Source organism: Lacerta agilis, chromosome 12, assembly GCF_009819535.1.
Source record: "Lacerta agilis isolate rLacAgi1 chromosome 12, rLacAgi1.pri, whole genome shotgun sequence".
NCBI classification, from domain to species: Eukaryota; Metazoa; Chordata; class Lepidosauria; order Squamata; family Lacertidae; genus Lacerta; species Lacerta agilis.
In genome coordinates this window covers 35635990-35780168 of record NC_046323.1, presented here as the reverse complement: position 1 = coordinate 35780168, position 144179 = coordinate 35635990, and the positions used below count along the sequence as shown (strand labels likewise).

The window sequence follows — 144179 nt, the reverse complement described above, 5'->3', positions numbered from 1 at the left end:
TGGCAGAAGTCTTAACATAGGAAATATACAGATGGAAATCTCAGTTGTCCATGTGCTCTGCTATTTACATTCTTGCTGTTAAGCACCAACCTCTACATGTTTTCTCTGAATTAAGCCATAGAAAGTGTTTAGTACTACAGACTTACAGGGAAGGCCTGGTAATTTTTAGTCAGAGGTAAGGATCACTGAGCACAATGGATTGGAGCCATAGGGCACAATTATATACTAAGCTTAAAGGAGCAATCCTATACTTCCTGGGTGGGTGGCTGAGGCACCACAGGATGTTTCACTCTCCGTGGGTGAAGAGGGGAGGTTCACAGGCAGAGACCTCTGTAGTGCAACAGCTGTTACTCTATTGGCTGGTGGTGCTTCAAAGGCAGTACGGCCATAAACACGGCATTCTGGGGATGGATATGGGCAAGACTGAATTCTACTGAATTCAAAGCCTCCTTGTTCCTTTGACATGGCCCTGAAAGGGGCAAAAAGCAACCAGCTCTGAATCTTATTTTCTCAATTGGGGGGGGGGGGGGAGGTATTAGAAGACCCAGTTGGTGTGTGTGGAAATTCCACCCTACAACTTCTGCCCCGGCCATTGTGAACCATCAGAGCTTAGGAAGTAGCAGTTTCTCCATTTTAGGATTGCTCTGTTAATGAAATTTTAATCTTCATCCATCAAAGGAAAAAACAGTCACTGGTCCAAGGTAGCTATTAATATTCCCCCATTTGAAATCTAGTAAATTTGCTAAATTTACTTATAACACTTTTATCTGACTCTAACTCAAAGGAGTTCAGAATTCAATTTCCAAGTTTAGAGAGTCAGGCCTGCTTAGCTTCAACAGCTAAATTACCCCACGTGTCCTTCATTCAGACCAGTCCCTGAGAAACATGGTTCCAGCTAAAGAATCTCAAGCAGAAGAATGCACTGTGCACACAATATGGTATGTGAGAATCTCTCCCTTCTGTCAACAGAAATGCCTCAATTATGAACAATTTAATATCTGTGCTTACTTTCATAAATGCTTTTGATGGCATGTAATAGTAATAGTAACAACCACAACATCCACAACTTTATTATTTGTACCCTGCCCATTGGACTGGGTCGCCCCAGCCACTCTGAAACATAATAAAACATCAAAAATAAAAAACTTCCCTATGCAGGCCTGCTTTCAGATGTCTTCTAAAGGTTGTATAATTACTTATCTCCTTGTAAACATTTAGAAAATTATTTCCCTTTCATATTAAGCTCAGTGATTAAGTTTTGATAGCTAGCATTTTTATTCTACTATATGATCATTTTATTGTAAGTTCATTATTAAATGCTTCATTTTACACTCTACAATAATTTATTTCCTGAATCACCGCCTACAGAATCCAAATGAATCTTGGGGGCAAGGATAAATTTAACATGCTGCCACCATAATAGTATGAATCACTAAATACTAATATTTTATTCAGGGTATTCTGAAGGCCTAAGGCCAGGCTATAGGACAAAACATTTCCAGATTCTTGATCTGGTTAAAAGATCCTGTTGTTTCTTCTAAAAAGGTGCAACTGTATACCTTAACTAGGGAATAAGTCCCACTGAACACAGTGGGATTTACTGGCAAGTAAATGTGCATTGGGCTGCAAGGTTAAATATCAAGCCAAGTAATTAGGCAATCTATTGAAAGATGGATACAATCTGTTGGAAATTTCTAAAGGACCAACACAGGAAATAAATTAAATGGGATGTAGAAGCAAATACAGTATTTAGCATAAAAATAAAAGAAAGTGACAAAACAGTGGCTTTAACCTTGTTCTAGCTAGCACCACCCCCTTTCTGGATTGTAGGAAGAACAGGGATGAAAAATCTGTAGTCTAAGGTCCATTTCACAGTCAGTCTTAAGCTTTAGGCAAAATACCTGCCCTAGACTAAATTTCTTCAAGGGCATGGGAGTTTAAAAGAAGCAGAATATAATGAAAAGTCTTCACAGATTCACATTTAACCCAACCAATGACAACAAAGAAAAATTCCTTCCAGTAGCACCTTAGAGACCAACTAAGTTTGTTCTTGGTATGAGCTTTCGTGTGCATGCACACTTCTTCAGATATCTTCAGGTATCCTGAATGAAGGTGGGGAAGAATTCCCACTTACAATGTGAACTCATTACAAGTCTGTGAGTCATAGTGACTTTAGAAGGCATGATTTTGAAAAGAACCAGTAGTCTATCTCAGATGAATTTTGACTACACTGGCCAGCAGAGGCTTTCTAGGACAGGGATATTTTCCAGTTCTATGTGGAGATGGCAGGTGTTGAACCTAAGACCTTTTGCAAACAGAACATGTGCTCCGCCACTCAATTACATCCTCTATTTTTAGGATGCCCATACTCATGCTGATGCAATGAGGACTCGTATTTTAAAGATCCAAGTTCCTGATCCTGGATATTTGGAAATATGGATTAGGGTTAGGATATGACTGTTTCTTTTTCACAACTCTTTGGTAGTCCCACCTATAAGAATATGGTCCTCTGGGAACATGAGATGTAGTTGGGTCAGAATATTGGGATCTTCTAGAACAGCCTTTCTCAGCCTTGGGTCCCCAGATGTTTTTGGCCTACAACTCCCATCATCCCTGACCACTTGTCCTGCTACCAAGGGATGGGAGTTGTAGGCCAAAAACATCTGGGGACCCAAGGTTGAGAAAGGCTGTTCTAGAAGCTTGATGGGCCTTTTTCTTCTAGCTTTAATGAAAATGAAAATTTAGTCATTTTGAACCTCCCAATCTTCAGAGTCTTACAAAATTAAAGGAGGGATTCTGTGCCGTGTTTTCAGCCAAAAGTAGCCTAGAATTTGGCATTCTTTTGTACAAAGACAATAAGCAAATATGTCCCACAGCAGCTGGTATTTGGCTGCTGCTGCTGCTGCTGATGATGATGATGATTAATGCCTTATATCGCTTTTAAATGTGTTTGTGGGAGGGGTGGGGGTGTTATTGGTTTGTGGGTTTTTTGTTCTTGTTTTTATCATGTATTTTTTGTTTTTATATTTTTATGTTGTGCACTGCCCTGAGATCTACAGATGAAGGGTGGTATGCAAATTTTACTACTACTACTACTACTACTACTACTACTACTAATTCTTCCAACTATACTACTTTGCTCTAACCATAACAGATACCTACAACTCAGGATACCACGCCATGCATCTGATGAAATAAACTGTAATCCACAACAACTTATGCCGTAATAAATGTATTCGTCTTTAGGGTGCTATCACTTTCTTCTTTATTGTTGCTGTGAGAGACTAACATAGCTTATCCCTCTGGGATATTGGCATACGCTTTGTGTTAAGTTCTGCAGGCTGTCACTAGGGGTCAGTGTTAAGTCACACATTACTACAACAGAGACTAGCTAGACTAGCCAGACCTCAAGCACAGAAGTATCACTTAAGGACAGTAAGTTAATGGGGAAAACATAACATTATATAAAAAAATCTCAAATTATCTTTTAAAAACAAGGTTCAGTAGAATATTCACAATTTAGATATAAACTCAACAAGAATGTTGTCTGCAGTAGCATTATCTCTGTTTTATCTGATTCAACAAACCATTTGCCATTTGTAGTCCTACTTGTGGGGGAACAGTTTAATTTGCTGTTTGGTGGTTGCACTTGGCTGATGGTTCTCATAAAGCATTTCCTGAAATCTCCAATGATGTTTGCGGCATTTCTGATGAACGCACAGTTTATATTTGCATTTTGGTACAAGGGGACAGCTTTATGACTGTGTGCTCAATAAATGCTGAAGGTCTGAAATGAAATTGATAGCCTGTAGCTAAGGCTGAAGGAGAAGAGTTTGTATTACAGCATTGATACCATCCAGTCTAATGACTTGGTGATTCTTACACCAACAGGAATATCTTGTAAGAAATTATCATGAAAATTTCTTCTGGTATGTCTTTGTTCTTCTGATAAAGTGGCATTCCTGTAAGTCCTCTTCCATTCTGTTCTAGCTGTTGCATTCAAACAAAAGACAGTCCTCAGATCAATGGGACACCAAAAGATGATAGAATTTCATTTGTTTTGAAATAATTTCCGCTATATTCAATCTGTGATAAAGTGCTCATATAAACAGATATATCCAGAATTGTCTTTACTAAACACTTGGCAAATTAAAGTCAGCTTTCTGTGACTGTTCCAGTAATGATTTCTGAGATAAGGCACAGTTGCCATGCGTCCAAAATTTTCTGGACATAGCCGATATTCAGCCCTTGTAAACAGCATCCCGGCGGAAATTGCTGAAATGTCGGGTTTTTGCGATTTTGCCAAAAAAAGCTCAAAAACTTTTGTGTCTGGATTTTCACTTTTTGAAATATGGCAACCCTACACAGTGGGGATTTGGGTGTTTTTCTGGTATATGATTTATTTACACAAAAGTACAACTTGAGCCTACAATGGAGAGATTCACAACATTAACACCCCCAAAGCACCTTGTTTCTCCCATAGCTGCAGCCTTGGATCCAGACATTGCTCTTTGACTCTGCAGTTTGCTGCTTCTAGGTCACATCACTTCAAACTGTTAATACTAAACTCTAGCTTCATCCTTCTAACTAACCATGAGTCCAGACTCTAAAATTAATTAACTGTATAAACCACTCGTTCCTGTCCCTGTGTCAAAATTTAATATTATCATAGTAAGCAGGAAATTGACTTTTTGCTTATGAACCACAGTTAAGCTCCATATCTAAAACTGATACAAATAATACAACTTAAGAACTAATTCAGGTCAGTTCATCCTTAATACTTATGTGACAGTCAGTGTTTTCTCAAAATATTTCAGAGAATTAAAACAAAAACAAAACCCTGACACAACAAACTAATGAAACAAAGTCATTTATTCCAGTATCCTCTGTGTAGTGAAGAGTGAACAGTGGTAACTTGTTACCAAGAATAATTAATATTTATGGCGGTAATTTAAATCCAGTATAATATTAGCCTAATCTTTGTTTTACAGAAGCTGTTTATGTTGGCAGGTTTGGGGAGCTTGTTAAAATATAAATAGCACTTAGAAGGCAACTACTTGCCTCATTTTACATTTAACAACTTGTATAATACATATATTGTGTATTAATAAATAACTTAACACATGGTTCAACCTAAATAAAAGTGGTACCAGTAGAACAGAATGACCAATAGATGGCAGTGATACTGTAAATTAATGTCCAGGCTATTAAACCAGTGGTTTGTTTTAATAGTGAACTGCTGGTACCGTTTTGATTATTTTATAATTGGATTGATCAACCAGCACACACAAGTTTACTGAAGAGATGCTCATGGAGTTTGCAGCAGTAACATGAGTGCCTCCTTGGGGTCAGATTTTCAGTTAAGCTTTTATCTGAAACCAAGATGGAAAACATGAGCCTAGCTCATGTTTTCCTACAGCCTAGCTCACACTTACCATTTCCTTTCTTGGCTTTCTGAAAGTCTGCCCTTCATTTTGGAGGCTGAAATTTCTTTGAAAATGTGGCTCTGGACAGTCAGTCTTACATTTTCCTTTGCTTATGCTTGCTTTAGCTAATACATAGCAAGCCATGATATGTTGCCATAACCAAAGGAGCAACCTATGGTAGGCAAGTAGGACTGTACAAGTCCTTTGCATCCCTGTACCGAAAGCATTGTTCTAGACACAAATCTGTGATACTTTAAACATGCTTGAAACAACAAATTAGGCATCCTTTATTAAAAAAACCTGACACAGATTAGTCAGGAGAGAATATAATCTTAGGATGAAGTGACTTCTCTCCCAACAGACAAATGTTTAAACTTGAAAACATTTCACCATGATTAATACATGGTTGTTTCCCTCAGGACTAGGCAAAATCTAGTTAGAGAGAGATGTTGTTAGCACACATTGGCCTGGTTCACACGCAACATGTAAGTCAAGGTGTGTTTAGTTTAACCAACAAACCAAGATCTTAAGCCATTGTTTGTTGTTGGCTTATGAAACTTGGCTTCTTATAAGTATGGCTTTTTATTACAGGCAAACCCAGTATGGTTTGTTTGCTCACCCTGCGTCAGATGCCTGCCAAACAATGGCAAAAAGGTACAAAAAAGATCACTATCAAGGTGAAGCAGGTCTCTCTGCCACTTTGTCCAAAGAACCCACTCCTAACTCTGCCTGGCAACAGACTTCTTTCCCCATCCCACTTCCCCATTACAGCCCATTTTTTCACAGCTTTGTTTTGTAGCTGCTGTCCAATAGCAGAAAGTTTGAAATGACTACAACCCAGTACTCCCTACTATATCTAAAGTGAGATGTAAGCAGCAAACTAAAATGATCAGTACACAATGATACTCTAGTCTACCTTATTAACATGTAGCAACCTTTTCTGGCATAATGCACAACCTAAAGGATGGTTTGATCAACAACAAAGACCCTACAGTATGGGCTGCAAATAGTTTTTAACACAAACTGCCTTCCTGACTGAGGAGCAATCACAAGATACCTAATACATGTAGTTGTTTGACTTTGAACAGATGGCCTCCCAGAGATTAAAGACTTAATTCTAGTCAGATGAGGAGGTTGTGGTGTGCATATATCTGTGGCTCTCATCTCATATACTCTCACATGAGAGGCACTCTCATGCTGGTTTCAGAAAGATATTATTTTTAATTGGCTCTCTATGGAGATGCACCAGTGAAGCTACCACTATATTACCACCCAGTGCAACGAGAAAATTAATGCCTTCAAGAAGTTCAAAAATGTCACTACTCACCACCCAAGGTGATGCCTTTTTATGAAAAATTGGCAACCATCCTTTTCAATAGATAAGGTATGACTCCAGGCTACACTGTGAATAGTGGTATCAGTGATCCCAACCAGTATCAGCTGAATAGACCCAACCAACCAAAGAGGCTACATTTAAGCAAACCTCATCAGTCATGCTAGGAACACCTGGCCAGTAAAGGTGGATGCCTTCACCCTCTCCAGGAACAAGTGCCAGCTCTGCCAAGGCCAATACTTTCAAGCAACGCCCCCCCCACTTCCTTGGGATGCCACAATGTCTTCAGGAATAATCTGTGCTTGCTTAGACCAGGGGTAGTCCCTGCATCCTCACCTCATCCTCATTTATAACCTGTGCTGGCTGCTCTACAGCAGTGCTAAGTGGGCAGAAGCAGCTTGGAATGACCACCTGTAGGCATCAGGCAGCACAAGGTCATCCCAAAATCCTTCATCAACTCTGATGAGTCACTGATACCAATAACAGAGGTCCAGCCCTCATGACACCTCCACTCTCTCTGTGTACAAAGGCCACCAACACCCATCAAGGTAACAACAGTCTTCCAAAATTAAGGATTAACTGCTCCTCTCGTTTCCATCCAAGAGAAAGACGAGATTGAGGAGTGGTTACTGCAGTGGGTACAAATAACAGAGAGAAGATTTATGTTCATCGGGAATGTGCAGAGAGAAGACAGATTATAGTTCAGGCAGTTGTACGCTCCCTAAGAATAAGTGATTGTAGCTGCAGTGATGATGACCTGCATGGAGAGGACACAGAAATGGAGAATTTGTTGACAGCAAAGAAGTGCACTCTAGTGAAGGATAAAGAAGAAGCTACCTATGAGCTCCCTTCACCACCATTCATTTCTGTACTGCTATTACAGTGCTTTTTACACCTTTGGAAGTGCAGCAGTGTACTATTTACTCCAGTTAGTGAATTCACAACCAGATAGCATGGGAGAAAGGAGACAACATGGAGAAGACATTGCTTCTTCTTAAAAGCGGGCTGAAAGTATCATATCCTGCACATGACCAGAAAAACTGCCCCAGCTCCCATTCCTCACTGCCATAACCAAACTGTTACTACATTACTGCCCCTTTCTGGTTTCTGAGGCACACTGCACATGGGCCAGTAAATAAAAACTTCACACACATTTACAGCATGGCCACATACCACAATAAGAATGACTAGATGGGAAAAGGTGACATGCCCAGGACCTCAAGACTCTAGCAACTGGATATCATTGAAGCCCAGCATCAAATCCTTCATCTTCCCCAAAGGGGATTCTAGAGAGCATCTACATCAGCCCACCCTCTTGGGGGTTGGTTTTTACAGGACAGCATTGTACCAATCAACTTTACAATTGTTTTCCAACTTGAGAGCTGAGCAAAGCAATTCCAGCAGGCTTGGGCCCTAGAGGCCAATGCCTGGTTCTTTATATGTGAGCCTAGCTACAATTGACATTAACTGAAGAGCCACAAGAAAGGAGTATCAGAGTCAATATCTACTGCATTTTTTCAGAAAACAGAAAAGTGGGTTGAATAATGACTACACATGATGAATGATATTTCGTCTGATAATGTTAAATTAATGTCAGTGGCTATTAAAGCCGAGTGAATAATTTGTGACATGAAATGTATCCGATGAATTATGTCTCTTTCTCTTCATGGAATATCTATGAGCCAATCACTTTCTCCATTTCATTCATTATTTGAGATACTCCAAGAAACCTTTTACAAATTTCATGGCTTTAAGTCTTTTGACATTTGAACTACCTTGCTCATTTGTGATTGTTCATGTAAGGCACATATGGTTTTATTTCTGACTGAGTGAACACAGCCCTTATAATCTGGATACAGATGGAAATAAATGGAGGAGAAAAATGTATATGTATGCGCATATGTGAGTATGTATGCCTACAACTGTTTTTTATGAAATTTCATGCTTAACTCAAGATGAACACACCTGAAACAAGTTCAGTTCATAAATCCTGATGAACTGTTGACTGGCCAGTGCAATCATTGCTGTTAGTTTCTCATAAACGACCGTCCAAAATGCTGCTTTATAGGCACATTCAGTCAACCAAGGGAGCAATCCACAGCATTTGACTCTGTTTCCCCCTTCCTTTGTGGAATAGCTTGCAATGAGTGATGGAAGAAGAGAAATAGCTAGTTCTAAAAGGACTACCAAGTGGAAAGTTAGTATTGAATTGAACTTAATTCCCTAACTTTGTTATACACCAGGCATGTCCAACAGGAAGATCGTGATCTACCGGTAGATCACTGGACGTCTGTGGTAGATTACTGGTAGATCATTGGCTCCCCCCAAAGAAGCTGAACAACCGTGGCTCCCCTAAAAAAAGCTCAACATTTTACCTCCTCCCTGAAAAAACTCAACAACTTTGACCCGAACCCCCCCAAAATGGGCCTTCCTCCTTCCTAAGAAAAGCTCAACAACTTTGACCTGAACCCAAAAAAGGGGGTAGATCACTGCCAGTTTTTAACTCTGTGAGTAGATCGCAGTCTCTTGGGAGTTGGCCATCCCTGTTATACACGGTTATGTGTATATGCACCATATATTACACTGATCAACACCCTAGTATGAATCCAATAACTTCAACAGAAACAGTCTGCACTGTCAACAAGATTCCTTAACAACAGAAGATGAGCATCAATAGTATCTTCCCTCCTGCAGCAAAAAAACTATTTAAGATAAAGTTAACCCATGCCCATGGTCTTCACCCTGTTTGGAGATCCCTGTGGCTATTTTTTAAAAAGACATTCAAGTTCAATCACACATTTAATGCAACATAGCCCATTTTATTTTCTTATATTTATAGCCCACCTTCCTTCCATCATTGAATTCAAGGTGGCATACATGTGGTTCCCAGGCAGTCACCTATCCAGGCACTGACTAGATGTGTACCTGCTAAGCTTCAGCAAAGTGATACCTTAATATATATTCCAACCATATTGTGTAATTCCATGTAGAAATAAATGTTTAGATATGGGGTTTGATCAGAGGCATCTTAGCCATAGAGGCTAGTGGCACGGGGAACCACAGCGCCACGTTCTGGAGGGTGCCAGGCAGGGCCGTCTTAAGCGTATCAGGCGCCCTGGCGCGGCCAGCGAACTCACGCTCCCGTGCTCCGCCGGGCAGCCGGAGGGTGCGGTGCTGCCGGCCGGCTCGCGCTCCCGCGCTCCACCGGGCAGCTGGAGGGTACGGTGTGGCCGGCCGGCTCGCGCTCCCATGCTCTGCCGGACAGCCTGAGAGTGCGGTGCGGCCGGCCAGCTCCCGCTGCCGGTGCGCGCTGCCAGCGGGGCTGGAGCGTGGAGGCACCCTCCAGGCCATTGCGACCTGGAGGCTCAATGGTTAAGACGGCCCTGGTGCCAGGGAACAGGCGGAGGCTGGACAGCGCCTCCTGGCATCAGCTCGCCGCCCTCATCTGCCTCCGCCATGCCATTATGTGCCGGAGCTTCCTCCTGCGCCATCCTTGGCGAGGGAGCCGCTGCTCATCCCACCAAAGGGGGTGGGGGTAGGGGTGTGTGTGGGGTGTGTGTGTGCGTGCATGCTTGGCTCCGTGCTTCTCCCCGCTGAGCTGCGGTGGCAGCTCTGCCTCCGAGCGCCTTGAAGCATGCCGAGATCTTCCGGATTGGCACCGGGCCCTGCCACTCCAGCACACCACCCTTGCCTCACCTCCGCCAGGAGCTGGAGTGCGCCTGCGGCTGGGACTCAACAAGATGCTGAGAAAGAGGCGCTGCATCCGCCTAGACCTCTGTGCAGACCCAGCTGCTGACGACTAAGAAATGCAGCGACGCCCAGGGAACTGTGCGCTCCTCTGGTACCTCCTGCGGGCACCTGACTAAGTGGACTCCGCCAGAATAGGCTGCCGCGTGAGGTAGGCCTGGGACCAGATCCAGCTATGCTTTCCTTCTGCCCTGGTGAGGTTTTTGCGGAGGGATCGTTTCTGCACCACTCTCTCCCGCACGCCTGTCAACATGGAGGTTCTCTTGAGCTAGCAGAACTAAAACCCCAGACAGAGGCAGAGCTCTCCTCCCCTGCCCCCACAGACTTGCCACTTTTAAAGCCCCCTTCGCCCGATGGCAGTGAGCCAAACCCTGGACCACACGAAGCAGGTGCCTCCTTTGCCCCACCCTGAATCCGACTCCACTCCCTCCCAGTGGGAAGCCTGCAGGATCCTAGAATGGTAGAGTTGGAAGGGATCCTCAGGGATCATCTGGTCCAGCTCCTCTACAGTACAGGAACCACCGCAAAATCGCAGCCTGTGTGGTCTGGGGGCTCTAAGAAAGAGAGTGGGGGGGAAGCCCTCTCCACAACATCCCTGCTTCTTAATATATAAGCCTGCTCTTCAGGGGCGCCTTAGCCATAGAAGCTAGTGGCGCAGGGAACCACGGAGGAGCCGCCCTCCAGCTGCTGCCCGCCCGGAGGGAAAGGTGGGCATGGGGGGCGCTGGAGGGATCCTTGCACCAGGGCGCCAGATAGGCTTAAGACGGCCCTGGGTTTCATCCAGACCTCTGTATGTGTCATGCATGTGCACAGGGATTTCCCCTTATCCCTTGTCACATGTTCACAGCTGCATGTGCTACATACCACACTAGGTCATTTCAGGGAATGGGGACCTCCCAATCTAGCCCACCAACTTTATTCAGCCAAGAAATGCTTCAGTATTCTCAGAAAGAGGAAATTCCTAAAGCACTGATCTTTAGGAGAGCTATAAAATGTTTCATGAACTCCACCCCACACACAATGTATTATTATTTTTAGCCTCATTTTCTAAAAACTTCCCAGATGTGCAATGATGCACACCAGGAAACATACATATTAATTCCAGGTTTCTTACAAAAACACCTAGCTGGTTTCACACACTACCCTGGATTTGCATATAAATAGTCAAGAAAAATGATGGTAAAACTTTGACAATGGTCTATTCAGTGAATAGCACAGGAGCCAGGATGTAAAGCAAAATGGAGGTAACAGGACAATATGGTACCTAGAAATTTCACAGAGGTAAAATATATGTCCTGATAAATGTGTTCAACAATTCTTTATTCCTCTTGAGCTTACCTTGCATTGGCAGGGTGGGCTGTTGTCAGATTAACTAAAGCAGTAGCAGCAGCTTCCTTTACCTCTTCATTGTCGCTGCTTAGCAACTGAACTAGCTGGGGAATTCCTTTGGAAAAATAATAATAATTGTATGTATGCAGTCTCAAATTAGCCATGGCAAAACTGGAGAATGGTAAATATTTTCTTACGGATCATAAGTTCCACCTTCACTATAACTGATTTACCTAGAGTTCCAATGGTTTGTTTGCTAGCTAAATTCTCACACATAGCGGCGATTGCTTGAGAAGCAGCTATTTTAGTTCCATCGTTATCTGTTCCCAAAAGGGTGACTAGACATTTTTCAACTTCTTGTTCATTCAGGATTTTTCTGTTTTCAGCTGTGCATAAAGAAGAAGAAAAATAATAATCGGCAACATCAAATGTTAAATAGGAAGGGGAACAAAAGATCACATTTTCATGCAGATTATGGCGCTAGCAAACGTTTGTTTCCATTCAGCACAACATCAAAACACAGTGTATTAAAATGTACTGATAAAGTGTCATACCCTTAAGCTGCATACAGAACCTCACACTAACTTGGTTAAGTTTGCAGAAATATGGGAGTTTTTAAAGCAGGTCAAAAAGATGCATTCCACTTACCAGCAATAAGCATGTGAGCTAATAACCATCGATTATGTTCCCTTTAAAAACAACAACCCTGAATTTATGGAGAATCAGAACATGCATGCCCTGCTTTCCTGGCAATATATCCTCACTAAGGGGTGCTAATAGGAGCTATGTACATGAAAATTAAAGAAGTCAGTTTTCGAGTGGAGATGCTGTCTGACAGTTGCTGTATAAATCAAATCAGCGCATGGACTAGCTACCATAGGATGGTAGTTTTAAAAGTGCATTATGCCTTTTTCAGATTCATACACTTTTAATTCCTATCTAGACCAACAGGAAGAAGGCTGTGAATGCTCCCTGTTTCATCACTAGAGACAAAACACTGGGGTGAATGCATCATTGCAATTCACATGTGGGTGTCACAGTGAAGACAAGCCCACAGATTTCCCCATTCAGGGCCAGTTTGCAATTGAAGAAATGATTACACTCTGAATATTGCAGCATAACAGTTTGCCTTTCCAGTACAAAATTAAGGTTTTATTGAATGCTGCAGCTCTGCACAAGGCAAGGAGAAGCAAGATATGGAAGTTTCCCCCTTAAACACATAACATCATGCAGCTTATGAGAAATTATATAACCTAACTTATTCATATATGAGAAATATCCCCTGAATCCCAGGTGGTTTATCTCATAACCTTGTTTTAATGATTGTGTACTGACTGACGGTCGAATAAATTTTATTGATTGATAACCTCGTTTGGTTAGCTTTCAACAGCCATACAAAATAAGTGCACTAAAGGGACAGACAAATATACTCCAAAGAAATATTATACTATGTGCCTCATAAAGCTGCCCAAAGCAAGAAAGCCCTTGTTGGCAGAGTTTTGTATATCTGAACTGCTCCCTTTCATGTTTATTCAAAGGAATACTTAAGCACTTACATAACCTTAAGCAGACAGCCGATCTGCTAAGTCCTATTGACAAGTAGCTAAAAGGATCAAGGCTTAGATTTAATTTTATACTTGTTCTATTTTGGAAACGGAGAGTTTTTATACCAAAAAGAGTTTTTATACCAAAAAATGAACCTTTCCTTCAGCTTAAATATATTTACTTTATATAGTGTGCTTAATAATAAAAATTAAGGAAGTTCAACAAAATAATAAACAGTCTGGTTACTTTTTTAAAGTCCAAAATGTACATATTTATATTTGATTAACTGTTCAGAACATTCATAACAAAAGCTAGACTAGAAATAAAAGGCATTAGAAATCTAGCTGTTCCACTTTCTCAATTTTGCACCTTAAAAGGTGCGCCCTTTCATATGCAGTTTGGTGGAGGAAATGTTTTGTGTTTGTGTTTTTTTTTGCTTGTTTGCATTTGTTTTACAGGATTCAATAGGTTCTGGGAGAATTCTGAACAAAAGCAGACACAAGTTTTGCCACATCACTGACATGTAACTGCAAACACTCTAGAGATGGCATTAATTGGGATTACAAATTGGCTTGACACATAATGGACTTTGCCCCCAGCTTGATCCTTGCCAAACTTGTGTGTAATCCCTGGTAATGGTCTCTTGGGGGGGGGGGGGGTCGTCTCCATACTTAAGTCATTTTTTTTTGATAAAGCGAGTTCCATGTCCCTTAGTACCTGGAACAAAAGTGTTTATTATTCTGACTATTTCCTAAAAAGCAGGTACAATCTTATTTATAATAATAATAATAATAATAATAAACCACACATTAGATATAAAACATATTTACATTCTGCAGAAAGGGAAATAATGTTTGCCTTAATTGTTGAAAGAGAAAATGAAAATAATCAGAAAGACTAGACATGCATTTCATATCCTATTACACTGGCAATGCAGCATTGGTTCTACTGGTGTAGGTTGTTGTTCAGTCATTCAGTCGTGTCCGACTCTTCGTGACCCCATGGACCAGAGCACGCCTATCCTCCACTGACTCCCGCAGTTTGGCCAAACTCATGCCAGTCGCTTCAAGAAGACTGTCCAACCATCTCATCCTTTGTCGTCCCCTTCTCCTTGTGCCCTCCATCTTTCCCAACAGCAGGGTCTTTTCCAGGGAGTCTTCTCTTCTCATGAGGTGGCCAAAGTACTGGAGCCTCAACTTCAGGATCTGTCCTTCCAGTGAGCACTCAGGGCTGATTTCTTTAAGAATGGATAGGTTTGATCTTCTTGCAGTCCATGGGACTCTCAAGAGTCTCCTCCAGCACCATAATTCAAAAGCATCAATTCTTTGGCGATCAGCCTTCTTTATGGTCCAGCTCTCACTTCCATACATTACTACTGGGAAAACCATAGCTTTACTATATGGACCTTTGTCGGCAAGGTGATGTCTTTGCTTTTTAAGATGCTGTCTAGGTTTGTCATTGCTTTTCTCCCAAGAAGCAGGCGTCTTCTAATTTCGTGACTGCTGTCACCATCTGCAGTGATCATGGAACCCAAGAAAGTGAAATCTCTCACTGCCTCCATTTCTTCCCCTTCTATTTGCCAGGAGTTGATGGGACCAGTGGCCATGATCTTAAGTTTTTTTTTATGTTGAGCTTCAGACCATATTTTGCGCGCTCCTCTTTCACCCTCATTAAAAGGTTCTTATAAATAGAGTAAGTCCCACTGAACATGGTGGGACATACATCAACATCAGTAGGAATGGACTGTACACCTCTTAATAATGGAATCCTGTTGGAAGGACAAATTAATACCTTCCAACATTTCATAAATGAAAGTAGGCATCTTCTCTAACGCCCCAGTTTTCATACCAAAGACCAATGTCAGAGGGCTCCCACTGCCACCTTTACAAACTGCTGAAAGCTACACTTTATCTGTTGCTGTTCATTAACTGTGTAATAGCTTGTCCTCTGCTAGGGCTGTGGGAGAAATTTGATTCAGTTCACATCTAAAGGCGAACCAACCTACCGGTACTTTGCACTTTCCAAAACAATACAAAAACTTTAAACATACCAATCCTTCTGCAGTTGCACTTCTCTGAATTTTGTGATGCAGTTCTCCAGCCAATGAATATATTCAAAAATTCTATTGGTGTAATGTGTCATAAAAATGCTTTCACTGGTGAAAATAACCTTTAAAATGCTCTGTTTTAGGGGAACTATGTATATTTTATGTATATACATGTATATTAATACGTGTATAATGTATGTACCGTGTTTCTCCTAAAATAAGACACCGTCTTATATATATATTTTGCTCAAAAAAACACAGTATGGCTTATTTTCAGGGGATGTCTTATTTTAACCGTGTCGCATCGGTACGCTGCATAGCCACGCCTCCCCAGGCTGTTTTAATGGGAGGTACCACGTCACTATGGCTTATTTTCGGGGTATGGCTTATTTTTGGGGAATGGCTTATATTTCGCAAATGCATAGAAATCCTGCTATGGCTTATTTTATGGCTATGACTTATTTTAGGAGAAACAGGGTATATATAGATATGTATATTAACTCAGTGTATAGCAACTGTGAAAAGGGCAAATGTTATGCAAAGGATCAGGACAAAAGCTAACCAGAACAAAACTCCCAATATCGTAATTCTTTTATGCAAATCTACTGTGCAAAACATGTGACATACTGTGTACAGTTCTGGCTGCCACAACACAGTTGCACCCATGCTAGTTTGTTGCAGACCAGGCAAAACAAAAGTTTTATACTTAAGACTACATTTATTTCATTCATAAAGAAAGGTTGCAAGAAGGTACATGCAGTTATGTCTAGAGATACAGTGTAATAGGTAGTTGTTCTTGACAGAAATCTATTACAGCCTATTATGCAGCTCCTCTTATTTTTTAACAATGTCTGTGGAGTACAGCAAAGCAAAAGAAGGCCAAGAAAGAGAGGCAGGAAATACCGGTATATTTTCTTTTCCAAATGAATTTGAGAGCAGGGATAAAATTAGATATTGAAAGTAGAGTCTAATAAATGGGGGGGGGGGAGAACTTACTTACTTATTTATCTAATATCATATTATGTATTATTATAATTTGAATAATTATTATTCATGTTATTTATATCCTGATTTTCTACCAATCAGCTGTCAAGCAGCTGATATGATAAAGAACAAACAGGCTCCAACCTGTTTAAGAGCGAGTAAGCCCATTTTTACTTTGTGAGACATACAGTAAAATTCTAAGTGTGATTCCTCAGAAATACATCTCAGTTGAGTTTAGTGGTGCTCGATCCCAAGTAAGTGAATAAGGGATTGCAGCCTTACCTCCGAATAAACAAAACATGCTTAGGATTGGCCTAAATGTTTCAAAGGTAGCAAAGATAATGGCATCAGGTTTAAAACAATAAACCCAAGGAATTGTTCAAACCTCAAGAACAGGTAAAGAACACCACAGTATCTCAGCAACAACTAAGAAGCTGCTGGAATACAGTTCTTAATAAACATTCTCAATCAAGTTTCAAAAGGACAAAAGCGACTGGATCAGGCTGGCCTCCCTAGGAAGGTGCTACCTAAGAACAGCATGAGAAGTCTTGACCTTCCTTATGGATTTTAACCACTTAAATAATGGAAGTAGAACCTGGAGGCAAGATTTCAAATTCATTACAGTGGTACCTCTGGTTATGAACTTAATTCGTTCCGGAGGTCCGTTCTTAACCTGAAACTGTTCTTAACCTGAAGCACCACTTTAGCTAATGGGACCTCCCGCTGCCAATGCGCCGCCAGAGCACGATTTCTGTTCTTATCCTGAAGCAAAGGTCTTAACCTGAAACATTATTTCTGGGTTAGCGGAGTATGTAACCTGAAGCGTATGTAACTCGAGGTACCACTGTATATAGGAACTACCCTACTGATACTCTTTTTTAAAAATGTATTTTTACTGTCTTTATTTCTCCATTCACATGGTGAAAACAAGGAACTTTAAATCTATAACTGATTCAAGTTCCCCTCAGTAGAACTGGTCAGGGTTACATGGCTCTTACATGGACATTCTGTGTGATTAATCTTCATTGACATGTTATATATAATAAGGCCTGTTGGTATAATTTCTGTTTTTCATATGGTTTCATAAGTTCCTCTATATAACTCTAAAAAAATTATTACTGTTATTTTCATAAAATGTATATATATATCTTGATTATTAAAAAAAAACCTCAAAGTGGTTTACAAAAAGATAAAACAAGAAAAATCAAGAAAAATTTACAGCTATACTTTAAAACATCTGAAAGTTAAATTACTTCAACTTTCTAAGCATCTGAGTAGGCTTTAACCTTCCAAACTGGGAGACTATGGAAAAATACATAAGATATTAGAAAGCAATTATCTAGCAAGAAATAAGGCATTTTTCAGCATTAGAAAATGTGTGTGACAAACGTACATAAATTCAAGTAATATTGCCAGAAATTCTAGAAGTAACTAATCACCCAGATATGGTGTAAACAAGAAACATCTAAATCTGCCACAGCTTACGTCACCAGAACCCCTTGAGGGATCCAGAACAGTAAGAAGTATATTATTATTTATATTATTACATTTTGTCATATGGCACTGCTGCAGTCCTTCAATTTCAGCTTTGCAAATCACTATACAGATGCTACTCTGAGACATAAACAGCATTGTCATGCTGAGTGCAAACTATGAGCATTCAGCCTGCTTGCTTCAAAATCCCATAGTGAATTCAAAAGCAGCGAACTGTTTATATAAATAAATAATTACAGAATGAATAATTATAAAAAGTAAAATGAAGTGGCTAATCCACTAGGGACATTAATCTATATGTCATTTTGAAGGCTGCTATGCAAGAAAAATGTCTGCTCCCTAGCAGCCCAAGAGGGGAAATTCTAAGAATGTGAGATGGAATTAATTCTGGGAATGAAAAGTATTTGCCAAGTGGAGTGGAGAGGGGGGGAATCCTTGAGATTACAATTGTTTAATTAAATAAATAAAAACAGGACTGCAACAACAAATCTTTTGTGAGGTATTTTTCTTACACACATAACGCATTTGATAGTGAATGGAGGGTTAAATGTGACAGCAGTGCGGCATTTCATATTTCCATGAAATATGTAGGGAAAGAAGGGCTATGAAACAAGGCTCAAAGGCCTGGTCTTGGCTATATTCATGATGTGCAATGTAATTCTATCCAAGTCTACTCAAAAATACCGGTAATGTCCATTTGAGTATACAAGCAGAGCAGTTATACTATAACATGCAATCCTATTTACACTTTCCTAGGAGTTAGCCCCACTGGGACTTCCAAGCTAATTCCACAGGATGAGGCTGCATATTGCACACATACACAAAAGCGCATTTAGTTTATTATTATATACCTCATAATAAACAGAGATATAGTTGCTCCTAAGAAATAATCACAGTGGGTCAATAACACAAGGGAGATGGAATGTGCCCACCCACCAGTCCTTAATAAGACTTTATGCCAGTAGCTGAACTAATTGGCAATATCTGTGTCAAATTATAACAGAGTTAGTAAGAACTAGAAGGAATCTTTCTACAAGGCAGGACATCCCCCATCAACATGGTCCAATATTACCTTCAACCATAAAAATATATGCCACAAATATGCTCTAAGACTTTCCATAAGAAATATGTATTTTAGAAATGACATACGATCATAAGCTGCTTTAGCAATAGCCTTTGCCGCATTCTTCTGAAAGTCAGTGAGAGTGGAAACTTCAGTGAAGGCAAGTAGTTTTCTGAGGCCCCCTGTCTCCTGAATCAATTGCATAGTATCCACATCCTCAAGACAATTTGCCACCACTCCGAGAGCTTCTACATGTAAATCATTAAATTCCTAAAAGTTAAACAAATACAAACATTAAATGTAAACCACTTTGTCAGGTCTGCGTTAAGGTTGCTCACGAGTAATCAGGCATGAGTCTCAACTGTCTTTTAACAGTTTATTGGTGCAGACTATTTACAGTGCAGAGAACGTGAAAACATGACTGTCCTAATCGCTCGCAGAATCAGGGAGTGCCGGTTTCTGGCTGCGACCCCAACATAAGAATTTCGGCACCCCAAAGCGCCGCCTCCCCTGTCTCCTTTTGACCCCTCTGCACAACTGGGGCGACGGAAGTGGGGTGCTCCCCTCAGAGTGAAACTCATGAGGCGTGCTGGAGCTCTCAGCAGCATCTCCAAGCCCTTGCCTCGCCTGGCTGTTTCCAGCCTGCCCCTCCCCACTGGAGGAGGTGCCGCTCTTTCCGCTTGAGGAGGTCTCACTACTGAGGAGGCGTCTGGGCTCTCGGTACATCGACAAGACCTCCCGCCCTGCTGAGGGTGGTTCCCTGACACACTTTGAGGGTTTTTTGGGTGTGTGTTTTTTACAATCAAGTGGTATATAAATTTCATTAAATAAATAAATAAATAGTTTTACAAAATGCCATGTGTTTAATGTAATGCCTGATCACATTTATATTTTAGCACAAAATGTGTCAGCCGTTGGAATTTTCTTTAAAAATTTGTTCATAGTTTCCATAATGCTATATAAATACACTGCCCAACTGTACAAAATGCCTTGTTGCAATCTATTTAAAGTAAGCCCTAACACAAGCTTTTTGTCTGAGGCCTATTCATATGTGCCAAAGAATTTGCAGGAAAGGGGCCCCTCTGCACACAACATGAGTGGGTGTGGAGGCATTCCTTGTGCAATGGGCATGCAGCACATGGTGGAAAGGGATTGAAAAAGTTGCTATCAGCCTCTTTAGGACAATTAAAAATACAAGCAAAATTATTCAGTTGACACCAATAGAATCTGAATTCTTCTCTGCAGAAATACTGACATTTTAAAATTTCCAATTGATATACAGCTAATTAAGCCTTGTGATTTCTCATTGAGACAAATAAATGATGTATATCTTATCACAGAAATGGAAGGTTCTTACAAACCCAATCCCTGGTTAGCATTGGTATACTTTGAAACTAAACATTATTCTATACACCAAATCTTTAGTAACATCAAATAAAATACTAGTGCAATAAATATTCAACACATGTAAGTCATTTGTCCTGATCCCTGCCCCAGGGGGATGCATCTGCCACTTCGGATTGCATACACTGTGCTGAATAGTTTGTGGTTTTGGCTATATATTCAGCCAAATAAATGATTAACTCTGCCTTTGATGACAATGCCCAAAGCTAGTCATCTGTTTTGGACTGTTCACAACCACACATTCACTAGTAACCAGCACTGTCCACCCGATCAGTGGGGCTATCCTCTCCTTGGACTGAGGCCATTAAAAAAAAGTTTACAGTACTGTACCATGCAATTATTAAGAATGAATTAAGGATTTTCAGTACATGTTTTGCATGAAAGAAGTTGCATTTTATTTACAGTACAGATTGTTAAAGTTTAGTTTAGAGTTGACCATATGTTTCTAGTAACGTTTAATAACTTAATTGAATAATCAGTTAGATCCATCAATTAAAAACAATTTGTTCTACTAAAAGTTTAACTAGTAAAATATTTAAATTAATAATTTTATAAGATGATATGTACACTGGCACATTATGCATTATCTTAAGCAAATGATTTTTTCCCCTCTAATACAACTGTGAGTTTATTCAGATTGAGTAACAATTAATGGCCTACAATTAATATGACTAACTGATTGAGATTTCTTCAAGCAAATGACAGCTCTATATTTAAGTAAAAGGTACCTTAGTTTCAAGTATCTTGAAAAGATGGTCTAGTCCTTGATGTTCTCTTAGCATAACTCTGGTTTCTCTATCAATGGTAATAGTACCTAAAGTTTTGAGAGCTAACAACTGAATAATTGGATAGTCAGATTTCAAAAGATCCAACAAAGGAGGAATAACATTTAGTTCACGAACTGCAGCACGACTCTGAAAATCCTGTAGTTAAGTACCAAACAGAAATGGTTAGATGGAAAAACAAAATAATGTATAATGTGGTTTTGCAAGACGATTATCACAAATGCAATTAAATTATTTGTTATTTTGAAGCTGACAATTGTTAGCCTCCGAATATCACAAAATACACATTACACAGAACAATACTCAGCAATACTAGTTTGCAGGGCTTCTTTTCAGCCGGAACTCAGTTCCAAAACCTCTCATGCAGGTTCTGGCAGCTCTCAGGTAGGTGCCATTGCCATTCTAAGAGAATGAGAATGGAGAGTTCTGGCACCTCTTTTTCTTGAAAAATAGCACTAGTTTGTATATAATTCAATGCATATTGCTTTCATGCCACATTTTAAAGTACTTTTCAAGAAGAAACTGACCTTAAAAATTTCTAGTGCATATGACTTTTACAAAAAGGATCACTCAAATTCAGTTTGATAATTTTATCTGAGTGTGAAGGTCTCTGCACATTCACAGCTATTTATTTACTTCTTAAATAACTGAATATTGAAAACTTTCTTGCAAAATATTCCAACCTTTTCTAGTAATAAAACCTTCCAAAAGAACTACTGTGTCCTAGGCAGTGTGAAAATGGTATTTAAAAAAGAGTTTTAAGTTTTTTTAAAATAGCAGCTTATGCATGTTTCTGTGCAATTTCTATTATCAATCTAAGCAAGCACCAGGTGCAGTTGTCCAGATATATCTTACTACAAAGACAGCTAGATAGCAAAAAAAGGGAAACAGCAAAATGTGATTCAGAATAAAGACATGCTCTGATGCCCTAGAAAAGATTGAGCTGTGAATTGAATTCATTACCGAGTTGATTCACTTATAGCCCGATCCACAACACAGTTAAATTTGAGTGCTTGAACTTAAGCCAATTTGGTACCACTGAAGTCAATGGAACTAAATCCGCTTAAATCCTCGTGTTTCAGCTTCACTGAATTGTGGATCAAGCAATTAGACTCTGAAAAGAACTCCCATACACAAATGCACCATTCTTTTGCTAACCAGCATATGGTGACATTAACACTTGATTGTGAAAGTAACCAATTACAATAACCTTCCTTTCCTTATGAAAAGAAACTGTCAAAAGCATTTACCAAGAGTTAAGAAGATGTGCAAAATCATGGTGTGTTATGCAAGAATAAGCCAGAACCCATTTCTGAATCCCTCCCCCTCCCCCAAAGACAGACATTTTCATAACCCTCTCTGGAAGGGTCAAACCATTTTTTCCACACAATGAAGAGACAATGGATTTTATGCATTCTAGTCTTAAAAAATGATTTCCTTTTCATGCATGCAAATGCAGTTTGTTCCAGTTCATCCTAAACACATTTAATTGGAAGCACATTCCACTGAAATCAATAGGACTTGCCAGCAAGTAAATCAACCCAGAGCAAGAGAGATCCACAGAGTATTGTTCATGGTTCTCATCTCCTACCCCTCCTCACCCCCATGTCAATTACAAAAGGGTATTTAGGAGTGTAAAACTCCTGCAAACAGAACCTGGATCTCCATTAATAGTGACAGTATTAATCATCCCTTAGGCAGGGCTGGAGAAGTGGATGTCAGACTCCTTTATAACTCTTCTGCCTAACATGTGATCAGCATTGATAGAGATGACAGTGTTGACCATCTAATAGGGGCACTTAAGAGGGGAGTTCCCCAAGTTCAACAGTAGGTATACAGCGGCTTCCTAGTTTATGGGATATGAGGAAGATGTAGTGGATGGGCTATTGGGAAAAACTGGTGTAAATTTAAAGATAACCATACACCAACCAGTAATTAACTTTGAAGTACAAACTGAAGATGAACATTACTTTATAATTAAACAATATATTCCTTTATACTTAAAACAGTGAAAAATAATCACCTGTACCATGTTATAGATGCATTCAACACAATTCTTCTTAACATCAGGATCAGGACTTCCTAGCAGGCTGATAAGCGGCTCTAGTCCACCTTGCTCAAATATTTGCACTTTACTGTTGTATTCTGCTGCCATGTGTACCAGACAAAGGCTGGCAAACTCATGGGTGACTACATCTTCTATGGCACAAAAATTAAATAGTGCAATTAGCCATTAACTAGCACAGTAAATAATCTCATTTGTTGATGGTTAGCAAAATGTCATTAGAAAACAGTGGCTCTTAATCCAGTCTCATCTCATTTTGCTATACGCAAGCAGTAAGTTAAAACAAGCACACATTTAAAATAAATATCCAAACCACAGTCCTTCAAAAAAATATTAAGTGACAGAAGCAAACCAAAAATTGCACAAAGGAGCACTACAAATTACCTTCTGGTGCCAGGCGAGCTATAAATGCACTTGTAACATCTAGCTGTCTTAATGATTTTTTCACATCATCTACAATGAAGCAAATGTAGATATGAAGCAATATATTTAGTCAATATATTGAAGGAATACAGTGTGAAATCAGAACTGGTGATGTAATCATAATATTACAGTTGTATTAAGTTCTACTAGGTAGTAGAAATTATATGGCTGCTCTATGAGTAACATCAAAGGTGGAGTGTACTTTGCTGGGAGTTGACGGAAAATATATTAGGGGAAATTAGAAAACTAAAAAGCAAGCCACTTCCAAAAGAGATATTTATATCCTTTTGTGCCAAACAACATTAGATACACAATAACAGTCAATTAAAGAATGAAGGAAAATGACAAACACTCCCACTCACTACTTTTGACAACAATTTTGCAAAAGCTTTCATTCTAAACCTCTATAAAACAGTTTTTGAATGTGCTGATCAATTTATTTTCATATTTAAGAACAGTCATAGTCCTCCATCCTCCCCCCGTAGATTTGGGTACATTTATCAAAGTTATATTGAAATGCAATATTCTAGATCGGTGATGCTTTCAAAATGTTTGAAAGACACAAGCAGACTTTTGAAACCAGCAGCCTCATACCCAGTGTTGTTCAGGAATTCTAAGAAACCAAGACATGCGAGCAGACCATTTGAATGGCAATGCCCATCAACTGTAGGGGGCCAGACCCCCCCAAGCATTTAAGGGGGGGGCAAAGGGACCACGGCCCTTAGCAGTTGGCTCCCATGGTGCCACCTGACTTCCTAAGCCAGAATAATTATGAGTTGTTGTGGATATGCTGTAGATGAAATGGCTTGTAGTACACTCCCCTCATCAGAACCCCTGGTCTGTAGGGTTTTTATTTCAAGCCCCAGTGTCTGATGCAGGATTACAAAAGCTTTGTAGCTCACCTCTTTTGATAAAACAATGTGTGTCATTATTTGAGGTCAGGTCTGCACAACTGGTGATAGGTCAAGTTGAATACAGAAGTCAAACATAGCCCATAATTTGCATATTGCAGCCTACCAGGTGCTTGCCAACCACGCCTGCATTTGCAGTCTCAGGCAGGAAACAAAAAAAAATTATTGAGCCCCTGGTGGGCTGCCATATTTGGCAGTGGTTGCAGTTGGATGGCTGAGTAACAAGCTGTTCAGGCCTCATCTATGCTGAATCTCCACCCTCAAGTACTAGATTATTGTTCTCTGTATAGGCCCTTCTTCCTTGCATAGAGACTTGGTGGATAGTGATTGTGCCTCCACTTTAGTTGTTGGGATTACTCCATTAGTGTGATGATATAGGAGCCCCAAGATTTCAGATGAATTATTCTACTGTCATTCTACTGGAGTATTATGAATTCATCAGTTGCACTTATTTAATATTGCTAGCAAATATATTTGTGCATGATTGTAAAGAGAATGCTCTTACTGTGAGAAGACATCACCCCAACTACCATGGTGGCATTTCTGCGGACAATAGGGTCTTCATGTGTAACTAATTTAAATAAAGGTTCCAAGGCTCCAAGGTCAAGAAGAGTCAGCTTATTTTCTTCACCTAAAAAGCAAATAAGAGCATAAGAAGAGCCTGCTGGGTCTGGCCACTGACCCACCTAGTTCCGCATCCTGTTCTCACAGTAGCCAACCAGATGCCTATGGAAAGCCCATAAGCAGGACTTGAGCACACGAGCACTCTCTCCTGCTGTGGTTTCCAGCAAATGGTACTCAGGTGCATTCTGCCTCCAGTTGTGGAGGCAGAGCATAGCTATTATGACTAGTAGCCTCTGATAGTTTATACGCATGAAATGGTCCCTATTGTCAGTGGACTTTACTGTCAACACAAGATGAATAATAATATTAACAAGTGGGACCTGCAGCAATAATGTTGCAACACAGAGTGCTGCTGATCACAATTCCAGCCACTCTGTTCTATTCCCCCTCCCTCCCAGTTTTCACCACCACGAGCCCCACCCAATCCATCTGAATAGTCAGCAGCATTCTGTGGCCAATCAGAATCCACAGTCCTGATGTGGCTGTTTTGGGATCTCCCTTCCACAGGGTTTTTCTTTAAAATGTATTCATACATAGCAAATTTGGGATCCCCATAAGTCTTCTGATACCTCCCCCGTCCCCCTTTTGTGAGTGAATGGTGTCATTTTGGTTACATAAACAATGGCATCCACAGTCTGAACACCAGAAATTAAAGGAATAGCATACTATTCCATTAACAGGGATAGATGAATCAATCTATTTCCAGTCCATGCACTTTTTGCATGTGCTTACTCATAAATCTGCTCTATCTGGAGTAGCGTGGGTTACAAGTGCCCAGGGCAGGAAAAGTATTGCGCCCCTTAAGGCAAGTGTTGTGCCTCCATGTGGTGGTGCTGCTGCTGCTGCCAGACTGAACTGTGGAGCCTCAGCGGGACAATCGTGTGTGTCTCTTTGGGCTCAGGCACCGCTGCCACCATGACACAAGTTTTGCCGCCCGCCTTCCCCACCAGCAAGGGACACTGTGCAGCCGAGATCTGCAAGAGTCTGTCCTGTCCCAGCTCCTGCTCGGTGTGCTGCTCAGGTGAGGCGGGTGGGAGGGATGGGGAGTGCTTCTGGTCAGGGTGGCAGCTGCAGAGGCGTGCCCATAATTTTTTTTGCACCAGGGCAATTGCCCAGCAGCCCCCCATGCTCCGCCTCTGATCCAGTTTCCTCATTAATCTATGAATTCTCTTTTTTTAATCCTCACAAATTTGTATTTCAGTACTACTATATTTTTCTCTTAGAATGCATATTTCAAGATTCATTTTGATACATTTTTGAGCCAAGTACTGTGTTGGAACATTTAGGAAGTCCAAAAGCAGGCAGATAACCAAGTGGTGACTCTCTCGTTAGCATGGGAGGTACAGATAAGTCAGTTCACGTTAACGTCAGAATTCACAAAGAATTCACAAAGATCAAAATATTCAAATGCTTCTAATAATAGTACAGTACTGGAGTCCTAGAGCACAAGATCTTCACTATATCATTATAAAGCTTTATCCTCCCACTTCAGCTTTCTATCTTTAATCAAAGGGACATGGGCAGATTCTTACACACCCATGTACATGTGTGATTCAACAACAACAAAAGGTAAATATATGTTGTCTAGTGCTGATTTTGCTTATGGCTGCTTTTGAAAGTGAAGTAGCTTTCTTTACCCCACACAGAAACTAATGGGAAGATATTCTAGCACCTCAAAAACCGGAACAGTGCCTTTGATGTTACAGCTGATTCAAACAGGCTTCTACTGTTCTCTCTTGAGACTAAAACAACTCAGAATATATGTGGTGAATAACAAGAGAAAGTGTTGTGTTAAAAATCTTGCTGCAGCTGAAGAGCTGACACAGGAGGTAGAAAGCATCTCACTTGCAAGGTTTTGTCTCAGCCAATTTTAAAGAAATGATCCCTCACATCCCTTCTACAGTGGTGCAGTCCCATAAAACATGTGTCAGAAGCAGCTGTAAGTCTGACCTGGCTAAGAAATTTCCTTGTCTTCATCCTGCAGAGGCTGCTCATGAGTCATGACTAGAGATGGACAAAATCTCTCAGTTTTGTTTCACTCAGTTTCTTGTTTTTCCAATCATAATTTCAGTTCTCCACATTTCTATATCAGTTTGCAATTAAAAAAAAGGTGTTCATGAAAATTCACCTGGTTTTTTTAGTGCAAATTTATTCTAACACATACATTTTGTATGCATTTTATATATAAATTTTGCAACCAATTTCCCCTCATGTTTTCACTTAAATATGCATTTTCATCCACACTTTCTCCTAATATACACATTTTTGTACACATGTGGGTGAAGAACTGCATTTCAAAATGTAGTGTGAATTTTAAAGGGTAGCTCTACTTTGGTTCACATATTGGTTTTGCAATCCAAACTAAGCAAATTTCTATCTCATTCCTAGCCATGGCCCAGCTAATCAACAGAGGAACCATATAACTACACTCTGGATAGTATCCTGCATATACTTGTGACTTAAGAAATATTATGTAGCAGCAGCAATAATTATTAATGGAAAAAATTGTACTAAGCAGATTTATTAATGAGAAGAGAGACAAGACATGTAGTAAGATTTGATAACTGAAACATTAACCTTTTGTTGCAAATTTATAGATAGCTTCACATGCTTTAGACAAAACTTCCTCTTCAGGAGAACTGAGCATCAGCACCACAGTTGCAGCTTTCTTGCTTTCAATTGATAAAGGATCAAACTAGAAAGCAACATAATAAGATTGTCAACTAATGTGAAACATACAGATCTCTAATGTCCATTCTGGAAATTTATCATGGATGATACAGACACTGGATATAATCTGATATTTCAAATTAGAATAGAAAGTCAGGATAGGGTTACTAACTCAAACGCTTCTTTCAGTGGCTTGTTTCTTAGTTGCTTGGTTAGCAAGTCAGCAATTTAGAAAAGAGCCAAAATCACAATGGGGTTTGCCTGCAAATATTTTGAGCAGAAACATGTTGTTTTCAAATGAACGAGAAACTTCATTGGTCCAATTCACATGTAACTGTAAACCGTAAACCATGGCTTACAGTGAACAATGCTCATTTGGTCCCGTCCCTCTTCTCCCTGTGCTATGAGGGAATAAACCAGAGCACTGACTTAGCATTATGCACAAATCAGCATTCATGGTTTGCTTCTCTCCAAGCAAATCAAAAGTGGAAGCCAAGGTTTTGGCTTACCACTTGTGTTTTGTTTGAAGGATTCAAACCATCAAAGGAGCAGGTATGTGTGTGTTTTTTTTTTTTTAAGGCTTTCCCTGGAAAAGAAAGTGACATGTCAACAAATACATCAGAAACATACAAAATGAGTCAAAATTGTTTCCTCATCACTAATACAAGTTTCCTCTATGATAAAAATACTTCCCATTGTAATTTATACATAGTTCACCATTAGCAATACCCCCAAAAATGTTCATAAGCATCAAAATCCTTTAGGCTTTTTGTTGCTACTGAAAAGCAAAAAGTTGGATTCTTCTCAATCCTGGGAGTCCCAAGTCTTCAATTTGCCAAGTCTCTAAAGTTTTCGTGATTTTCTTGTTTTATTTTTTGTAGACCACTTTGAGGGTTTTTTCTTCGTTTTGCAATCAAGCAATGTATAAATTTTATGAAATGAATGAATGAATGAATGGCTGCTAAGACAAGGTTATGAAAATTCCATTTTGTGACACTAAGCTGCATCATAGAAAGAGATATTTGAGGCATTCTTTCTGTTTCTTTAATTATCTGTAGCCGTTCAGAACGGCCAGTAATAAAACATTTTCCTTTGTCATCAGAAAGCACATAACAAATTCTGTTTTGTAACATCACATTCCTAAAGATCCCAAACCACCTACTATAGAGAAGTTATATAAACAATTTCTCAAATCAATAAAACAATTTCAAAAGCACTAACAAGCATCAACCTCAGGCAGCAAAGCATGCATTTTCACTGATAGCTTTTGGTTCTCTTTGTCATAAAGGTAAAGGTAAAGGTAAAGGGTCGTTTCAGACTCTGGGGTTGCAGTCCTCATCTCGCGTTACTGGCCAAGGGAGCTGGCGTACAGCTTCCGGGTCATGTGGACAGCATGACAAAGCTGCTTCTGGTGAACCACAGCAGCGCATGGAAATGCCGTTTACCTTCCCGCCAGAGCGGTACCTATTTATCTACTTGCACTTAGATGTGCTTTCGAACTGCTAGGTTGGCAGGACCTGGGACTGAGCAACGGGAGCTCACCCCATCACGGGGATTCGAACCGCCGACCTTCTGATCAGCAAGCCCTAGGCTCTGTGGTTTAACCCACAGCGCCACCCGCGTCCATCTCTTTGTCTTAGGGTTGAATAAAGTTCCATATTGATAGCAATTAACTGTTGTGAGCTGATAAACCTCAAGTCACATTTCCATTAAGAACAAACAAAGTGTCCAGCCATATTGCCTCTTAACAGGAAGTTGCAGAAGTTCCTCTTGCTGCTCTGCATCTGGTTTCCAGGCTAGGACAGTCTCCAGAGTCCAGACCAACCACAAGTCACAAACAAAGAACAAACCTGGGTTGGGGCTTGTGGCTAGTATGGAGAGCTCTGAATCGGACGTCATGCTAAACCAAACCATCCCCTTATTTCAATGTGTTGCAGCAGCAAATAACTGGCAAGGAGCAAAGTGGCCAAGATCTCCCTGAGAGCTGGCACACTCATGCTTAGCTATGCTTTCCACCTCCCCAAAATCAGTTCCCCCAGCTTCCAATTTTTTATCATGCTCTAGCCCTGGAGTGAGGAACCTTTTGCAGCCCAAAGACTACATTCCCTTCCAAGGACTGCATACCAGCAGTGGGCATGACTAGAGATAAAAATGGGCAGGACAACGGATGGAACTCTTACCCTTGTACAATAGTCTACATTCTAGCCATACAAACCATAGACTCTTCTACACACTCATACACATCACTCTGTCCTCCATACAGGCAAACAAAAGACAATCTAGCAGTTCCAATGACACATTTCAGCCTGGAAAAAGGATTCAAGGAAGAGTGCAGAGGAGAGCTGGCGAGGTATGTGACCTGTGAAGGTGGTGTGGTCTCAGAAGAGTCCCGAGGACTAGACAGAAAGGCCTGGTGGGTGTCATGTTTCCTAGTGAGTGACAAGGACAGAATGTTGGAAACTGGCTACATTACATATAAAATTTAGTGATCTTGAAAAGGAAAAAGCTGACAATGTGGTGCCGAATGGGATACTGTGGGCTCTGGACAGACTTAATGAGTTCTTAGGTGAGATAACATTTATTGTTGATAGGCTATAATCACACATAAACAGGGTGTTGAAGTACCTACAGATATGACCAAACACTGTGAACTCAAGGTAGCATCCACAGATAATTTTCAACATGAATTACACTTTTGTCACTCCTGTGTTCTTGCTCAACCAGCTCTCAAGGTCCTGCACAAAAGGGTTTGGAAAAGTATGACTGGAGATAATTGTAAACTGCTTAATGAAGAACTCTGTTCAGTGTGCAGGTGCAGTCGAAAAGCAAACAGGTTACTAGGGATACAAAAGGGGCAAAAAAGAAAGGGAATATACAGATAAAACCATACAATTCAAATGCATCTGGAATTTGTAAACAATGCTGGTTATGTCAACTCAGAAATAATATTGTTAAATGGAAGTAAGGATATCAAGAGTGACAGCTTAGATTATTGAAACAGTCTTCTGAAGAAGTGCTATCTGGATAAGTAACATTAGTTTCAACACCAGTATACAAAATAATGTAATGACACCAATATATATGCAGGACAGAATCTATTATTTTTCCTTTTTATGATACAAACAAACAAACAAACAAACGGAAATAAGCTGTAAGTGGGGAAAGTTGCTAATTCATTTCCCTCACAGAATGCAATTGAACAGTTGCAGAATCTTTTGCATCAGGATGCGTCAATGCCATGGAGACTCTTCGTCTCGGGGTGATGGGTTCAAGCCCCACAATGGACAAAAGATCCCTGCATTGCAGGGGGTTGGACTAGATGATCCTCGTGGTCCCTTCCAGCTCTATAATTCTGTGAATGAAATGAGCTGAGTAAATTAAATTAAATCCACATTTGGATGGACTCTAGCAAGCACATTTTATCTTTAGTACATTTGTAGCTGCAACACTGGCACGTAAGGAAACATTGGCCAGGTTCACAGGTAACACTAAGCCAAACTATGGCTTGGTATGAACAAGCAAGCATGCTGGCACACAAAGCAAAAACCTCAGCTGATTTGCTCCTCCTCCAGTCCTGCGACTGCACTATCCACAGTTTAACATTATGTGAACCTGGACTCATCGTTGTCTTGCTCCAAACAAATCATGTTCTTGGCTTACCATTCACAGTTTGTCTGGAGTAAGACAAATCAGGTAACACTAAGCCAAACCATGCAGTGGTGGCAGCGGCAGAATTAGTGTAGGAGCAAAGGGCATGCAAGGCATCAGCACACTTCTTCATTCACTCTTAGCCTTGTTTTGGCTTAATGTTATGTGGGAATGAGGCCATAGAATCAGTATTAAAATTTTAGAGGATCCCACATGTGAGCTACTCCGCTCTTTTTTGTTGCTATGCGAAAAGGTGAAGAACATCACAGAAAATATAATTCAAAGACTTCATGTATTGATATGGATGGGCCCTCAGTGCATAGAGCAGGGGTCACCAACCTAAGGCCCATGGGCCAGAAGCAGCCCGCGGAGGTCACTTGACCTGCCCATGAGCTGCCCCCGAACTGAGTTGCCCACTCGCACACTGCGATAAACCAGCACAGCACAGCGCAGGGACTCACTTCCACAGCGTCAGAAATCATGTCTGTGCAGACGCTGATAATTGTGGGCGCTCATGCACGCACGCAATCCAGCCCATGGAGGGATCTCCGCGGGACCGATCCAGCCCAGGCAAGATAAACCTTGCTGACCCCTGGCATAGAGCATATGCTTTCAATGCAAACAGTGGCAAGTTCAATCCTTGGCACCTCCAGGCAGGACAGTGAAAGACTCCTGTCTGAAACACTGAAGAGCCACTGCCAGTCACTGCAGATGGTACTGACCAAGACCAATAGTCTGAATTGGGGTAAGGCAACTCCCAATGCCTTATAGAGGTTTATAGAAAGCAGCACAGAATAAAATAATATTACCAGGTAGCTTTCTGGATTCTTGATTCTTCTACAGTCCATGAGACTCTGATTTCCCTTGAATGGCTGTATAAATCTTAGGATTCAGACATCTTCCCTTTTCTTCCTATTAAACTTCCAGTGCCCTATGGCCAATGGCTAAACCAAAGTGGAGCCTGTTATGAATTTACTATATGCATTGGCAGATCCATACTGGCCCTCTAAGGTGGAGCTGGGTCCTGTGGTGGCGGCTGCTATTCACAAGCACCAATTCTGCAAAGTCCCTTCCTCTTTCACAGCATTCCACACACGGCCAGCTACACTAATTTCAACAGAAATTTTGCACATATTCCCACACATGCCCCTTTAAACTAATAGAAGTTTCGTACAGCGTAAGTGCTTGGTGGATTGCTCTCATAATGTCAAATGGAGATTTAAAATATTTCCCATACATTATGAATAAAGCTGGAGAAATGTTGCAGCTCCCTTGTGGATCCAAAGCATTTTTAGGCAACAGGAATGACTTAATTGTTTGATGCCAGGCAAGACTCCAAGAAGTTTTTGGCAACATCAGTTTGTTGTTCTGCTCACTGGAGAGCCAGCAAAGCACTCTCTCTAGAAAATAATCTGAGCAAAGCAATCTCTTTCCATACAGCTAAATGCATTCAAAGATAGTGACAGAATTTGGCCATTGATTGCATATTCTGCACTACTAACTATAGTGGATATTCTAGTCTATAGTGGATATTTTAAAATATATTTTAAAAATAGAATGGCCCTTCTTGTGCTGTCTTCACATAAGTTTGTATCTCAAAGGCCAGCTCTCCATGATGCCCAACCGGTCAAAGCACTGTCATGATTCAGCCATCTGGAAGCGATGCAAAATGTTCATTTCCATTTCTGACCTTTCTCAAACAGAGAGAGCTCTGCTATGAAATCCAGCTGTTCCGACCCTATTTAATAGATTGCTTGAAACCAACATAGTTTGAGAAAGGGCAAATCCTTCTAAAAGCCTTTCATTCTTCAGTTTAAATCAAACATTTTGGAATGCTTTACATTCAAACAAAATTAAGTGCTTTTATCATGCTCAATTAAAACAGTATCTTGGATCTGGACCAACTGTCTTTTGCCAAGCCTACACCATGTCGGGTCTCGTCTACATTGTGGGAAAAATTTTAAGAACATTAATATGGTTAGAAATGCCAGTCTTTCTAGTTCCTGGTTCAACAGTGCATCTAACAGACAGATACTATGCATGTTTGCTCAGCTGCAAAGGCCACTGCCCTCAATGGGACTCATTCTCAAGTAAGTACTGTATACAGAGGAGTGCATTCTAAGCCGCAATACGAACAAATTTTATTTCTTAATAATAACACGACAGCAATGAGCAAGACAGCAATTTTTTTTAAAACAAAATCATAGAAGCCTTGGGTAGATTTGTTTATACTGAAATAAGAACAAGGTAAAATCAGTTCAGTTATTGAGGTGTTATGGAAATTTCTGTAAATATATTTTCTTTTAAATCTCACAGAAGACAAAGATCTGGCTAAAACAAACAAAATGAGAGTATGAAAGTACAGTATAGTGTATAGTGTTGGAAACTAATGACTCAAAACTCAAGACCTTGGGGTCAAAGGTGAGAAGTCTTTTTCACAGTGCATCCTATTCATGTTTACTCAGAAATATGAGTAAACCATCCTGAGACCTCCGGGTATAGGGCGGTATATAAATTCAATAAATAATAATAAGTTCTACCGTGTTGAACAGAATTTGAGCAAGTGTGTAATGTAAACAGTTGAAGCCATCCTGGGAGATTTTGGAAGCAGTAGAATCTCCTTATCTATATCACTGTTCATTCTAGTACTTCTCAAGTTCTGATTAGTTCCAAGCCAGACTTCTGAATTGGCTGAGAACTTTATATAAACTTCATATGTCTGGGAAACAAACTCTGACTAGGATGCAATTTAGCTGGCAGCCTTCAGTTCATACAAAAGTGAGATACCAACTGTCATATAGGTTTTTCAGAGAGAGAGCAGGAAAGTCATCTCTTTGCAAAGTACAGATGCAAGAAAGCAAACTTTAGCTCCCTCACTCTCTATTCATGGATATTCCTGTTTTATTTTATTTATTTATTTGTTAAATTTCTATACCACCTTTCATCTGAGGATCACAGGGCGGTTTACAATATAAAAACACAAAAATACACAACATAGTAACAAATGTTTAAAAATGTTAGCGCCCCCCCCCCCCCCCGTTTAAAAGGTCATAGATGGTTTAATTGGCCAAAGGTATGGGAGAAGAAGAATGTTTTTGCCTGGCGCCTAAAGATATGTAACAAAAGCTCCATGCAGGCATCCCTGGGGGGAGCATCCCACAAGCAGAGAGCCACCACAGAAAAGGCCCATTCTTGCGTTGCTGCCTTTTGGACCTCTTGTGGAGGCAGCCTGTTAAAAAGTGTCTCAGGTGATGATTGAAGGGTCCATAGTGGTTCATATGGGGAGAGGTGGTCCTTGATGTACTGCAGTCCTGACGTGTTTATGGCTTTATAGGTCAAAACCAGCACTTTCAATTGGGCTGGGAAACTAATTGGTAGCCAGTGCAGCCGGGCCAGGATTGTCATTATATGCTCAAACCACCTTGTACTGATGAGCAACCTGGCCACTGAATTCTGCACCAGCTGAAGTTTCCATATACAGTGGTGCCCCGCTAGACGAATGCCTCGCTAGATGAAAAACTCGCTAGACGAATGCATTCGTCTAGCGGAAGGCTGCCCCGCAAGACGGAAAAGTCTATGGGGCTGCCTCGCAAGACGATTTTTTTTCGTCTTTTTTTTTTCATCTAGCGAAAACCGCGGTTTACATTGCCGCTTCGCTAGACGAAAAAAAACGCTAGACGGAAATATTCGCAGAACGAATTATTTTTGTCTAGCGGGGCACCACTGTAATGGGGTTGCCTATCCAGACCAAAACTTGTTGAGGTTTTTTTTGGCAAAGTTGTTGAGCTACCCTGTATTCTGGGTATAATGTGCTGCAGTTATTTAATGCAGCGGTTACCATAGATGGCAGAAGTTAGGCTGGCTGAAAGTGACAGATGACACTCCACTCCACCGAGTGCATATGTGCTTGTGGTTGTCAAGCTAATAGGAATAATGACAATTCATAAAGCAGACACACAAATATAGGACTACATGCAGATCACAACACTTATGGATAATCTCAGAAGTTTAGCAAGGATGTCTATACTAGACTCAGAGAAATACAAACTTTCACACTGGACAGTCAACACAGGTTTGTTGGAATATTTTACAGAACATACCACCAAGCCTGTAAGGACTAAACATTATTAGGCTACAAGAGTAGACTTTCACGGTTCAGCATGATATGACAGCAACAAAATAATTTATGCCCACTATTTCCAAGGAAGATCAAAAAGAGTAACTTTAAAAATACAAGATACTGATGACCACTCACATTATAAAGAGCTCATAACCCACCTACTCTCAGCAGCCAGAAGCATCATAGCCAGACACTGGAGAGACCTGTCAGGAGTAAACATGGGCCAATGGTATCAAAAAGTATGGGAAACAGCCTTACTAGAAAAACTAACCAATAAACTGAAACTGACATGGGTACAAATAGAAGACGGCTTCACCCTGATATGGTTCTCCTTTATTACATACATAGTCTGACAAGACAACAATAAGAATCCACCGACAGCATACGAATCCATCTGGCTAACCTGATCCAAAAATCCACCCCCCCACACATAAACAAATCTCAACCAAAGACAAGCAACCACACCCTAGGCCACCTCAACCTCTCTCGCCACCAAGGAAATACAACAAGCGAATAGTAAGAGAACCCATACAAGTGACACTGAACCCATACACAGAACACTGCCACAAAACCCTACACATACACTAAGTAGAAGAAGAGAAGAATTATCCCCCCACCCCACCCCACTCACCATCCCCCATCCCCCTCTTGCCCCTCTTTTCTTCCCAACCTAATACTGCATGCAATACTAATGTCTGACAACAAATGAAACTGATCTGTAGAAAACACAACTCGAAAAAAGAGACAATGCACGTATTTTTGTAAACTAAGATATCTTTAATAATAATATAAAAACATTCTTTGCTTCAACATTTTTTACTTTATGGGGGAAAGCAGAAATCCTCTTTATGAATGGTTTCATTGCAACAATTGCAACAGAGGTAAAATAATGTTGGGATAATTCTTCTAAAATATTCTTGAAAACCATCTTTTCAAACATCTTTTAATTTGCATAACAAGTTTAGAAATATAAACGGCAGTTTATAGTCCTTGTATTTTAACTACTCGTGAATTATTCTTCCAGTTTTATGAAACCTGAGAACAGTTCAATCACTTAAAAAAGAAACAGGATACCTGAACCTAGTTTCCACAAAAGGAAAAAGCCAGGTGTCCTTTGTAAGTGAATGTACTCCTCTCCTTGACAGGAAAGCAGCATACAGTAGTGGGAAACAGACTAGATCACCTAATACAGTATGCTTTTGATTTGGGTGGAAGTGAAATAATCTACTCCCATACCAGACCCCTTCCTTCTGCTGCTTCTACTGAGGTTAAAAATGGAGCAGAAAGATTTGCACAAGTTGTGAAGGAAACAGTCAGGTGGCAGAAAAGAGGTATATTGGGCTAAGCTAGCACCTCCAAATTTGTACAGCTTTCTGGAACAATTTTATACATGACATTCCATAGAGAAGAAGATGAATAATTTGTTCCCACCATATTTTAATGTTCTCAGTTTTGAGCACTGAAGACTATTCTAAAATTTCATGAGATGGTGGAAAGATGTGCTTCAGAACATTCAGGGAACAGATCAATTGCTGGAGTCATATGTTTGAAAACTGAAGCAACCATTTCAATTAAGATAGTGGGTTTTTACTTACATCTTGATCCTTAGCATAGCAGTAGATGTCAGTGGAACCTGTTTTTTCATGTAACGACATTGATTAGTTGAGCCCTTTTATACACATGTGACATCAGGCAAGTTGTAAATGTTTTATTTATTTAAATGTATATCCTAACCTTCACTATGTAGACTTAAGGTGGGCTACTTACAGCCTGAAACAACAAATAAGCCACATTGTGCACAACAACTCCAAGGCTCTAATCCTAACCCCACTTCCCCAGGAATAAGCCCCACTCAATTCTAAAGGATGAGCCTAGGGGTGCTATCTTTTAGGGGCTGAGCCCTTTTGCTCCCCCCACATTTTTTCGTAGGGGGACAGCTGCATACTGTTTTTTTCTAGACTGAGGACAAAACTCACATATAATCAGACTTGAGATCCACCTTTATTCCACAGATAGTGGTAACCCAATGTCCACAGTCAAAACCTTTCTTTCCCATTTTTCTTCTATTTCTTCCAAGAAGAAAAAGGCCTACTGTAAAATAATATTTTTTTCCAAAAATCAATGTGATTGGTCCCTCTGTTTACACACACAGTCCAACTGAAACAAAAATGTTATTATCTTTACAAGACATTTTTAGAGGCAGAAGGGGAAGTAAGTGGGAGTAAAGATTGAAGGAGGAGAGCAAACTTGAATGTTATAATTGTGAAACATTTTCATTTTTATAGTGAGGAGTGTTTTATAAACTTACCACATCCTTGGGAGGAGGCTCCACTTCCTTTTTTATTTTTTTACCCATTCTAAAAACAAACAAAAGAGCAGATGATGAACAGACAAGCAATGTTGAGTGGACACAGTTTACACAGGGTTTCAACCATAATTCAGTAGACTTCATGGAATGATTGTTACTGGAGTGAGGAATGATTCTTAGATTTACTTTATCTGCTGAATGCAAGCTGTTAGGAAAAGCCTTTTATCTCTTGGGCATCCCGATGTAATCCATGGCTCTAGCAGTTGCTAAAGCAGTAGCAGCTCAATTTCACTTGCTTCAAAAAGCTCTTATAATGCCACTCACTAGCTCTTAAGGATGCTTTCAAACTTCAGAAATAACCAGATTTTGGTTGTGATAAGTGAGACCATTTTCTGCACTTACTGGAGTTTAAAAAGTTTGGCTTTATTTTCAGAAGCGTTTTAAGGCAGGCACATGTACATTTACAGAAGTTTGCTGGCAATTTTTGCATTCACAGAACTGTATCGAAACAAAATAAAAAATAAAAAAATTCCTTCCAGTAGCACCTTAGAGACCAACTAAGTTTGTTCTTGGTATGAGCTTTCGTGTGCATGTACTGTATCTGAAGAAGTGTGCATGCACACGAAAGCTCATACCAAGAACAAACTTAGTTGGTCTCTAAGGTGCTACTGGAAGGAATTTTTTTTATTTTTTATTTTGTTTTGACTATGGCAGACCAACATGGCTACCTACCTGTAACTAGAACTGTATCATTTACACATACTAATGGTGCATTTGGCCAACACTAATCAAATCTGTTCATATGTGTTTAGTGGAAAAATAAAAAGGGGGTTGGTATTTATAGCATAGCCCAAAGCAGGTGAGGCCAGAATGCCAGCAATTATAATGTATATTTATATTAGATCTCAGCTAGAATATAAAGTACACAAAAATTCAATCAGAGGAAGAACCATGAACATGACATACAACTCTAGTTATAATTGGAATCTGTGGTTGCAATTTATGAGCTGACTTCACAATGTGTACTATTATGAAGTGTAACCACTAAAACTCAGCAGGAGGTCTGTCAATTCTCAGTACAATATACAAGTCAGCACAGCAATGGCATAAAGACAGATAGGAGCTTAGGAAACAGAGTGACTGCTATAAATAAGGCTTCAATTGAAATCATTGGTTCTGCATAGGAATAAACTTTCAGCTTTTCTCTACAACTAAGCTCAGCAGCGTGCCAAAAGTAGAAATGTATACAATGATAGCTTCCTGAAAAAAAGTTTAGATTGATAAATGTAATTGCGATTCACTTCTGCAATCTTTGTGCATGGAACATTTTACAAAGGATAGATGGGTTTCCCAACCATGTGTTACAAGGCTGTAGGAGTGTGTTTAATCTTCCTCTGTTAATTCTCCTCTATAAAAGCCATACATAAACACACACACGGTCATTTAAACACATACACACAGACTCCAAAACACAGAGCATGTATAAGGGCAGAGGAAACACTGGAAAGGAGGGCTTGTCAGTGGAACTTTGGCAGGAGAGCACAGGATGAGTTAAGACCATCCGTTTGCCAATTCTGCCTTGCAAGTGCCTTCTCCTTATCCCTACATTAATGTTAATATTTCTGTTTGAGCAGCATACGTTTGTCAGGATAGTACTGTATGTAGTTTTGCCCAAACCAACACAGCTAATCCATATATATGCCTACTATATATACAGTAGATACCGGTATATTAATTTAATACCTTCACTTTCTTTTCTCTGCAAATTAAAATATATAGGCTTCCCACAGAAAACTGATTACCATTTTTATTTGATTTTCTCTGTGATCCTATGCACTGGCTCAACCTGATAGCACCAACTTCGAGTTTGCAAACCCACTTAAATTTATCACATAAATGTAGCTGAAAAGCATAATTCTGCCTGTAAGGGGAGTGGGGCAGGGAGAGCTTTGAATAGCTTCAAGAGCAAGAAGTGTACAATTATATAAGAAGCACTTGTTTAAATGTGGAATTGATTCTATGGAGCTGTTGACCCTGTGCTCTCATTTACACCTGTGCTAATTGAAGATCTAACCTCATCATCTTGAACTTATGTGAGGTTTTGCTCTATACAAGGTGTAACTACACAAGCTCAGTGGTGGGGCTGAAGAATCAAATTTTCACCTTGGGATTTCATTTAGTGTGTTTTGAATTATATAATTTCCCTGCTTTGGTACATCTAAACTGCATTCCCCCCACCCCATCCGCACCCCCTCTCCCAGTTCAATAACAACATAAAAATGCACTAAGATTTGCAGGAAAAAATATTGCTATAAAGCAACTATTCGTTTTCAGGACTTAATTACCTTTTTTAACCCACTGCCTATAACCAGGATCCAAGTCAATTGTCTTCTTTTCCTTGCTAGTTCACTGGATTTGTTCTATCCTCTGAAACCTGAAGCAACACAGGACAAGAAATGCTTTCATTTATTGGCAACTAAAACATGGGCATGTTATAATTAAGTGGAATTATTTCTCTTAATCACACAAATGTACACAGATGTTGAAAAATTATAAACCAGGAGTACTTTCCCCCTCAGTTATGCAAATTCCCGGTTGATTAGCATCATGATTGTATTGCTGATTACTTAGTCATTGTGCAGGCTTCTGTCTTTAGCAGAAACTTCCTGCAACAAATTTGACTACTTCTTGGCCTCATCCTTTTCCCAGCTGTGTTTACATGACCAAGGCGAATCATATTTAATGTGCAGCAACAGAACCTATTCTAAACCTAAATTCTGTACTACACACATATATTCCTGACTGAATGAAGAGGAATAGGAGGATAACAGTATCCTCTTTGAGTGGTATATATAAATGGTAGTAAATGGCGTTTCTGTGTGCTCTGATTTCCATCATGGTGTTCCGTTGTACCAGAAGCAGTTTAGACATGCTGGCCATATGACCTGGAAAGCTGTCTGTGGACAACATAGGCTTTAACAATGCTTATGTCCAGCAGGGTAAATTCACATCAGAGAGTTGCAGGGCAGGAGAAGGAGACAAAACAATGCCACAGTCCATTCCTTAAACACGATTTAGGCAGGGGCAGAGGAAGGGGGTGCGACAGGGGCGGTCTGCCCCGGGTGTCACCACTGAGGGGGATGACAAAATGCCGGGCAGCACTCACTGCGGGGCGTGCAGCATGCTGGGAGTAACGTGGTGGCTTCGGCACGCACAGGCTCCGTGCTGCCCAAACGGTCTGCCCGCTGCCTCCCCCCCCCGCAGCTGTAGGGTGGCTGAGTGGGAGGAGACAGGCAGACACCCAAGGCCCCGCAGTACACCCCGCCCCTATGGGCGGTGCACCTCGCCTCTGGGCGCATCGCCCCAGGCATCTGAGCGGCTTCCTCCGCCGCTGGATTAAGGGAGTGAGAATATTTAGAATACATTGGTATGTAGTCTTATTTATTGTCTGGGTCTTCAGTTCATTAAAAGTAATCATGCATGACATGACATGAATGAGTAGCATATTAGTACAGATAATGCATTTGCTCCCACTTCGCTCCTCCCTCTGTACAACCAGGTAAGCAAACCAGAAATGAATATGACTGCGGAATCTAGGATTCTCATCAATTGTTCTTGATCAAGAAAAAATCATAAACCAATTTTAAACAGGGATTTGTTGTTGGTTTGCCAGTTCTGGTTTGTTTAAGAGTAATAAACCAGATTCCCGTGATAAAAAAACTATGCAAAACTTTCCACTTACATGTGCTCATGCAAAGGGAGGAACAAAGAGGGAGTGAAGGGGCTGCCTATACCAGCACAGTACTCATTTACATTGTGGATTATCAAGCCATAACTCAAGGAAACACACAGGGGCGTCGCAAGGGGGGGCGGGGGCGGGCCGCCCTTAGTTCCAGGGGAGGAGGGGTGACACTTTGGCCGGCCCCTCCCACCCTGCCCCGACGGGCGGACCCGAACGGGGGCATGTCGCCTTTTCCCCCTTCCAGTGGCTATTTTTCGGCGGGGGGGGGGCAGCGAGGAGGGGGTGTCACGCTGGCATGACACCCCCTCCCCGCTGGCCACCACCCCCCGCCGAAAAAAACCGCTGGGAGGGAGGGAAGGAAGCAGAGCAGGGCGCATTCAAGCCCTGCTCTGCTTCTTTTTCCCCTTTCCGCCGCTTTTTTCGGCGGGGGGGTCGGACCCGCGAGGGGGTGTGTCAAACTTGTCACCCCCCTCGCTGGTCACCACCCCCTGCCGAAAAAAACCGCTGGGAGGGGGGGAAAGGAAGCAGAACAGGGCGCATTCAAGCCCTGCTCTGCTTGTTTTTCCCCTTTCCGCCGCTTTTTTTCGGCAGGGGGGGTCGGACCTGCGAGGGGGGGTGTCAAACTTGTCACCCCCTCCCCGCTGGTCACCACTCCCCGCCAAAAAAAACCGCTGGGGGGGGGAAGGAAGCAGAACAGGGCGCATTCAAGCCCTGCTCTGCTTGTTTTCCCCCTTTCCGCCGCTTTTTTCGGCGGGGGGGGGTCGGATCCACGAGGGGGGTGTCAAACTTGTCACCCCCTCCCCGCTGGTCACCACCCCCCGCCAGAAAAAAGCCTTGGAAAGGGGGGAATCCCCCCTTTCTGCATCCACGTGCGTCGTGACGTCATGATGACGTCACGACGCACTCGTGCCCCTCCCCCAGGGGGGTGCCTCTGCGCTGCCGCTGCCCCCAGCAGCGCAGAGGCTAGCTACGCCACTGGAAACACACGAAGTCACTAGAAGATCCTGTCCCTAGCTGAAAACTCCAAAACCGAGCCTTGTAAAATATTTACAAAAGCACACATTTTCACTGTGTGATGCAGTACTAAATATAGTCGTACTCATTCATGAAATAAAATTAATGGAGACAGATGACAATGTTTGGCTCCATTAATTTAACTTTGTTTGGGATAAAATTTGTAAGGGTTTGTAAGGCAGAATCCAGATTTCTAGTGGATGTGACACTAGTAAACCACAGGGATAACACAAGCTGTGACAAACAATCTGAATGGAAAAATGATGTGTGAGATTTCCGATGTCTTGCTGAGAAGCACAGCAAAATCCTTCTTCCCGAGAGGGAAAGACTTTAAGAAAAAGCGCTTTAATATAAACCTAAAATAAATGGAACATGGCAGCTATTCAATTACTTGCTTTAAATTAACAGCAGGGCAATTTTATGAAAAAGATGAGGAGGGCTGTCTCAAAAGCAAATCATATTAAAGGGTCACATAAACTAAAGACCTTCTTAAAGAAGTGTCACTGTAATTATATTAAGCCCTGCTTTCCATCTCTAAACCCAAAAATATGTGGATGTTCCAGTTGTGTTATTTACGGTAATTCCTGTTTGCTGCAGAAACAAGCAGAATGATACCTATTTCAGGTCCCATTGAAAAGCAGGGTAATGCAACCACTCACATGTACCACTTAGTTGGTTTAAACTCTAATAGATATTTGCTTGATAAAAAAAAACCCTCACCCCCAGTGTTAGGAAACATTGAATTATATTTTGATGTTGTTAAATCAATAAATACATCCAACTAGGAAGTGGCTGTTTTCACTCCTACTCCTTTCATCAAAGTGCAAGTCCATTGCTTCAAATCTCTAACAAGCAAGCTTCCCTCCTGGTTGCTACATTTATCATCAGAACTCTTAAGACCCCTTCCTTAGCACCAGTTAAGTGTATCTCCTGAAGAGTTAAAGGGGTATCAAAGTTGTCCAAGACACAAGAGGAGTAAATTAATCAAAAGATATCAACCATGGAAGAATACTTGGACTTGTTATTAAGGCCCATCTAACTTCTGTCAGTAACATTAACAGGGACAGAACTCAGTCAGAGCATAGGGCAGCCACACCCCAGCTAAAATATTTTCTGTGATGGGAGTGCCTTGCAGATTACTATCAGAATGCCAGGGTGTATAAGGAACAATGAATGATAACTTTTCGGTCTGACTGGCAACTGCCTTGTCAATCCTAATTGATTAGGCATTAGCAACCACCTAATTAAGGGAGGGGGTGGCACTGTGGTCTAAACCACAGAGCCTAGGGCTTGCCGATCATGAAGGTCGGTGGTTCGAATCCCTGCGAGGGGGTAAGCTCCCGTTGTTCGGTCCCAGCTCCTGCCCACCTAGCATTTTGAAAGCACGTCAAGTGGAAATAGATAAATAGGTACTGCTGTGGAGGGAAGGTAAATGGCATTTCCATGCACTGTTCTGGTTCACCAGAAGTGGCTTAGTCATGCTGACCACATGACCCAGAAGCTGTCTGCGGACAAACGCCAGCTCCCTCGGCCTATAGAGCGAGGTGAGCGCGCAACCCCAGAGTTGTCCGCGACTGGACCTAACGGTCAGGGGTACCTTTACCTTTACCTTTAATTAAGATTATGAAAAGATTTCATCCCCTATTACAACTGCCCCTCCTTTTCCTTCCTCTGTTCATGTCCACTGTTGTATTTAGTTTTTAAGCTCTTTAGGACTGAGATCTGGCTTCTTGTTACAGAGCAAAACATCAATGACACAATACAAGTACACACATGTATATATTTGATACCATTTGGACAGATGCAAGGAAAAGGAAGTTCCTGCTAACCAGGAAGGTTCTGGTAACCAAAGCAGTGGTGATCTTTGTTTGCTCAGGCCTATGGCACAGCATATATTTTATATGTAAAAGATCCCATTTCAAGCCCTTCTTGTCTTGGGTTAAAATGATATCAGACTGCAGGATGGCAAAATACTTTTCTGTGCCTTGGAAATTCTCTACTAATCAGAGTAGGCAGTGTTGAGTTAGATGAAGCAATGGTCAATTTCAGCATAAAGCAGTTCTCATTGTTTAGTCTCTTCCTTCCTGCACCCCTTCAAGTTCAGTGCTTGACAACAGGTAGCTTAAAACAACTGTTCAAATAATTAATTAACATTCATGAATAAAATCTGAGCGCTACTCCAACAGATGTGGCATCCCTACCCAAGCAAGCAGTCAGTCACTCCTGTGTCAGTCCACATTACTAATGCCTGCACTGCATCACTCTTCAATAATTCTTTGTGGGAAGCCATGGCTGTTTAAAATGGTACCATAGTGCTTTAAATGTGTCCAAACTCCAAAAGGGGGGGGACCTCCCTGCTCATCTCTGTCCTGCCAGCACAAGCAGGGTTGCTGCTTCTATGTTCAGTTGCACTCATACTTCTGTGAAACCATGGCTGGGATTGGACTAAGCAGTTATTTGAAATATATTAAATAAAATCATAGAATTGTGGAGTTGGAATGGACCTCAATGGTCATCTAGTCCACCCCCCTGCAATGCAAGAATATGCAGGTGGCCTGTATGGGGATCGAACCTGCAACTTGTCATTAATAGCACCATGCTCTAACCAACTGAGCTAACTGAAAATTTGTTGTTGTTCAGTCGTTCAGTCATGTCCGACTCTTCATGACCCCATGGTCTAGAGCATGTCAGGCACGCCTGTCTTTCACCTGTCTTTCTTATTTTTTCTTGACTTCATGCTTTTAAATTGCCCTATGATTTGTATGGCTGTGTGTGTGTGTTCCGCTTGGGTATTATTTTCATGTGGAGCAGTATATAAATTCTGAAACAAACATAAAACATTTGAATACTTGCTAAATGGAATCCTTTCTTTAAAAAAGCAATTTCTTTCTTTCTTCCTCCCTCCCCCCTCCCCCTCCCCCTCGCTCACACGGGGGAAACGCCTTTTTTGGAAGCGATTGCACGTTGTTGTGACACGTGTGTGCGTGAATCTCCAAACGCAGTGAATACCCCCCCATCCCGTTTAAAATCAATTTGTCTTATTCATATGCCTTTTTTGTGCAAAATTAATAAAATAGTTGCCAGTAAAACCCAAATGATTCCAAAACTGTTACCCAGGAACAAACACGCGTCCTTTTCCTTGCCTTAGACGGTTTCCCAGCCCAGCCTTGGCCCGGAAAGCCTCACCAGTTCGGCGAGATCTGTACACTACTGTTTACACGGGTAGCTGCGTTCCCAAGAACTCACAACGCCTGTCACCTCGCTCTTTTCAATAACGTGTCCGGCTTCTCCCGTTGCTAGGTTACACCGCCAGGCGAGAGACTTCAGGGCGCATGCGTAACAGGAGCTTCCCGGGCCCGTAAAGCACAGAGTATAGGCGGGAGAAAAGCAGAGGCTGCAGTCGCTAGTCATAGACTTGCTCAATTGGCCTAGCACACCACTTACAGATTCCGGGTTCGCTTTGAACGCCATATTTAGCTCCGCAGGGGCGGAACTAAAAGCTTCTCATAGAAAGCAATGTGAGGGGCAGGAATTTAACGTACCTGTGATTGAGCAGTAGCGCCTTCCCTCCACCATCCCAACAAAACGTGGCAGCAATGACAGTTCTAGTACCCTTTCCAACTCGGGTCTTATGTATGGATTTTTTTTAACTTTAAAACATTTAAAAGCACAACCATCTGCATACAAATTTTCAGATTAAGATTGCTTTTACGTGCGTGAATGAATGTATATGCATGGCTTTTAATTGTTACCCGTTCTGGTATTGCTTTTTGCTTTTGTTTTCCACCGAAGAGCGAGATAGAAGTGTTTCAAATACGTAAACTGATCCCTGGATTTTCTGCTGGGACGTGTGACTTTAGTAGGCTGATCGTTTTTATTTATTTATACCCCTCCTTTTTCCCTGAGAGGGACTTATATTTACAGCAACCCGTAAATGTGTGTGTATGGGAGACTTTTGGTTGGAAATCTAAACCAATCTCATCCTCAGCCGTCTCAGAATAATTGAATCGTAATTTTAAGGACCTTATCTCTATGTAGTCACTGTGCTGCTGCTGATGACGACGACGACGACGACGACGCATGCTCAGTTACTAGCAGGAATCGGGAGTTTTCAAAGCTTCTCAGAAGGAGGAGCCTCTGCTCCCCCGTCCGCCTTATTTTCTTGGAAACCCTTTTCGTTATCTCTCGCCTACGCCGCTTTACAGAGGTGGTGTACAAGAGACATATGATCCAGTGTTAGTTCCTAAAACACCCACATCCCCTCTGTTACAAAATAACGCAGTTCCCATTCGGAAATACAGTAATTCACACACCAACACATTGCATTTTAATTTGTATATATGCGTGTGTGCATTTTAACCACACCTTCCATAATGTGCTCTCTCCTACACTTAGTCACACAGCTGTGAGCTCAAGATTAAACTGTCCAATTACAAATACCATCATGGACAGCAATAATGTGGATGCACTGAGGAATGTCACAGAACAAACTTGAGCAGAATAAATCCACCGCTAAAGCAGAATATACACCAAACCATAATCTTTATCCATATTCTATTTCCTCATATCTGGGATTAAAACATAAGGTTTCAAGGTCCAAAGGCAACACATAATCTTCCATACAGACATGGGACTCAGCATCTTTTGAGAATTTGACCACTGGGACTTCACTCCTTTTGCTACTCTTCAGGAACAGACTGGCTCACCTTTGAAAGTGGGAGTGAGAAGAACCACCATCATTCTCTGTAAAATAAAACCAGTGCATTTTTCTTTTTAAAAAAATGTTTAGGGATGCTCTCATTTTGACCCAAGAAAATCACCATTTTATAGTTCAAATTGGGGAAAATAAATACAGTAAATGGACAAAAGTACAAAGATTCAAAAAATGTTTAGGGGTATGCGTACCCCTGCATCCCCCCAGAAAAAAGCACTGAATAAAACCTTAATAATATTGTCCCCTGCCCTTTGTGGAGCTGATGAGAGTTTGCCTTCACCACTCCATAAACACAACAGAAAGGTCAGAACACGATTAAAAACATTTGTATTCTGCCCTTCCTCCAACTTGCTCAGACATTATATGTGGCAATTATCCCAATTTATTTATGACAATTTTGCAACATAAGAACATGCCATTGGTCCATCTAAAGGTTGAGAACCTGTGGCCCTGCGTACATTTGCTGAACTACAGTGCCCATCATCCCTAACCATTGGCCATATTGGCTGGGGCTGATGGAAGTTGGAGTCCAACAATACCTGGATAGCCATAGTTCCTCATCCCTTGTCTACAATGACTGGCAGCAGTTCTGCAGGATTTCAAATGGGACATTTCCAGTCCTACCTGGAGATGCCAGATTGAACCTGGGACAGTCTGCATGCAAAGCAGATAGCTATTACCAAGTGACAGCTGTTCTCCTCTTAGCTGTGGCCCTTCTCCTTGTTCAAGGTAGGTTAGGATGTGTGTGCTACTGGCCCAAGATCACCCAATAAGCCTCTTAGCCCAAAACCAGATCTCCTTTGTTCAAGTCCAACAGAGGCGGCTTTAGGGGAGCACAACTGATTCAGTTGCACTGGGTGCAGAGCCTCAGGGGTGCCACAAAGGGCATCTCAGCTGTGATGTAGACTGGAAGGTGATGGGGGTGGGGGCTAAATTTTGGCATCGCACAGGGTGCCGGTGAAATTTGGGACTCCAGGGTCCGCCACTGAATCCAACACCAGTGCCAACCATCAAACTGGGTGAAATTATCCCACAAGTTCACATGCTTATTGAGGCATTTTGTATAACTGAAGTGCAGGAGGGATCAATTCTACTGATCTGAAAGATGTGATTGCATCCAGGGTAATCATTTGTAGGAGCTAACTGGAAAACTGGAGTAATGTAGTCATAAGAATATGGTCTCAGGACATTGGAATATTGGTCTCTTTCTATTGGCAAGTGATATGCATACTATGCACTGGGGATATTTGCTTCCCTTCATGGTTTAATTGTGGACCTGTCACTCATCTCTGTTTGTTCATTGCTGCCAATATAAACATTATTCTCATGGGACTATTAGCAAATTGGTATTTGGAATGAACTTTTTAGCCTTCTTTTATGAGAGAGCTTTGCTGTTCAAATTCCTCCTGTGAGAATCTCTTTCTCCACCTTTCTTTCAAATAAGTAAAATAACACATACACACACATTGTTTTTATGAAATAGTCAGCCAACCCCCCTCCCACAAAGAATCTATTAGATTTGTGAAAGAAAACATCCTGGTCCTCATCTCATTCTGCACTGACTATTCAGAACTTGAGTTTCATCTACGGTAATGCTATGAACAAATTAATAGCATTTGGCGGTGTGTAATGTGGCAAAGGGATTTGTGGCATTTTTCTATTCAAATGTCATGGACAGGTTGGAGGCAGAGGAATGGTGGGCTCAGAGCCTGGGGAGTGGTGGTGGGACAACCATGAGGGGTCACAGGGAGAAAAGAGAGAAGACTGGGAAGAGGAGGTGTCAGAGGCTGAAGATGTAACAGGGCTTAGTGAGCTGGAAGAGTCTGTGGCAGAGAGCAGTCCAGAGGCAGAGGCAGAGGCTGAAGCAGGAGGGTGGGAGGAAAGAGGCAGAGATTAATGAGGCTGATGAAAGAGTCATGAGCGTCTCCTTCACCTGCTTCAACAAGCTCCCCTCAACCCTTTTCTCCCAGAACCAGAAGAGGCATGAAAAGGGCAGAGGAGAGATTAGAGATGTGCAAACACAGTCTCTGATTGCTTGGGAAGAAACCCTGGAGAGCAAGGGGCTTAGGCAGCTGCAGGGAGGGGGTACCTTCAGCCTCAACAACTGCTTCATGGAAGCTAGACCTACTGGAGATGAGTTGCTGGGCTCATTAGGTCTGACACTCCTGTGCAGAACGTGTTTTTGCTAATAATGAGTTAACTCCAACTTGCACAGTGTGATTTACTGCTGGCTAGCTGCTGACATCGGACAATATACAGTACTAGCTTTACCAACAAGATCACAACTATTTTTGTCACATATATTATGTGCATACAGCATTACCATCATGCCCCTGGTTGCAAATCCATTATTTATTTCCAATATACTCAGTTTTAATCATATACACCAGTGGTGGGAAATCTTTTTGAGACCAAGGGCCACATTGCCTTCTGGACAGACTTCTGGCAGCCAAATTCCAGCAGAGGGCAGAGCTAGAGAATAGGTGGGAAAACAATTGGAAAATCTACCTTTATACATTGGACTAGTTCCTACACAGACTCATACACACATCTCTATTCTTCAGGCAAGCAAGAGACATTATCAGATTTGGAGAACACATTCCAGGCAGGCAAAAAACACTCATGGAGGGTGCAAAGGTGAGCAAGAGGAGAGAAAGTGTGGCTGAAGAGCAGGGATGTCTTAGCCATTGAGGCTACTGGCGCAAGGCGCCACGGCACCACGGCCTCTTCTTGGGCTGCAGACACGGGGAGGCTGTCCGCGAGCCTCCCATCGGTGATGCAGCCAGGGCTCCCTGGATGGCACCGCTGCACCGCCGCTTCGGCTGAGCAGGTGGAGGTGGAGCACAGCTGGCAGCATCCCCACCCGCGCCCTCCGTCTGCATGCCACGCCTGTCCCTGCCCAGCAGAGCGCGAGGGGCGCTGGACGGATCTTCGCGCCAGGGCGCTGGATTTACTTAAGACGGCCCTGCTGAAGAGAAGGCGTAGCCTAAGGAGAGTCCTCAAGATCAGCCAGATAGGTCTGGACCTAGAGGGGCACTTTTGGCCTCCAATCCTGAGCTTCCTTTTCCTTGATTTATATCCTGCTCTTTCATCTAAACGATAATCAAAGCAACTGACAAAAACAATATAAGATTATAATATTAATAGAATGGAATAGAATAGAATAGAATATTAATAGAATGGAATGGAATATTTGGAACTCCCTGCCTGTTGAGATCAAACAGGCACAATCACTGTACTCTTTTTGGTGCCTGCTGAAAACATTCTTGTTTTGACAAGCCTAGCCAGATGCTGAGAAAGCTGAGGTAATTTGAATCTGTTTTAGTATTTTAACTTCTGTATGTTTTAAAGTATGGCTGTGATTTTTAAAATTGATTTTATTGTTTTATCTTTTTGTAAACTTCTTTGAGGTTCTTTACAATCAAGCAGTGCATAAATTTTATGAAATAAATCAATAAAATAAGGCAACAAGAAGAGATAAATCCTCAGCGTTAAATCCTAATGCTGGGAGAAGTACTGGCAGAGTTCACTTCTTCTCAGCTGCTTCCCACTTTGAACATGTCAAAAATCAAATTGCTACCCACCCAAGAGCATTAGGTGGGGTGATCACCAGATCAGTTTATAAAACTATGAGAGTGGCTTTCACTGGAAACATAGCAAAGGTTTTTCAGTTGAGATGAAATTGTTATGAAAATGTTTTCTGAAATATAATCATGTTTTTGTTTGGAGTATAAATAACTATATTTCATTTACTGTGCAGTCCATATTATAGGCAACAAATAAAGTAACACTATATCTTCTTGGGTGACATAAATGTTACCATTTTCAAAAAGGTTTTTAGCATTCTTATTGTGGTTTCTCCTTCAGTGATATTTAAAGCCAGTCTTTCTGTTTGTTTAAGCCTTTTGAAGTACAGTAATTTAATTTTGGAGTGTCTTCTTGGATCACCACTGTGTGCTGTTCAACGACACAGCAAACCAATATTTTAGCAGGAATTCCTGTTTTATGCAAGCATGGAATGTGACTAGAATGGTGACCCTACTAGAGCATATTTGATAGTGTGAGGTCTCTAAAATTATTCTTAGAATGCCACTCACTGATTACTCTATTTTTCCTGGGGACCCTCTGGCACTAAGGTGCCTAAGAACCAGTGGCCAGCTCCAGGGCTGCTTTTCCTTGCCCATTGAAGCACTTTTGCTCCTCTCCTTGGTTCCTTGAAGCTTTGCAATGACTAAATTTGGGGATGCAGCCATAATTTTGTTTTTCCAGTGTCCCTGAGGCTGCATTTCCACTGTTGGTTTTGTTGTAAGCACTTTTGGCTTTATACACCCCCCCAACTCTTCTTTCATTTTTCCACATCTCAGGATACATCCACCCCACCCCACCCCGCAATCCTCATAGTACAATGGTTTTTAGCTGATGTGCCGCAGTGCCCTACTGTGCCTTGAATGATGGTGAAGACAGCCAAGGACAGCACCAATCTCTGTACCTCCTTCTTTCCCTCCCATCTCTTAATACATACTGTAGATTAGATTGTGTAGATTAAAAGAAGTGGCCACGTGTGGTGAAGTGAGGGTTGTGTCATCTGCAATGCATGCCTGATGGGAAATGTAGTTGCCGAGTCCTGCCTCCACCTTGGAGGGGGCTGCACTGTCCGCAGACAGGCCAAAGGTGAGCCTCAGAAAGTGTTGGTCAAGGGAGCCATGGACTCAGAAAGGTTGTAAACCTATGGTTTAGGACAGGCTTCCTCAACCTCAGCCCTCCAGATGTTTTGAGACTACAATTCCCATCATCCCTGACCACTGGTCCTGCTAGCTAGGGATCATGGGAGTTGTAGGCCAAAACCATCTGGAGGGCCGAGGTTGAGGAAGCCTGGTTTAGAGTTGGTACTAGGTGCTGTAGGAAAAAGCAGCTATTGGTTACTATTGCTTTGACACACACCCCTCAAATGGATCAAAGCCTCTCCCCTGAACTGAAGGGACCTTTCCTGAAACAGAAGGATTCCTTCCACTTACAGAAGAGTTAACTCTGCACACAACCCAATGCGGAACTTTATTTTCTTGTTCTTTGTGCAAAACAAAGCATGTAATTTAAAGTTACATATAATTGGTTAGAAGAAGCATTACCATGACTGCCAAAAAGATTTATCAAGCCCACACTCATGTGAGACAAATCAAGTGTGAGTTTTCAGAAAGTTTGTAATCCATAATTATTTGGAACAGCATCTTTCATCTTCATCTTGCAAAGGCATTTAAAAGCAACATGGATTTGTTCATCAAAGCCCCACACATTTGAAAGATTTAAAGCTTCAGAAAAAATTGTGTACTTTCTGGTTCCTGAAATAATATTTCCAAATGCACAGAAAGCACCCTGCTGAAGAAGACATTTTTCATTTCCTGAATGATCAGTCCTGGCGTTATTATTTGCCAGATTGCATACTTGAAAGCAGACTTGCTCACATTACTTTTTCCAGAGGCATCAATCACTTTATGTTTATGATCAGCTATGAGTTATGAATATGATCTACTGGCATATTGTACAAAGATTTTCTCATTCACCTTGCTTGATATAATAACCCTGAAAGGATTGGTAATAAAGAACTTTTTTCCCTGTTGACTTGTGTAAGAACAAACGTACTACTTGTCATCCAGATTATTACTTCACTGAAACAACCAATATCATTTTTCTTCCCACAAAAAATCCAGTTTTAAATTTAACCCTTGTTTAGCCATTGTTTTAATTGTACCTTAAGTATAAGAGTCTCCAACACTAAGAATTATGTTGGGTTGTGATTCCATCGGAACCACTGAATGAGCTAGATTGCCTGACTCAGTATAAGGCAGCTTCCTATTTTCTTACTCAACAGGTGAAGCTTCAGTTAACAACACAAAAAAGCCTGCTGGATTAGGCCAATGGCTATCTAGTCTGGTATCCTGCTCTCGCTGTAGCCAACCAGATGCTCATAAGCCATTCCAAACAAGCTGATTTTTGGATGCTTTGGAGTCACATGGTAAAGTGTTTCTATGCAAGTGCACATTGTAACACACACACACACACACACACACACAATTGCTTCTGCAATATCATGTGACCATCTGCAAGGTGGATCCACTCTGTCCAAATCATAGGAAGCATATATGAGCCTTTGGAAGCAATAACAAAAAAGCAGAGCAGCAGAAAAAAAGTTATATGCATTCAAGCAAAAAGACACCAAATAGCATCTGGTCTAATGATAAAATTGTGCAGACTAATATGCTTTGTGGCTAACAAAAGAAGACTGCTAGCTTCCTGTTCCCCAGGAAGAGGAGGAACCCCATTTAGCTTTCTTCTTGCCAAGCAGCCAGGGGCCAGTGTCTCACAAATATGATAAAAACCATGCTTTACTGTACTAATGTATGTGTGATTTATGCTTCTTTTTGTAAGTGGAGCCCATTACAAGCAGCTGAAGTAAACAAAGTGCTCGGGTTGTGTGCTGTTACACCTTAATCTCCTTCTAAATTATATTGCTCATTTTTAAAATGTGCACTCATAAGCTCCAGAAAGTGTTGCTTATATGCATTTTTGCTGCTGATAATCAAGCTGATGTATGTGCTTAAGAAAGCCTTGGCTTAAGGCTCTATATAATTTGCTATTATTGGAAGCCAGTTGAGATGATTACTAGGGTTTGTGTTTTTTTCCATCTATATTGTGCCAGAATCCAAAAAACAGCAGGTAGTCATACACATTATGCTTTTCTTCTTCTGTTTTGTGTGTGTTGTTACAAAAGCCTAATTGGATCAAGTATGGGTCATGCGTTGGATCTTTTATGTCTAAATAGGTAAAATGACAACCCTCCTCATCTAAATGCCTGTCCTTGGTTTGTTGAGGCTATCTGTTCCATATTTCATAACTGGCTGGAATCACCTTTTTTGTAGAAGGAAAATAATTGGGCAGGGGAGAGGGATGAGTAAGTATTAGTGCAGGGATGGGGAACATGTGGCCCTACAGATGTTTTTGGACTCCCATCTCTAATTACCCCCACATAGCTTGGCCTATAGTCAGGGAGGATGGGTGCTATAATCCAGGTGTAGGGAACCTTTGGCTTTGGATGTTGCTGAACTACAACCTCCACCATCCCTGGCCATTGCCCATGCATGCAGGGGCTGGTGGGAGTTGTAGTTCAGCAACATCCAGAAAGCCAATAGTTCCCCCTACTGCTATATTCCATTGACATCTGGGGAAGGCCACAAGTTAGCAATCCCTGTCTTAAGGAAATAGAATATTTCAGAACATGACAGGTCTTTGAAAACATGTGTTCCTTCCTTCGGAATACCCCAGCTTTGTAGCTGAGCAGACCAGACAGTCCCTCCCCAGAGGGACCCTTATTTTTGTAATTGTGATCTGGCAATCTTACTGTGCTCATTACTCTGCTCCTTAGACCAAATCCTCTCTCAGTGTAAATTAGAACAGCTTTGATGAGAACTGCAGTTGTTTACATTGTCTAAGAAGATGGTCCTGTGAAACTGACACTGCTATTTTTTGGCAGCAGGAATTCAACTCAGCTCTTGTTCAATTTTCTGCTTCAAGATAATGGATAAAAATAGGTGGGGGGCGGGAGGAAACCATGTACACCACCTTGAGCTCATAGGAGTAGAGGTGAGATATAAATGTAACAAATAAATAAAAATGGAAAACAACAGGTTCTAGCAATAAATCCCATAAGGAACTCAGGGTGTTGTCATTTCTGCAAGAGTATCAATGTAGGTAAATACAATTCTTGTATTTTAAAAACAAAAACAAATAAGCCTCTCTCCAGCACACATATTTTGCTCACTTTTTTCTGTGTAATTTGCAGTGCGTACATCATAAGCAATATATTTCAGTGGCTTTGCATAGGTAACAATTATGGAAATGTGCTGATAAAATGCATCTTTTACAGCTGTAATTCTGTGTATTAGGAGCATTTAATGGAGGGGTAGAGGCAATGACCCAGTTCCTCAGCTTGCTTTCTGCTTCCAGTGGTGTGGTAGCCACATTTGTGTCATGTCACTTTGAGGTGCCTTGGTTCTTCCACCTCCTTCAGACCAGACAGTAAAAGGCCCCACACTACCCAGAGCTCCTCTGCCAGATGACAAAGTGTGGATGCAGTGGAAGCAACAAAGCTATCCTTCTTTGCTGCCTTCACTGCCACTGGGTAGGCTCAGTGTTCGATTGCACTCTACCAGAATTTTCCTCTGCTCACGTTTGAGCCACCCCCCAGCTTGTTTCCTCGCCCTAAGCTCTGGAGTATACCAAGAAGCCAAAGGGGTTCCACAAAGCAGGAGAACATGAGATATACATATCCAAACTCCTCCTCCTCCTCCTCCTCCTCCTCCTCCTCCTCCTCCTCCTCCTCTTCTTCTTCTTCTTCTCCATGCCATTCCCCTCCCATTGAGGTCAATAGAAGAGAAACTTCCTGTACCGCAATTCTGGAGCTGATGCACTTGTCCTGATTTGACTGGGATATCGCTGACAAAAGCTGCAAGCAGTGAAGTTGCCTGGTGGGGTAGCATGGTGGGTATGGGGGATGCCCTAGATTTAGGTTAGAAGAAGTTGGAGGGTATGCTGCTGTAAAGGTGTGCCATGGATGGGGGTATGGTTGTGGCTTGAAGGCATAAGTATGCTTCTCCTCTATGTTGCTGTGGCTGTCACCCATGTTGTCCTCCGCCCCCACTTTGCAATATGTGAACACTGTGTTTTGTCTCAGCTATATTAGTCTATCGCTGTTCCCGTCCCACGTCCATGGGGAGCAACGTCTTGCACACGTGCAGGAGAGGCACTCACCACCCCTACACGCAGTTAAGCTCCCTGTTGGCAAAGGCTACAACTCTGTCCCTTGAAGCCACCCTTTGCCTTTTGGCCCCTGTTGAGATTGGCGACAACAAAGAACCTTCTAGGTTTGTTGTTTGGGCTTTAAACACGTAATTAGAAGTGAATGTTCTTCTCTGTTTATCAATAATGCAGATTCAGCACAGCTCCTCTGCTGTTTGTGCAGCTATTATTATGCAGCACAATATGTTCACACTGACAACACAGCCCCGATTAATAATTTAGCGCTGATCTGGAGGAGTCTGTCACATTGAGCAACGGCTTTCGTCACCAAGTTTGTAGTTTGGCATTCGCAGACAGGGCCAGATCAAGGCCTGTGTTAAACGTGCCGTAGGCTACATGCCCTGTAATGTAACAATGGGAGAGAGATCCCATGTGAAGTGTGGACCTATGCCCCTCCTTGTGTTTGCTCAGTTCATTTAAAGCCAGCATGTAGCCATTCTTGGGACACAGTGGAGGTTGGTGGAACCTAGTGGGGCATCAAGGAGGTCCCATGGGGGCACCTAGGTTTCATCCTCCTCCCTTGTGAGGAGGATGTAATACTTAATCAACCACTCTGTGGCTTGCTTCCCTGTTCAATTAAGGGAGGAGCTTGATACAACATATTCTCATGTGAGTGGACTGAGGATTGCAGGTGGCACTCATCATCCCAGGTGACATATAGTGAGCTTCATTGCTGAGCGAGGTTTTGAACCCAGGTCTCCCATGCCCTAACTGAACAGTCTTACCACTGAACCTGTACACACGACAATCAAGTAGGGTTGCCAACTGACCAAAAGAATGGCCTAGCCTGCACTTGTGCAGCTTGATGCTCAGAAATCCACAGGTGTAAGCTGATTTATCCATGCAGATAAGCATCAGCAGAGAGCCATGTCAACCCCTGTTAAAAACACAAAAGCAGGCCGGCTAGTTTCTCCCAATATGTTGGATGTTTGAAGTAATTATGCTAGTGCTTATTTTGGGGCTTCCACCCACACACTCTTGCTCAAAAGTCTGCAAATAAGCTATATCCAGGCATGCTATTCCACTTACATCGAAGCACCCACAATATTGTTGGCCGACTACTTGAAAGCTCTAATCCACGTTCCATATTTGTTTACCTGCATCTTTCATTCTTTTGACTGCACCTTATCTTTAAGAGTACAAATTAAAGTGTAACACAGATGTTTCCAGAAAGGGAGCCCTGTTTATATTCCACAATCTGACAGTGTACAGTTTTGAATGGATAATAAAGCATTGAACATCCATCCAGAACTTCAAAGAATACAGACCAAGCATCCTAGCCAGAAATGTATTTCAGAGGCATAACTATGTTAGCTTATTGTGCCAATAAGAACAAAGAGTCCTCAGGCACCCCTGGCCAAGAAGGCACATGTCTGATAGTGAATTCTTTATTGACTTACAGCAATTCCAATGGTGCCCCAGATACACCCACACACTTGCTTCTGGCCTCTAGGCAGCTGTCCCCAGGGCTGTGCCCTGTGTGCGGATCAGTTGCAGCAACAGTGGGGACTACACACCCCAACCAACTTCTGTACCTTCACCTGACAGCGTGCATGCACACAACTCAAGGCTTTTCCTGCGTGGAAGGCATCGCTGCTCTTCTGTCTTCAAGCCCCTCCTGGTTCTAGGAGGCAGCAGGGTGGGGGATGATGGGGATTCGATTGGCCCATCCCTTGCCTGAACAGCCTCTTCCTCCAACATATCCTGCCTGCCCGTCTCTGTCTCTGACAGCTCTGAGCATTCCTCTTCCCCCTGCCCAGGCTCCTGCCTCACGGGGGGCACCAAACCCCATATAACGCTGGCCTGGACCAATGCCACACACGTGTCAGGCACTGGCAGCTTCATGGTGGCATATATCTGGTAGTGTTACCATCTTCAGCTAATTGTTTTGATATATTTTTTAGTGCTAACGTACAAACTTAACTGATACAAGTGTACCATGTTTGGGGAAGGGCTACAGCTCAGTGGTTAGAGCATCTGCTTAGCATGCAGAAGGTCCCAGGTTCAATCCTTGGCATCTCCAAGTTAGGCTGGGAGAGACTCTGACACCCTAACAAGTCCCTGCCAGTCAGTGTAGACTATACTGAACTTGATGGACTGATGGTCTGACTTGGTATAAGGCAGCTTCATTAGTACGATACAGAAAGTTTCTCCTGGTAGACACTGAATCAGTGTAGAGATTTTCTGTATATTTCCTTACATGAATGGTGGCACCACCCAGGCTTGGTGAGGGGAATTCGGAGAGATGAAATGGCAGAAAAGAAGTGAATTAACCACCACCATCTTGCATTTGTGTCTTGGGATGTGTACACACTGTATATTTAAAACCCCATTAATAACCCGTAGTCCCCAGAATTTTTTGGGGGGACTCATGTGCATTTAAAGTATGTCTTTAAGATTTATTTATTTAAAATATTATGTGTGCTCTTTGCAAACTTCAGCCTGGCAGGAACCAGCTCCAAATGATTGCATAGACTTTCTACTGAGGGGCAGTTTGCCCTCCCCTGCTCCCTTCTCCTGGGGAGGGCAGGGTATAAATAAATTTTATTATTATTATTCCCAGGGCTCAGTGGTGGGAGGTAGTACAGAGGAAGAATAACCAGGACCCTCTGCCATGACATCACCAGGGGCTGCCCTTAGGTCTCAGGTTTGGGTCCTGAAATCTCAGGATGCTTCTGACCTAGCAGACCTAACTCTTACAAGCTCTTTTTGCTGCCTGAGCCAAAGGACAAGATGCAACCTCTACTATGTGCAGAAGATGACCAGATGGGCCATGAAATCTTACTTCAAAAGTGGCAATGCAACAGCACTCCTCACCATGCCTCTTGGCACACGCAACTGACTCTCCTCACCTACCCACCCTTGGCATCTGCTTCCTGATATGGTCACATCACTTTACTTTACTTAATGATAGGGCCACCCCCAACCTCACTTCAGATACTTCAGAGTCTGGATTGAATGCCAGACCAAAAAGCATTTGCACTGGGTTGTGTAAAGTTCCCCTAGTGTTGTTATCTCAGAAGGACTATCATAGGACCAAAGGAAGCTGGAGTGGTGGCTTGTGCCCACCGGGAATAGTTGGGTAGAAAGGCAGAGAGATCAGCAGTAACTGGTGTCAAAGCCATTGACAGATAGAACCAGCCAATTCTAGTTTTGTCCCATGCTCCTCCCTGCTAAGTTCTACAAGGGCAGCACTGAGACTAAGGAGAAGGGGGAAGCTGACAGCCACTGTTGCCTTCTGTACTGGTTGTAAGGTGCAGACTGGTGGGGCAGTGACTTATTTGCCCTAATGAACCAACCGCCATTGAGAAGCTGCCCTGTGCCAGATCAGAGTATTTTGTCTATCTAGCTCAGTATTATCTACGTTGGATAGCAGTGGTTCTCCAGGGTCTCAGGTGGAGATTATCCACCTCAATGACTACCTGATCTTTTAAACTGGAGGTGCCAAGAGGGATTGCACCTGCGACCTTCTATACACCACTGAGCTCCAACCCTCCTGGACACCATGTCACAGGAAGGAGAAAGTTTCTAGAGACCTTGATTGCATAAACCAGCCCTTTGTGTGCATTTTGGCATGTAAACGAATAGCTGAGGTGTACAGCACAATTCGGTCACTTGGAATTGCTCAATATCAAATTAACTTCAGATGTGCTTGGATTTATCTGTTGCAGGAGGCAAATGCCAGGCCAAGTAGAAGATAAATTTGATATGCTTGCAATGCAAAGGCCATTTTGTGTGTAGAATTATAAATGTCTTTTTAGAGGTATTAACTTCCCCCGTGCTTACAAAAGGAAACCAAATATTTTTGCAGTTGGTCTGAGAAATGTTTGATCCAAAACTTATTTTTCACACTGGAATGTTTGAAGCATCCAACATATTTGGCCCATGATGAAAATGTCTGTCTCTGTTGCTCGGCTGCTGTTGTTTTTCTTCCTCTCTACATCATCTGCACTGTGCACAAACAAGCGAGAGCCATTCCATTCCACTCATTTTTCTTATGTTCTGTGCTGAGCAAAGGGAGAGTGTTTCCCTTTACATTCCCATTAGCTGCTGCAGCTAAAGACAATTAGAGGGAGCAAACGGAATAGATTAAGAGAAAATTAGCTTTGTTGCAGCACTGTTGGCATAAAAATATACATTGTGTTTGACAGTGGGGATGGTGATATTTTTATTGCGCTGACACTTTTTGGTCTAAGATGTCAAATTATAACATAAACAGCTTCTTTGGAAGAAATAATTATAGGTAGTTACTCGGCTGCAGGATTGCAGGAAGCAATGATCATACCTCTAAATCAGGCATAGGGAAACTCAGCCCTCCATATGTTTTGGGACTACAACTCCCATTATTCTAGTGGTGCTGTGGTCTAAACGACTGAGCATAGGGCTTGCCAATCAGAAGGTCGGCGGTTCAATTCCCCGCGACAGGGTGAGCTCCTGTTGCTCGGTCCTAGATCCTGCCAACCTAGCAGTTTGAAAGCATGTCAAAGTGCAAGTAGATAAATAAGTACCGCTCCGGCAGGAAGGTAAATGGTGTTTCCATGTGCTGCTCTGGTTTCGCCAGAAGCGGCTTAGTCATGCTAGCCACATGACCCAGAAAAACTGTCTGCGGACAAACGTTGGCTCCCTCAGCCAGTAAAGCGAGATGAGCGCCGCAACCCTAGAGTCGTTCGTGACTGGACTTAACTGTCAGGGGTCCTTTACCTTTACCTTTTAACAGGACCAGTGGTCAGGGGTGATGGGAGTTGTAGTCCCAAAACATCTGGATGGCCGAGTTTGCCTATGCCTGCTCTAAATCCATTATGCTACATGGCAGAGTTGGCTAACCTGTGCCCCCCCCCCAGATGCTGCTATATTACAACTCCAATCATTCCTGACTGTTGACCATGCTGGTTGGAGCTGATGGGATTTATAGTCCTACCACATCTGAAGGGACACTCCTACTCTTTTTGCAACTTATGGAATACAAAGAACCGTAAGGCCAGATTTCATCTAATCTTCCCCATCCCTAGAATCCCTTACTTCTAAGATTAATCCTCATCATAGCAAACATTGGAAACTTTCCTTACACCAGGTTAGACTATTTCCTCATCTAGCCCAGTAGTGTCAACTCCAACAGGCAGCAGTTATCTAGGGCCCATCTGCACTATGCATTTAAAGCAATGGTGTTCCGCTTTAAACAGTCATGGCTTTCCCCAAAGGATCCTGGGAACTGCAGTCTATTTAAGGTGCTGCGAGGAAACCCCTGCCCCCCTCACAGAACTATAATTCCCAGAGTTCTCTGGGAAGAGGCATTGATTGGTAAACCACTCTAGGAATTGTAGCTTTGGGAGTCGATAGACCTCTAAGGCAGACAGCACTACCTCTAAGTCAGAATCAGATTTCTGAAGACAGAAACTGCACCCTAAGCTTTTTCACCTCCTCCTCCTTTACTGGGGCCAATCACTCCAGATGCAGGCAGATCCATTCCAGTCTTTTTATTCTGCCTGCCCCCCTCTCTCTCCCCACCTCACTGGGTCCATGCTTTCTTTGAAATGTCAGAGTGAGTCAGGGCACACCCAGCACATACCCTACATGCATGTATGCTTGCTTTTAACATATAGTTGTCTCTTTGATATTTCCCCAGTCTTTGACAGATGGATCCCTGATGTCTCTGTGCAGCCCATTTGTTAAGTTCCTGATCAACTTTCAAGATAGTCAAAACCATTGTTAACAGGCTCATCCTGAACCATAGTTTTCAGCAGGTGGTGCCTCTTTCTGAACACACACATTGTATCTCTGTATTTATTTAAAGGTACATTCTTCCATCTTATCAAATGGCACTTTATCAGCTGTATTCCATGGAGGCAAATTTAAGACTGCTGTATGTACTGTATGTAAAATATTTGTATAGCCTTTCGCCTCTGTTGGCTCTGCAAAGATAATGCAGAATACTTCCTCCTTATACATGAGTAACGGAACTGTTTACACAGGCCAGGCCAGATATATGCAAAAGGAATGCAAAAGGTAAGTAGATAAATTAACTAGAGGGTTGCACAGATGCAATTTAAGCCTTTCTTGTCTTGCACCAATGCATATAATGAAATGAAAAGAGAATAAATAACCATATCTCCATTGCATAGATAGAAGGACAAATTTGCCTGAAGGGAGAAGAAGTAGTAAATGCAGAAGCCATTTTAATTAACAAAGGTGAAACATTTGTAATATGTGTTTTGGATTTATCTCAAAACAAGTATAGTTGTTTCTCAGTTTGCAAGAGGGTGTGAAACCAGCTGTTTCCTATGTGAGGCTTCCTCCAGTATAACCCATTCCTATGGAAGAGGGGGGGAAGGATTCTCAGTGCTTTATCTTTATTTTCCCCTAACAAGACAGATATTTGTTTAGGCTGTGCAGTAGGCACAGGCGTTGCAAGGGGGCAGGGGGCGGTCTGCCCTGGGTTCCAGGGGAGGGGGGGTGACACTTGGGCCAGCCCCGCCCTGCTGGCGGGCCCCAAGCAAGCCATGGAGCGAAGCCGCTCCACCCCGCGGCCCGTCCGGGGTCCACCCGCCGGCGCCGCTATGGGGCAGCCCCACGCAATTGGCAGCTCGTGGGGTTGCCCCGTCCGTGCTGCTTTAAAGCAGCATGGATGGGGAAGCCCCAGGAGCCGGCGCTCGCTCGGCTGTTCGCGAGCATACGTCAGGAAGCCCCGCCCCCACATGGCAACGCCGCCCCGGGCGCCCAAGAAGCTTCCTACGCCTCTGGCAGTAGGGGAACAGGGCCAGCCCTAGACCAAATGGCGCTGCAGGCAAGAAGGGGTGGCTTCAATCCACCTACTTTTCTTATAAGAAAATGTACTTGCACCCCATTTCATTATTTTGATGCACAGTTTGCATGCTTGATTTATCCCTGCCATATAAGATGATAAATTTGCATACCTGAATCTATAAATCTGTACTTATTCATGCTATACGAACTGTTTGTACCTGCTGGTTTCAGCTACTGAGTGGACAATTGAGGAGATGATCTGTAACAGATGCACCTACCTCCCTGGTCCAGAAGCCTCCAAGATTGCAGCCCCAGTGAGTCAAATGGCACTTTGCTTGATTGCAGTGAATGAAGTATGGGCAAACTATTAAGATGTAGCCTGGCTGATTGCAGTATTTTTAGGCTGCTTTGTAGTGTTGCCCCTCCCAAGGCAACACACTAGTTTGAAAATGGCACTGGTGACAGAAACCTGGGGGAGGGCTGTTGTTCCCTGGCACTTAGCTGTGTTGCTTCTGCCTAACCTTTAGCTGTGATACTTATTTTAATTTCTCTGTGCAGTTCGTGTATGTATTTTTGTATTTATTGGCTGCCCTAAAATAATTCTAGTCACAATTTAACTAGTCACAATTTAAAAATCCAATAAAATACAGCCTTTCTAATAACACTGCTGCAAGCTTTTAAGATGCAAGTTGTTATTCTGTTGGACTCTGTTTTGAACAACTGAAACGCTGCATTGATGCAAACGCAGAATGATCCATAGCAGTAGAGAGAATCCCAACATAATGAACTGAAATTTGTAAAATGCTTTGATATTGGCACTGCACGCATATTAAAAAGTTAAAATATATGTTATCGTTTACTTCCTCGGGTGCATTCTTAGAATGGCGTTATCAAATATCACACATCAGAATGGTTCTTTTAAAGTATTAAGTCTAACTTTCCTACTTGTGTCTGAACAGCTGAACCCAATGGAGGGTCATGTGCCATAGCTAAGTGGATCTGTTCAAATAATTTGTAATGGTTGCACAACAATAATTGGGCAACAAAGGATTTGTCTTTGTGGGTGTTTTTTTGTCCATCTAATTCTACTGAATAAAAAGCCCTCTCTAAAATGTAACGGAATAACAAATTGACAGGCTGGAGCAGAATATTACACCACCATCTGTTGTTGGCATTGAGATTGTGGTAAACATCTCAAGTGCAATTCATAGAGCTCAGCAACAACACACCTGGGATTAAAACTCAAGCTGTGTTTTCCGGCAGTTGGGTTTCATCCACCATCTATATATAGCTCACACTTTTCCTGCATCCTAACAAAACTTAGTTGTAGTTATCTGCTGGCCAAATTAATTGCCGAATGATCACAAGCACTCCATGACCACAGTTGGGTAATACATTCATTAAGACCAACTAAAAAAGTTATTTAAAAATGGCAAACTTTCAAGTGTTCCAGAACTCTGCCAGGCAATCCCTCCCAGGTGCTGAGATATCAAGTTACACGCTTTGGATTCTGGGATGAAGTTGCAACAGCTGCCACCATATTTTGGGGGGCTGGGGCTGGGGGTGAATGGTTGGCTTGCAACTCGATTCTGTCCTGTCCCATACCTGAAACAAAACACTTTTGTTTAATGTGTGTGGGACAGAGAACAGAAGTAAAACAAGACTCAGGACAGTCTCCTTTTTTGACAAAGCTAGGGGGTTAATATTGGAAGGTTTGCCAGGTAAGAGTCAATTTGGAAGTCCAATAGTGTAGCAGGAATGTTCCTCTTCATATCTCAGTACCTGGAAAGGAGTTAGCCTTCAACTTCTATCTTAAAACTCAATCTATAAACAAACCTTATGGCTGTAACATCTACCCTGCCATTTCCCACCCCACCCCCCTAGTTTTCTGCTTTTTAAAAGTTTTCATCCTCCAGCCACCACCCCTACCTTGTTATCATCTTGCCTGGCAAAGAATTTAAAACAAAACCAAACTCGAAAGCTTGCTACATTTATTTCTTTATTACTAGATTTCTATCCCAGCTTTCCTCCAAGGTGCTCAAGGTGACAAACATGGTTTTCCACACACACTATCCTACCCTCACAACAACCCTGTGAGGTAGGTTAGACTAAGAAATTGTGACCTGTCAGAGGTCACCACGTGAGCTTCCTAGCTGATGTGAGATTTGAACTCTGGTCTCTGGGGTCCGAGCCCAACGTTTTGACCACTATGCCACAATGGCACTTAATTTTAAATTGCTCAGCCGTAGACTTTGGAGGGCGGGAGGGGGGGTGTTATGGTGTGTTATATGAACTCCTATGGTTCTCTTGGTTGCAGTTATTGGCTTATCTAGGCTGTGCATAGACTCCTGTTTACTTTGCATCCTGTGTGCTCCCACTGCTGTTTTGGGTAGCAATATACACATAATATTAGCCACAATCCATATCTATACTGTATCTATCCTGTTCTTTCTTATAAAATACCTTCTTTGATGCATTTTCCCATAAACCAGCTTCACTTCAAATTGAGAAAAAAGGACAACTGAGCTGCATTTTTATGCTGGTAACAATGCAGGAGGCAGCAGTTATGAGTTACAAGTCTCTGTAGCCACAGCAGGCGCTATGATGCTCCAGAAGTTTGACTTCACTCCTGAAGGTGCACTCCATTCCCTCTCCAGACAGATTGATGTCAACAAATACATTCTATAGGAATAGTTCTTTAACGTCCTGGGAGCTCTTTAAAACATAGATGGGGAACCTGTGTCCCTCCAGGTGTTGTTGGCCTCTATAATTCCCATCAGCTCCAGCCAGCATAGCCAATGGTCAGAGATGATGCAAGTTGTAGTCCAACAACATGTGGGGTGGGGCTCACATTCCCCTTCTCAGATTTAAGAACTTGTAGGTAAGTGGATTTAGAATACAGTAGCTTGAACATTTTTTTAAATCTGACAATAAGTTATAAAGCTTAATGCTTGGCCATCTCTATTTTACATTATTCTTCAGAATACCCAGGGGAAGTCTGGGACAGGGGCAGAGCAAGGGGGTGCGTTGGGGGCGGTTCGCCCCTTGTGCCACCCTGGAGGGGGGTGACACTTGGCCCACCCCGCGACTCCCAAGCTGAGCCCCGCCGCCCAGTAAGAAGCCTGTCTTGGCAGCTCGTAAGGTTGCCACGCGTGACAGCAGCACGGACGGACTGCACATGTGTGGCATTCCATAGGGAGTACGCACATGTGGGATGCTACACATGCACATTCCGTATGGGGTGCCAAAAATTTTTTCGCACCGGTTACAGTCTGGGCTTGCTACGCCGCTCGTCTGGGAATCGCTTTTTGATTCCCAAAAGGTGGGAATCAGGTGTAGGCTTTTATTTTATTTTTTTAGATTACAAATGTGTTTCTTTTTTAACTAAACAGCTTGATCACACCTGTTTACTCCAAAGCAAGTCCCACAGAGTTCCAACTAACTCCCTAGCCAAACTAACCAACACACAACGGGTGTTATTTTCCTCATATGAGAATTAGTATTAAATTTTCCACATCCGAACAAACAGTGGTGATATTTTCACAGAAAATGGATTGTACACTGGAGACTACTGAGATCTTCCCAGTCTAATTAAGATATATTTGAAAATGAAAAGATAGGGCTTTTTGGACATAATTCTACAAACACTTACTCTTTAGTAAGTTTGTCCTTGGAAAATCTAACAGTCTTGAGACCAGGCTAAATAACAGTAAGCAAAGGGCAGGAATGATTCCAAGCTAATATGGACCATTCCTTAACTTATGCATTAACAAAAAGAAGCTAGCATTCAGCTTCCCATTCAGTTCTGGCACCTGAAGCTCATGTCTCTATGTCCATTGAGTGATATGGAACTGATACGCTGTAATGATTCTTTGGTTTGCAGTAACATTGCCTTTCTGTGAATCACCGGCAACACAGCAGTGACTCAGGCCCTGTGCTATTATTGTCAGATGCAGATTAATTAGCTGGAGAGGATCTGGGGTTGTCCCCAGTGCACAAGAAGGCTGGTGTGAAAATAGCAGCTATCATTTATTTGTGTGTGGAAAATCAAATGCCAATTCCCACATGAGGAGGGACATGAAGTATATCGGTGATAAAAATAAATCGAGTAGATGAATCTGACGGGGAGGTAGATTGGAAAGAATAGATTAAAGAAACCTATAAGGAGAAAAAGAAGAAAAGGCAGAATGGAAGATGAATCTTAAAAGAAAAAGATAAGATATAAAATGGTAGGTGGAGAGAGAAAATAGAACGGTGATGACAGTGAGCCTTAATGAGGAAAAATTCTCAATGCCAGTTCTTGACTTGGGATGAAAGGATTTTGTCAGTTTTGGCTCTCTCCGTTTCTCCTTTTTCCAGTTATAAATTCAGTTATCCATAGTTTGCAGCAATTTGCAATTGGAAAAAAACCCTCATAAATATCCATCATCATTTAGTGCATATTTCCCTAATAAATACATTTTCAAATGCAGTTTTGACAAATGTACACATTCATGTAAGCAATTTCCTTAATATACTGTAATGCATTTGCATATGCTATTTTAACCAATACATTCATTTTTATGCACACTTTCCCCTACCATACACATTTTTTAAACATGGGTTGGTTGGTGAACTGCATAGCAAATCTCAAATAAGTGCAAATTGCATGTTTGATTTGCATACTGTTTCAGAAAGTGCAGATGTGATAGATTTGGCTTCAAATTAGACCTGAATTGAATTTCTGTCCCATACCTAGTCTTGACCATAGTTCAAGGTTGGGTTGGGGAATGTTCTGTGGCCCTCCTGACGTCTTCGGACTCAGCCTCCATCAACCCCAAACAGTATGGCCAATGGTCGGGGGATGATGGGAGGACAACAAGTCCCCCGTCGCAGAAATGAATTGAGTAATAACAAAGAGAGAGTGTCTTTTGTGTCTTGTGGAGGAACTTCAAAACATTTCCCAAACTATCAGAGGCAGAAGGTCTTGGGCTGTATCAGGGCTTGCCTGGGAGCTAGCATGGGGGGGGGGGTGAGAGTGCTATGTATTGGAGTGGAGGGGGGACGACAATCTGGGTCCCCACCCCATCTGCATAGAGCCACAGACAGGCAGGGAGAATTGTGCTGACTGCAATGAATTTATTCTAGTCTTAAACTTGTTTTCAAGTAATATGTTTAGGATCAGGATGATAGATCCTAAGATGAGGTCAAGTGCACATGAGGCTTTGTGAAATTTCTCCCATAAGTCCCAAGCAGCACATTGTAAAAGGGAGAAGGATGGAAACATGGGTAGCCTTGTGACAAGAAGATAGCTATGAGTGTGTTCAAGACACACAAAAAATATGGGTTTTTTTTCAGTCAGATGTGTACATTACTGAATAAGCACACCACTTTCAAACTTTAAGTTTAGTTTAGTTTTTAAAATGAGAGATGTGCAAAAGAGGCCCATGTTGCGGTTTGCATTGTTTATTTTTGTTTGTTTTAAAATAGGGCATGGATGAGTGCTCTCATGCTGCGGTTGTACAGCAGAGGAGCACACAGTTCCTTAAAAATCCAAAACATGGAAATAATCTAAGATCTAGAAAATGGAGGGGGCACGGGTCCTAATTATATCACAAATCTGGTGCCTATGGTGATAAATTCCTTGATGCAGCAATTTTATTTGCTTGTTTAAACAATTTGTTTGCTACTTAGTTGCAAGTGTCTTTTAAGTGGTGCACAAGAAATAAAATACAGAAAAGATAACAATCCCATTAGAATTATAAAATAAGACTTCAGTTCAAATGCCTGCTGGAGCAATCAATCAATCAATCAATCAATCAAAAGCAATAAAAATAAGTAATCATGGGAATGAGCATAGGAACATTGCTCCCCCTTCTCAATAAATAAATAAATACACAATACCAGAAGCACAGTCTTGTAGTAAGAAATTTGTTGTTGTTCAGTCGTTCAGTCGTGTCCGACTCTTCGTGACCCCATGGACCAGAGCACGCCAGGCACGCCTATCCTTCACTGCCTCTCGCAGTTTGGCCAAACTCATGTTAGTAGCTTCAAGAACACTGTCCAACCATCTCATCCTCTGTCGTCCCCTTCTCCTTGTGCCCTCCATCTTTCCCAACATCAGGGTCTTTTCTAGGGAGTCTTCTCTTCTCATGAGGTGGCCAAAGTACTGGAGCCTCAACTTCAGGATCAGTAAGAAATTAGGATTATGCATAACAGTTAGTTACCCAAACTGTTACCTATTTTGGATTTTAAATTGATTCTATATACATAATTGTTGGCGGTTTTAAAATAGTTTTATATGTAGCTGACTTTTGTTTAAAAATTGGTTTTATATACGCAATTGTTTAACTATTTTTATAAGTGTTTTAATACAAGTTTTTATTGTACTTTAAATCACATTGAGATGCCTCAGAGGAAGTGATTAATAACAACAAAAAATTAGAAACAACATAGCCATTCATCACACACACACACACACAAACACGCATGCATGCCCCCCCCCCGTTTAACCACTCTTAACCAGATTAGCATTACAATGATGAAAACCAGCTACCCTAGTCTTTTAATTTTGAATAAGGAAAGGGGTCCTTACCAAATCCTGATTTTTCCATCTGCCAGGGTGAGTTACTTGGATGCAATAGTGTGGAGACACTTGACTATTTGATCAAGAGTTTGGGGATTGGCTTTATGAGATTATGCTAATGTGAGTATTTTTGTGAAGTGAGTCATTTGTTTTGGCTGATCCTTGCCTCTTTTGTGCTCACAGATTGTGTAACTCTGCATAGCAATTTCCTTGTCATACAGTAGGTGTGAAAGAAGGGAATGAAACACCCTCGGCCTTCCTCTTCTTATTATTATTTTCCATGCTGTGTATTCTGTCTCTCATTCCTTCCCATAGTTGCTGTGTCCTGTCAAGTCGTATCTTGGCCTTGTTCCTCCAAGACATCACCAGCACTAGCATTATAAATTAAGATTATTATGTTCTTAGAATTGTTACACTGCCTTTCATCTCAAAAAGAAATACCGAGCCGGTTCAGAAACAAATAAAAACCAACAGCAACATAGCAAGAAGAGAGAGCCAACTGTGCATGGGTCTGTTTCTTCCTTGTGTGTGTTTGTGTATTTCTGCAATGCAGGGGCGTGGGGGGGGGCGGTCCGCCCCAGGTCCCATAATGGAGGGGGTGACAAATTATCAAGGAACATTTTTTTTGGAATTTTTTTTAAATGTCTGCTCCGAAGGTCTTATCTTACTATACTAGGGATTATATAGCTATATATGAAATTTCATGCATATCGGTTAATATCTTGACCCTCCTCCACCAAAATAGCTGTTCACTTGGCTGTTTTCCTGTGTCATGAAGGCTGAAATTTCAGAGAATACTTACTGTTCCCAACCCTAACCCTGTGGAAAGCCATCTAATTAGACTTTAATTTGATTTTGAGATGTTTTTAGGAGGTAATTTAATTATTGATTTTATACCAATGTTATGTATCTGATGTTAGCCACCCTGAGCCCGACTTTGGCCCGGGAGGGTGGGATATACATAAAAGTTTATTATTAGTATTAGTATTATTATTAGTTATTATTCATTTGTAAGAAAATATGAAATAACGTAAAACCATTTTTGTGGGGGGGAATCAATGGGGGGGTTGACAATAAATTTTCCGCACCGGGTACCACCTGACCTTCCAATTTTTTTGCCCCCGGGTACCAATTTACCTTGCTACGCCCCTGCTGCAGTGTTATACTTTGCAGCTGCTAGGAGTGCATCATACGCCTCACGTAACTTCCAGCACTACAAATATGGCTTTCTGGCAATGGAGTAATGGAGGAGGAACACCATTTGAATGGCAGTGTCTATCAACTTCAGGGTCCTGGCCTCCTTAAAAAAAAATGGGGGGGGGGCAATGACCTTGGCACCTAGGAGTTGGCTACTATGACAGCCAGCATCTATCAGAAACAGGAAGAGTGTGATGCTTCCTGAGCTCAGTTCTCTGAGGCAGGTTGTATATCTTCAACAAAAAATGGTGATTGGGCTTATTATGCAAATACATACTTCTCTTTGCCACCATATAATTCACAAGCCTTTTTTTGCAAGCAATTTGCATGCTTTATTATCATGATATTACCTTCACAGGTATCTTCAGACACAGATATTATGATTCACCAGTGCGAATTCTCACCTTTATATTTAAAAAAGTATTGTGAGAAACAACACTTAACAAAGAGGAATGACTACTCCCGCAAAGTAGATAAATAAATATGCTTTATTCCTTTAAAAACAACAACTCCTTATTGTGGATCATTCACTACCAAAGGAAGGAGGGGACTGTCTAAATTACATGTGGAACAATCCTTCAAGAAAATTTCTACCTCTCATCCTCTTTTTTTTTTTTAAACTACTGGACAAAGAAGAAAAGCACCTGGAAAGAGTGTTCTAGGGAAGTAAGCACTGAGTGTGGGCATTCTTTATGCATGTGCTCCATTTGCACTTCAAAGCAGATCAGGGTAGAAGTGCCACCTTCACATCTAAGCCCCAAAGGCTGAATTCAGATACAACACTAAACTGTGGCTTAACCTTACAAGAACAAGCTTCAGTAGTCTTGAATGTGCATGTGTTCTCCAGCATGGCTGCAAGGAGGAGATTAGAACCTTCTACTTCTGTTTTAGATAAACCACAGTTTTGAATGTTACCCTAAACTTATACTGTGGTTACTCTTAACTATGTTTAGTGAAAACAAGCCAGATTCATTACTCATGTTTTTGAAGTTGGCTTGTTTGAGCTCACTATAATTAAGATTAGCCACAGTTTGGGGTTAGAACAACATGCTAATCTGTGGTTAATCTAAAACAGGAGTGGAAGCTTGCAATCTCCTTATTGCAGCCAAAATGGAGCTGCTAGTGGTGGAGGAGGTATGTGTGAGCCTGAGACTCACTGCAGCTTTTCCCCATAAAGATAAACTACAGCTCCCAGAGTTCACATGTGTAAATGTGCGCATAGATGGGGGAGTAAGTCCTTTTTAACTTAATGGGGCATTTTTTGGTATATACATATATAAGATAATGCCATCAGTGTCATTTTCTCAGTGTCGTAGGTAGTGTGCATCGCTGTAGGACAAAAGACATCACAGAACTGCCAGTTGCATTGACTCGGCAGTTTCTTCAGCAACAAAAATGTACTTCCTCTGCAGTTTGCAAACCCTGATAGCTGACCTATTACTAGCTTGCAGAGGAAGTGTTGGCAGCAACATCATCTGCAAATGTAGGAAGGCATAGGGTGGGGAAAACCACACAAGAAGTATGCACATGCAAAATAGCACCAGGGGTTTCCAACACTGTACTTTTACTTGCTGCAGATGCAAGATTTCAAAGAGAATTAGGCGCATACATATTATTCTGCTGAAGAATATTCTTAGACACTGACACATTCAATCCTATGCACACTGTATACATGATCAGGCCCAAATCTCCTGGTTAGCTCTAGTGCTCTAGTTTCCATTGACAGGAAAGCACACACATAGGGCTGTGCATGCATTACTGACTTTAAAATGCAGATAGGTCATTCTTTTTCTCAATTTGGAATGAAGTTGGTTGAAGACGAAAAATGCATAAAAATGCAGCATTTCATTAGAAACCGCAGGATAGACATGGATTGTGGCTAATGGAATGTGTACATCGCTTCCCAAACCGGTAGTGGGAATGCACTGGATGTAGCATAAACGGGAGTGTGTACACAGCCACACACCCGCATCCTAACCATGTTTACTTGAAAATATGTGCCACTGATTTCAATGGCATTTACTTCCTAGCAACATGTAGGATATGCAGCCATAGCAGATTTCTAAAAGAAGGGAATTTGTAACAAGAAACAATAGTAACTAAAAACAGGCATGGCCTGGAATGCATTAGGTGTGGGAAGAACATCTCTGATGAACAATATAAAGATTCCTCAAGATGAAAAATGCTTTTCTGGCATAAGCCCCAAACTGAGAAGCTGGCGCTGCATTCTCAAGACAAAGAGCAAGAAAACTAGCACCAGCATCAGAGGCCAAGCAAAATCTGAGGCTGGGATGTGGGAGCTCATTTTTAACAATGGAAAGTGCACTGACCTAGCCAAATAAGGAGTTCTTCAGGACAGAATGCAAAGGTGACGCAATGATGAAGACCTAGCAAGTGTTATTGGTTTCTTATGCTTTTATCCAGTGGGAAGAGCCAAGCAGCATGCAGTGATAACTGTGAACAACTCAGTTAAACAAAGGGCAGCCTTGTTTTGGGGAGCATTGAGTGCTCTTGTAGGTAGGCCTAACCAATGCACTGATTCAACCTGCTAGATGTTCACAGACCAAATTTAGTTACTCAGACCATCATGCTGATTGGTAGCTCTTCCCACAAGGATGTTGGCATTGCTAAAAGCCAACCACAGTTGCTCCAAACCTGGGATAAAGTTTCTTCTTCTATGAGCTGGTGCCTGTTTCAGTTCCTTATCTGGCACTACTGCTGCAGTGGGTGGAGTTTTCTCTTTGCACACTACTCCCCCCCCTTTTTTCTTCAAATCTTGATCTAATGTTTCTGTTTGCTTCCTTATATGCTCTTACATGTTCAGTAACCTTAACTGGTGCAAAATGATCTCCACAATGGTTGAGGGCAAGTTTGGTTACATTAAGTGCATTTACCTGCTGGTGTCATTGCTGAGCACTGGGGCCATCAGAGATGCAAGATACCCACACATTTCTCTCCATGCAAAGAAAAGTAGCTTGGGGCTGATCTCAGCAGTTCATCCTCCTTCTGCACCTCATTCCTTCTATCAAGGGTATGAGATTCTCCATTAACTCCAATGGGAGTGTCTTTACTTACACCACCGGTTTCACAGATGTAACAGATCACACCATCATCACAGGGCGAGGGCCAAACTAAATGTGATTTGCACATTTCTCTCCTTGCCAGTCACTAGAAAAATCTCCTTTCTGAAGCTGCTCTTTGCATTTCAAAGGAAGCTCCCACTGGCTTGAATAGAAGCTTCCCTTAAAGCAGGGATGGGGAACTTGTGGTCCTCCAGATGTTGTTGCACTCCAACTCCCATAAGTCCCAGCCAACATGTTTAGTAGTTAGGAATGGTGAGAGCTGTGGTTCCAACAACATCACAGGTTAGCCACCACTGCCCTAAAATGCAGCCAGGAGTTTCAGAAAGGTGAGATAAAGAGCTAATCTTCCTAGTGGTCTCTGGGCTCAAAAGACCTTTGTGTTAATTGCATCCACATAATTAACCTCAGAGAAAGATTGAGGGCACAAGGAGAAGGGGACGACAGAGGATGAGGAGGTTGGACAGTGTTCTTGAAGCTACCAACATGAGTTTGGCCAAACTGCGGGAGGCAGTGAAAGATAGGCGTGCCTGGCGTGCTCACGACTTAACGACTGAACAACAACAATTAACCTCAGAAGTAGTTTGGCCCTGACTCAAGCCAGCACGAGACTTGAACTAAATAAATGTGGCCCTTTCCCTACCACACCCACCTAGCAAAATTTCCCCCTTGCCTTGGCAGAATCCCACCAGTGTAGAGAGCATGCTAGCAGCACTTGTGTTGCAACTCTAATATAAATTCATTACAACAGTGTAGCATCTCATTCTGCTGGTGCAGTGAAATTTAGTATCAATGTTATCTTTGCTCTAGCCAACTCTTCTATTAGGCATAGCAGCTGCCTCAGGGAACTAACTGATTCTGAGTGTCAGGAGAGGGCAGTAAAGTGATAGTTATATAATTTATTATTATTGTATTTTTCTTGTCAAGTGTCTGTGAGATGTGTTGCATCAGATGCCAAAAAGAACTTGACTGGCCTTGAGTAAATGGGAGGCAGGAGGCACCAGTTGCTTCTCTGCCTCAGGCAGCAAAGCGTCAAGGTCCAACTTTGTTCAGAACAGGATAGGCTGTAATTTAAAAAGAAGACCCTCCATTTCCATGCAATAAAAATAACTTTTATTTGTTAAGGTTTCTCCAGGATAGGGCTGGATTGCAACTTAATATTTTTAAAGGCATTTTAATGAGATATGTTCATGTGCTCACTTACATGACTTACTTACCTATCCACCTGCCCTTCACCCTAAAGTCCCAGGACGGGTTGCATTATAACACAATATTGAAAACAGTTTTCAAACAACTTAAAATTACATTTGTCTAATCTACTTGATGTGATAATCGGGACTAGAAGCAGAATACCATTTATCCGATCATTTCCCCGCACCCAGACCTATCTCCCATTAAAACAAAATCTCGAAAGCAGTTTGCAACAGCAAAACGTGTCGTCAGAACAGTTTAAAAACCGGGAGAACCCACACCAACCAACACCGGTTTTCCATTGCTCGTCAGGAGAGACTTTAACCAGCCACTGTCCCGCCACCTACAATCCAACCAACTTGTCTCAAGTTAGCAGAAGAACGCTCGGAACGAAGCGTCGGGCAAAAGGGGGGAAAAGGAGTTGGTGAAAAAGGGGGGGAGGCGGCTTCACATTCGCCCGCCGCGCATGTCCACAACTGCCGCGCATGCTCCTTAGTAGGCAACAAGCCTTGGCTCGGCTGCCCCTCGCCTCGCAACTCCGCCGCTGGGAGCGCGATGCCTCTGTGGGCGGGGCCAATGGAGCGGGCTGGAGGCGGCGGCGGCGGCGGCCTCTCCCCTGTAGGAGGGTAGAGGGCGTGGCCTGAGGAGGCGGAGGCGGCGCGCGGGGCCATTTCAGCGAGCGGCGGCGGCGGCGGCGCAGGCGGCCCGGCCAGGATGCGCTTGGCAGCGTCTCGCGGCGGTAGCAGCAGCAGCTGCGGCACCAGCAGCAGTAGCGCCAGGGACGAGCCCTCCGCTTCCCTCCTGCCGCAACCGAACTAGCGCCCGCCGCGCAGCCAGCCACAGCCGCGCTCCGTCTCTCCTCCCGGTCCTGCCGGTCCCTGCTGCTCCTCCACCTCCTGTGCCGCCGGCGGGAGAGTCCCGGGTGCTGAGCACCACCGTCCCTTTTTTCTCTGCCCTGCTCCTCCCGCGTCTGCTTCCTCGGCGTCTCCCATGGCGGCCCCGGGCAACATCGTGTCCGTTATGGCGAGCAAGACCAAGACCAAGAAGAAGCATTTCGTGGCCCAGAAAGTCAAGCTCTTCCGGGCCAGCGACCCGCTGCTCAGCGTCCTCATGTGGGGGGTGAACCACTCGGTAAGAGCCAGCGCTTCCTGGGGCGGGGGGGGGGGGTGGTTGCTTTGCTGGCCCGGCGGAGGCCCCTTCGTCTCCGCCGCAACCTCCGCCTCCTCCCTCCACCCCTCTCCTCCTTCCTCCTCCTGTCAATGCGGGGCCTCTCTCTGTGCCCCCTCGCTTCCCATACCCCGGATCAGTACCTTCCCCATAGCTCTATCTCCTTCCCCCTTCAGCAGTTCTGAAAGGGAGTACATACTGGCAACCATTCCTCACACACACATATGCACACTTTCTCTTTTTAACCCACCCATCTCTTCCACCCTCTTTCTCTGTTTTATAGGGGGCTCCTGCCAGTAGCTCCTATTGAGGAAGGAGACTGACTGGTGTAGGAGAGGGAAAAGATGAAATGTCTTCACCTGTGGGGTAGGCGATGTGCTTCTCTGCCTGTGGGGTAGGAATGTGCCCTTGGGCACTCGAGTTCAGAGGCGTACTGCCCTTGGGGTGGCAAAAGCCATGGGTGTGGCGTACACCCTGCCTTATGTTCTTTTCCCTTTGTGCACCTTTCTCTGTCGCATGCACACACACAACCTTGTGTATAGGGCTACTTGGTAGCTGCTATCGCTATTTGCTGTGGCGACTAAATGGACCCCAAAGCAATACCGTTCTTATATTCACTGTGCTGATTGTACTTCTTGCACTGAAATGGGCTTGGGGGTGGGAATCTGCTCAACAAATGCTACTCTTATTTAAGTGCATCTTGGGGATGGTTGACAGTTGGGCAGCGTTAGATTAATGGTAGGAGTTGTGTGTGTTTTGCCACTGGGCTAATGGCTTTGCTGCTGTCCAGGTTGGATGCATTTTGCTGAGTAGTGGTAAAAATATATATATGTCAGGCTGCAGAAGTGCTGGGATCTGTTATACATACACAGCAAACCACCTCCCCCCAACCCCCCCCCCAACATAATCAGCATTGTGTAGCTGGGAGGCAGAACGATTAATGATGTCTGAGATAAAACACTGCTACAGTAGGGAAGCTAGAGGCATGCTGCTGCCTTGGAGTACTGCAGTGTTCTGCTTCTCTGTTGGTAGCAGCGCTTCTTCTACCTGTGCAGTGTTGATCAGATCAGATCAAGGAGAACAGAAATGTGAGAGTTTTTGGCAGAGTTGTAGCATATCAGCTTGAATATTGGCAATGGTAGGACCTTGTGACTTAAGCCAAATATTATTTATGAGCAAGCTTTGAAAATAACTATTTCTGATGGCTACGCATGTCTGGTTTCAATGTTGGCTGTTTTAAGATGTACTTTGTAGTAGGACTTAAGATGCTTGAAGCTTGGATTGCACTATGTATAAAAGGCTTTAAAGAGGGAAAGGGGTGTTGAGTTTTCAAGTAAAAAAACATGTGCAATGTCTTACCTTGTTAGGGTTGTGTTCACCTGGTTAAAGAAGTGATACTTCAGTTATGCAAGTGTGTTCATACCAGACCTGCAAGGTTTTCTGTTCAAGGTGCTGCTACAAACTGCCCTTGAGCTTGGGGAAGGGGTGGAGGAGCACAATCTGCACTACGTACAGAACGTCTGATATCTGCACTTTGCTGTCTGTCCCTACTTTGCTTGGACAGAAACCTTTGCTGTTACTTTCAGTTACTGCAGTTATTTAAAACAAACTGACCGTGAATTTCTCCCACTGAACTTGTGTGCCTGTATTGGCAGCTTTTGCCAGAAGCTAAATCAGGCTGCCTTTTGATCTTCAAACCTAGCTACTTCCAAATCCTCTCTGTTGCCTACACACTTCCCCTCTCTTTCTTGAAAAGTGCATTGTTTTGCAAATACATTTGTGTTGTTGAGAACTGTTTTGCAAATGCATTGTTGTACATATATGGGAAATATCCACCACCGCGCAGGCATTGCCCTTTGCACAAGTGCAGGTTTGTATGCAACTCTTAAGATGCTAATGGTAACTTTCATAGCTATTCACTCTGTTCTATTGCAGTGGTGCTATGCTGCATCTTGAGGTAATGTTTGTGGTTTGGTGACTAGTCATCCTCTTTATCCAGAAACAGCATAATACTATCTTTCTTGGGAAACCTATCAGTGTTAGGGGGAAGTTGGCTAACGAGTTTCCTGAAGCAGAGTTACTAGACTTCTCATTTCTCAGACTTATTCTTGGCATCTAGATACCGGTATGTTGGAAGTTGTGCTAAACTGTGTAATGGCTCTCTGTCTTCATATTTCCCCGAACAACAAGTGAAGATCATTTTAACTAGAGCTTTTCATCCAAGGAAGAGTGATTCTATGTGAAAACTTTGTCTTAAAATATGAAAACCAAGCACAGCATCTGAGCATTGCATGTGGGTATACCGGTATTTACACAAATGTGTCCATCTTCAGTCGCTGTCCTAGGACTCTTCACCAAAGAAGCTATTTTGTATACAAGAAATAATTTCACACTTCTGAGCCACAGACCCTTGGTAGCAATCTAGGCTTGGGCTTGTGGAACTATGAAAGTAATGCATCACCTGTGGCATCCACCTTATGATAAATGAGAGAGATGGGTTGTTGACTCTGATTTGTTTACATTTTCAAGAGATGAAGGCAAGTTCAGGGGTTATCTCAGAGTAATTGATAAACAGACTTGTTTTCTATTGATTGCGGTAGTAAATGCCATGAGTTGATGACTTTGCTAGTAGTTTTGACATTAATTTTGACATTAATTCTGACATTAAAATAATTGTAACAAATTTGTCTTGTAGGATGAGAAGCTGCAGGATATGTTGAACTGTAACTTTTAGTGCAGAGTTTTCACCATGTCTTTTAACTTCAAGTCTTGAAGTGGCGAAATAATTTTTCTAGATGCAGTACTTCTAAATATATAACTTAATAGACTACTTGGAACATGTAAAGTGTTAACTTAGAAGCAGCCTGATCTGGTAAGAATGGGGCCATAGGGCTTGACTTGTAAAAGATAAGGTAAGTTAATTTGAAAAGGGAATTTAAAAGTCTTTAATAAAGATTAGCAATGGTTTGGTTGTCTCCCTTATAGCTTTAACTTCTTTTTAAACTCTACCAGACTGAGCAGCTTTTGTAAGATACTAAAGTTGAAGTCATACTGAATACATTGAAACCACAAGTGTAGAATTAAAGTGTGAAAAGTGTAAAATCTGAAGAGAAACCAGAGTATGTGTAAAATTAAAGAAATTGCAGAAACATGCTCTTAACTAAACTTGTAGAAGAAAGAAGAATATGGTTTTAAGTACTCTTATTTTGTAAGTGCATGTCTTGGAATGACAGTTCTTTTAAATGACCAAAGTATTATAGGCAATGCTGGAAAAATATATTTCAAATTCCTAAGCCAGTTTGAGCTTTATATATTTTTAGATGACAGCCTTGGGCAAATATGTTATGGCTTGTCTCCCCATCCCGACAGATTCTATATCTTTTGTAGGTATTGTTGGATTCCTTCATCTTTGTCTAGTCCTGGGCATAAGGGAAAGTAAATACTAGGAGTGATAGGAATGCATTCGCCATCTGTGTGTGTAGGCATTGAATAGTACATAACTGTGTTCTGTGTTTGTCTACAGCTTCCTTGGAACCTGTGCAGAGTATCTTGGGTGGAGAGGGGTCCTCTCACTCATCCCATTAGGCACAGAAAATAGTTACAGTACTGTACTTGGAAAGTGGGTAGAGCAGAGTTTCTTCTGCCCTTGCTAAGAACTGATTGCAACATTTTTATAATCCCCACAATCCTGTTTCATATCATAGTGAACATCTGGGGAATTTCTTGTCTGGGAATGAAAAAGCTTTCTGTGAACAGTGTTTTAAACAAACAGCTTTCCCCATGAGTAAGGACCATATAACAGAAAACTCTTCTTTGCCTTCATTTTCAAAAAGAAAAACAAAAAACAGCAACTTCTTAAAAATAAATATAGTGTGCTATTGTTGCTAGTCAATGAGTTTTTGCCATATATATATATATATATATATATATATATATATATATATATATCTCTAGCACTGGTATAATCACATTTTCATGCTATATTCTCTTGGGGGTAGAGCTAACTTTTCTGCTTAGAAATGCTTGACCAAATGGCTTGGAGCAAAAGTAATTTGTAATTTACACACACACTCCAACTCTTGGGCAGTGAGTGCTTAAAATAAGCTTCTGAGCTTTCACCAGCAGCTACTACTAGCTCATGGAGCACCTAGCCTGATAGATATGCAGATCATGCAAGTGCAGATTGGCACAAGGCCAAAACAATATTGAATTTCAGGGTAAGGATGCTTTCCTCAGAATACAGCTGGGCATTACAAGATAGATAATCTTTTGTTCCAAGCCCATTAATTTCAGATGCTGACAGCATCACTAATAGACATTTATTTTTAGGAGACTATGAAAACAGCCTTGGCTTCAAATTTGAAGATAAGAACAAAATAGGTTAGAATTCATTTGTAACATAGTGTAGGTAGACCTAACTTTTAGGCTGGCTCTTTGCTTTGGTTTGAGGGTTTTATGTGGCCCCGGGTTTGTAATGCTGGAGATTGGACCAGATTCCTGTTCTACCTCTCCCAGTAATGCTATGTCTTAAGCCCTTTGTAAAGACGCGGGTGGCGCTGTGGTCTAAACCACAGAGCCTAGGGCTTCCTGATCAGAAGGTTGCCGGTTTGAATCCCTGCGACGGGGTGAGCTCCCGTTGTTCGGTCCCTGCTCCTGCAAACCTAACAGTTTGAAAGCACGTCAAAGTGCAAGTAGATAAATAGGTACTGCTCCGGTGGGAAGGTAAATGCCATTTCCATGCGCTGCTCTGGTTCACCAGAAGTGGCTTAGTCATTCTGGCCACATGACCCAGAAGCTGTCTGCGGACAAATGCAGGCTCCCTTGGCCAGTAAAGCGAGATGAGCGCTGCAACCCCAGAGTCGTCCGTGACTGGACTTTACCTTTTCCTTTAAGCCCTTTGTGGGCCTCACTCTTGCCAGCCCCACCTGGGGGTAGGATGGGAAATGGAGCCATCTATAAAGTGAAATATTATGTAACGCATAGACTATCCCTGCTATTTGAGACCAAGGCCTTAGAGTACTTAGTGCAGCTCTGGCACAATGTGACTTACCTGCTGCTCTCCCATAATACCCCAGTCAGCCTACCTGTTGACTAACTTTGGGTTTAGCCCTGAAAATGTGAGGACATGCAAGCATCCTACAAAGTGCTCTGACTTAACTGAGTGAGAGAACTGATCAAAGGGGTGGAACAGCTCCCCTGCGACGAGAGGTGGCAGCATTTGGGAATTTTAGTTTAGAGGAAAGGCAATTAAGAAGTGATATGATAGAGGTATATGAAATTATGCCTGGTGTGGAGAAAGTAGATAGGGGAAACTTTTACTCTCTCTCTCTTAACATTAGAATTCATGGACATCCAATGAAGCTGGACATTGGAGGATGCAGAACAGACAAAAAAATGCAGCACATAGTTAAACTTTGGAATTCGCTCCCACAGGAGGCAGTGATGGCAGCCAACTTGGATGGCTTTAAAAGAGGTTTAGACGAATTCATGAAGGATTAGGCTTTTGTTGGCTACTACCTGCCCATAATGGCTATGCTCTGCTTCCATGGTTGAAAGTTATAAGCTTCTGAACGCAGATTGCAGGAACCCACAGGAGGGGAGAATGCTCTTGCACTCCGAGCCTGCTTGCCAGCTTCCCATAGGCATCTGGTTGGCCACTGTGGCAACATGATGCAGCTGGGTGAGATGAGCCACTGGCCTGATCCAGAAGGCTCTTTTTACATTCTTAATGAAAAAAATATATATACATCTTTCAGGTCAAACTGTAGGAAGATCTTCTTTAATGCTGTGCCATGTTGGCTAGATTACGGGGCTATAGATCTGATTTGCATTCTTCTCAATGGAAATCCGATGTGTAGAACTCCAGGACTGGCTTGTTCTGAATTTCTAAAAGCTATTGCAGTGACTGCCAATATCATAAAAGCTGCGCCATCCAAAACAGGTTTGAAATCATTCGATGCATTACAGTGGTGCCCCGCTAGACGGATGCCTCGCTAGACGAAAAACTCGCTAGCCGAAGGCATTTGTCTAGCGGAAGGCTGCCCCGCTAGACAAACAAGTCTATGGGGCTGCCTCGCAAGACGAAAAATTTTCGTCTTTTTTTTTTTTCATTTTGCGGAGCGCGGCTGTCATTGCCGCTCCGCAAGACGAAAAACCCGCTAGACGAAAATTTTTGCAGAACGAATTATTTTCGTCTAGCGGGGCACCACTGTATGTGGATACATTTAGTAATGCTAACCGTCAGTCATAATAGAACACTGGACACACAGTTAAGATGTCAGGTAAGATAAAATAAGTCAATGCATTCTACAATACCTGCCAATTTATTGCCCAATTCACTCAGTTTGCCGAGAGCTCCAAAAGGAGCCTTTTCTGCTGCCACTCTGAATAATTTGGTGATGTTTGCAAACTTGGGTCACTTTGCTGCTCACCCTAACTTGAGATACGAGTTATCAATCCGTAGGAGGACGTGTTCTCTTATCCTTTGAATGCTAAGTTTATTCAGGAGCCGTTGAGAGCTTCTCTCAAAAGCTATTTGAACATTTAAGTATACGTTGTCCACTGGCTCACACCTGTCCATATGCTTGACACACTCCCCACAAATGCTAAAATGTTTGTAAGACAGGACTTGCCTTTGCAGAAGCTATGTTGATTCTTTTTTGTTTAGAGTAATTCTTGTGTAGGCTTGGCTATATCACAATTCATGTTATCTTTAACATAATCCCCAATCTACCCGAAACAGATATTAAGCAAATTGACCTGCACCTTCCTGGATTCTAGTCCCCTAATCTTTCAAAACTAGTGTTACATTTGCTGTTTTCCAGCCCTCTGGTACAAAGGCCAATCTCTGTTGAGTGGTAACCACCTGCTTGATTAAGATGGCTTGGCTCGGCATGACATAAATGGGCTTCATGTTTGAGGGAAAGCTACAGAACTAAAGGTTACGCATTTTATACTTAGAGTAGATAACACGATGGAAAAAGTTGAAAGACTGCACTTTAAACATTTAACGCAAACTATTCAAACCAGCAGTTGCTATAGTTACTGTGGTAGCATCTGCAAACCCATAGGACATCTTAAGTAGGCAGATCAGACCATCTCTCACTTTCTAAAATGTGACTCATTTACAAGAACCAGATCCACTCTTCTTACTAAGTAAAGGAACTTGCAATATGTGTGACCTTATAGGAGAATAACACAAATTCCTAAAATATTAATGCAGGGCAGCGATTCTTTAAATATAGAATGAGCCCATATGGATACAGGGCATCTTGGAGGGATGGTAGTGCAAAGATAAGATCATGAGCCCTGTGGTGCCTGCCTTCCTACGTTGTCCAACTCCCTGAAACATAAGAGAGGGTTGTCTATATTGGATCTCTGGGATAACTTTCTTTCTACATCTACCTTCCAACCTGATAAAGAGCTGTTTGTTCTCTTCTAATGATACTGCTCTGTATGGCCTTAGATAGTCTGATGCCTTGCTCTTCTTTTAGCGCAGGTGATAATGCCTCATGCCATATATACATGGCAGCTTTAGGATGTAGTTGCACCACTGTATTCAAGGTGTTCTGAACTTTCACCTGGAGAGCTGATGGTTAACTTGGCCCCCCTTCTATGTGTATCTTTACTTTTTGCCCTCCCCAACCCAGTCTTAGCAAACTGAAAAAACACTGAGCTGGTGTCTAGTAACCTTGTTACTGTTGGAAGATGTTTTGTGAGATTTTTCTTTGATTACTATATTTTTCCATGTATAAGACACCCCCATGTATAAGACGACCCCTATTTTTTTTAACCCAAAATTAATAAATTAAGTTGTTTAGTTTTTTTGGGGGGGTGGGGGAGGTCACTTCCGCCAATCGCTCACCCGCCTGCCCGCCACTGCCAATCGCTTGCCACAGCCACTGCCACTGCCAATCGCACACCTCGCAACAGCCGCCAATTGTCTGCCTGCTCGCCGCCACCAACATCCCACCCACCCACTTGCCACAGCCACCAATCACCTGCCCAATCGCTGCTGCCAATCTCCTGCTTGCTGCTGCCATTAATCGCACATTCCTCCTCTGCATTCACTATCCGTGTATGAGACAACACCCAAAGCATCGTCTTATACACAGAAAAATATGGTACATCTCTTGGGGAAGCCAGTGTGAGGAAGTGAAACACTGTATTAATTACACCAAAGCAGGCAGAGTTACTTAAGTTGCAAAACCCCAGCTGGGCATAGGGTTAGACAGTACAGTAAATCCTAACATAGTTGAAGGCATTGGCAAAAGGGAAGAAGAAGCTTGCTGGAGGCTTTTAGTTTGTAAAACTCTGAAATACTGGAAATCTACTATGTAACTTCCACTTCATTGTTCAGACTGTGAGTTCTAGTGCTTATGCAGCCAAAGTGGCACTGCCCAAGCAACAAGAGGGAGGTATTAGCAGTCTCGGGAACTTCAGAGTTTGCAGAAGTAAAATGCATCTTTAGAAAAGCCCTAAGGAGAATGTCCCCCTTCATGGATCACTGCCTTGTCGTGGCGAAGGGGCTTGAATTACTCAGGGAAGCTATGGACAGGTCAAGAAGGACAGGTCATAGTGGAGAGTTTGGACCAAACGTGATCCACCTGGAGAAGGAACTGGCAAGCCACTCCAGTATCCCTGCCAAGAAAACTCCATGGACAAAGACAACAGGCATATAAAAGATATGACGCTGGAAGATGAGCCCCTCAGGTCGGAAGGCGTCCAACATGCTACTGGGGAAGAGCGGAGGACAAGTACAAGTAGATCCAGAGCTGATGAAGCGGCTGGGCCAAAGCCGAAAGGACGTTCAGTTGCTGATATGCCTGGAAGTGAAAGGAAAGTCCAATGCTGTAAAGAAAAGTATTGCATAGGAACCTGGAATGTAAGAACCATGAACCTTGGTAAGCTGGATGTGGTCAAAAATGAGATGGCAAGAATAAACATTGACATCCTAGGCATCAGTGAACTAAAATGGACGGGAATGGGCGAATTCAGTTCAGATAACTATCATATCTACTACTGCGGGCAGGAATCCCGTAAAAGAAATGGAGTGGCCCTCATAGTCAACAAAAGAGTGGCGAAAGCTGTACTGGGATGCAATTTCAAAAATGATAGAATGATCTCGATACGAATCCAAGGCAGACCTTTTAACATCACAGTAATCCAAGTTTATGCACCAACTACCAGTGCTGAAGAAACTGAAATTGATCAGTTCTATGAAGACTTACAACACCTTATAGAAATGACACCAAAGAAGGATGTTCTTCTCATTATAGGGGATTGGAATGCTAAAGTAGGGAGTCAAGAGATAAAAGGAACAACTGGCAAGTTTGGCCTTGGAGTTCAAAATGAAGCAGGGCAAAGGCTAATAGAGTTCTGTCAAGAGAACAAGCTGGTCATCACAAACACTCTTTTCCAACAACACAAGAGACGACTCTACACATGGACATCACCAGATGGGCAACATCGAAATCAGATTGATTATATTCTCTGCAGCCAAAGATGGAGAAGCTCTATACACTCAGCAAAAACAAGACCTGGAGCTGACTGTGGCTCAGATCACCAGCTTCTTATAGCAAAATTCCAGCTTAAACTGAAGAAAGTAGGAAAAACCACTGGGCCAGTAAGACTCAATCTAAATCAAATCCCTTATGAATACACAGTTGAAGTGAAGAACAGGTTTAAGGATTTAGATTTGGTGGATAGAGTGCCTGAAGAACTGTGGATGGAGGCTCGTAACATTATACAGGAGACAGCAACGAAAACCATCCCAATGAAAAAGAAATGCAAGAAAGCAAAGTGGCTGTCCAATGAGGCCTTAAAAATAGCGGTGGAGAGAAGGCAAGCAAAATGCGAGGGAGATAGTGAAAGATACAGGAAATTGAATGCAGATTTCCAAAGAATAGCAAGGAGAGACAAGAGGGCCTTTCTAAACGAACAATGCAAAGAAATAGAGGAAAATAACAGAATGGGAAAAACCAGAGATCTGTTCAAGAAAATTGGAGATATGAAAGGAACATTTCGTACAAAGATTACCACAATTAAGGACAAAAGTGGAAAGGACCTAACAGAAGCAGAAGACATCAAGAAGAGGTGGCAAGAATACACAGAGGAATTATACCAGAAAGATATGGAGGTCTCATACACCCCAGGTAATGTGGTTGCTGACCTTGAGCCAGACATCCTGGAGAGTGAAGTCAAATGGGCCTTAGAAAGCCTGGCTAACAACAAGGCCAGTGGAAGTGATGATATTCCAGCTGAACTATTTAAAATTTTAAAAGATGATGCTGTTAAGGTGCTACACTCAATATGCCAGCAAGTTTGGAAAACTCAGCAGTGGCCAGAGGATTGGAGAAGATCAGTCTACATCCCAATCCCAAAGAAGGGCAGTGCCAAAGAATGCTCCAACTACCGCACAATTGCACTCATTTCACACGCTAGCAAGGTTATGCTTAAAATTCTACAAGGCAGGCTTAAGCAGTATGTGGACCGAGAACTCCCAGAAGTGCAAGCTGGATTTCGAAGGGGCAGAGGAACCAGAGACCAAATTGCAAACATGCGCTGGATTATGGAGAAAGCTAGAGAGTTCCAGAAAAACATCTACTTCTGCTTCATTGACTACACAAAAGCATTTGACTGTGTCGACCACAACAAACTATGGCAAGTTCTTAAAGAAATGGGAGTGCCGGATCACCTCATTTGTCTCCTGAGAAATCTCTATGTGGGACAAGAAGCTACAGTTAGAACTGGATATGGAACAACTGATTGGTTCAAAATTGGGAAAGGAGTACGACAAGGCTGTATATTGTCTCCCTGCTTATTTAACTTATATGCAGAATTCATCATGCGAAAGGCTGGACTGGATGAATCCCAAACCGGAATTAAGATTGCCGGAAAAAATATCAACAACCTCAGATATGCTGATGACACTACCTTGATGGCAGAAAGTGAGGAGGAATTAAAGAACCTTTTAATGAGGGTGAAAGAGGAGAGCGCAAAATATGGTCTGAAGCTCAACATCAAAAAAACTAAGATCATGGCCACTGGTCCCATCACCTCCTGGCAAATAGAAGGGGAAGAAATGGAGGCAGTGAGAGATTTCACTTTTTTGGGTTCCACGATCACTGCAGATGGTGACAGCAGTCACGAAATTAGAAGACGCCTGCTTCTTGGGAGAAAAGCAATGACAAACCTAGACAGCATCTTAAAAAGCAAAGACATCACCTTGCCGACAAAGGTCCGTATAGTTAAAGCTATGGTTTTCCCAGTAGTAATGTACGGAAGTGAGAGCTGGACCATAAAGAAGGCTGATCGCCGAAGAATTGATGCTTTTGAATTATGGTGCTGGAGGAGACTCTTGAGAGTCCCATGGACTGCAAGAAGATCAAACCTATCCATTCTCAAAGAAATCAGCCCTGAGTGCTCACTAGAAGGACAGATCCTGCAGTTGAGGCTCCAGTACTTTGGCCACCTCATGAGAAGAGAAGACTCCCTGGAAAAGACCCTGATGTTGGGAAAGATGGAGGGCACAAGGAGAAGGGGACGACAGAGGATGAGATGGTTGGACAGTGTTCTCGAAGCTACTAACATGAGTTTGGCCAAACTGCGAGAGGCAGTGAAGGATAGGCGTGCCTGGCGTGCTCTGGTCCATGGGGTCACGAAGAGTCGGACACGACTGAACGACTGAACAACAACAAAAGGAGAATGTCCAGAACAGCCCAGTGCAGACTGAGCGTGCTCAGTGAGCATAGAATGTTGACAAACTCCAGTGGGAGAGGGGGAGGATGGAATGCAGTGGTTGGAATTCTGAATGCCAGTGATGGACTGTGCAGAATTTGGTTGCAGATCTCACTTGTATCTGCTGAAATTCCATGGTCTAGAGATTGAATTGATGTATTATTTTCTATTAAGGTTAGAACACAATAGTGTGGACTACTGGAATTAAAAATCAATGGGCATATAAGTGTGTGCTAGTTCCTATAGCTTCAGTTGTAAATAGAAAGGTAATATTTTCCATATCACCAACATAGTACACTTGCTAGACAACTGCTACTTCATTAATAGTATCAAGATTCCCATCCCTTTTCGTGGGGTAAAACAGTATCCACATCTGCTTCCTTTGGGGCAACAACAGGTTCGGTTAATATGATTTTCTCTAGTAGGCAGTCATTTCACTTTTTGGAATTGCTGTATCTTCTCTGAACCTGTTCAGGGTTTTGTGGTGTTTTCTGGAACTGTAGGTACAGCCATCTCAGAAGTGGAGTCTGTATAATTAGCCTCAGGCTGGCTTGATCTGAGCATTCTCTTGGTGGCACTCTTGATACTGTATGGATACTCCTAAAATCTGTTGATTACAAGAAAAACTTGACACTTGGCTTGTATCCAGGTGTAAGCTTTAGATTTGCCAATATAACCATGTAATGCACCTTGTGATGGCCGAAGAAAATCCAAAGACCATCCCGTCACTGTCAGCGACAGTGGCCCCATTGACACACCACAGCAAACCTTTTGTTAGCTGTTTACTATGCATGTGCCTAAAAGGGCTCTTTTGCTCCTCCCCACTCACACTGGGAAGGAAATAAAGCATGATCCCTGGCTTAGCATTTCCACCCTAAATGAGGATTGGGGATTGTTTTGTACCCAACAAACCATGAACTCTAGCCAATGTTTGCTCATGGCTTACTGATCAGGGTTTGTTGGGTGCAAAACAATCCACTATCCCTGTTTTGGGTGTAAATGCTAAGTCCACGGATCATGTTTTGTTTCCTCCCAGCATAAGCTGAGAGGGGCAAAGATTTTGCTTATGCATTGTAAGACATTGGTTTTTGAGGTACCATGAAGTGCATATGCAACCATTAAATTGTGCATTTGTTATTGTTTAAGCTGAGCTGCAAGTTGTGTTTCTATGCTGATATTATTGTAAACCTTGTATCACCATTGTTGAGTGGTGATGTTGGAACTGGTGCCAAAGCACATATAAAAAGGTTGTCTTGTGTGTTGCCATAGAGCACATAACTCTGGAGTAAGTTAGCTTGGTATTAAAGCATATGGCAAGTCCCCCAACTTAATTCATTTCTTTACAGTCTCCCATTGCCCCCCCACCCCTATTCTATCACTGAATCATCTGCTTTTTCTTGGCAAACTTTCTCAAGACTGTTTGCAGTACCATCAGCAGCATAATTAGTAGGACCGATGGGCTTGCTAGATAATATTCAGTCACTTCCCCAAAATGCTTTTCAGTTGAGCAGATTGAATGCAGGCAAGATGAAAGTACTTGATATGCCTTTAACTTAATTGCACTCTTGGAGACTCAGGACCCTTTGTATATTGGTTTAGTGTTATAGCAATCAGCCCCCATAACTATGAGCTGATTCATATGTAAAGCTAAGCCAAACCATGGATTAGCATGAATGGGCAAGTTCCTGAGGAAACCCTAGTTTATTTCACTTCAGTGTAGCAATGGGAACACAGGAGGAACAAAGCAGCTACAATCTTCTCTTTGCCATAGTCTAGTTTAGCATTACAGGTGCCTTCTAGAAGATAATCTCTTCCCCCTAAGATAAGATGACATCACTTTGATTCCAAATCAGAATGGTCAAAATATGCAAAAACTGCTAAAAGCTACTATGCTCCAAAATTCCAAGGTTAGAGCCAGGATACAATTCAACAAAATAGGTTCTTAACTTCAAAACTATTAACGGAGATAGGATCTTACAGGTTGAAGAATCAAGCTTATTTTCCATCCCTTATATTCTACAACTTCGCATAAATTTATATTCCCAGAGTGGCTAAGTAGTAAGGCAGTAGGAATCTGAAATGAAAAATGGCTGTCATTATAGCTAATGCTGCTGATTTGTAGCACATGGTTGAAGTAGATGCATTAGTATGTAAAATGCCATATGTACACGTGCCTTAGCTATCATTAGCTATAGTTGGTGTATGCTGTTAGCCAGGAAATCTGTCTTTTGGCTGCATTCTCTAATGCGCTGTAGAATGTATTTTTTGGTAATACCTCCCATTAATATGAAAAGTATGAATCTGGTGGTAGTAGTTCTGCAAGAGGAAAAATGTAATACCAAGTTGTGAGAGCAGCCCAAGCAAGTCCCTTCACTTAACCATTGCTTCCTCTTATTATTGCTCTGTTTGTTCAGTGGTGAGTATTTTCACTTTTTAAATAGCACCTTCTCTCAGTTGCATGTGGCAGGTCTCTTTACATTTTGGCATAATGAAAGGAACTTAGGAGCTTCTAGATATTAGTCCACAGAGGCAAGTAATTTATCTTGAAGGAATTAAAAACCTGTGGCCTTCCAGGTGGTGTTGGACCCCAGCTCCACAGTCAGCCACAGCCAGGAAGGCCAATGGTCAGAGAGGGATAACAGAAGAGCTGCCGCCTGCTATAAGGTGCTGAGAAGCACTTGAAATGGATATATATAATGGAGAACTTGAGTGTTCCTTTTTCCTCAGGAAAAACAAATTCAGTAGCAAGCTCAAGTCTCTCATATGAGAAAGTCTCCATTTGCTGATTTGATATGAAAACACCCAGTACAGTGGTACCTCAGGTTACAGACTTCGCTAATCCAGAAATAGTACCTCGGGTTAAGAGTACAATTTTCCTAGAAAAAGAGGTGCTGGATCTCACCATGAATGCCTCCCTTGTTTTCTTATAATGTCAATGGCACCCACCCGAGAGGGACCGGAACTGAGTTCCAGTGAGTTCCAGCTGAAAGAAAGACCTGAAAATACCTATGTCAAAGTTGGTCCATTAAACATTTAATCTATGTTAAACAGATTCATGAATTTGGGTAGATGAATAGATGAACTGCTGCTCTTCGTGATTTTTTTTTTTATAATTTGGGATTAATTCCCAATTTGCATGCATGCTTTATCTTATGTGGAAGTGGTGGGTTGACAATCCAAAGGTCAGTGGTTCGAATCTGTGTGATGGGGTAAGCTCCTGTTGCTCTGTCTCAGCTTCTGCCAACCTAGAAGTTTGAAAGCATACCATTGTGAGTAGATAAATAGGTACCGCTGCGGCGGGAAGGTAAACAGTGTTTCCGTGCGCTCTGGTTTCTGTCACGGTGTTCCATTGCGCCAGAAGGGGTTTAGCCATGCTGGCCACATGACCCGGAAAAGCTGTCTGTGAATGAACGCTGGCTCCCTCAGCCTGAAAAGTAAGATGAGCGCCGTACCCCATAGTCGCCTTTCACTGGACTTCACTGTCCAGGGGTCCTTTACCTATGTGGAAGTGATAGAAAATGCATGATGGTTGAAGTTGTCTTTACTAGTGGTTAGAGCTGAAAAGCACTGAGAAACCTACTGAATATAAACTCACTCATTTTTATTTGGCAATGCTTTGTGCTGCAGTATACAGCAACAAGTTTAAGATCTGAAGCACTGAGTCATTTGATGAAAGCTACAGAGGAAAGCATACTGCTATTGGTGCTTTCATCTATTTTGTTGAGGGGAGCTCATATTTTTATTGATCCAAGTTTGTTATGATTTCTTTACTTATTCTGTGTGTTCTGTATATGTTTTCCTAAACACATGGATGTTTGTTGCAATTGTTGCTACAAATCCTAAGCATATGCAAAGCTTTGGTTTCAGTTCAAATTCCAGTATTAGTAATTGTTCTGCCTCCTAACCCATGTTTGAATCGGCCTCTCCAAGCAACATAATTGCCGGCAAACTACCTGTACTTGATTTATGCTTGTCTGATAACTCTATTATGCCATTCTATCTGTCTTGTTTTCTGAGGTGTAGGTTCTTGGGGAGGTTTGATCATGCTTGGCTCATTAGTTCACAGCTGTCAGCATTTGCTATTGCTAGCATTTAATTCAAGTGTGCTTCAGGGGTCAAGAATATATAAAGACTGTTGAGCCACTCCGCCACACTGAGTTTCTGAAATCATAGCTTTGAGAATCACCTTCACTTTTTCAATCTGAATGCTAAATTAGGTGATGTACTTAAATGTGGAGTTCTGCAAGTATCCGTTTGTATTTAAGTGGTCTAGAGATGGCAGGCTTTCCAATGCTTATCTTAAAGAGGAAGATAAAATTAAGCAGTTTCCTTTGTGCACTGTTACAAAGATGACAACATTCTCCTCGCTCAGTTGGATAGTACATGTTTCACTTTTGGTGTTCTTCTCGTTATTCTAGCTTGTGTTGGAGAATTTTATTTTTGTCTGTCTGGTTCTTGCCAAAAGGATGTGTATTGATTGCCATCCTTTTTATATAACCCTAAGAACTGCGAGTTGTATGTTCTGCTGATTGCGAAAAATTTGTCACCACAACAGACACAATGGAGTTGGCTTCTTCAAGGAGTTCTGCAGTGCTACAGCTACATGGATTATTAAAGCCTAGTTGCACACAACTACAAATTTGTTCTGTTGAGACTTTTATATGATAAACAAGTTCTATCAACTGGCCTCTACCAAGGCACTGCAAGCACAAATTGCTGTGTGGATTCTTCACTTCGAATCTCTTTAATGGAGGGTGTGTCATTGACAAAAAATGATGTTGTGTGTGCAGTTATTAACCAGCTGTCTTCAACAACTATGAGTGACTGGATGGCTGGAGTAATGTCCAAGTGCTAGCAAATGAAGCAGTGCACACACGGATGCCAATCCTGCTATATATAGGTCTTCCGGGATTGCTCTGTCTACCCACCATAAATCTTTCTGGACTGATCTGTGCTCACAACTGAGAAAGGGAGTAGTTGGCTTCATAGTCAGTAATGTTGTTTAATGTAAGGACATTATGAGCATGAAAACACTGTACTCTCTAAGATATATAATTTTTCTAAACTATTTTTTAATTTTCTATGGATGGCTAAAGTTGGTATAGTTGGCGTCATATGCTCAAAGTGTCTTGCCTTGGTGAACAACCTGGCTGCTGAATTATGCACCAGCTGAAGTTTCTGAACAGTCTTCAGGGGCAGCCTCACATATAACATGTTGCAGTTATCTAACCTAGAGGTTACCAGAACATAGGTGGCAGAAGTTAGGATATCCCTGTCCACTTGGGGTGCTGCTGGGGCACCAGCCGTAGCTGGTACAAGGCACTTCATGCCACTGAGGCCACCTTGAACCTTAAGTGACGTCAGTTGATTGAGAAGTATCCCCAAGCTGTATATCCACTCCTTCAGAGGGAGTGTAACCCCATCAAGAGCAGGCAACCTCCCATCCATCTGGTGTAGGGAATCACCCACTAACAGTGCCTCAGTCTTATCTGGATTGAGTTTCAGTTTATTGGCTCTTATCCAGTCAATTACCGCTGCAAGGCAACTCACTTTCCAGCACATCCCCTGCCACACCTGAGGGCCCTATCCTCAGGAAAGGCTGTGGGGGTTGGAGGCTTGTTTGGAAGAGAGTTGGAGCTGTTGACTCCAATCTTTGACCTGGCCAACTAAAAATTATAGACCTTTGTTAGCTGTTGTAAGGACTCTCAGTGGTTGCTCATGAGGAACCAGGCTGACTCCAAACTTCTACAAACTAAGTTCTTTATTGTGCAGATATTTACAGTGGAGTAACAGTAAAGACTTCCAGCTCATCCCTCCGCAGGGTCCGGGAATGTCTGTTTCCGGTTTTTAGTCCAACATAAGAGGCGCGGGATTCTGAACCCCCGCCTTCCCCTTCCACGTCCTTCCTCCCTACGAAAACGGGGCGCGGGAAAAGGCCCCTGTCCCCCACTTCCTGCTTGGTGCTGAGGCTCTCTGGTGTTGCCACAGCCCCTGCCCCGACTTCCTTTTTCACTATCCCCCCTCCCCACTGGAGGAACGGTCGCTTCCTCCACTCGAGGAAGACGACGAACTGCGCACTGGGGATGGTGGTTCCCTGTATGGCAAATGACCCAGGAATGCTACCTGCCTGGGCGAGGGGGGTTTCCTGACAGCTAGTATGAGCACTATAGGCAAGATCTAGTAAAAGTCTGGAAAGAATATATATATTAAGGCTGAACTTCTAGACACGTTTTTTGCTGGTTTAGTGGGATTTCCTGATTCCCTCCCCCCTTTGTGCCAAGACTGGCAACAGTGACTGTTTGTAATTAGAAAATTGTTGGGCCATTGATTACATAATACTATACTACATAAAAGTATGGTACTTGGAATGCATAGTTATTTCTTTGATCTGGAAGACCTGGATTCTTATCCCATGTCTACTGTGGACTTGGAGTGACCTTCCCGTCGTCAGTGAAGCAGGAACAAAACAAATGTATTGGAAGTAAAATAAGCTTCTTAAATATGAGTAGTCCAAACTTCAAAAGTTGCTTCTTCTAGATATATATACTTCAGATGGTATTTGGATCAGTTCCATGAACTCTGAGTAGTAATAGCCTAGTTCTTTGATCTTAACAGCTGTTTGACAAAGGCTTGTCTTGTCAGTGGTGCAGTGACCTGATACTCAAATTAGACATGTCATGTAGGTCAAAGAGGATTCATTATTACTTTGGCCTAACTGCATCATACTTCAGACTCAGCATTGTGTTTATTTAGCTGACAAGAAGATCAAATATCAATCCAGAAAAAAACAATTTTGTTAACTTCTGTGCTGCATGTTCTCTTTGCAGATTTTGCTTCTGCTGCTCTTTATGTCTCTTTCCCATTTCTGTTAAAGAAGAAGAAGAAGAAAACCAATAATATTGCAGCTGCCATCCTCAAGGCACTTAATTCAGATTAGTTGCACTGTATATGTTGGATTGCTTCTGAAATAAGTGGTTTGAGGATTGTAGTCTCCATTATATTCCCCATGGCACAGACACCATCTGTTCCATTTGCTTCTTGTGGCGGCTTGAGCATAACACATGGATTTCAGCCTTTTTTTCTTACCTTGAGCTAGTGAAGAATACATTGTTTAGTTACTAGTCCTTGTTCATAGTATACTTCCTTCAATTTGTTAGTGAGTAAAAAAACAAAAACCCTTCTTGGTCTCCTAGCTAGAAAGAATGAAAGGTTTAAAAGGATGTTGACATTCGTGGCTGGAGATGGGACACCATGTAACCTCTTAGTTTCTAAGAGCACTTAAATAAACAACTTTTGTGTTTTTGCTCTTGCATGCTATGGCAGAACCCCAGTGGGAACTGCTAATGTGATCCCTGGAGGATTAATAAACATCAAAGCAGGAAATGTTTACTAGATGCTTTAGAAGTATTGCATGTTGAAACTCTTGGTTAAAAGCACATTTGGTCAGTGGTGAAGCCTTAATTTACTGAATTGGAATGACTTAAATGACTTAAAAAGTGGGATACTAACATACATACAGGGAATTTTTGAAAAGCCTTCTATCCATGGGAATGGTGGCAGCAGTGGTTACTTGAGCAATATCTTGTTATAAACTAAGATTATTATCCATAGAACTGGGGGAGGTCCTGTAGTCATAAGAGCTTCTCTCCGTGTTCTCAGCAAGGAATGGATTCTGTGGTTCAACGCCCAACCGCTGTGTGCTTGACATCAATTTCTAACTAGGTCTAGTACAAAACCATTGTAATGGCTATTTAGGTTATTTTCACCCTGTCTTGCAACTTAAAAAAATAATAACCCTCAAGGTAGCTTATGAAACACAATAAACACAACATGGATCTGTGCTGCTTTTTTCTCCTGCAAAAAGTGAGAGGAGGACCCAGGTGGGTAGTTGGTTCCAGGCAGGCTGACTGCCACTGTGGGAAGCTATGAACCTGTTTTCCCTAAGCACCATCACCAGAAGATGCTTCCTTCCTTCTTCTCTTTACCTGCCCCCTCCCAGCATTCTAATTCAGAGACATTTCTGAGCCGGGGGGGGGGGTCTGAATGGAGACTGCACTGGATTGCTTCCAGTCTTATAACTTTCTCTGGCCATATTAACTCAGCTTTGTTAATATAAAGCCAAAGATAGCTAATCTGTGGGTCTCTAGATGATGTTGGACTATAACTCCTATTACCCTGGACCACGGGCTGTGCTTTAAGGATGATGGGAGCTGGTGTCTCAACGGCATTCAGAGAGCCACAGGCTAACTGCTAATTTAGAATGACATTTACAAGCAGGAGTAAGCCACAGCAAGCTTTGAACTTGTACACTTCCATTCTCCCTATCCTCCAGGAAGAGGCGTTTGGAAGCTTCAGTGTGAACCACCATAAGTGAACTTGTGGTTTGTCTGGAGTGAGATACCACGGGGTCAGGTCTGGACACTAAAAGCCAAACCATGACTTAACTCCTGGCCGCATGGCGACAGCAGCAGTAACGAAGCAGCTGTGGTTTTTGCCCCAGTCATGTTTCACTCTTGCTTGTTCACACTTAGCCGTGGTTTGAATTGTCCAGTGAAACTCAGCAGAATTCACTTCCAAGGTTTTGATCATCCTCACAAATCATCATCTGAACTGTCACTTATGTCAGTTTAAATTCTGTATTTTAGAGTTACACCCTACATTCACAATTGTACACTCGGTTACATACGCTTCAGGTTACATACTCCGCTAACCCAGAAATAACGCTTCAGGTTAAGAACGTTGCTTCAGGATAAGAACAGAAATTGTGCTCTGGCGGCGCAGCGGCAGCGGGAGGCCCCATTAGCTAAAGTGGTGCTCCAGGTTAAGAACAGTTTCAGGTTAAGAACGGACCTCTGGAACGAATTAAGTACTTAACCAGAGGTACCACTGTATATGGGGTTGAAACACAGATAGCTAAGAGCGTCTAAAAGATAATAGTTAAAAAGTAATTAAACTACAATAGAATTAAAACAATGTAAAAACAAATCTGTTGAAATGCAGGGAGTAAAAAAAACAACAGCACAGCACTATTAGAAGCCCTTTCCCTTAAAAGCAGTCAGTTTCCCAAAGCCTGCCAGAGCAAGACAAATCTTCACCTGCTGGTGAAAGGACAACAAGAAGGGAGCCAGACTAGCCTCTCCATTAAGGGAATTCCAAAGTCTGGGAGCAGCCACTGAGAAGGACCTACAAGGGTGATGGGACTGAGAGAAGGGCATCACCCTAAGATCTCAGAGCCTGGGCAGGTTCATAAGGGAGAATATGGTCTTTCAGATAGCCTGGGCCTAAGCCATATGAAAATGAAATTGCTGACCACTACCCATTAGATAATGGGTGGGGGAGACTGGTAGTAGAGGTGTGTGGAAACCTCTGGCTTGGAATGTCTAGCCTACTGAATGTAGCCTACTGTACAAAGTTAAGAGTTGCATCTGTTGCTGTCCTCACTTTTGCCTCTGGCCTTGCCAACTTAATTGCCTCTGGGGGCACCCACCACTGTCATGTGACACACACCCAACTGTTGCTTGTGCATGAATTCAACCCTTCGGCTGGAAAATGTTCCCAAACCCTTGTATTGAAAAAAAAGGCAATGTGTGCATGCACGCACACATGCACTCTTCTTGGAACCAGACTGTGATTTGCTTGTTTTAAAAATGAGGAGTTACACTTCCCTATGAAGGAGAGTCAGATTAACTATAGCTATTATAGATCTGTTGGATGTCTTGCACGAACTGCTAGGACTGCTCTGACTTACAACTTTGAAGTAGAAATAAGATTTCCCTTGCTCAGTGTGCATTCGCTTAATACAAAGGGTTTAGGGCAACAATAGATGTTATAGTCTTCTCATCCTAGAAGCTATGTTCTGAATTTTACAAAATAGGGTTTACTTAACATCTGGGCATATGTTATCTAAACATGGAAAAACTTTCCAGACAGTATGCCCAAATTAGATCCTTGAACAGCTGGAGAGTGGTTGCATCTGGATGTCTCAAAAGATTTTAGATTGAAGTAAGAACACAGATTTAGCATTTTTGGCACACTTCAGATAGCTTGGATTCTAAAAGGGATCCCAAAGCATGTGAACTGTAATTTTTTTGAATACAGTTCATAGAACTTACGGTACTTTGTACACTAATAGTTATTATGGTGTGTTACAGTTCTTAATTTATCACAATATTATTATTATTATTACATTCACCCTTTTTTGACTTATCAAGGTGCTTCTGTTGCACCATCCTCAGATGCTGCTGTGGTTCTTGTGGGCAATGGAGACCTGAAAATGTTTACCAGATTGGTTAGTCTGGCCAGGGCTTTTGCACAAATGAAGGCAGAGTTGGGCCACTTAGGCAGAGTTGGGCCACTTGCAAAGGTATTTCTCAGTCCTGCTACCTTGAGATCCTTTTAATTAAGAATCCTGGGATGGGAACCTGGAGCGTTCAGCGCACAAAACATTTGCTTTGCCTCTGAACGAATCATTCTTCCCTAACATACCAAAAATTACCTTTATCACATTCAAGACCATTTCCTTAGGATATAGGAGGGTCCCGTCCCTTATCAAAGTACTCTTTCTGATTTGTAGCAACATAGTACACAGTAACCATTGTTTTTCATGCAAATTGCACTTCACCGGATAAGACAAAACCATCGTTCTGCACTATGGCACAGAATGGTTCAGCTTTGTCTAGCTCCTCCCAGTCTTCAAAGCCAGGCACCAAAAACCTTGAAACAATACAGTAGATTCTTCTTCGGTTTTTGTTGACCATCTCTTTAACTGAAGATGTGATTTTGAGCAAGGCCTGAGAACAAAGGCTCCTCCTCAAAGCTTGCCTCGCTGTGCCTGTCTCCATTGTGTTCAGTTCCAAGCTATCTGTATGCAGTTAGGCAAGCTTCTGTGGCATTCATACCTTCTGTAATTGAGTGTGTCTGCTGGTGGGGGTGTGTGTGTGAATGTCGGTTGCGTATGTGATGTAAAATGTCACTTTAGTAGTAAGGAGGAAAAGTTGGAGGTATGCTGAACAGATATAAAGGGATATGAAAAAAGTTTATTCAGGAAAGGGAAATCATTTTTAAATTTCTTTTATTGGGGGGGGGGAGTGCTAGATCTCCAAATTGTATCTTGGAGTTACAGAGCTGCCGGAATAACGCTGTTGTTAACAGTACCTCATTCCGTTTTTAAACACAACAATCGTAAATTCCCCTGCTTATAAAATTTGTTCTACTGCTGTGGATTTTGGAATAAAGGATCTCCTGGGTTAGGAATGTCAACTGGCTTACCATTTTATTTTAAGCATTAATATGATGCTCAATTATTTGCATTCTAAGCTACATGCATAAAAACAATCCATAGACAATAAACAATTAACGCAACACTACTTTAAAATGCCTGCTGCAAGCCTTAGTCACCCACCTGCACTTCAGCAAAGAGGTTACCTGTCTAATCTCAGCTGGGAGGGAGCTTCATAGACTTGGTCCCACCACTGAAAATATTTTGCTATATCCTGCTCTGCCGTTGGTTTGCCTCGACAAATCTGCTAATTCTATTTTTCTCCTCCCCTCACATAGATCAACGAACTGAGCCATGTTCAGATCCCTGTTATGTTGATGCCAGATGACTTCAAAGCATATTCAAAGATAAAAGTGGACAATCACCTTTTCAACAAGTAAGTGAAGCAGTTAGTAGTTTTTAGTTTGGTTTACAATACGGATTCTGTGATTCAGTCATTTGTAATAAGCTTAGACAATATAGGCATGACCTACTGCATTTTTTGTCATATGGCATACAGTTTTCTCTAAGTATCTTATGTCGAACTGTGACTGCAAACTTACTGGAACATCTGCATGTCAAAAAGTGGTATTTGTTAATGCAGGGATAGCCAACATGGTGCCCTCCAGATGTTGTCGTCTTAACAGGCTGCAGAGGGCGACGGTACTGAAGCGATGGCCCATGGGAACTGCAGCCTCCTTGGCAACAGCGAAGTCAGGAACATAATTGCTCTTTCAGTCTTGACATGCTCTGCAGTGCATCAGGACAACAGAATGGAGGAGGGAGGAAAACACCCTTTCTTGCTCCTTCACATCCTGCTTAAAGGAAGGTAATTCAAGAGGAGAGGAGGTTTAGGCCCATTTGCCTCTAGAGTTTTATAAGGCAAGGCTAGCATAGGTCTCTTCTGGAAGTAAATGGGCAACTGGAGCAGTAGCATAATGAGTGTCTGATGAAATGCCATCAGATGATGAACAGCATCTTCTGTGAAGAGCAGCCCCCATTACAGTGCAGTACAATAGACTTGTCTCACCAGGCATGAAGGCATGAATGTCTCTTTGCTAGGTCTGAGTCCTGCAAATGAGGATGGTGCTCTGTCTGAAGTTGCAGGCTCACCGATGGATCCAGGTTCTGCCCCCAGGCTGAGAACCTGCTTAACCAGGGGAAGCTGATGCTGTCAGTGGAAATCCTTTCCCTTCCTGCATATCAGGGCCTGCCAACAGCTACTAATGCAGGCTTGCCTGGATTAATCATCAAGCAGCTTGCCTGTCACCAACCATGGTGAGGCACTGGTAAGCACTGGCACCTAAGGACCTTGGTTTCATTAAAGGGGCATGCAAGTCTAGCTAGATGAGCTTAAAGCTATCATAACACTCTAGATTTCCATGAGAGCCTACCTGCTGGCCCTGCATAATTCCCTGCAGAGGTTGGAATGGTTGTTTTTGAAATACTAACAGCAAATATCTCTGGCTTTTTGTGCCCCCAAATAGCAGAAGAATGCACTTTAATTTTGCGGGCGTTCATTAGGTGCACCCTCCTCATTTTCCTCTTATAACCAACAGTACTAGAAGCTGACAAAAGAGTGCAGTAAACAGCATCCTAATCACTTAGACTACGGGTATCAAACTTGCAACCTTGGCGTTATCAGCATCACACAGTAACCAACCATGTCATTAGCTTCTCTAGCTCTGTACTGACTGACAGCAGACCTCCAGATTTTAAAGCAGGATTTTTTCCTAGCTCCACCAGGAGATACCAGTGATTGGATGTGGCACATGCAGAGCATGTGTTCTGCCACTGATCTATTAATTACCCCCACTGCCAATGCAAGTTCAGTTTTTGGCATATCCTCTTAAATCAGCCTTCCTGATGTTGCTAGACTACAACTTCCATAATCCCTGCTTATTCATCATGCTGGCTGGGGCTGATGGAAGTTGGGAGGGCACTGGGTTAGTTGAGCTGGAATAGGCCTTTTCCGGAGACTTTGGGTTGCTTATCTCAATCAAAGAAGACAACATTAGGCTAGTTGGACTAAATGTTGGGCACTGTTGTGCTAGGTGTTTTTTTTTTATTGCACATGATACACGCCTCACTTTAGTTCTTGGGCAAAATATAACACATTCAGTTCTTGAGCAAAATATGATGTTCAGTTCAGAGGTTTGTTACATTTCTGTTTAATGCATTTTGATGTAAATTTACAGTGTTCTGTATTATAGTAACTGTTGCTGTTTTGGAAGGTACTTGGTCTTGTAGGGGAGAAAGCTTACTTCTGCAGGTTTATCTTTATAAATTCTTAGCAAGTTGGTTTTTTTAAATCTTCTGTTTCAGAGAAAATATGCCAAGCCATTTCAAATTCAAAGAATATTGTCCAATGGTTTTTCGTAATCTGCGAGAGAGATTTGCAATTGATGATCAGGATTTTCAGGTAGGCTTTCTACCTTAATAAACAATATTGATGATTTCCAGTTTTACAGGCTGCAAGCAGGAGGGGGGAAGTCTAGGCGAAGACCTGATTTGGGATTATTTGATGGTAATTAAGTGCCCATATTTCATGAATGTGCCCTATCACTACGTGTGGTTGGGACTGCCTGATCCACACTTGATACTCGTACATTTAAATTGTGTTGCAGCTGCTATTCCTCCATCAGACCTCTTGCTCATCTTCCTTCCATGCCTGTGGTGATCAGCAGCCCTGACTTTGCCCCACGGCAGGAGGGATAACCTTAGGCAACAGCTGATGGAGCAATGAGGATGAAGACCTGAAGAGCAATATCTACAGTTTCTGTGCCTTGGTGTGTAACCTTAGCAAAACTTTATTAGAGAGATATAAGGAAAGTCCTAATGGCAGTTTTATTGTCGGAAGTAGGTACACTGTGTTCATATCATCTGAAATTTTTGTTGTGTTCCACAAGCTTGTTTGGTGTGGGCTTCCTCAGAAGTCTTCTGAAATCCTAAGTGGGTAACAAATGCTGGCATTGACTCCTTGCCTCATTGTGGAAACGTTCTGCCTTGCTGACATATTTTTACACTTTTCAGTTTGTTTACCTTTCTTTCCATTTGTTTCCTCTCTGTCATTTAATATGGTCTGTGTACAAATACCTGCAGTGATAGACACCGAGAGCTAGTAAAATAAAAATGTATTTAGCTAAACTACAAGGTTAAGCTAAAAGACAAACAAACAGTAATGTTATATAAGTGCTATGAAGAATCTTACAATAAGCTCCTATATGGATCTGTTGATTGCCAAGGTCATTTTCAGAGAACCTGCTCAGCGTGCCTTCCTTGATTGATATTTGATGTTTCTCCAGTTGCCTAAGAGGTTGGGGTTTTAATTTAAAGTATTGCAAAAGGGCCTTCAAGCTAAAGTTGCCCCTGAGGCAACTTGCAAGTGACTTAAACGGAAGGAGTGGGACTCATGTATTTAAATAATCTAAACAATCAATGTACATTTTGTCTTAAGAGCTAAGCAATAAGACGTTCCTACACCATTTCTAACCAGTAGTTAATTACTAGCCCCTCCTGGTTCTATGCAATTGGCATTGCTTATACAGTGGTACCTCTGGTTACAAACTTATTTCGTTCCAGAGGTCCGTTCTTAACCTGGAACTGTTCTTAACCCGAGGTACCACTTTAGCTAATGGGGCCTCCCGCTGCCGCCACACGATTTTTGTTCTCATCCTGAGGTAAAGCTCTTAACCCGAGGTACTACTTCCGCGTTAGTGGAGTCTGTAACTTGAAGTGTTTGTAACCCGAGGTACCACTGTATTAATAAGTAATGGCTGTTCCCCTCCTTTGTTGCAAGATGCAGTACTGTATTAGGAATTTCTGGTTCCAAGTAACATTCAGAGAGGCATTCTCCTCAATAGGGGAAATAACGTTTCATCCGAAAACATCAAGCTAAAATTTTAACAGCTGTAACTTAAATAGAAGCCTTTTATTCTTGAGAAATGTGTTATTCAGCCAGAAGGGAAACACAAGCACATGCTTGCAACTTCTGCTTTGCACCTCCCCCCCCCTTCTGAAATTACCACTTCCTTTTGTTTCACAGTCAGCTGAAGTGCTCTGATAACCACTACCATTCTGACACACAATATAGTATGGCTATGGTAGCATTGCAGATTGAAAAAGGGAGTGCTTGCAAATGCACGCATGCAAGTCAACTTGCTCCATTCTTCCTTTTTGAAGCACTTGAATGTTAACTTTTCTACATATTAAAATATTTTGAGGTGGGGGGAGAAGCTGGATTTGTTTCTAGCCCAATGATGTGCACAGATGGCTTCTGTTAAGGCAGCAGAGATGGTTTACAGAGATGGGAAGTAAGATTGTCTGTCTAACTTGGATATATGCAGCTTCTTTTAACCAGAGCCAGGCTATTTGTCCAGCATTGGCCACTCTGACTTGTCCATAGAAAGTCAGACCATTGGTCCATCTAGGTTAGTCTTTCCTTCAACCTTTTCAGACTCAGGCCCCACTTCTAACCCAAACATGCAATTGGGTACCCATTTCTCAATCTTTTACCATATATTTGCATGGTGTGGTGCTCCTGTTGCATTGCAACCCACCTCGGATTCAGGCCGTAACCCACTTGTGGGTCCCAACCCACTACAGTAGTTGAAACTAGTGGTCCATGCTGACTAGCAGTGACTCTCCAGTGTTTTAGCCACAAGGGACATTTTCAGCCCCATACAAAGATAACAGTGTTTAAACCTGTGTATCACTTCACGGCCTTTGGGCTAAGATCAAGTGTAGTTTGTAGTTTAAACCTGTGACCTTCTTCTACATGTAAGGCTGATGGTCACACAACAGAGCTTGGGTGGCGAATGGATTCTCTCTACACCCATAATTTATAGTAACTCTAATTTCAATTACTTGAAAAATATGGCTTGCAAATGCCAACCAGAATTCATTCTTAGTTATTATCGCTGTTATCGCTGTGTGCAAGATGAACATGGGTGAAATGGCACACTTCCTGGTTTGTTTAATAGGGCATGTCGGTGTAATTAAAACAACTGTTCTCCCCAAATGTCTTTGCTTGGAATCTACAGTACAGTAGATGTCCTTGATAAATTGTTCCAGAGGCTAGGCATAATGTGTTTGTAACATGAACTTTTCAGAGTTAGGACTGCATGTAAGTTGCGACTATTGCACTCAGATCTGAAATCCATTTTATGGAACGCTTGCAAGCACTGAAGTTTCGGAATCACCTCCTGCACTTAAATAAATGAACTGGTGTCTTATTTCCTAACCAGCAGTTCAAATTGTGTGAATTGTTGTGCTTAATCTCTGTATAAGAACAGGGGCATCTGGCTCCAGTTACGCTAAATAGTTTAAGCCCAAATTCACAAATGTCCCAAACTCACTCTCTCGTTTGAAATCCAAGACATTCTGGTCTCAGTTGTGTTTCTTCCAAGTAAGCATGCTTAGGATTGCTTCCTGAATGGTTTTTGAAGGTGCTGCAAAATGTTTGTTTATTGAAAAGTTTATATAACGGGAGAGGGCTAAATGGTCTTGATTTTTAGAATGTGCTTGTTAATGTTCTTCACTCCACTGAGAGACCTAATCAATAGCTGTCAGACCACTGCCATAAAAGTAGGACAGTCATTAGTAGATGACTTTGACCTTTATCAGGCAAAAGGCTTACTGGGTTTAATCAGTTTGCTCACAAAGAAATAGCAAAACATCTGTTTGTTTTTTTAAAAAATCAGCTGCTTCTCAAAACATATTGTGAGTTTCCTGTCTCAATTAAGATACCAGCAAAGGTTTCTCATGATATAAGAGGGTGAACGGTGGTTCTATCATTTTCATCTAGGGACTATATTTTTATCTCTTAAAATCAAGAGTTCACTTATATACTTGAAATAGTTTTGCACTCTCAGCGAACATGTTCAGGGAGCAGAAATCTAACCTTCTCCCCACATAGGCCTACTTGTAAGAGAAATGGAACAAACTGCTGATCTCTACCTTAATACTACCTTTGTGAAATCAGATACTGATATGATGTCCAGCATTTTTCATATTCAAAATACAGTGGTACCTCGGGTTACAAACACTTTGGGTTACAGACTCCGCTAACCCGGAAGTAGTACCTCGGGTTAAGAACTTGACCTCAGGATGAGAACAGAAATCGTGCGGCGGCAGCGCAGCGGCAGGCCCCATTAGCTAAAGTGGTACCTCAGGTTAAGAACGGACCTGCGGAACAAATTAAGTTCGTAACCAGAGGTACCACTGTATGCAAGGCCATTTCTTCAGAGTTGTTGATGTTCTATTTGAGAGTAGAGATCTCCCATTTTAGTACCAAACTTACTGAGATGTTGTGCATTGGGCTCTTAATGTCTTTGATTAGAAAAGGCACTATGTGGGCTTTTAACAATTTTATTACAAAATGCCCATTGATGCCTTGCCATCCATGACATCTTCCATCCATTGTGTAGACTGGGATAGTGCCCGCCAGCATCTCTGCTCTGAGAACACCAAGCTCTGGTCTCCCTTCTGATGATAAACCCACAGTTCTATGATTCATGTTTTGTGCTCGTAATCATATTTTCAGATAGAAAAGTAGCAGCCCTTACATTAAGGAAAACTTGTTTTAAGATTCCCGTTTGAGGATGTGCACTGAAGTTACTTAAAAGGGCCGTTATAAAGATGGCAATGTAAGATCAGAGCATCTACCAAGAATTTTATCCCAGATTTTACCCTGATGCGTCTCACCTCTTGTCAGATACATCATTCTGTTTTTAAATTACAAATAATTGCTGAAACAAAATAAATTCCTTCCAGTAGCACCTTAGAGACCAACTAAGTTTGTTCTTGGTATGAGCTTTCATGTGCATGCACACTTCTTCAGTATCTGAAGAAGTATCTGAAGTGTGCATGCACACGAAAGCTCATACCAAGAACAAACTTAGTTGGTCTCTAAGGTGCTACTGGAAGGAATTTTTTTAATTTTCTATTTTGTTTTGACTATGGCAGACCAACACGACTACCTACCTGTAAATAATTGCTGGTTTGACTTGTATCTGTCATTTCTACTTAACCTTTCTACAAAGTTTTTTTAAAAATAAATAAATAAATCCAATTTTATCTCCATTTCTTCACCTCTGAAGAAAAATATTTCCTCTACTGCATTTTTGTCTAACTCCCTTTTTAGGATCACTTTTGACATACTTAGTATGTAGATTAAATATATTGCGCGATTGCATAAATAATCTTTAGTCTTGTGAAAAGAGCAATTATAATTTAATGATATTAATATGCCAGCGATAGTATAAAATATTGGAGATTAGAGTGGGCTAATTAAATTGACCTTTAAATCCTCCCTACCCTCTTGGAGTCTGTTGCTAATCCCTAAACTCCCATAGTGCAGATAAACTTCAAAGGGAAATGAGGTGGCTTTTCCTCTGTCCCCACTGCTGCTCCTGCTGCTTGAAATTTTCATTGAGAAATGTTAAGGTAGCACATGTCACAGGACGGAAGGCATCTTATAATGCCTTTCTGATTAACCAGCTTGGGCAGGGAAATGCTAATATTTTCTACCAGCTGTGGGGCTTACATAGTAAAGGATTCTTCCTGCTCCCCCCTCCGCTCCCTCCCCACACTATAGGGAAATCGCTAATGTCAGAACTTCAGTTTTTGCTCAGCTCCCAAGCTATATTTCCATCCTGCCTCTTGAGTTTCTTGCTTTTTGCTAGAAACGTGGTTGCTTTCTTCATACACTTTTCTTCTCTTTTGCATACCTCATGCCAAATCTTAACCCACCTGTCTCCCAGTACCCAGCTTGCCTTCTCTGCTTCTGTTACTGTTGTTTCACCACCCTCCTACCCTGGTGATCAAGACTGGCCAGCTGAATTATCTAGACCAGTTGGTGGGAACATTTTCCAGGCTGAGCTCCACATTCCCTTCTGGATAACCTCCTGAGAGCCAGCCGCATGCCAATAGCAGCCAGAGCCAAAAGTGGGCTGTGCGACAAATCTGAATTTTACCTTTATACAATAGGCTAGTTCACACACCTCTCAATCGTCCGAACAAACAAGAGGCATTATCAGAGTTCAAAAGCACACTTCAGCCTGGCAAGAATCTTAGGGTGCAGATTAGGGCCATTGAGGCATGTGGAGGGCCGTTGAAGGACTGTATGTGGCCTCCGGGCCTGTTTCACTACTCCTAATCTAGACCTATTTTAATCTGGCTTCTGGCCTGGGTATGGCACTAAAACAGTCTTGGTTGTCCTGACTGACCGCCTGTATTGGGAGAGATATGTAGGGAATGCTTTCCCATTGATTTTTCTTAAGGAAGTAGCATTGGGGGGCTTCCTCATGGTAGATCTTTAGGGCCCTGCTAGGCTCCACCTTGTCTCTAAATCACTGCTGAGGAGTCGTCTGGGAATTCAGAGTGCAGTGACATATATACAGGTGGTTCCAAGCACACTTTACTCAGTCTGAATCATGGGAAGTTGTGCATCACTGTATTGAGTAGGTGATGGAATGGATGAAGGCTGAATCTGAATCTTGTTAAGGTGGGTGTTGTGGGCAAGTAGTTCCTGAGTGTGGGAATTGAGTAGACAATATATTCTGGATGGGGTAGGGTCCACGTGAAGGAACAGGAAATGGTTGCCTGAAATCCAAGTGGCCTCAGTGACTGCCTTCTCATGCCCACCTCTATCTGGTTTGCCAACTACTGATGTTCCTGGTCTGGGATAACCTGACATCGGTGATTCATGATCTGATAATTTCCTAAAGGACTATGTCACTACTACATCTTGCATCATCGTTTTTGTTGTTGTTGTTGTTATATTGAAATTGTTAGTCACTTTATCTTGCTTGGGGCAACCCACTGTGCCTTACCACCAACCAAACTGTCATTATATGTGGGATGAAACGGGGTTGTATATCATCAATCCTTAAAACACTACACTGCTGATATGAGATATCGAGCCCAATTCAAGGTGTTGGTATTAGCTTGCAAAACCCTAAGTGTCTTGGGATCCAGTATCTAAAAGAGCACCTTACAATTTTTACTGGCCTTGCAATTGGCATGGGAAAACCTGCTCCTGGTCACCCTGTAAGACATGGCCCATGGGATGGTGGCACAGAGCTGGGCCTTTTCTGTGGCAGCTCCCCAGTTCTTGGTTTCCCCTCAGTGTTTGGGCCTTTAACACAAAGGACATAGAATTGAACAGAACAATTGCCATCGCATGCCACACTAACCTTTCTGTTATGTTGATTTTAAGGCCATAATTTTGCCTGGACACTCAAGAGAGGAAGAGCCAGATACAAGAAAATTACTTAATAATAATAATAATAATAATAATAATAATAATAATAATGAAAAACAAATATTTGTTGTTGTTTTTTAAACTGTTGGAAAGAAGCTGTAAATTTCTTTGGGGAAAAATATGCTGGGCATTTTTGGCTTCATCAGGCATATAATGCATTGGATCTAACAAGTGCCTGTACAGCCTCTGGCATGGGACATCTGTTTTGGTTTGTTTGAAGTTGTAAGTGTTAAAGGTCAGTTTAAATTTCATGACCTTCAGCAAATGCTTTTGCTCGACTGTTCTCAGTGCACATGGAAAATCTTTTTATTGACTTCTGCAAATACATCGTGACATTTTCAAGCAAAGGTTGCTAAGAAGGTTGCAGCTATTGAATAGATACAGTATAGTTGTGGGTTTGCCTGCCTTTGCTCCACCCTTTTCATACCTCTTTGGGCCCTGGGAGACCAGGTGGGAGGGGAGCTGGTTGCAGCAGGAGGGGGAGACTCCCTGGTTTCTTCAGCAGTCTGCTTCATCCTTGCCTCTTGCCCTGCTCCTCTCCAGCTTCTGCTTCTGCCCCTGATTCTGCACTGCTCACTGCCACAATCTCTTCCTTCTCACTAAACCCTGTTACCTCTTCTGCTTCTGACACACACACACACACACAGAGGGAGAGTGAGAGAGAGAGAGAAATAAGTAGTGAAAACCTGCAAAAGAGGAGAGCCAGGTCTGAACTTTGTGTGGGTTGAACTTGGACTGGTAATGCATTTGCAGGTAGGTGATGATGGTGATGTTCTCTTAGGAATCATAGAATTGTTGAGTTGGAAGGGAGCCCAGGGGTCATCTAGTCCATGCAGAAACTCAACACATGTTCCTACAACAAAGCTTGTCATCAATACCTTACATACTTTTTTTCTTAACCAGTTTTGGCCATTGTTCTTTTTCTCTGCCCCCCCCCCATTTGGCATCGTATCTAAGACCAGTGACCTGTTTTGGAAACTAACCTCTCCCTTCTCCCCCCATCCCCTTTAAAAGTTAATCCTGAGAATATGTTCCCCTGTTCTAGACAATCTCTCGATTGCTCTGCCCAGCCTGGCCTTAGAACAGATGTGTCAGAATATGGTTGCTTGTAGGCACAACAGTCTTGGCAGATAGTGAAGGCCTTTCCTTTGAAAAGCTGAGACCCCAGAATTTTCAGAGCATGGAACAAAATGTGCACCTATGGTTTCTTTGTTCTGGCTAAGATGTGCTTGGGCAGCAGGGGAAGGAACTTGTGGGAATGGATTCTAGGCAATGCAAAGTCGGGATAAATGTTGGCCTTATAGATCTCATGTGGCAGAAGATCTGTCCCCCTCCCCCTAGATTTTGAAATGCCTTGTTTTTCTAGTGAAAATGCCTAGTGACCAATTTCTTTTAAAACTGCATTACTGTACCTTTATAGGTTGTGCAGAATTGCTGTCTTGTGGTCTACTTTGCTGCTAATGAACCAACTTATTGAGACTTTTATAAGAAAAGTTAAGTGGCCTTAACTGCCTAGAAAAGTTGAAGTGTCAACTTTGGTTTTTTTTTGGGGGGGGGGTGTTTCAGGTTAAGTGAAACTGATGGATAAAGCAAGGTATCTAGTTCTTTTTCTTTTTAAGGCGTTTGGCCACCAGGTTGCTGCCACAATATGCTGTATCTTGTCTAGATGCTTTTTCCTGTGCCAGTTTCATGCCATCAATTGGATATACTCAAGCCTTCAAATTTTGGAATAATTTTTGTTTCCAAGGTGGTGTTATGAAAGATGACATTTGGATCCAAATGTCAAAACCTTCATATATAGAAGACACAAATGGATTTTTGTAGTGGTTTGATGGAAACCAGAATATTAGTTTCAACATGAATTAGGAGAAAGAACTTATTAGATATGTTGGCCAAAGTTGGCAAGATAAGTATATTTAATAGAAAACTCATTGGAATATTCTCATGATATGACAGTTCACATCCCAAGTATGTTTAACTGAATGTACCATATGGTCATTTAAGACATGGGTAGGCAAACCCATTTAAGACACGGGTAGGCAAACTAAGGCCTGGGGGCCAGATCCAGCCCAATCGCCTTCTAAATCCAGCCTGCGGCGGTTTTTACATGAGTAGAATGTGTGCTTTTATTTAGAATGCATCTCTGGGTTATGTCAGGGAACTGTCCCCAATGCAGCACAAGGTGATGGAAGGGCTCTCCGGTGCTACAGAGAGTCCCAGTCCCACTTTGCCAGCAGCTCCTCCTCTAGTAGCGAAAGGAGCAGCAAGACGTCCAGCGAGGAGGGGGAGAGTTCACAGGGGAAAGGGAGTAGAGGCTCTGGGGATGAAAGAGAGACCCAGCACTCCCACAGTCCCGAGGGCGATACAGGGAGAACGCAATTTCCGTCGCCCCAAAGACGTGCGGTGAAAAGAAAGGATGGAAGGCGGGGTTTTCGTATACCAAAACTCTTTTGTTGGGGTCAGAACCGGAAGGGGCCATTCCCGGATTCTGACACCACTTGATACAGACATGAACTTTTTAGCTCTGCACTGTACATAGTTTGCACGATAAAATCTTCAAAGGAAACAGCAGAGTCCTGGCTGCTTACTCATGAGCAACTAACTGAGAACCTTACAGGTTATTTGTGGGGCATAGGAATTCATTCCCCCCCCAAAAAAATAGTCTGGTCCGGCCCCCCACAAGGTCTGAGGGACAGTGGACCGACCCCCTGCTGAAAAATTTTGCTGACCCCTGGTTTAAGAGTTTCAATGAGACACTTCATCTTCTTTTGATTTTTCTGTAGCGAATAATTTCAGTTAGCTATAATTTGAGGACTAAAGCAATCCCAAATGACATATTGAAATCAGCATGGGGGGAAACATCATAATGCAGGTTGTTTTTTTTGTTTTTTAAGGAACTGGATTTCCAGGATTCCTGTGGTTAATACATCATGGCTATTTGTGGAATTGGTAACATTATATACTCTCATGATTTACTGTTCTGTGCTTTTTGGAATATGTTATTAAATGGTTCTGTATTGCTGTATAGGCAATGATCTTTAGGCAAAAGACTGATTCCCAGTTTATTGATAGATCTAGAAAAATAGAAATGTGTAAGAAATGATAAGTATCTATGTCTAATTGGAAAGTGCTTCCATGGGGCCTGCATGTCTTTAATAATCAGCTGTCATCACCACTTCTGATCTCCCTGACTTTGAAACCAAAGAGCTGCAGGATTTCCTGTAAGTAGGGAAGTGGAGCTGGTTACGCACATGGGTGAGACAGATCCTGATCTGGATCCAAGTTAATCAACCAGAAGCTTTCAATCCAGGATATTTTATTATTTGTTGTCCAAGGGTAAAGCAAGTGAGAAATAATAGGTCACCCCTGAAATGAATTAAACCGTATATTCTAACCCAATCCTACACTTGCTGTAGATCCTAGAATTAGTTGTACTAATTGGCATATTATTTATCCCCTGCCCATCTGGCTGGGTCTCCCCAGCCACTCTGGGTGGCTCCCAGCAGAATATTAAAAACACAATAAAATATCAAACATCAAAAACTTCCCTAAACAGGGCAGCCTTCTAAAAGTCAGATAGTTGTTTATTTCCTTGACATCTGATGGGAGGGCATTCCACAGGGCGGGCACCACCACTGAGAAGGCCCTCTGCCTGGTTCCCTGTAACCTCACTTCTCGCAGTGAGGGAACCACCAGAAGGTCCTCAAAGCAGCATCTCAGTGTCCGGGCTGAATGATGGGGGTGGAGACACTCCTTCAGGTATACTGAGTCAAGGCTGTTTAGGGCTTGAACGGTGAGCAACAACACTTTGAATAGTGCTTGGAAATGTACTAAATGCTGGTGGTATGGTGGGGTTTTTTCCTGGAGCTTCCCCAGGCAAAAGCTAAGGCAAAAGCATGCCCATAATGAACCATTTCTATACTGTCTTCAAGGGAGTGGGGTTGGGGACAGCAAGTGACCAATCAGCTAAGGCCATAGGCTTCCTCAGGTGTCATATGTACACAGGATGGTGATACTGAATGTAAATAGTAGATACCGTAATTTTGCCAGCTAGCCGCATTGATCTTGGATCACTGCTATCCTTGGAACACACACACACACACACACACACACACACACACACACGGTTCTTACGTGGTGGTGATTGTTTTTGGAGTGGTGCCAGAACAATTTTCAGGGTTGTGGCTCTTGCTACTTATAAAATCTATGAGTGTTTGTTAGTGGCTTCTATAGTAAATTATTAGTTGATGCTGATAGCCTTTTTGCTGTGTCTATCAATTATTTTTTATTGTTTCATGTTGCTTACTTAAGCCATTCCGACTCCTTCCTGGAATGCAGATTATTGCATATTTAATGATAACAGCACCACTGAAGGGATCTACATGTAAATAAAGATTCGGTTTTAAAAAAACTCTGAGCCTACACTCTTGGCACCATGTTGTGATGGAATAAACCTCCTTTTTCAACACGTCCTCATTCTTTCAGAGTGACGCTGCTTTGGACAAAGTGATGTATCGAGAAAATAAAATGCATTGCGCTGTGCTGCTGTTGTAATTCTTGCTCTTAAAATATACCAAGATTAGATACTTGCTGAGACTAGCACCATTTGACTAGCACAGTATTAAATTGCAAAGCTCGAACCTGTATTGTATTGTATTGAAAATGAATGTCTTGCAGAAAAACCAGCGCATCTGTTTATCCAATGCTTGCTTTTGTGCTTTTTTAAAAGCATATATTAAATTTCAGCTTGCATTATATATGACGAGAGCGGTAGATTTCTGTTCATTGCCAGTAATGTAGCAGGCAGGTGGCAGTGGGTAAATTTCAGAAATGCTTAAACTTTTTTCTTTCTAGCAACCACAGGGATTGATTAAATAGTGTTGTCTTGGAAGAAAATTCAAGAAACAAATATTGTTTGGATGCAACAATGCAGAACAAAAGGCACTTCAGTTCACTTAACTCTTGGCATGTAGGTCATGACATTAACTAGTGAATTTAAGCTGGAGTTGAGGCAAAAATGCATTTTGTCCACACTCTCTGCACTGCAAAATAAAGCCCCCTTTGGCAACTTTTCTGGAGTGGCACAAAAACAGAAAGTGTTTGTGTAGCCCATATCTACCCTTGATGCCACCCCTTATAAAATTCTTCCTCTCTCCACCATCCCAGTACAGTATCATTCTGGAGCACCAGTTGCTTTGCTACTTTTTTGCTGACAAACTGGCACAAAAATAAACTTCTGGAGGTCTTTTATGGAAACATTTCTCTCCCCACCCCCTGCCAGCAATGTCCTTTCTGAACATTCAGTGCAGCCCTGATTTAAATCTGCTGCTAGTAAACCACATTCCCGAGGGTTTTTTGTACCATAATAGTTCTGCTTTAAGGATATTACAGTACTGCTAAATTGATTCCCCACCTTAACCTTTTCCCCAGGTGCCCATGTTTTGACAATGGTACGATCCAGCTAGACATCTTATGTTTTAATTAACGTCTTGTTCTGATGCTTTCCCCACCCCCACCCCTCCTTTTTTAAAACGACAGAATTCTCTGACAAGAAGTTGTCCCCTTGCTAATGATTCCCAAGCTCGGAGTGGTGCCCGATTTCACACCTCTTACGACAAAAGATACGTCATCAAAACCATAACAAGTGAAGATGTAGCAGAAATGCACAATATACTGAAGAAATATCACCAGGTAATTAATTGCTTGTTTTAAGGGGGTGGGCTTATGAGGAGAAACACATTGACTGAAGTTTATATAATGCAGGAAATGGAAGTTTTAAACTAGAGTTGGTTTGCCACTGTATTTTCAGTTGAAACAACACTTTAGTACATAAATTTTAAACATTATTAGTGCCAGGGACTAGCAGTTCGAAAGCACGTCAAAGTGCAAGTAGATAAATAGGTACCACGCTGGCAGGAAAGTAAATGGCGTTTCCGTGTGCTGCTCTGGTTTCACCAGAAGCAGCTTAGTCATGCTGGCCACATGACCCGGAAAAACTGTCTGTGGAAGCAGACAAACACTGGCTCCCACAGCCAGTAAAGTGAGATGAGTGCCGCAACCCCAGAGTTGTTCGCGACTGGACTTAACTGTCAGGGGTCCCTTTACCTTTACCTTTGTTACATTAAAACAAACAACACTAGACATTTTTGAAGTCTGCATCAAAGAATCCCGTCTAGTTTTTCACCACCAGAGGAAAACTTTAAGTGGTGGCACCAAGATTTTGGTGGCGATGCCTCAATTATTGAATTCTCCCCCCTGGAAGTACAGCTGGCACCAACATTGATAGCATTTTGATGCCAGATTAACGCCTGTCTGTTTACCCAGTCATTTATGGGATGTTAACCAGCTGCTGCAGTTGATGTGTTGGAGTATTTCATTTGTATTACAATCTGCTCTTATTTTGTTTGGGTTGTTTTAAAATTGTTTTAAGTGTTAACTTAGCCTACCTTGGAACCAAATGATGGGGCTGGGTATAAAATGTTCTTAATAAAATCAGTAATGATAACTGGCTTGCTATAGTTGGAAATATTCCCCTCATAATAGCATCAACATTTATTTGCTTGAGTGTTTTGTCTTTCAACTTCCTCTGTCCAATTTTTTTTCTGTGCCTACATGATACACTTTAGCTTTCACCCTAATACCATGAGTGGCAGTCAATATGGCTGATGTCAACTCCTTACCCATATAAATTTGGTTAAGCAGTGCAGGCTAATGTAGACCTCGCACTTACCCTAGAAGTTTTTAGGTGCCTGACTTTAACAAATGAAAACATCAAATTCAACATTACTATTTTAGTTAAAATGAATATATGTGTATCACATTGCAATCAGAACAGTTAAAAGTAGACAATTACAGAAATAGTGTCTGATATTAACTTGAAACAACTATTTGTGACCCAGTTGATGATGTGTGAAATATACCTATTTCTGCTATAGTGGAGGCAAAATGATAGGAATCGCTGACCATTTTGTATATGTATCTGTGGCATACTAATTTAGCAACATAACTTGCAGGAACACGTCAGGCAGCTAGAATTGTGGCTGGCTCTCCGGAATGTGTACATAGGATAAAGCAGACACATATTTGACTCTGCAGTTCCATGTAAATGAGTCCTTAGTGATCACAGCTACATCTGGGATCAAACATCATGGCTTTAGATAAGAGAGCATGACTTTAACCATTGTATTCCAAAAAGCAACTATATGTCAATCATTAGGGTCACACACAATGAATTAGCCATACAGGAAGCAGTGATTTTATTCCAATCAGAAATATATATATAGAATGTGGTACACACAAGGAATGCCTGTTTTTGAAGCACTTTTTGGCTTTATCTATGTAAGGCATTTTTACCCTCTTCTGAAGAAAAGGCTCCTAGAGCAGCTTACAGATCAATAAAAAGCACGCTGGGTTTTGGTTTCAGGCTTGCAATCTAAAACACAAAAGAAAATAGGAATGGTGAAGGAGGAGGAAAAGCAAAAGTGCCAGTTCTTAAGGTTAATTTTCTTATCAGTTCTGGTAGCCAATTCAAGGGAGCCTGAGGACAGATAACTGAGATGCAGTTGATTCATTCCAAACACATCATTGCCTGACCTGGACTTGTTCTCCTATATCAAGTAAACCCCCACCTTGTGAAAGGCAAGTCAGAGCACGTGTCCATCTCTTCATCCCCATGGCTAACAAATAGGGCCAGAAGGTATCTTAGTCGTGTTTGGAAAGATGCTCCCCTCAGTTTCATTTTTTTTTTAATTGCCTCTAAAGGTGGTGATTGTCCCTTTTTTCTTGGCGGGGGGGGGGTGTTTTGGGGAGGGCAACAAAGCATAAACAGTGTTCATCGTGTCTTTCTTCTTTCCTTCCCTCAAATCTCTGCTTCAGTAAGCATTGCCCAACTGAGGAATAGGAAACACTTGAACATATTGAATGCATTCTGTTTTTAGTCTCGTTTCAGGCATACACAAGTTTACTAATAAATATGCTAAAGGGCACTATGCTTGCCTCGTGGATTTAATAGTCCCAGGAGTCCTGATAGCTGCATTAAAAGCCTATTTATGTTAAACAATCCACATTTTAAACTTAATTGCTAAAAATAAAAATATAGTCCTAATCCATCTGCTGCTGCAGCCAACGCCCCCCCCCCCCCGGGCATCTGTTAATAACTTTACAGCCTTTTCTTTCCATTGCATTCTTTTTTCTGTAGGACAGTTTCCTTTTTAGCTTGTTATACTTCATTCCTGACTACATGTAAGTGGTGCTGATTTCAGTTGAATTTTAAGGTGGAGTTGCCCCACATTCCTTTTTCAGCTACATGCTTGCGTTTCCCTTGCACCACTTCCCCCTGCCCCAAAGTCAGCATGCATAGGGAAGCATGGCAGGACTTTTTTGGGGGGGGTCTAAATTTACCGTTATTTTATTATTCTTGATTCATTGGATACTGGAATGCCAGAGGAGGGGCTTGCAACTCTTTTTCTATGAACAGGTTTTGCTGGTTTATCTTGCTTACAAGTGACCCAGTTGACTTCTCACGGAGCAAACTGCTACTCACTGTATGTTTTGACGTGGGTGGGCTGCATTCTTAGCATGTACGTCTCCTCTGAAAATATAGGGGAGTCTATGTTTTTGTCTTGTTTCTTCCTTTTAAGATTTGGTGTGTTTTGTCTTTTGACCTGGGTGTTGTGAAAACCCTTTCCTGCTGTTGGACCCAGATTGTAGTTGCTAAAAATAAGAATTTGAATCTTTTTTTTTAAGTAAATACATATGCCTTCCGTACATATCAAGCTTTTAAACTGATGATCTTATGAAATATTGAGGGGTCGTGAAATGTTTTACTATGGTCTGTGTCACCATTGTAGCTACAGTAGAAGTACTGTAGTAATGATCTAGCATGTATATATAGAAACAGCTTTGTAGATGCAGACAGAAAACACAAGACTGTATGGCCTCTGCTTGCACATGTTTACTTGAAGGTAAGTTCAGTGAGGAGCATTACCTAGTAAGCATGCATAACATTTTAGTCTTGACACCTTTAGCAGTTTCTGCGACTAAAGAACATTAACACAGCAGTGAAGTCCCAGAAAAAGATGGCTAAAAGTAATAGGGAAGTGGCATTAAATGCCAGAGTTTCTTATTTGTTACCCTGGAAGAGATCTACACTCAGCTATGTAGCTCACCAGGTGACTGGGGGCCAGTCACAGGACTGCTCATTTTTATTTATCACATTTATAGACCACCTTTATCTTCCAAAGATCTCAAGACGGTGTAAATGGTTCTAATTTCCCCCTATTTCATCCCCACAACAACCCTGTGAGGTAGGGTAGGCAGAGAGGTAGTAGTGACTGGTTCAAGGTCACCCAGTGAGATTTCATGGCTGAGTTGGGATTTGAACCCTGCTCTCCCAAATCCTAGTCCAACATTCTAACCATCTAAAGATGTTATTCCCTCTTAACTCCTCACAAACTCCTTCTAGCCTATAGGGTTGAGTGGTGTGCATTTTAGCAACTGCTTAAAAGTTTTCGTTAACGTAATGTACAAATGGACTTTAATCTTCTTTAAGGCAGGGTTAGGAAACCTGGGGCTCAGGTACCAAATGCAACCCTCCAGGCTGTGGTCAGAGGCAGCAATCCTTCTGAATACCAGTTGCAGGAAAAGGGCTCTTGTGCTCAGGTCCTCCTTGAGGTTTTTCCCATAGGCACCGGGTAAGCCAGTGTGAGAACAGGATGCTGGACTAGACGAGACCTTGGCCTGATCCAGAAGGGATCTTTTGATGTTCTTATGTTATATTCTCTGTCTTTGAATGACAGTCCTGCTAATGCCTCTTGCTTGGCTGGATGGAGGATGGAGTCAGGGTGTGTGTAGAAACAAGCCTATTTGTATAGAGGTTAAATATTTGTAACTCTGCCCACTTTGGTCTGTTGCCAGTATTTCCATGTGGCCCTTGGGAGGTTGCCCAGAATGTAATGTTGAAAAGAGTTCCCCCACCTCTAGTTTAAGGTATTGTCACTCTACCCTTCAGCAGGGGTTGCAGTGGTGACTAGGATTGGGTGTTAAGCAACTCCCCACTCAAGCCTTACTTGTGCAGGGGTGTGGATGGGGATGTTGCTCAGTTCCTGTTCATTCCATCAGCCAAGTTGGCTTCCAGAAGTGCTGGGTTACAGCTTCTGATCTTGCTCTGCGTGTAATGGCTGAGCTGTGGGCAGCAGAACAGCTAGCAGACTTTTGCAATTAGTGTTGTGCTATAGCCAAGATTATTGAGATTTCTGTACCCCCTGGCTACAACCTGTAACGTTGCAAAATGATTTGCTTCTTCATGCCTGACAGATCACTGCCTTGCCAAAAGTATCTTCTCGGGGCTGATATAGAAATAATTTAATGAGGCCCTCTATACGTCAAGCTCAAATTGAGTAAGAGATAACCCTCTGAATTGGCTTGACAGCACACAAACTCTTTTACCAGACATTTGGCATAAGCTGACCCCCCTTTAAAACAATGCAAAACCATTCTGTTAAGGCTAGCTGGGATTAGAGAAGAATTTTTGTCTAGCACATCTGTATTTGAACTTTTACTTGTCAAAGCCTTGTTGATAAATGCATAGTTCTCAACTTGAACATTTTTAGGGCAGGGTATTAATGAAGAGTCATTCAGACGTGCATCTCTTTTTGTAGAATAGCTTTTATTTACACTGTGTGAAGCAGTGCAACTTTAAAAATATATAGGCCCTTTAATCTCAAAGGAAAATGCATGTCTTTTTGTCAAAATGTATGCTGAAATGCTCTGGAGGAATTATCCTGGAATATATTGAAATGATCAAAGCACTGGCAAACCAAAGAACAAAGTCGGAAACGATTGCTGTTGCCAAGTAAGAATTTCAGCAGCAGTGACAACTGCAGAACTCTTGATAGACATCTCTGTGCAAAGGAGATCAATGTAAAAATATGAAGGTTTAAATTATAAATACCTGATACGGATAAGAGTTGGCTTCTTTTTATTTCAAGAAGGTTCCCAGGGGCTACTCATACATTGGATGATAATGATGGATTTCACTGCTGTGGAATGAGTTGTGGTTACTGATGATTTTTCAAGGGGGGACGACACCTGTCATCTTAGTTAGCTCTAGCTCCTTTAGAACCACCCACCAAACTGGCATTACTGATATCATGAAATGCCTCTTTTTTATTCTTTCCACAATACACAATAACAGGGTTGTACTTGTCAGGGCATCCCCAATATGGAGCCTGCTGCTATCTCTGAAGTTTGCAAACCTTTCTCAAGCTCCGCAGCATTAAGTTATTGTGCTCCAGACCACAGAACCTCACTCAAAGTGCAAGGAATGTTTTGACACGCTCCTGGTAATAATGTTCACTTTCTTCATAAACAGTCTGCTAGAAACTGTAGAATAAACCATTGCTCATAGATCACATATGGACTTCTGCATTGTCACAGTGAGGTATATTCTGAAGAAGGTCCCTTATGGTGCCAGAATTGTGCCCTATATATGAGAGGAAGGAAGAAACTGATGGTAAAATGTTCTTCATTCCACTATGGAGAGTCAGGGGTTTTGTTTTTTCTTGTTGGCTCGGAATTTGCATTCTGTTTATGCTGTGAAGCTTGTACATAATGGGCCACTGCCTCTGGAATTTTACAGGGATAGGGTCTCTTAGATAAGTGAAATCAACATAATTGATTTGTAGGAAGGATAAATCTTCTTGTGGGGGACATACACACATACATGGCGACACACACCCATAGTTCCCTAAGGCATGGAAACACCCCTTCAAACAGACATTCCTGAAGATACACTGGAACAGCCAAGTTGTGCTGAGGGAGGAGTCCATAGCTCAGAAAACAGTCTGGTCACTATTAAGTCAAGGATATGGAGTCCATGGCTCTCCATTTGTTGGACTACAATTCCCATCACCCACGGCATTGCTTGCTGGGACTGATGGGAGTTGGAATCCAATAACACCTGGATCCTAGGTTCCCCATCCCTATGCAGTGCCAGTAAGTTAAAGGAAGTGCCCAGTCTTTGAAATTATATCTTTGGAGGATGTACAAGGACAGGGAGAAAGGATAACTTTTTTCCTCTCCCCCCCCCAAACTTCATCAGCAAGCTTGTGCAACATAGCTGCTTTTTTCCTGGTCATCTTGTAGTTTTGTAGGATCATATACTTCATATAGTAGGAACATGCACTAGATAAGCAGAACTTTTTATTTTAAAGGAAACCCTACTTGGCGTGTTGTTTCTGGTTTCCTATTTTGGGGCTATAGTTGTTGTTGTTGTTGTTCAGTCGTTCAGTCGTGTCCGACTCTTCGTGACCCCATGGACCAGAGTACGCCAGGCACGCCTATCCTTCACTGCCTCTCGCAGTTTGGCCAAACTCATGTTAGTAGCTTCAAGAACACTGTCCAACCATCTCATCCTCTGTTGTCCCCTTCTCCTTGTGCCCTCCATCTTTCCCAACATCAGGGTCTTTTCTAGGGATTCTTCTCTTCTCATGTACTGGAGCCTCAACTTCAGGATCTGTCCTTCTAGTGAGTACTCAGGGCTGATTTCTTTGAGAATGGATAGGTTTGATCTTCTTGCAGTCCACGGGACTCTCAAGAGTCTCCTCCAGCACCATAATTCAAAAGCATCAATTCTACGGCGATCAGCCTTCTTTATGGTCCAGCTCTCACTTCCGTACATTACTACTGGGAAAACCATAGCTTTAACTATACGGACTTTTGTCGGCAAGGTGATGTCTTTGCTTTTTAAGATGCTGTCTAGGTTTGTCATTGCTTTTCTCCCAAGAAGCAGGCGTCTTCTGATTTCGTGACTGCTGTCACCATCTGCAGTGATCATGGAACCCAAGAAAGTGAAATCTCTCACTGCCTCCATTTCTTCCCCTTCTATTTGCCAGGAGGTGATGGGACCAATGGCCATGATCTTAGTTTTTTTGATGTTGAGCTTCAGACCATATTTTGCGCTCTCTTCTTTCACCCTCATTAAAAGGTTCTTCAATTCTTCCTCACTTTCTGCCATCAAGGTAGTATCATCAGCATATCTGAGGTTGTTGATATTTTTTCCGGCAATCTTAATTCCGGTTGGGGATTCATCCAGTCCAGCCTTTCGCATGATGTATTCTGCATATAAGTTAAATAAGCAGGGAGACAATATACAGCCTTGTCGTACTCCTTTCCCAATTTTGAACCAATCAGTTGTTCCATATCCAGTTCTAACTGTAGCTTCTTGTCCCACATAGAGATTTCTCAGGAGGCAAATGAGGTGATCCAGCACTCCCATTTCTTTAAGAACTTGCCATAGTTTGCTGTGGTCGACACAGTCAAATGCTTTTGCATAATCAATGAAGCAGAAGTAGATGTTTTTCTGGAACTCTCTGGCTTTCTCCATAATCCAGCGCATGTTTGCAATTTGGTCTCTGGTTCCTCTGCCCCTTCGAAATCCAGCTTGCACTTCTGGGAGTTCTCGGTCCACATACTGCTTAAGCCTGCCTTGTAGAATTTTAAGCATAACCTTGCTAGCGTGTGAAATGAGTGCAATTGTGCGGTAGTTGGAGCATTCTTTGGCACTGCCCTTCTTTGGGATTGGGATGTAGACTGATCTTCTCCAATCCTCTGGCCACTGCTGAGTTTTCCAAACTTGCTGGCATATTGAGTGCAGCACCTTAACAGCATCCTCTTTTAAAATTTTAAATAGTTCAGCTGGAATATCATCACTTCCATTGGCCTTGTTGTTAGCAAGGCTTTCTAAGGCCCATTTGACATCACTCTCCAGGATGTCTGGCTCAAGGTCAGCAACCACATTTCCTGGGGTGTATGAGACCTCCATATCTTTCTCATATAATTCCTCTGTGTATTCTTGCCACCTCTTCTTGATGTCTTCTGCTTCTGTTAGGTCCTTTCCACTTTTGTCCTTAATTGTGGTAATCTTTGTACGAAATGTTCCTTTCATATCTCCAATTTTCTTGAATAAATCTCTGGTTTTTCCCATTCTGTTATTTTCCTCTATTTCTTTGCATTGCTCGTTTAGAAAGGCCCTCTTGTCTCTCCTTGCTATTCTTTGGAATCTGCATTCAATTTCCTGTATCTTTCACGATCTCCTTCGCATTTTGCTTGTCTTCTCTCCCCCGCTATTTGTAAGGCCTCATTGGTCAGCCACTTTGCTTTCTTGCATTTCTTTTTCATTGGGATGGTTTTCGTTGCTGTCTCCTGTATAATGTTACGAGCCTCCATCCACAGTTCTTCAGGTACTCTATCCACCAAATCTAAATCCTTGAACCTGTTCTTCACTTCAACTGTGTATTCATAAGGAATTTGATTTAGATTGAATCTTACTGGCCCAGTGGTTTTTCCTACTTTCTTCAGTTTAAGCTGGAATTTTGCTATAAGAAGCTGATGATCTGAGCCACAGTCAGCTCCAGGTCTTGTTTTTGCTGAGTGTATAGAGCTTCTCCATCTTTGGCTGCAGAGAATATAATCAATCTGATTTCGATGTTGCCCATCTGGTGATGTCCATGTGTAGAGTCGTCTCTTGTGTTGTTGGAAAAGAGTGTTTGTGATGACCAGCTTGTTCTCTTGACAGAACTCTATTAGCCTTTGCCCTGCTTCATTTTGATCTCCAAGGCCAAACTTGCCAGTTGTTCCTTTTATCTCTTGACTTCCTACTTTAGCATTCCAATCCCCTATAATGAGAAGAACATCCTTCTTTGGTGTCATTTCTATAAGGTGTTGTAAGTCTTCATAGAATTGATCAATTTCGGTTTCTTCAGCACTGGTAGTTGGTGCATAAACTTGGATTACTGTGATGTTAAAAGGACTGCCTTGGATTCGTATTGAGATCATTCTATCATTTTTGAAGTTGCATCCCAGTACAGCTTTCGCCACTCTTTTGTTGACTATGAGGGCCACTCCATTTCTTTTACGGGATTCCTGCCCACAGTAGTAGATATGATAGTCATCCGAACTGAATTCGCCCATTCCTGTCCATTTTAGTTCACTGATGCCTAGGATGTCAATGTTTATTCTTGCCATCTCATTTTTTACCACATCCAGCTTACCCAGGTTCATGGTTCTTACATTCCAGGTTCCTATGCAATACTTTTCTTTACAGCATTGGACTTTCCTTTCGCTTCCAGGCATATCCGCAACTGAGCGTCCTTTCGGCTTTGGCCCAGCCGCTTCATCAGCTCTGGATCTACTTGTACTTGTCCTCCGCTCTTCCCCAGTAGCAAGTTGGACGCCTTCCGACCTGAGGGGCTCATCTTCCAGCGTCATATCTTTTATATGCCTGTTGTCTTTGTCCATGGAGTTTTCTTGGCAGGGATACTGGAGCGGCTTGCCAGTTCCTTCTCCAGGTGGATCACGTTTGGTCCAAACTCTCCGCTATGACCTGTCCATCTTGACCTGTCCATAGCTTGCCTGAGTAATTCAAGCCCCTTCGCCACGACAAGGCAGTGATCCATGAAGGGGGGGGCTATAGTAAGTAGGGCTAAAAAGTCTCAAGGATGCGACCTAGGAAAATTACCACACAGCGTAATATCTCAATGTATAAGTTAAATGACCCAATGGCTTGGACTTCTGATGGTGGCTGTAAGACAACAACCTGTCTGAAATCGCCCTCCCTGAGTAAATCTGAGTGTTAACAGTCATTTTAGCAATGAGTTAATTCATGTAAGGTCATACCTTGGGTTGCGAATGCTGCGGGTTACGCCTTTTCAAGTTGTGCTCTGCGCCGAACCCAGAAGTACCAGAACGGGTTACTTCCGGGTTCGGCGCATACGCAGAAGCACTAAATTGCGCTTTGTGCATGCGCAGAAGCAGCGCTGCAGGTTGCGAACATGCCTCCCGCACGGATCACGTTTGCAACCCGAGTGTCTACTGTAATTGTATGTGCAATCATGCAGGTTCATGTTTAAATTTGGAAGGTGTATACTCCTTAAATGTTTAGTCGTTACACTGCTGAGCATCTTTAGAAAGTATAATTAGCTCAACACTCTGCATGTCTTACAAATCATGAATTTAAAAGCCTTCTACTTAGTATATGCCTAGCATGTAGTAGATGCCTAACTACACAATTGGGGCAACTGATAATTTATGCTATATCCCCCTTTCACTTAGCATAGATGTCTTCTTTTAAAAGGCATTTTCTCGAAATCACATTCTGCTTATTAGCAATTTGAGTGGAAAGAGTGCAATTGCATTTCTGTTCGTGTGTGTGTGTGTGTGTGTGAGAGAGAGAGAGAGAGAGAGAGAGAGAGAGAGAGAGAGAGAGAGGGAGAGAGACTGAAGCTCCTCTTTCAAGATTTATTGTAAATACAACACGAGAGTGCAGATAATTGCTGCCTTGATAATTCATTGCTTTTTGTGTCTGTAACACAGCTATATTAACATTTTCATCAGGGTAGTGGCATGACTGGCGAAATAGTTTTGGGATCAAATAGTTGGTGAGGGGACTTGCACTGTGCAGAAGCCTGGTAAAACAATAGTACCAAAAGACTGTGCACAGTGGAATTGGGCAAAGACTACACACAATGGAATTAATTTGGTGAATGTAGACGGAAGTGGCCCAGGTTTGTAATGCCAACTTTCAAAGGACAAGTGGCATAACTTATGAGGAGAGAGAGAGAGAGAGAAAAGAATAAGAGTTGCTGGATTTAGTTTTAATACTCAGGATAAATTTTAGTATACGAATTCTGGAATTTACTGTGTTAAACAGAGACGGAATTACACATTGTCAGTACACTATGCAGGAGTCTTTGTCTGCTGGCATCTAAGAATGAGCAGTATGTGAGGCCTTTGTTTAAAATGCTACAGTACACTCTCTGAATGTGTTTAGGAAAATTAGTGTTTTTTTTTTTCTTTTCCTTCTTCCCATATGGCTCAATTTGTCTTTTATTTATAGATTTGTTTTTAAGTAGTGAAAGCTTTAGACAGTTTAAAAAAACAACAACCCTGAATTCTTGGAATGTATCAAATGAAGACTTGATTGTGACTAGATTTCTACTTAATGTGTAGGCAAAACTCAAACTGCCAGTTAATGGGCACCAACGAAAATCCTGTAGCCCTCTTTCCGAACAATTAATTTTGTTTGCCTACTTTCCAACAGAAATAGCAGGAATAAACAGGTTTTAAAGGGGGGAAAGGTAGGAAGCTTTAATTTATTAGGCTTTTGGGTGGAAAACTTATTTGCCCCTCACCACACCTTTTTTGTGTGTTTACAGTAAACTTTGGGTTAATCAACGTAGTTAATTTTATTAATAGCCACAGACAATTCCCAAATCTCTCCATAACCTATCAGGAAAAAAGGCTAGAGCTCCAACTAGTAGATATGAAAAAACCTGATACAGTCAAACCAAATGCCTCCGTTTCGGCACATTTCGACTCCCGAACGCCGAAAACCCGGAAGTAAGTGTTCCAGTTTTCGAACATTTTTCAGAAGCTGAATGTCCGACGTGACTTCCGCTTGAGTGCACGAAGTTCCTGCAGCCAACTGGAAGCCGCACCTCGGTTGTCAAACATTTTGGAAGCCAAATGAGCTTCTGGAATGGATTACGTTTGACAAACGAGGCTTGACTGTACTGTAAAACCCCAGAGAGCTACTGCCAGTCAGTGTAGACAGTACTGAGCTGGGTAGACCAGTGGTCTGACTTGGTATAAGGTATGGGAGTTGTGAAGAGCACACAATGTGCCATTTACCATTTCTTTCCCTGAGGGAGCAAGGGTGCCTGTCAAGGATTAGATGAGCCAACAGGGTTTCCTTCCTCCTTATCTCCTCCAGCTGTGCACCTGCTGTTTTCTTATCCTGCCAGCTGCCAGCATATATAAACCTTAAATTAGAATACCTGTTTTATTCACCACTTTCCAGTTCAACTGCCATCATTTATTTTAATATCTTTATTTACTTTCTAGCCTTTGCATGTTTGGTAGTATGGTATTATCACTGGTCCAAGGAGACTAGGGGTACTTACTTTAAAAAACTGAACAAATATACTTATGATTTGTGAAATATTAATATAACAGTATGTTTACTTTCAGGTAAGTTCCATAATAAAGCTGGGTTTAATATTTGACACAAAATATTACTGTTACGGGTCTTACAGCTATTTTAAATCGATGATACGTGAACTTTAGTGTTACTCATGGTTTAAAAAGATAGCAAAGTGTTTGCTCAAGTTCTTTTCCCTATACAGTAACCAGAATCAAGTTATACTCCCTAAGCCCACCACTGTTTAATTCTCAAACTTATTAAGAGGGCATTCCTTGTGTGAACTTAATTTGATAAACAGAAACTAAAATCATAGTTGGATGGAAAGCCATCTCTTTCATCAGTATGGGACTAGTCCTGTGAGGTAGCACACTACAGCAAATATGGTTTGAAAAGGAAACACCTATATTGTAGAACATCCTTGTTTTTAAAAGATAGGGCAAATGAAACAAATACATTTTAATGCTATGTGGGTTTTTTCCCTGGAAGAAAAGTCATGTTGAGTGAAATTCAAAATAGTTGCTATCTTTGGATATGAAGAAAAGGCTTATTTCACTCCATATTTATGTCACAAATGTAGTGTTTTATATGTCCCATGAGATTAACCCCCAGTCTGTTTCTATACTATTATAGATGTTGCTAGCAAGCTGAAAAGCTGTTTGATTACAGCTAAAAACTGTCTCCAGATATGGTTAGCTTTGTTCATTGTATTCTTCTAAATACATTTCCATTTAATGTTGAAGTCACTAAACTAGGTATTTGCAGAACTGCAAAAAATATTGTGTAAATTGTTAACTTTTGCACTTAAGAATTTGACTTACTCTGCTGTAAAAAAAGAGGAGTACTTTTATTTTAAAAAATATCCTTTATGGCATTGTACTATGCAAGTAAAGTCAATACCATCAATCCTCCAAGATTCTCAATAGTAATACAATTCTAGGTGTCTTCTGCTTGGGAGAGTTCGGACTTTGCACTAAACCATAGTTCAGTGTGATGAGAATGATTCTCAAGGAGCTTTAGCCAGGCTCATGAGCTTCATTGCCCCTTGTCCACCAGTGATATCCACAAGGATATGTTAGAAGCTTTTGCTTCTGTTTTCCATTAGCTACAGTCTAGCATTCCATTTGCATCTAAACTATGGTTGATGTTAACAGTGGGTCTCTGGAAACAACAGGTGAAGAACAAGCTCCAAGGTTTAGCATGGCTTCTAAATGTAAGCACTGAAATAAAGCAGAGAATTTTTTTGTACAGTTAGGTAGGTAACTTCTATTTGGTATAAATGACAGTAACTGCTGGGTCATAGGCATGGAATGCATACAGAAAAAGGATATATCACTTGGGGTGCTGCTCCCTGACTTTCAGGAAGGTTGGGGAGATACTACTAGGAGGAGGAGGAGATGATAAGCCCGTATGAACCTGCTGAACACTGAATATGGTGTTGCGGATCTAGGTCCTTTTCTGGTTCCTCATAAATGGTTGGGTGTAATTCTTCCTTCCATTAACTGAAATAACAGAAGTTTTAAAGAATACTTGGATTAATTTGATGAAAACATGTCCTTTTTTTTCAAAGAACACAACCCAAAAAGTATTTTTGATGCATAATGTGTTTATATCTGCTAGTTGAACGGGGCATGATATCTATTTTGATAGCTCCCATATATCTGCAGGTGGCAGGCTCCAAGGCGGACATCCTTTTTTGTGAGGGAATGCTGAGATCTTAGAAGTGAAAGTACATAGTTTCTACCTGCTGGAAGTGAACTGTGTAATCATGAGGTGCAGATTCGAGGTGAGAACTAGAGAAGGGAATTGCTAGGTTATGTGAATTCTGACTGTTTGTGAGAGAAGAGGATTAGCGAAACACCTTGAAGAGATTCCTAGCTAAATGGGGAAAAAAATGTGTGTTCACTTTTCATATCTGTGTGGAAGAACCATTTCAAATTTTGCAGTTACCCTATAGCATGGCCCACCAACAGTTAAGGAATGTGGGCATTCTAGAATTATTTTTTCTAATTGTTTGCATTGTGGTATAACTTTTCTCATTAAATCCATATGTCTGAATCTTTAATCTTTATTTGTTACTTCTGTGTATCTCTGCAACAGATACCCAGTATGTGTCAAGTTCTAATATAAATTTTTTCCCCCTAGTTTATAGTGGAGTGTCATGGAAACACACTACTTCCTCAGTTTTTGGGAATGTACCGGCTTACTGTTGATGGAGTCGAAGTATATATGATTGTTACAAGGAATGTATTCAGCCACCGCTTATCTGTTTATAGAAAATATGATTTAAAGGTGAGCACTGAGCAGCTTCTGTTATGAATATTGCAGTAACTGCCTTGATAGTCCCCTCCCCCCTAAATGGTACAAAATTCTGTGGGTTCTTAGAGGCTATCAGTAGCAGTACACCAGAAAGTGTCTAGGAAAGTCTTTCGTTAAGCCATTATTACTGAAATAGTTTGCGGCTTATCTAACACCCAAACCTTTTATGGCAGTAAGATAATATTGAGTTGTATTGTGTGCTGTAAAGGAAGTGGCTTAGCAGAAGTATGCTCGCTAAAAGTGGATAAGTGCTAATGGTTGCAGTGAAAACCATTTGAGGGGTAAAAATAAATAAATAGCTGAAGCAGCTCTCGTGTCCTTAATGCATTCTGTAGGCTACTACAAATCAGTCTGCATGCAGATTTAAAAAAAATTAAAAAAAATAATAGAACCATTTAAATGGAGTTAGGAAGAATGTGTTAAAAGTTGAGCTAATATTTGTAGATTCAGAAACCCTGGTAAGCAACTTCTATTTTCTGTTGCCATGACCAAATATATTAGGCTGCAGTCCCACTTAGCAAGGGAGTAAGCCCCAATGTACTTAATGGGGTTTCTGAGTAGACAAATATAGGATTGCACTGTTGGTGTTTAAAGCTGTCAAACTGGCTCAGATTAGCTTATTCATATCCTGTCTTGTTTCCTTAGCAAGGAACATGGCGAGCTGAAAAAAATGTGTTTCAATTGGAAACTGGCCTCTCAGGAAGACTGACTGACTGACCTTCAGTGCACTTTATTTTAACCAGCTAATGCATGCTCTTTTAGCAAAAGAAACTGGTGTATACCTTCCCATATGATTTGCACCTTTGCATTTGCTTACAGACTGAAATGTAACTGTAAGGTGGCCTTGAGAGCTCAAAATCCAGAATGCAAACAATCTACATTCTATTGGCTTAAATAGACGTGTTTGCTGGCCTAGCTTATTTTGAATGACAACATAATTCTTTCACCCCCTTTTGGCTGTAGCGTACCCAATGCCTTCTCCCTTACGTTAGTATAAATGGTTTTCTGGAGACAGCAAAATTACTGCCTGTCAGTTTTGCTACCTGCCAAGAGTGGCATGCAGCTAACATTAATACTCCCAAACATCAGGCCTCCTCGGTTCCTACAAATTCAATTATATGTACATTGTACACCAATTCAAAATTTTAAACTTGTCTCACTAGCTGCAAAAGTTGGTATTTGGCAGGGCTGATAGGCTTGTCAATTGACAAGTCCAATCATAGATTCATAGAATTGCAGAGTTGGAAGGGACTTCAAGGGTCATCTATTGCAACCTCCTGCAATGCAGGAATCTCAACTACAGCATCCATGACAGATGGCCATCCAAACTCTGCTTAAAAACCTCCAGTGAATGAGATTCCACAACCTCCCATTCCCCTGTCAAACAGCTCAAATCAAAGATGGTCAACTGCCTGTTACTTTTTTTATGGTGTCATCTGGCAAGAGGTCTGTGTTGCAATTGGGCATGCTGTCCTCAAAGCTTCGGTCACCGTATCCCTGTTTTTAAAATTGCAGACATTCCTGATGTAAACACATCAGGGATAGGGGCTTCTGCTTAACCTACTGCTATGCCAGAGTGTTTTAATTGCTTTTGAATGTTGCATATACTGTAATCTGAGTGTGTGTAACTTTGCATCAGGGCTACGGTGAAAAACCTTACCGTGAATCTACTGGAGGAATTCTGCATAGAAGAACACCTATGCCCTCCAGTTTTATCCCCAGTAGCAATTTAAATACAGTATTTCTGTTTCAGGGGTCTACAGTTGCAAGAGAAGCCAGCGACAAGGAAAAGGTATGGCAAAGGTTATGTTTCCTTAAGTTGCCTAAATTCAGCTTTTAAGAAAGGGGGAAACAGTGATAATCATGCACCATGATTCTGCCATCACTCTGCCTGTAAATAACAGGTGCTTGTTTCAAAATAATCACAAACGTTTATTTATACAATAAGAAGCATTTATACAATCAGACAGCATACACACATTCTGAATTACAAGCATTAAAAAACAAACAATACAGTACTATTAAAATACATACAGTACTGTTGAGTTAAAAGGATCTCAATAGTCATTTCTAGGCTACTGCTTGGAGAAGCAGATCTGATTGGTTACTAATTTGCTTCTGGGCATAACTCAGAGTTTGGCCTCAAAGAAAAATGGTGGTTGGGTATTTGCATGCCACCCCCCTCTGCCACTGGTGTATTTTCTGCACCAGTGCATAGGTGCTAATGGGGAATTTTCTGCCCCGAGTCAGTTGGTGCCCCAAAGTCTGGATTAGGGTTTCTGGCAGTGTGTGTAGACTCACATCACCAGGCCTGAAATGCTCATCTTACCTTGTGCTGCCTTTTCCTCTTCTCCTTTGCCAATGCATCTTCACCTTCCTTCACTGCTCCCTCTGCCTTTGTGTTAAGGACCAATTTACACATATCCCTGTACAGAAGTGTGAAGAAATAAGCATGTGCTGCCCTCTACCCAGTCACCCTTCTAGAAGTTTTAGCTAAAAATACCTCGCGCAAAAATGCTTTGTCTTTGTTACAGTGACCTGGTTCACATAAACATTGGCTACAGCTTGTGGTTCAGTGAGGAGAGCTTCACCACAGAGCCATTTTTGGCTGAAACACTAAGCCAAATCTGGGCTTAGCTCAGCGCAGCATGGGAATAAAAAAAAAAGGCCTAGGAGGAGGAAAGCAGTGAACCAGGCCACTGAAGCTTCACATCGACTTGTATGTATGTCTTACACTGGCATACTTGGAGAACAAGTTGCAAAGCTACTCAGCATGCCCTTAACTTTTTGAATAACCTTGGGCATAGCACAGTTATTCAATCCAACATGCTTTAGCCAGATATCTCTTAGGACAGGGGTCAGCAAACTTTTTCAGCAGGGGGTTGTTCCACTGTCCCTCAGACCTTGTGGGGGGCTGGACTATATTTTTTTGGGGGGGGTGAATGAATTCCTATGCCCCACAAATAACCCAGAGATGCATTTTAAATAAAAGGACACATTCTACTCATGTAAAAACACACTGATTCCCGGACCGTCCGCGGGCCGGATTAAGAAGGCGATTGGGCCAGATCCGGCCCCCAGGCCTTAGTTTGCCTACCCATGTCTTAGGGCTTCTGAGATCAGGGGTGGAAGTGTGGCTTCTCCCAGTGCTGCGTGTGGTGGCAGTGGTGAGGAAGCACATGATTCATGACACCTGCTCCTGATCTCCCTATACCACAGGGCCAGATTTAGGTAATGAGGCCCTTTATATAGCAGGCGGGGCCCATGACTTACATCTGAAGAAGTGTGCATGCACACGAAAGCTCATACCAGGAACAAACTCAGTTGGTCTCTAAGGTGCTACTAGAAAGAATTTTCGATTTTGTTTTGATCATATAGCTTGTTTAGTTTATACGTAAATCTGGCACTGCCCTATACCATAGTTAATTGGGGAGCAGAGTATCAGTATTGGGCCCTTTGGATGTGCAGCATTTGTGGGGTGTTTTGATGGGGAGTGCAGCTGAGCCCAGCACCTATTTCTTGTGCTAGACTTCTTACAAAACAGATGTGTGTGCAACGACTCTTGACTAGGTGAAGGCTGGTCTTGCAGATGAGCAACACGTTTCCTTTTTTACTGTAAATACTCTAAAATGGCTTTACTTAATCAAATCGGTCATAAAAGCAAACAAGGTCTCAATTAAATGGGAAAATACGATGCTGTGTTCCTTACACTTAGAATCATTACTTGTGTCCACTGGAGCCGTAGCTCATTTGTGCCCCCTTGTGGCTAGTCACATTTTGGAGAGCTCTGAAATATTCCCTTGCGCTTTTGATCAGGAAATTCCTTGTTTTCATTGCTTGTTTCACTGGGCTCATTGTTTTGAAAAGGTTTTTATGGGCTAGCTTTCTCTTGTCCGTTTCAGGCCAAAGAACTGCCGACATTCAAAGACAATGACTTCATCAATGATGGCCAGAAGATTTATATTGATGAAACGAACAAAAAGATGTTCCTTGAAAAGCTTAAAAAGGATGTTGAGGTAAGGGTGCTTGCCTGGTCAGCTCTGAAGCTCACCACATTTAGCAAATGCCATAGTGTTTATTGTAGTGAGACCTCCTAGGCAGCTTTACTCCACCAGTTTAATATTGCAAAATGTTGCAAATGTTATAGCGACCTGTAAATTATTTGTCCTCCCAATTTGTAACTGGGATTTTGTTGATGTTTTTTCATGAGATCAATGTGTTACGGAGGGCACCCATCTAATGCTCAGGGATGCCAGTGCACCTGCCAGTACTTCTCATGGTACCCACACTTGGTACCCACTTGATGGGGTGGCATGCCTGCACCATTTTGTGATTCTGTCTCTCTTTCTGCTCTCTTAGATGTGGCAGCCATTGCACGAAAGCCCCACACCAGTCATTTTATGGTGTGCCACGACTCTGCAGCGCCATTTCATGACTGGTGCTCATGGTACTCTCTCAAAGTTCAAAATGCATCCACTGGGTCAAAAAGGTTGGAAACCCCTGAAATGAGGAGATAAAGGGTGATTAGAGTCGTGGTCTATTTACAGGAGGAATGCTGAGGCTATTACTTCCCTTAAGCTGGTGGTGTAAACTAGCATCAGGGGGGAAAGCACAAATGTTGCTTCTGTTGCTTTTAATATTCATGGCACTGCATCTTGAACTGTTAAAATACTCTGTAAACACTTGATGTGCCTCTGAAATATGGGTAAAATTGCATTTTCTGCTATTTTAAGTAGGACAGATTCTTGGAAGGTCAGTCATGTAATTGTGTTTGGAGTGGCTCCTATAGCATTGATTAGAATTCATATTGAAGGATCATTAAATTTTGTGTGTAGGCAATTATTGTGTAGTGGTTTGGCATGCCACGGTGATAATGGAAAACTAGAATTGAATCTTGGCTTTATCTTTCACATTCTTATTTTTTGGGGGAGGGCATGTTAAAAGCAGCAGCTATGCTCAAAAAATACTTAAATTTATCCCAATATATTTAGTTGAATGTAATTCAGTTTCAAATCAGTTTTAATCTTTGATTTATGTTTATAGCAGGGACTCTCTGGATCATAGCTTTGCTTCCTTAGAGTCCAGTTCTTCTGGAAACTCTGCACTCAGCTTCTGGGTTTGCTTGATCATTCAGTGTGGCTTTTCAGTTGCATGCAGCTGGGATGGGGCTAAGATGCTCAACAAGCCTTCATGGCAGCCATCTAATTTATATAAAATTATTAAACCATTTTATGTGTATCAAATTATTGCACTGCTCCAGTCTTGTCTTTAAGACCAATCTTCAGGATCAAATTAGTTGCAACATGGAAAATTGAAAGGAAGGGTTGATTCAAGTCAGTACAGTGGCAGGAGCAAAGGGTTAAAAGCCCCCTTCTGCACCCCCTAATCTTACCTATTAGTTTTGGGTTGTTTTTTTTGAAGTAAATCAAGCAATGCACATGATGAACATTACATAGACTGGGGGTGTACTCTCCATGCTATCCGGCCAAATCTGTTTTCCTTGCAGCTTGCATTCTTTTACCGAAAGTTGTCATGTAACAAAGCATTTCTTAAAGCAGCATAAATTTGTCTCTTCTGCCTTGCTTCACCAGTTCAATTTAGCCCCCACCCAGTCCCTGTTCATGCACATGGTCTAGGTAGAATGTACTCTTGGAGCGGGGTATATAGGCTTTGAGTGCATGATCTAGTTGCAGGGTACAGATCATGTGTTCAGAGCCTTGGGGCACACTAGGGTGCAGTTTTGCAGACTCCTGTACATAAGCTGTGGTCACTGTATGGCATTCCTCTCCCTTGTGTACATATGCAAACAGCGGGATCATTGGAGCTGGTGGGAAATGAAACCATTTGTCTCATCGACATTTAGGTACAAATACAATAGTTCCATACTATTTTGCTTTTAAACAATGGTTAGTGAATTCTGCAAGTTTCAGACATGGCGATTACAAGAAGTTTCCTACTAGATAATATTGAAGTCTTGTCAGCCAGAGCATTCAGTATCCCACAGAGACAAACCAATAGCCTGCTGAAAAGCCTAGAAAAGGCTTGGAGGAAACAGTCTTCCCCACTGCTGTGACCCATCATACTGCTTCTGGATAGGGAGGTTCCATTTAGCCATCAAGGGATGAATTCTACCTGAGCTAGTGGCCATCCACACATTCATTCCGTCACTAAATTGTGAATTGTGTGAAGAATTATTTCCTTTCATCTGTCCACAATCTGCTGCCAGTCAATTTCATTGGCTGGTTTCCTAGTTCTAGCAATATGTAAGAGGTAGAAAGGTCTCTTAAGCAATGTTCTGCTCAACTTCTCAAAGCAAAAAATAAAACCTCAAATCCAAATTATAGCTAGGGAAACTGTTGTGTTTCTCCTTTCATGCCATGCTTAAAATATACCAGACTTGAAGAATCCCACTTGTTTTCCATTGAAGCATACAGTGGTACCTCTGGTTGCGAACAGGATCCGTTCCGGAGCCCCATTCGCAACCTGAAAGGTCCACAACCTGAAGCAATTGTAACCAGAGGTACGACTGTACTTCTTTGGCTTTCACTCGAGTAAGCCTGTTGCAGTAGAAGATAACATTTGCTGCAGAAAAGTTACCTTTTCCCACCCCAACTGGATCTTCGGATTTTCTACCCCTTTGTAACCGACCTTTTATTGTTGCCTTCAAAGTTCCTTGCTCAGTTGAAACTCATGGACTACAGCTTGCTGGTTGGAATTCATGATGTTGAGAGAGCAGAACAGGAGGAGGTTGAATATGAAGAGAATGATGAAGAGGAAGGAGAAAGCGATGGGGCTCATCCTGTTGGAACGCCTCCAGATAGCCCAGGAAATACACTCAACAGCTTGCAGCCTTTAGCTCCAGGAGAATTCGATCCAACCATTGATGTTTATGGAATAAAATGTCATGAAAGTAAGTATTTAGACATGGGAGAGATATTTCAATTCTTGCATCAGTCTCTGAGTCTCTAGAAGGAAAGAAAACTCCAAGGCAAAAATCATGTATTTAGACATGGGAGAGATATTTCAATTCTTGCACCAGTCTCTGAGTCTCTAGAAGGAAAGAAAACTCCAAGGCAAAAAAGCTTGATGCACAATTATCAATTGCTCATCTATAGTAGGATTTTTAAAACTTTTTTTGGGGGGGGGTAAGGGATCTGCAATGCATGGCTCTGATTTTAACATGTCATTATTAGGTATTGTCTGAATACAGTAAAAGCAGTTCACTTATAAATGACTAGATACTACATTAGCCAGCTATATTGCTAAATGCTTCAGAAAGATAGAGATTCTGAGCTGGTGTCTTGGATAACTCATTTTTGCTTTCATTGGAACGTCTACTGACTTCACAGACATTGGACAGTTCTTTACACTGGCAAATACACCTTGCTTGACAAAAGAAACAGGTGATTGTTTTGGCACGTTCCAGGGGTTCTCTGTTTAGATTTTCACATTGTGCTGTGGGCAATATAACTACCAAAGCTGATATAGAACAACAGCTAAAACATTTTAAACAAGTTGAAATCTTACTACACGCTTAAAATCCCCATCAAACAAGCTGCAGCACTTACTACAAATAAAATTGCAAAGTGTGGGGTTGAGAATTCAGCCAAAGGACTGGGTGAAAAGATGAGGTTTTAAGTGGTGGCAAAAATTCATCATGGTACTACAGATGTTTTCTTCTAGTCTATATATTTGGAAGATTTAAAAAATGAGCATTTATCTCATTTTTTAAAATATTCTTGTAGGCTACTTTGATGACCTCAGGCTATAAAGTGGTTTATAAATGTGTTTTAAAAATCTTCCAAAGCAAATCTAAAATATTTAAGCAAAGTGTTATGGTCCTTACAAATTCACTTGTTCATCAAAAAACTTGTAAACTAAGCTATGGTGTGGAAGTTTTAATTCTGCAGTCACTTTAATTGTGCTTGCAATTGCAGCAAAGTGCACCCACACTTTCCTCTCTCTCTCCACTGATAAAGGGGTAAGAAAGACAGATAACACTTATCAATTATCAAAGAGTGAAAAGATTTCTAGGACTCACATACGTCCTTTGACATATGGTTTTTTAAGACACTATTAGAGGGGCAAAGGTCTACCACCAGAATAACTTCCAACTTGCTTCTGCAGAGTTGTTTAATATGGCTACAAACTTGTGTATCATTTTTAGTACTATGAATTTCTTTCACAGACGCACCCAGGAAGGAGGTATACTTTATGGCAATCATTGATATTCTTACTCATTACGATGCAAAAAAGAAAGCTGCCCATGCTGCAAAAACCGTCAAACATGGCGTAAGTTTCATTGATGTATATATTCCAACTTTTTCAGTTATGTTCACATAAGGGCTTGGCGATACAACACCAGCTAAACATCATGATATACTGATACAGTCATACCTCGGGTTACATCCACTTCTGGTTACGTACTCCTGTAACCCGGAAGTGTTTTTCGCCATCTGCGCATGTGCGAAATCGCTGTTCGGGTTACGTACTTTTCTGGTTATGAACGGCACCCCGGAACCAATTAAATACATAACCCGAGGTACCAGTGTATATCACAATATCTGAAATAAGGATGGAGCTATGTAGAGGCATTGGCTGGCTTCACGGTTTTTCCCACATTGTGATTTTTGCATAGCGCGCGTGCACACACATATCATGATTTGTGATATATTGCCAGGTCAAAAATTATAAAACCAATACCATGATATGGACTTCAAAACCAGTTTTGGATCATATACCAAGATATCACCCAGCCCTAGTTCAACATGATCACCAGCATTTTTAGACAAGTGGCTGCATTTCGAATTTCGAGTTCATGCTGGAGGAGCTAGTCACACCTGCGGCATTTCTCAAATAACACAAAATTAGAGATACAGACGCCTGCTGCCAACCCCCCCCCCCAACAGCCTTATGCTTACCATGGAAAGTCAGTCATGACTTCCTGGTACTGATTGGGGAGATCACACAATATTGAGTTCACACAAACATACACTGCTGCTCGGGGGGGGGGTCACTTTGAAGAAAATATTGGGGGGGCAGACATGGATGGTGATATGGAAGGGAGGGTGGGAGGAAGAAGGGATGGCAGAAAAGAAACCTGAAAGCAAAAGGCGAAGCTCTGGACAAAGATAACTATGAATCAAGCTGGAAAGAGTCAGAGAGGTAGGAGGGGCTTGGATGATTGGGTAGCACAACTCCAAGAGTCATCACTAGCAAGGCACTGCCACTCCCCCAGCGTGGTTTGTTTTAGGGCAATGTCTGGATTTTTACTTGTGCTGTCCTCCTCCTCAATACCATGGTTACCACAGTGTGTGTTTCGTGACATGGACATCATTAACGCATCTCCTGCCACAACAAGCCAATTGTTCTCTTAAGGTGCTTCTTGCTTTTTCAGGCTGGTGCAGAGATTTCAACAGTGAATCCCGAACAGTATTCAAAGCGGTTCTTGGACTTTATTGCCAACATCTTGACGTAACCTAATGTTCCATTGGACAGATACAAGGTCTGGGAACAGCAGCAATGGCTACAAGTGTGTAAGGGATAAAAAGCTTCTTTTAAAAGGAACTCTCAAAGTGCTATCTTGCAGAAGGCAGCCCGCCCCCCCTGTTTACATCTGCTGGCAAAGATGACTGACTGGGGTGAAATACTCGCTTTAACAGCTGCCTGATTTATGCCCAGCATAGTTCTAGCTATTTCTGATGCGTGTGTGCGTGCGTGTGAGTGTGTGCAGAAACAAATATAAATTAACTAATAATAACTAAAATAGATCAGCTTCTTACTCGGTGTGCATTGCAACAACACTCCGTGAATACTAGCTGAGCTGGAATGAATGGTTAAAGGTGGGTGGGGAGGAAGGCATTATATGCATGTTAAGTTCTACAATATTGGTGTCGAAACTAAACTGTGGATCAGTTTATGTTTTGAGCTGAGAGGTGCAAGACAGTATTTGGTGGCGATGATGACTATGACCTTACTGCAAATGTTAACACTTAACTACCCTGCATGTTGGCACTCTTTGAAAATAGAAACATCATAAGCTCCGTACGCCGGAAGCTTTCCTGTTGGCACCTTTTTCATTTAATTAAATCGGCCCATTGCAACAGGAAATAAGTCTTCCAGCAATTCAGAGGTTTGGCTCTCGTTTTACCAAAATCTAATGTCATAATCATGCTGTGTGTTCTTTGCCAAGGGTAGACATATTTTGAGGGAGGTGGAGCAGGAACATTAAGACTGTTTAACTGTCATGTTACATGAAGATTTTACACTGTATGTTTATCATATAGGAGCTGAGTGTTACTACAAAGGAAATCAATGATGCTTTTTTGGAAGAAATTAATCATTTTGGGCAATAATAGCATTTTCCACCACATGAACAAAGGAATAGGAAAGTCTGTTCACCTGTAACTGATCAAAACCGAGACATTTAAATGCTTACATTGTGCTGTTTTTAATATTTTATTAAAATATTCTTTTTTTAAGCCCTAAATTTTACTGTTTACATTAATAGGAAAACAGGGATGCTTTGAGTATGTCACAGTATGTGAATCTGAAGTTTACATGTAAAGTTATTTTGCAGTACAGATGAAGTAATTTCTTGAAGTATAATATGCAGTAATGTACCCAAGTGGATATTCAATTCAGCTCCATGATAGAAAATATTTTTGCAATCAATGGTGACAGGTTGTTTTCAGGTTATTTTATATGGCATTTTTATTACCCAATTGGCTTTGTTGCTCCAAACGATGCTGTGTTAACTCATTTGCCTAAAATTATATTGTCGCCTATAATCTGTTTTGAAAAACCTCAGATCACTTGGGGGGAGGGAAGGTTCCAAACTTTGAGGACGACAGAATTAGATATGCTTAAAACTACTATTCTCTACTTAATACACTGTGCTAAAATTGTGCCTTTAAAAAATTATATGTTGAAACAGATATTCATGGGCAACTCAAAAAATAAACCACACTCTCTCTCCCACTCTGCAACATAAAGCGTGTTCCACAAATGCCAGGTTGCCTTTTCCATTACTTAATGCCAGTTCTGATAAGGTTGCAGCTGAGCATAAATATGTATAGTTGGCTTCAGAGAACTCTGATAAAACATAAGCTGATCATGCAGCCAAAGGCAATATATCCTTATTACACTGTACAATATTTCAACAGGGCTGTGATCATAGAATTAGAAGGGATTGCAAGTCCAACCCCCTGAAATGCAGGAATCTTTTGCCCAACATAGGGTTCGACCCCCCAAACCCTGAGATTGAGTCTCATTGCTCTACCAACTGAGCTAATCTCAGGCTGTGTTACCTTTTTTAAAAAAATGTATCCAATTCGGTTTTATTTTCCCACCGAAGATAATGAATCTTAAAGAGTGAAGGGATTCTCAGTTATTAAAAGCAATCACCTTCCCCCTTGCTTTTAACCCACAGCATTCTTGGATGCTTTAAAAGGCCCTGTTTCTATGTGAAAACAGATGGATGTTGAGATTTACACTGACCTTTTAAGACTCTCCATCCACAGTAAATTAACCCAAATTGCTGATCCTTATTGGCAGTGGGTCTCTTGCAACTCTCCCTTGGGGGGGGGGGAGAAGGTCCATAGCTAAGTGTTGGAACATCCACTCTGCACGCAAAAGGTCCTCAGTCCAATCTCTACCATCTCTGGGAAAGATGTCTGAAACCCTGGAGAGTGTCTGCCAGTCAGTGTAGACAGTACTGAGCTAGATGGACCAGTGGCCTGGCTCAATATAAGGCAGCTTCCTATGTTGCATCTCATCAGTGCTGTTGTCTCCTTTCCCTCCTGCTGTTTGGGCATACTTCCCAGCCAAGCTATTAGAGACTGCAAGGCAAAAGGCACAGCCCCACATGGGTTTCTCACCACCTGAGTTCTCCCTCCCCTTTGATATATTTATAATGCTAATGACCAACTCGTTACTGTAGTGGGGCAGGAGAGCTGAAAATAATGCCCATAAGCCTCCTAGAGCAAAATATATACATCAGGAGGTTTAGTTTGACCATAGCAGCTAGAGGGCTGTGAAAATTTGTGTCCCGGGCTTTTTAGACTGTGGTCTAAACCACAGAGCCTAGGGCTTGCTAATTAGAAGGTCTGTGGTTCGAATCCCTGCAATGGGGTGAGCTCCCGTTGTTCGGTCCCTGCTGCCAACCTAGTAGTTCGAAAGCATGTCAAGTGCAAGTAGATAAATAGGTACCGCTCCGGCGGGAAGGTAAACAGCGTTTCCATGCACTGCTCTGGTTCGCCAGAAGCGGCTTAGTCATGCTGCCCACATGACCCGGAAGCTGTCTGCGGATGAACGCCAGCTTCCCCAGCCAATAGAGCAAGATGAGCCCCGCAACCCCAGAGTCATCTGCTATTGGACCTAATGGTCAGGGGTTCCTTTACCTTTACCCCATGTACTGTATGATACAAAAGGGGCACATTGGTTGCCAGATGTGACCTATGTTGGCATTATTTTCAGCTCTCCTGCCCCACGACTGTGTTGCTCAATGCAGATGACGGTACCCCCTCTTTAAAAGTCAGCTGTTGCAAAACTGGATTTGTCCAACATCTTGGAATAGCTGTAGCTTCTGTCTTACTGAGGCACATGATACTCACAACTGCTTTCTCTCCAGTTTGGGATAGATTACAAAAATACTTTTCAGATTGATGCAAGGAATGGTTGTCAAGTCGTTGACAAGGGGTAGGTCATGCACTTTCCACACACGTCCTACTACCCTTGACATTACTTTGAACAAACCTTTTTTTTTTTTTAGTTCCATTTCCTGTTTTGTGACGTAATAGTCTCTGAAATTCCCAGTCATTGCAAACGTACCCCAAATGGACGGCGCACCATTGTAAGTTTATAGAGCTTCACCTAGCTGAAAAGTCTAGGGGAAAATGCTTCACCAAATAAATGGCCATCTGTTTTTTCACCTGAATCTCTACTGGTACGATTGGATGTATTATATATACTGTATACTTGGGTGGACTGTCACAACAAATGCTACCACCAGTGACTTTTCAGGATTATAAATAAACTTAACTAATTTCTACTGTGCCGCTAGATGTGTCTCTTCACTTGTTGTGCTATTACACACAATTCTCACCACGCCAACCCTGTACTAGCAGGTTTCCCAGCAGATCTTCCCTAATGACCTGCACTGCAATTTGCTGTCTTGTATCCTGTGCCTGAGTGTGCAGCTTAGGCAATAGAGGTACCTCACTAGTCCTAACAGCATGTTGCTTTTCTCCCTTTTCTCTCGGGTGCCACAAGCAACACAAGTGTTACTTAGTTGCTTCCAAACGTGGTAAACATTGTGTAGCATCCTTGTTTGCACACCAAACTAAACCAAATTATGATTTGCCAGGCCTGTGCAAATATGCTGGCTTCCAGAGGGAACCTTGCGCCCCTTTTGCTGCTTCCCAGTCCGTTTTGCTTGGGGTAACAACTAAACTAAGATTTGTCTTAGAATTTATATGCATAGTGAGGATGGGGCCTGAGTTTCCTGGGAAGGCGGGGGTTGACTGTTAAATGACTGAGAATTGCAGCTCAATGAGCGGACCAGGGGGTCTCCTAACAACTCTCTGCACCCACAACAAACTACACTTCCCAGGATTCTTTGGGGGAGCCACAGCTGTTTTACAGTCTTAAGTATATCGTGGAGATGGGATCTTAGTTTGTTGTCTGAACCTAAAACAGGCTTCCTCAACCTCAGCCCTCCAGATGTTTTTGGCCTACAACTCCCATGATCCCTAGCTAGCAGGACCAGTGGTCAAGGATGATGGGAATTGTAATCTCAAAACATCTGGAGGGCTGAGGTTGAGGAAGCCTGACCTAGAATCATGGTCAAGGTAACTCTTCCTTAACCATGGCCTATAGTCACAGGTTGTCTATGGTTAGAGATCATCCAATGTCATCTGGAGTCTCTGAATGTCACACTAAGCCAAGCCCAAGAGTATTTGTTTGCTTCTGTGCCACACTATGCTGAAATGACTGAGAAATGAGCAAAGTGGCTGTGAGCTCCTCTCTGAGGCCTAGCATCTTTGTGTGCTCCCAGTTAGTCATAGTTTGGCTTACCATGATGTGTGAACCGGGCCAATGTATTTCCTTTTTTTTTAACTGATTTATATTCACAAAGCTTGGTATCTTTTTGTTTCTTTTTCCCCTGCTGGTCCAAACATGAGCATATTGGTCTCATCTCTTGCCACTTCCTTGCTTTGTCTTTCTGCCATTTTCTACAACTTACCCACTTCTCCCTAGGCTACTCTCTTGCTTAATTTTCTCCAGTTTTAAATACAGATCAAGTTTGGAGCCGTTCCTCTGGAGTCATTCATTTGCTAACTATCCTGTAAATGAGTATTTTGTTCATTCCATCTAACTGAAAAATCAGTTCTAGGTCAATGTCTGTTTATGGGTAAAGGTTGTATCTTGGACTGACTCCACCATTTCTATATCTATACACTGGTTTCTTTAGACATTGTTACCCTGACACTCTCAAATTATTATATTATTATAGAAAGTGCCTCTTTCTATAATAATTGCTCCTAGTCTCATTGATAGGTTGCACCAGTATTTCTTGCTTAACGTCATCTGTGGCACAGCTGGATTCTCCATAGACTAGCCTTCTCCATCCAGATGTTCTCCAGATGTTTTGGGTTATAACCAGTGCTTTTTCTGGGGGTACTTAAGGGTACACGGTACAGTGGTACCTTGGTTTTCGAACAGAATGCGTTCCGGAAGTCCGTTCGACTTCCGAAACATTCGGAAACCAAGGCACGACTTCCAATTGTGCAGGTGCACCGGAAACAATAGCGGAAGCCGCATCGGACTTTAGTCTCTAATGCTTCAGCCTGTCTGTTTTTGCCTTATAGGGCCTGTAGATGGGAGTTCTGCATTTACACTAGTTCCCATGCTTCTGTCTCTGCTCACACAGTATTTTCACAAATACTGTACTTTGCTATTCTATCTTTTAAAGATGCAGACTATTATTTGCTGCAGTAGCACACTCTGTCCCCCAGACATATCCTAACAATTTCAGTAGCCTTAACACACCGTTATGGAAAGACATAAAAAGCTTGTTGCAAGACTTACCAATCCTAGAGTTCTTCCTGCAGCAAAGGCGTTCAGGATTTCAGGATCACCTGAAGATACACAGGACTGCATGCAACTCATAATGATGGCCCAGTACTTTTTATGCCTGTTTTGAACAGAAATCCAAAAGCGAGGGTTATACTCTATATGTGATTAGTTACATCCATATGGTAGAATGTCATGTTATCAAATATATTGACCTGTCTGCAATAAAACTTCAAAATGCTGGTAAGGGACTGAGGAGCCTAAATAAAGCTTAGGGTTGAACTACCCTGGCACTTGAGGTCTTCATGGGCAATGGGGGCTTAGCTCCCTTCCTAAGGGAATGCAGTGGTCCACAATTCT

General features: G+C 42.0%; 2 protein-coding genes and 2 long non-coding RNA genes across 8 annotated transcripts in view; 1 reads left to right on the top strand and 3 right to left on the bottom strand.

Moving 5' to 3' along the window:
- The window catches only part of ARMC3 (armadillo repeat containing 3), a 51912-nt gene extending 13917 nt beyond the window's left edge, over positions 1-37995 (bottom strand). Inside the window, exons 1-9 of one of the 4 annotated variants that reach the window (XM_033165167.1) lie at positions 37927-37995; positions 27758-27875; positions 25062-25187; positions 23607-23675; positions 23181-23356; positions 21101-21295; positions 19055-19238; positions 12069-12221; positions 11845-11950 (exon numbers count right to left, since the gene is read on the bottom strand). In XM_033165167.1, coding sequence (XP_033021058.1) covers positions 11845-11950; positions 12069-12221; positions 19055-19238; positions 21101-21295; positions 23181-23356; positions 23607-23675; positions 25062-25187; positions 27758-27875; positions 37927-37974 — 1175 coding nt within the window. In that variant the 5' untranslated portion in view covers positions 37975-37995. The remainder of the gene's footprint in view (positions 1-11844; positions 11951-12068; positions 12222-19054; positions 19239-21100; positions 21296-23180; positions 23357-23606; positions 23676-25061; positions 25188-27757; positions 27876-37926) is intronic. The other 3 variants (XM_033165169.1, XM_033165168.1, XM_033165170.1) reach the window with 3 other exon arrangements.
- Positions 37996-40280: 2285 nt separating this feature from the next.
- On the bottom strand, positions 40281-45952 carry LOC117055569. Its single transcript, XR_004427652.1, has 2 exons — positions 45869-45952; positions 40281-40360 (listed from the first exon to the last, which is right to left on the bottom strand). It is a non-coding gene; the product is annotated as an uncharacterized LOC117055569 (long non-coding RNA).
- Positions 45953-75944: 29992 nt separating this feature from the next.
- On the top strand, positions 75945-139233 carry PIP4K2A (phosphatidylinositol-5-phosphate 4-kinase type 2 alpha). Of its 2 annotated transcripts, XM_033164937.1 has the most exons (10): positions 75945-76151; positions 99483-99580; positions 101509-101605; positions 113987-114139; positions 128571-128717; positions 130498-130536; positions 132647-132760; positions 135414-135654; positions 136933-137036; positions 138142-139233. In XM_033164937.1, exons 1-10 carry the CDS (start codon positions 76011-76013, stop codon positions 138220-138222), a joined length of 1215 nt encoding a protein of 404 aa, XP_033020828.1. In that variant the 5' UTR covers positions 75945-76010; the 3' UTR covers positions 138223-139233. The 2 variants fall into 2 exon arrangements, with proteins under 2 accessions (XP_033020828.1, XP_033020827.1); XM_033164936.1 differs by lacking the exon at positions 113987-114139 and having other exon boundaries at positions 75949-76151.
- Positions 131090-135465, bottom strand: LOC117055429. Its single transcript, XR_004427634.1, has 2 exons — positions 135393-135465; positions 131090-131170 (listed from the first exon to the last, which is right to left on the bottom strand). It is a non-coding gene; the product is annotated as an uncharacterized LOC117055429 (long non-coding RNA).
- Positions 139234-144179: the final 4946 nt, after the last annotated feature.

Bases quoted from the DNA above. Each gene is read 5' to 3' on its own strand.
- PIP4K2A (XM_033164937.1), top strand. From the start codon at position 76,011: ATGGCGGCCCCGGGCAACATCGTGTCCGTTATGGCGAGCAAGACCAAG. The intron at 76,152-99,482 runs GTAAGAGCCAGC...CCCCTCACATAG, and splicing joins TGTGGGGGGTGAACCACTCG to ATCAACGAACTGAGCCATGT. The intron at 128,718-130,497 runs GTGAGCACTGAG...TTTCTGTTTCAG, and splicing joins ATAGAAAATATGATTTAAAG to GGGTCTACAGTTGCAAGAGA.